Here is a 142,650-nt window from a genome sequence, read left to right on the forward strand (position 1 = left end):
AAAGGGTTAGTTAAGGAAAGACAGAGATTCCACTAGAAACAAGGGAGTGTGCTGGAAACAAATGCCTACACTACAAACCAAAATCATAAAATGTGAACTAGGATGGACACTTATTAACAGTTCCCTTTCCTAGCTTGAACTTTAGGGCAAAACCTCCCTTTTAATCTGTTGCAGAGCTGGCTGGCTTCACTGGAACTAGGATCTAATCTTCCATGAAACGCCCCTCACAACACAATCTCTCAGTTCCCCTGAGCATCCTTGTGGCCTTTCTTTGGAGTCCTCTTTCTTGAACAGGGGTGACCAGAACTGTGCATGCTGTTCCAGCTGAGGTCCCACCACTGCCTGGTACAATGGCAGCAGGCTCAAGAACCCTTAAGCTGCCCGCACGTGAAGGCTACTGACTATTGACTGATCCTACAATAGGATCTCACGGGGTGTTTGTGGCAGGACCAGGGCCTAGGCCAGCTATTGGTGAGTGAATTGTTCTTCTCCAGAGGGGGACAGGGAGAGGCTTGAACATTTGGGACGGGGAAAGGAGGGGGCAGCGGGTGTGGTGAAAGAGGTGGAGTTAATGTTTCACACCCAGCCCTCCCACTCTTGTAAGTAACAAAATACAGGCCTGCCAGGCCCAACGGCTCAGCTCCTCTGCTGTACCCCTCCCCTGTCTCGCTGGGTTTGTATTCTTTGGGGCAGGGTTTCCCTAGAAGGGCAGCTATCAGCCAGGATGGGGGAGCCAAGCCCCTGTGCTAGTGTGGTTGGGGGTGACCTCCTAGCCTGCAACAGGTACATTACTAGGACCAGGTGTATAATGTAGGGGTGCCAGCGGTGCTTCGGGCTGAGCTGGGAGGCAGTGTGCCAAGCCCTGCACCCACACTGAGACCCCCCTTGCCCTGAAGAGCTCGCCCCCCCCCCCCGAGGAAGGGGAGAGGGAAGGGAAAGTTGTTCTCTGCGTTTTGCAGCTGGGCACTACTGACTCTGCAGTGACTGGCCCAGGGTCCCACAGAGGACTAGAGCCCGGCTCGACCCGAGTCCCAGCCCGGGGCCTCCTCTCAGCCTTGGGGGGGGGGGGCAAAGCCAGGAGATGATCGAGCAGGCTCCGGCTCCCGGGCGCTGCTGGCTGGGCAGTGCCAGAGCGGGGACCCCCTCCAGCGCCGGGATCAGCGCTTCCCCCCCTCCCATAGGGCTCTCCCGGGACACAGGGCCAACCCCTCCCCCGCCTGGGGAGCCGCCCCCCACCTGATCGGCTGGCCCCGCCCCACCTGCTGGAGCCGCCCCACCTGGGCAGCGGGCCCCGCCCCCGACTCCTCCTCCCGCCCCGGGCTGCGCTCCGGCACCTGCCGCGCTCGGCTCGGCTCGGCTCGGCTGCGGGAGGAGCGCGGCGCTGCAGCCGCCCGTGCTGGGAGCCGGCGGGATGGAGCCGCTGCCGCTGGCCCTGGGGCTGGCCGCGCTGCTGGGTGAGTGAGCCGGGCCGGGCACGGAGCGGGGGGCAGCCCGAGGGGTGGGGATCGCGAGCGGCTGGGCGGCCGGACTCTGCCCCGGGGCCGGGACGGGAGCCTCCAGCGCCGAGCTCGCCCGGCGTCCCAGCAGGTGCGAGGCGCGGGCGTGGCTCAGCCCCCGACCCCCCAGATCGGGGGGCTCCGCGCCTCCGTGGGGTGTCTCGGCGCTTTCCCTCCACCCCCCCCCCTGCTCCGGCACGGGCTGGCTGCGGGCGCCGCCCCGCTCCGGGCTGGGGGGACCGCTCCCCACCGGGAGCCCCGCAATCGGCCCGGCCAGAACCGACCCGTTTCGCAACTTTCCAGCCCCCGGGCAACTGGAGGCGCTTCCCCAGGCTGCCGGCTCAGAGCCAGCCGCGGAGGGCCCCGGACACCCTGGGCAGGTCCGCCTGGCCCTGCTGCTGCGGGGCGAGGGCTTGGTGCCTGCAGGAGCCATCCCCGGACACTGCAGCTCTGGGGCCAGCCTGGGCACCCTCTGGTCTCATGCCTCTGAGCGGGGCCAGCACCGGGCGCTTCAGCCTCAGGGCAAAATCCCGTGAGGGCGCCAGGGGTGGAATAATGGCTCCCCAGGGGCAGCGCCTCCCTGCCCCCAGGCTGTCAGTGGGTTGGGTTGTGCCTTGAAGCAGGACAGTGGGTGCCCTTGGTGTACTCAACACCTGGTCTAAAGGTAGCTGTGGCTGTTCTCCTTGCCTGGGCCGGAGGACCCAAAATACAGGGGGTAAGGGAAGGGCTGGGTAGCCAAGCCGCTTCCTTACTGAGCGTCACTTGTGTGCACAGCACAGCCCGCCTTTACCACCCGCCGCCCTGGAAAGGGTTAAACACTACCCCTGTGCACTGCACCCAAGAAGTACGCTGGCTTTTGACCCCTGCCTGGGTCAAATTGAGCCAAGCTTTCATCAAGCACACTACAGTGTTTCTCTGCACAGGCTGTCCCCCTTGCCAAGTTCAGCTTTCTACTCCCAGCTGTGGGTCAAACTTTTCTATTTAAGTCTCCGTTGTTTGTAGTGCGGTGAGGGTGCGTTGTCCCTGTTTGTTCTCTGAACTGGATCTTTTCAGACTTTCCAAACAGAAAGTCACCTTTATGGAAAGAGACCGAGCCCCAGAAATATCAACCAGAAAAGAGAATGTTTTGGAAAGTTACAAGCAACTGAAAACAGGATTTGAATGAGAACCATTAGGGAACCTTAACTGTCGTAGTCCTAGAGACCCTCCCTGAATGATAGATTGATTCCAAGCACTGTTAGGATCTGGTCTGATCGCCTGCCTAACCCACGCCACAGAAGTTCACCCAGGGTTTCCTGCATCAAGCCTATTAAGTCCTGTCTGATTTAGTGTGGGGTTCGGTGTGCTCTGTACCTGGTGTATCTCTAAGGTCCAGTCATGGAGTTATCAAAATGCATTTCTGTGAAAAGGACTCTGGGTTTGACTGCCAAAGCAGCCTACGTCTTGCAAATCAATCTGCTTAGGCCGCTGTCACAAACGGCGGGTTAGATTTGGAAGAATGAGCTGCCTTCTAGGTTCGTTCGACACGAGAAAATTGCATTGGTGTAACCACATCCACCAGCGGTATGAAAAAGCCACCCCTCTGCGCAACACAGTGAAACCGTCCTAAGTCCGTGTAGACCGTGCTATGTATGGTGACGGGAGAACCCCCATCCATTGGCATAGGAAGCATACATTGAAACGCTGCAGCACCGCAGCTGGGCTGCTGTTGTGTGTTAAGCATAACAAGCCTCTAGTCTGCCTGGGCAGCCCACAGCAGATGTGCAGTGTGTGCTCCTGGATATATCTTATTGCTGGCGATGACAGGCAGACAGAGACCATGTCTGCACTACAAATGTATGTTGACCTAAGTTACAGCCGCTGCAGTTAGTACATCGCTGGTGCATGTGCACACTGGACTCCTGGTGTTGGTGGTGCACGTCCTCACCAGGAGCACTTGCATCAATGCAGTCTGCTTTACTGACATCAATGTGAGCTGGTCAGGCATGATGCTCACATCTTTAAGACGCAGGACTGTTCAGAAACCTGCAAGCAGGGACATTCTTTCCTGATCAGTGAATTACCTTTGGGAATGTTGAAATGCTAATAGCGATCATGGGAAAGCCAGCCTATTCCTTGATCCCCTGGTTCATGAAGCCGTACACCGGTCACTTCGACAGCACCAAGGAACAATTCAACTACAGGCTCAGCAGGTGCAGAATGACAGTCAAATGTGCCTTTGAGTATTTGAAGGGTTGCCGCCCATGGGCGGCAGGTATCGTAGGCAGGGGGAGGCTGAGCCTCCCCAAACAGCCTAGTGTAGCCAAGCTCTGCCCCCTCCTGCACATCCCAGGGCACTCCCCTGGCTGGCCTGCCTCCCAATCCCACAGGGACTTAAGGCGGCTGGGGCCAGGCCCACGCCACTTGGAACTCTGGGGCTGGGGATGGCCTGGCTGCCCGGAGCACTATGGGCATTGCGGCCACACCGCCCGGCCTCCCAGAGCACCGGGACTGGGGGCACAACTGCACGGCACTCCTGGACTGGCCGCCCGATGCACCAAAGCTGGCCGCCGCTGCTGGGGTTGCGGTGGGGGTGCTCTGGGCTGCTGCGGGGGAGGAGGGCAAAAGGGAAGGGTGGGCAGAACAGGAGGGGCCAGGAGCTAGCCTCCCCCAACAGCTGTGTCACTGGCTGCCCATATTGCTGGCGTTGTTTGCTTACAAGATTGGCCTTCAGTGAGAAAAATATCCCAATGGTTATAGCTGCCTGCTGTGTGCTGCATAATATCTGTGAAGCTACGGGGGAAAAGATGGCGGTGAAGTGGCTGTTCGCTGAATGTGAACAGCCAGATACAAGGGCTATTAGAAGAGCTCAACATGAAGCTATATGGTTCAGGGAGGCTTTGAAAGAAAATTTTAATCGTGTGCCAGAGTAGTGTGTGTTGCTGCAGTGTGCTCTACCTGGCCTGCTCATTTGCAGCCCGGTATGAATCTTGTAGTGAGTGCTGTGTATGGAGGACTGTAACATTGCCAATGCACCTATTAATAATGTCTGTGGATGATGTTATGGGTTCTGTGACAAAGTGAAGTAACAGGAAATTGGTGAGTGTCAGACCTGCTCAGCACCAGACAGCAAATGCTGTGAACTAATAAAGGTTAATTTTGTTCCAAAAGTATAATTTTATTCTGTAACATGATTCAGGAAATTAAAAAAAATACAAAACTTAATCAGTTAAGGGAACAGAACTTTTGAAGGGGAAAGAACACTCATTTCCATTTCAGGTACACACAAACCAACCGTGGCTTTCACAGATCAGTGTATGTGATGCTGTGAATGTCTTTAATGTCTCCCAAGGTGGAGTGGCAAGGGTAGCGCACTGACCCCTGCTGCCAGCTGGAATGTTGGGGGCAGGGAGGTATAGGGAGGTCCCGATATTGAATTCTCAATGGGCTGCAGGCGGATGCGAGCATGGGATTGTTGAATCTGCAAGTCTGCCAGAGTCTACAGCATCTCAGTTTGCACAAGCACCTCCTGCTGCACGTTCCTCTCCTTTACCTGCACCTTTCTCCTCTCCACTCCGTCCTTCTCCAGGCTGTCTGCAGTGGTGATCCTCCAGGCCCTGTGCTCCTTCTCTGATGCAGCATTGGCTTGCAGAATCTCCTGGAACATGTCACTCTGCGTCCTCTTCCTCCTCCTCTTTCAGCACCACATCACTTTTGACCTCCCTGACCTTCTGGCATGCCTGCTGCAGCTCCTTGGGTTTCATGCAGTGCTGCGGCAGGCCCCTGTTGTAGCCTTTCTCCGGCCTCCCCCAAGCAATCTGCTCATAGATGTCCATGCTTCTGTGGCTGGTCAGAGCTGTATTTGCACAGCCTCTTCTCCCCACGGGCCCAGGAGATGCAATATCTTCTGTCTGCTCCAGGCAGGAGCGCATCTGCAGCACGTAGCTGACATGGTCAGCTGGGCAGTTACCCTCAACAATGGAGAAGTGCTAGGTGCCTACCACACTAGGCAACCAAAGATTTCAAAAATACACAGGGCTGTAATGGGGAGGGCAGTGGAGTTCACAACTGTGACCAGAGTGGTCACTGCGGGGTATTGTGGGACAACTCGTGGAAGCCAGTAACAGCCAATGTAAGTAACGCAGTGTCTACACTATCACTGTTGACCAAACTACATTGACTGTGACTCTCTGCTGCTCTGGATGGTGATCGTAGAGTATCAGGGCTGGAAGGGACCTCAGGAGGTCATCTAGTCCAACCTTCTGCTCAAGAGACAAGACCAGTCCCCAGTTTTTGCCTCAGATCCCTCAATGGCCCCCTCAAGGATTGAACTCACAACCCTGGGTTTAGCAGGCCAATGCTCAAACCACTGAGCTATCCCTCCAGGGCACTTACGTCTGTGGGAGCCAAATGTAAGTGTAGACCAGAGGTGGGCAAACTACGGCTCGCGGGCCACCTCGGGCCTGCAGGACCCTCCTGCCTGGCCTGGGAGTCTCACCCCCGGCCCCTCCCCTGCTGTCCCCCCTCCCCCGCAGCCTCAGCTCACTGCGTTGCAGGCACAGTGCTCCAGGCGGCGGGGCTGTGAACTCTTGCCGGGCAGCGCAGCTGCAGAGCCGCGGCCTGACCCGGTGCTCTGTGATGCACGGTGCGTGGTTGGCTCCATCCGGGCGGTGCGGCTGTAGCGCCGCCAGCCACCAGTGCTCCAGGCAGCGCGGTAAGGGGGCAGGGAGTGGGGAGCCAGGGGTTGGATAGAGGGCAGGGGAGTTCAGGGTGGTGGTCGGGGTGGGGAACAGGGGTTGAATGGGGGCAGGGGTCCTGGGGGAGGAAGGCAGGAAGGAGAGGGGTGGGGGGTCCGGGGGCAGTCAAGGACAGGGAGGGATGGACTGGGCAGGGGTCCCAGGGAGGCCGTCGGGGAACAGGGGGGTTGGATGGGGCAGGGATCCCAGGAGAGCCATCGGGGGGCAAGAAGCAGAGGGACAGGGTATTGGATGGGGGTGGGAGCCGGGCCACTAACTAGCCCTCCATACAATTTCGGAAACCTGATGTGGCCCGCAGGCCAGAAAGTTTGCTCACCCCTGGTGTAGACACATGCACAGCTAGGTTGACTTAAACTGCCTTGTGTCGACCTAACCATATAGTGTAGACCAGGCCACTTGGAGAGCAGGTGGAGGCTGCAGTGATAGATGCCATTTCTGTTGTGCCACTTTTTACTATGCTTTGTCTCTTACCATTATGGTTCCCACAACCCTCCCTTGCCTGAAATGTTCTCTTGTCTTGATCTAATTTAGATGGCAATCTGCAGGATGTAGCATGTGGTTAATCTGTTTGTAGGGCACTGTGTAAGTGTGTCCGGGCCTTTATAAGCTATATCACAAATCATTTATAGAGTCAGTGACAGCGCTAATGCCATTAAAAATGCTACCCTACAGATTCCCACCTTTGAATTGCTGAAATCACCGAGAGCTGGGAGGAAATTAGTTTTTAGTAACTGAAAAGTATTGAAGCTAATTGTGAAATAACTGCGCACACATCTGTGATGATCACAGCATTGGCAATCCTATTCCGTGTGGGCTCGCTGGGGAAACGTGTCCCGCAAGTCTGTCACTTTCCTTCATTTGGCACGGTTGGTGAAATCTGTGCGTGTACTGGAATGGGGTTTCTATCTCGCTAGTGTAAAGAGGTGAGTTCTCAGGCAGCCCTACCTCCTGCTGGCTTCTTTCCTTCACCCCTGGCCCTCGACACCAGGCCTGTCCCACCAGCTCTCTAGTGCTGTGGGGGCCAGGAGGCAGGCTATGTCCTGGACCGAGGCTGATGATTGGTTGCCATAATCTTTCCAGTAACGGTCTGGACCATTGCAATGATCTGACTGTAAAACAGGAGCCAGCCGTCTGAGGCTGGGGGGGTATGCAGTGTAACCCTCCCATGAGGTTTAACGCCATGTGACTGGCCCGTGGTAACTGATGCTGAGCTACCCTACTTTAGCTATCGCAGGAAGGCCCTTTCGGAGTCTCTCTGGCGCTGGGGGGGGGGTGGTTCTGCTCTCCGGAAGGGACTGCCTGGTTCGATACATTGTTGCAACACAGGAGAATTGAACAAGAGAATCAGGAAACTCCTCCTGAGAGCCAGCTGCACCAGGCTGTGGAGTCCCCCCTCCCCCAAAGGAAGTGGCAGTAGCCTAGGATGTTAACAAGATTGTGCTGTAAGGAACACTCCTGCACTGGGCCCCGGGGAATGGGAGTGACTGTCTATTTCCAGTTCTAATTTCCATGATCCTGTTGTAACGCTCTGAGGCACGTCCAGAGTCATTGCACAAAGAGCCTGTAAAGTTCCATAGTTACAAGGTTTAACCCGGGGGGGGAGGATGCAGGGAGGGGGATGGTTGTGACAAGGCAGAGTCCATAGCTAGAGCCCTCCGTGGGTTGGGGGTCTAAAATTTCAATGAGTTTTCTCCCTGCCAAAGCCTGATCCTTACTTTCTAGCAAAGGGGCAAGACCCCCACAAGATGAAACTTCAAAAACAGACCCTGATGAGAGACTGCTGAATTGGAATTAATTTGCAAACTGGACACCATTAAATTAGGCTTGAATAAAGACTGGGAGTGGATGGGTCATTACACAAAGTAAAACTATTCCCCCCCCTCCCCACTGTTCCTCACTCGTTCTTGTCAACTGCTGGAAATGGCCCACCTTGATTATCACTACAAATGGGTTCCCCCTCCCCCCCGCTGGTAATAGCTCACCTTACCTGATCGCTCTCCTTACAGTGTGTATGGTAACACCCATTGTTTCATGTTCTCTGTGTATAAAAAAATCTCCCCACTGTATTTTCCACTGCATGCATCCAATGAAGTGAGCTGTAGCTCACAAAAGCTTATGCTCAAATAAATTTGTTAGTCTCTAAGGTGCCACAAGTCCTCCTTTTCTTTTTGGGGTTACAGACTAACACGGCTACTACTCTGAAACCTGTTTGGAGTTATTTTCTTGTGGCACTGTTTCTAGACCCTTCCTGCAGCTAGCACTGCACTAAGGACAGATCAGACAGGTGCATCATCGATGTAAGGGGTTTTCAGCTTCAAATACAAGTCTCTCTAAATGACTCTAAAAAGCTCTTTTCAGTTTTCTCTAATGTACATACAGTCAGATCCCAGAGACACCCAGACCCTCACCAGAGGCTGCTGTTTCTTCCAAGAGCCCCTCTCTTCATGGTCTTGTTTGCAAATTGAAGTCAGTTACCTGGAAACCAGATTGACACTGATTGTAGTGCCTGCAAGACCTGGGATGGGGGCTAAGCATTGCATTATACCTGCAGCGTATCTGTGCTTAACTGGAACCTAAATTCCACCCCAATGTAAAAATATTGAACTAAACCAGCTCCTTGTGCAATGAATGCCTAGCATAAAGTCATTCCCTGTTCCACCTCCACCCCTGACTGGGGTGCTAGGTGCCATCGTAACAAGGGACAGTTCTTTATTTTTTGGGAACCCCATCACCAGCATTCCTGTAGACTTGTGAATGCTGGTTCAAAAGCCTGGTCTGTAGAAATATTTTCATTTTTCTTTTAAATTCCCTGAAATAGAGAGAGATTGTGAATTCATCCATCTGCAAAGGGGGAGGAACCAACGCAAAAATGGAGTAAGGGAAACGGGCATCTCTTCTGAAGCTGGCCTGCCTGAGAGCCTAGATTCCAGATGAAATTGTCCCAGTGCTTCACCAATTTTCTTGTTATGGAAATACAAGGAAAACGCAACAACAGAATTAAACTTTGTGTCAAACTAATTGTCTCTTTCTTCCATTCGGCGCAGCAAGAGTTAACACAAGTCAGCCAACTTCTATCTAGAGTAGAGAAGTCACATTTTTCATGAATTTTACTCTCTTGAGTATAAAGCTCCTTCTGCCCCAGGGTCGTGAGAAATGCAGTGGGGGACTTTCTCAACATGCACTGCTCCTAAGGCCAGCTCCTCATATCTTCATTTATAAATAGTCACTGCCCACAAACAGCCTAACTTTCTACGCCCCTGAGTAAGGGAAGGGAGGTTCCTGTTAGTGCATATTCCTCTTCTTAAAGGCTAATAACGGGGTCCATTCCAGCAAAACATCACTTTGGCCTCCCTCAAAGTCCTTTTTTTTTTTGGATTTTCCCCCACTTCGGTTTCCTGTGATGCTCGCTCCTGAGCAAGGGTCCATCATGCCAATACCGGTGCTTCTAGGAGAGCGCTTGTCTCTTGGTTTAATTTCTGTCTCAGTTTCACATCGCATAATCATCTTAATCCTATAGAGCGAGGTCATCAAAAGAAATCCGTCTTCATCCTTTAATTCCCAAATGTTTAATAGCTTATAGGGTGGAAATCTGATTGGGGGAGTGCACTCCAGAATTAGGAAGCACTGCAAAATGTCAGAAGTCTCATTTCTGTGACCTTTCCAGTTTTATGGGGTGAGGTTTTTGTTGGACCTTGAAATATCCCGACTGGTCTCAGGACCAGAAATCCAAAGCACGATGTCCCTGTTTAAATCTTGGAGGAGGCTTGCTCCTACCATTCAGCCAGATGGGGTCAGAGCTGGTTTGTTAACTAATCCTAGTTTCACTTGCAACTAAATGATACCCCTAGTGTGATACGTTATATAATCCACACACTTGCATCCGTGCAGTTCGTCTTATGGATACTGGTAACTAACCCGGCCAAACACTGAAGGGCATTGATCACTATTGCACTGGCCACTCAAACCCAGACCCTGTAAAGCAGGAGTCAATATCGTCGGGCTGTAATGAAACTAGTACCCCAATAGCTCACCCTCTCCCCTGGCTTTTATTTAATTCTGCTTAACTTGGTAGATCGTGCACTTTGTCTTTAAGGCTGTTTCTGGCTCTGTGGAGGAGTAGCACTTTGCCCTGGGCTCCTGAGATTCTCCATATTTACCAGAGCAGCGTCAGTAGCGTGTGATGCCAGGGGCCGTAGCCGTAGCCTGATGCTATGCTGTGTTCTGGGTTTACACTTTCTTCTCTCTGTCATTTCCTGCCTGCCCTGCAAATGCCCATTTCCATTGACTGGTGGCATCTACCCTCTGTGCCCTCCCAAGCCTGCTGATGCCCTACAGTTGCCATATCATGAGCTAGAGAGCATGTGTCTTTCCTCTGGGCATGTTGCAGCTTGTGCCGGACAGGTGTCCTCAGTGCTGGGGGTCTGGATGCCGTCTGTGAGGGAGGGGGGAGTGACACTCTTGTCTGAAATGCCAGTGGCTGCCTGAGGCTCTGTTTGACTTCCCCCGCATGCTCACCCCAGGCCAGCTGCAAACGCTGCCCACACCCCGACCCTGAGCGGGGTTTGCCCTGCGATGGCACCTCGGGCCCCTGGCGGCTGCGGTGGCACCGAGGGCAGGGAGAGTGACTCCTCCATTCTCGGCACTCGCCCAGGCAGCATGGAGCTGGCAGGGGATGGGAGAGGGAGTAGGCTGGGGAGGTTGCTCCCTGGAGCCCCTGCTACCTGCGTTCTCTTCCTCCCTGTTTGACCCTAGAGGGCCTCACGGGCCACTGTGCCCCTGGATGAATTTGTGGTTGTGCACGGGGACTAGGAGCTCTGTCCTATTGAAACACCTGGGGCCCTGGAAAGCTACTTGCTGTCAGTATATGTGGTTATCCGCTGATCTCTGTGGATACGACCCCAGGGCACAAGGAAGGCAGGTGAGAAGTCTAACCATAGAGAGTTCAGTCTCAATTCTAGCTTCTCCTGTGGCATTAAGTGCAGTCTCTCCTCTTGTAAGTGTGTCCTAGAGCAATGGCCAGAGCTTCTCTCTGTGCTGTGTGACAGAACTGGCCCTGGCCCCAAGACTCTTTCCTGGCACGTTGAGAATAGTGCATGTGCGACAGCTGCCACGTTGGCCGACACTGGGGACTGAACCAGGGACCTCCAGAGCTGAAAGAATGAGCCTCTCCAGCTTTATTTAAAGAGCCAAGCTCTGTAGCTGCAGCTCTGCATCCCGTGTGGATTGGTTCTTGGGGGCGAGGGGGACAACACTTGCTGACCAACAAGGTACCATGCACCACCCAGGGGCTGACAGATGCCTGGAGTTCTCATCATGTCTGAAATTCTGACTTTTAAGGAAAATAAACCTAGCAGAAAGAGACTGAACAGAATCTAGTCAGTGTTAATTGCTGTAAAAACGCTGCAGTCCAGTCCAATCCCAGCAAAGCAAACGCACGCTGCAGGCAGGGGAGGCCCCTGGGGTGAGTGCCTGGGAAGGAAGGAGACCAAGCTGTGCATCGTTTGTATAGACCTGATTTTTCCAAAGCGTTCAGTGATTTGGGGGCTCCAACTTGAAATCCCTGAAAGGGGCCTGATGTGCAGAGCATGGGTGCTCAGCACTTCTGGAAAATCAAGTGCAATTAAGGTGTAAAATTGGGCTCCCAGAATTTCTGGTCACTTGAAAACTTGGGCCATTTGCCTCTTGTGTGTAGAGGCAAGTAATATAGCGGTGGGGATTCTCCATCTGTCTTCACTGCATGCAGTTCAGGCCAGGGGTGCCCCGTATCACCATGCACTAATATTGGGTAAATCTGTATCCGTGGGTTCTGTTATTTTGGTTGGACTAGTCCTGGCTGAATCCTGCAGGGATTGGAGTTGGCCATCCAAGATGGTACCAGCGCTGCAGCTGGTCTGAGAGACCGATCTCAGCAGGGCTTTGCCTGCAGGGAGCCCCCAGCTGCGGCCTTAGGGCTGCCACTCCATAGGCATTTCTGCTGCAGAGTGCATTGGCGACACTGCCTCTACTGACCTTGCTGCCCCCGCTGGGGGTACCCTGTTCTGGCTGGTTCCAGGCCCCCAAAGGGAGGGCAGAAAGGTCTTGCACACAGAGGCTTTGCTCAGACAGCTTGGAGACCAGGGGCCTGAAGAACCATGGCTGGGAAGAAAGGGTTTGAGGCAAGGCGGAGTGGGATGGGGATTTCTCCTCCCCTTGGTTGTAGGTAGAATCTGAACTGGGCACTGCAGGTGAAGTTGGTGCCTGGTAGAAAGTATATGCGGCTCCCAGCAACTCTAGCTGAGAGGGGAAAAGGTTCCACCGCTGGGAATCTCCTGTCCTCTACAGGCAGATCTGTCTTCCTGTCAGGCCCCCCTTCCCTCCGGGAGAGAGGGGGAGACACCCTGCAGAGCCTTGGCATTAGGAGCTCCTGGGTGCTGAGCACTTGTGAAAATCTGGTGTGACTCTCTGGGCCTCTTCTGTGAAATGGGGGTGATGGCTCTTCCCCCTCTCCACCTCGGCCGGGTCTGTTTAGAGCGCAAGTGCCCAGCCCGGTTCCCTGGCGGGGTCTCTATGTGCTGCTGTAGAGCCCAATAGCACAATGAAAAGGGCACATGCTGAATCCATGAAGGAAACAGGGCTAGAAGGGCATTAGCCTGGCTTTAAAAACCAACGGGTCCGATCTCTGTGCTGTCTGCTCGAGGTGCAGAGAAGGTACCTGTTTGCTGTCTGTCTGTCCAGCCTTTGCTAAAGGTTTCCCATGGGCCAGGCAGATGCTTGATTGGTAGGGTTTGCCTACCCAGGGGAGTTAATTCAGACTGAGGTAGTGTGTGCATTTAAAGCAGAATTCTGTGTGGGCACCCTTATTCCAGAAGGAGAGGATCCACACAGGGATGTCATCAGGAATAACTCCCGTGGCAACAAGCCCTATCTCTCTGGGTCAGGAGTACAAGTCGCACCAGAGAGCAAGGGCCGGGCATGCGTGTTGTTCTGACTACCTTGACTTCACAGAAGTCAGCAGTCCAAAGTGTGCTCTGCTGTGCCTCGGACATAATTCACACTGAACTTTTTAAAGCTGTATTAATTTATATGGGCATAAGCAAATAACCCCTGCAAAGAGCTATCAGAAGTCCCCTATGGGCAGCATCACTAGCCCCAAGGGTTCAGACATTGAGTAAGCTCCTCAAAATCACAAGGCTTCAGAAATAACCCTTGAGCACTGCTTGTCTCTGTGTTGAAGCCTTTAGGGTCATTCACACTTTAAACTTTTCTCTGCAACCATAATATTCCTGTTTGATTAAGGAAAGCCAAGAGTCTCCCCTAATCCCCTGACTCTAGGAGCTGGGGCTCCAAGGAAAAGGCCACATGTGGCGAGGCTCCTGATGAAATGGGGAGAGTTGCTGAGGCTGTGGGGTGCCAGGGCTGCTGCTGCCCCACTGGTTTGGCTGTGTTTGCAGTGATCCCTGTTGCTGACGCTGTGAAACTGAAACTCTGACCCCTTTCCAGCAGTGCCAGTGCTGGGAAGAGGGCTTTAAACCAGCAGATGGGCTGGGATGTCAGCAAGGTCAGTGACTCGTCTGGGACATACAGCTCTTGAGGCTGGATGTGAATCAACCCTGGGTTCTCCCCAGGCCCTCAGCAGAGTGTACAGCTAGGGGCTGGACAGTTAGCTCTGCTACTCCCCTTCCTGCCCAGCACTTACAGCCATGGTCAGGCACAGGGAAGGGGAGAGTCGATTGTTGTCCTCTTTCCTGGGAGAGAGTAACACAGTCCTCTGCCCCTCTGCAGAGAGAGAACCACAAGGGTCATCTAACCTATCCCCCTGCCAAGGTGCAGGGTTTGTTGTGTCTAAAAAGCTAGCCCATGGATGGAGTAAGTCCATCTTTCCAGGCCCCCTCTGAACTCTGAGACGTGAGGGGCAGGGCTGATGGCAGGAGAGAGGGGACCCGGGGAAGGTATTTCGCAGAAAGGAGAGGTTGGCTAGAAGGGAGTGGGGATCTCCAGAATGAAGGGGGTGAAATTGTACAGCTAGTATCCAGGGCTATTCCTCCTGACTTGAGAGGTTTAATAATTCTTCATCATATTTAAATAGCCAGATGTGCATCCTAGTTAGTGACTGGGTCTATTTCTACCAGTGCCTCGTCAGTACAGCACAGGCAAGGCCTGTGTTGTTATTAAACTCATTCAGACTGTGAGCTCTTTGGAGCAGAGATCATCTCACTGTGTTTGTACAGCCCCTAGCTCAATGGGGCACTGTGCTCTGTCGGGGGAACTTCTACCCACTACTGCGATACAATACCCTGGAGCTAGACACACGATATGTTATCTACAGTCGTATGCAAAATTGTATGAGAACTAGTATGTGAGCTGTACTGTATGTGCATGCTCACAAGGGGCAGAAGTACGGCTGATCATTGGTAAGAGCTGGATGAAACCTTGTTATGGGTTGAGTGAAAACCTCATTCAAACTGATGTGTGAACGAGACCACTGAAGAGAGTTGTTGGAAGGCAGGTAAGGGGCCACACCTAAAACAAACCTTCAAAGCCTGCCCAGAAACTAGCTCTGGATGGGCAGAGAGTTGGGTTGCGTATTGTGTGCTCAGGAGAACAGACAAAAGAGAAGTGACAAGAACACATGGAGAAGGAGAGGCAAGAAAGCCGAGCAGGAGCCTGGGAGCACAGTGCAGCCCTGGAACAAGCTAGAGAGCTCTTGGCTCTGATGTGGGCTCAAGAGCCTTGGGGCTGGAGCTAAGAAACGGGTCCTCTTGTTCCTGGTTCCTTCTGCATTCAGAGGACCAGGACTTTGTACATTCCTTGTAAATAAACAAGCTTGCGTAAAAGAAAATACCAGACTCTATCAGTTTCTCCTACCAATGGGAACGTTCAGGGCCTTGAACTTCAATTAGCTGCTTGGGTCACAAAAGGGCCAACAATTGGAATATTTAATACTGTGTTTCCTGGCTTTTGAGTGGCTAATGTTCCATTCAAGTCTCTCTTGGCCTGGATTTAATAAGATTTTTTTCCAGCGTATCAGAGGCAGGAGTGGAGGTGAGGGATTCTTTGCAGATGTGGCTGTGGCAGGAGCTCTGAGGGGAGCGTGAGATCAATACTTGGCTACCAAGGTTTCAGTTGGTTTTTGTTAGATGCGCAAATCTTGGTGGGGGGCGTGTGAGCGGCAGCCTGGAAGTTCTTTGCTTGTTGCTGCTTCCTACCCTGCGCCGGTCTGGAAACGTGACACTGTAGCCAGTAGAGTGAGTGTCTCTAGGTTTCCCCCCTGGCTCCTCGGCCAGAGGGACTGCCACCACCACCACAGACCTAGATGAAGGGCTGGGGACTCCCCGTGGAATTGGTGGGGATGCAAAGCGTTTCTTAACCTACATCCATGGAACGCCCTGTACCCTCAGTGAGGCTGGGGGGGAGCTGGGCTCCGCAGAGTGGGGCTGCAGTCCTGGGAACTGCCCTGCCCCCCAAATTCCTTTTCCACCCAAGCATGGTGGGAAGCCAACCAGAAAGATGAGGTGGGTGAGATGGGAAGGAGAGGCAGGCTGGGGGAGTGGAGGGAACTCAGGAGAGTTGGGGCACATGAGCCATGGGAGCAGAGAAGGCTGTGACTGTGGTGAGGGGACCCAGGGCCTGGTCTCTCTCAGAGTAGCTGGAGTTTTTTGCATTGCTTTTTGAGCAGATAGGTCTTGGAACTAGGCCTGCTTTTTTTGAAGTCTTTGGCAAAATTTCTGTTGCCTTTGCTGGGAGAAGGGTTGGTCCCTAGGAGTCCATGGAGAAGGAAAAAAAATCCTGCCCTGCGTGTGGCCCTCTCCAGCATGCAAAGCTACTCCTGAACATCAGCATTCTGCCTGGGTAGTGTTGGGAACCTGCCGTACACAGGTGCGAATAACAGGAGGGGATGGCAACCTTCTGGTTCTGGAGCTGCTAGATCCCTCTCAGGGCATTGTTCCTGGCTTTTCTGTGAAACCAGGATGGCTAAAAACTTACACTTTGTTAAAAACAAAAACCAAGAGTCTTTCATCATCCCCTGACTCCAGGAGCTGGAGCTTGGGGAAAACCTTGGCTATTGTGAGACATGGCACCACTGAAAGGCAAGGGAGAATCTCTTGACAAGTAGCTCACTGTCACTTGACAAGACTGTCCCTCCTTGAAATAGAGAGAAAGAGGGAGAGAACAATTTTCAGCAGCTGACCTGGCCCCTTTAACACGGAGGCAGTTTGGGGACTTGCAGTCTGCTTCCTTCTTGTGAAGGATAAAGTGTCCATATGGTCACAAGGAAAAACAAAGTGAGATCAGGGTGGTCAACTGAGGCTAATGCGAGGCTAATGTCATCTTACTGTGTCAAGCGAGAAGCAGAGTCCGGGCAGCACCTGTTCCTGCTTTGAGGGAGAGCCGTTTCCCCAACGTTGCTCTGGAGCCCAGCAAGGTGCCCGCAGTAGCTGCAGTTGAGGTACCCGGCTGGCTAGCTCTGCAATCCCCCCTGGATTTATTCTGGATGCTGAAACGAGTTTTTAGCGACTCTAATATCCTTAACGACAGAACCTCTGCTAAAACCCCTGTGCTCAGAAAGGCACAACACGCAGCTGGGGAACAGCATGTGACCTGCTTGGCAGCTGTCTCCCACAAAGAAATCATTAATCCGGTGTACCTGCTTCCCTCTGCCAAAGTAATGAGAAATGCTGGGGTCAGAGGGCAGGGGACAGTGGGGCTGAGGGGCACATGCATTTGGGCGCCCCTGTGTAAATCAGAAATTCAGGGGGCAACTGTTGTTTAAAGAGAAAGCGTTCTCCATCTGGCAGATGGGGCCGAGGCAGGAGTTTCCCTTATCTGGCCAGGTGCTTACAGCCCATACATCTGGATAAAAGCCGTGCTGCTCTTGAGCACATCAGCACAAAGACCATGCAGGTGGTGAAAGAATTAGCTCTGCCGGCGGTGGTTGCTGCTGTTTATATTTACCTACTAAATCTGCGTCTGACTGTGGTTGTTTCCAGCAGCAGGGTGGAGCAGATTTCCGATGGGTTTGATAGTTAATGTTTTGTACCGTCCGCCTTCCTGGATCAGTCCTAGAGCCCTCTGAGCCGGAAGGGGCCTCAGTGGCTCAGCGGTTCCTGCTCTCTTCCCTGGAATTGTGGCAGGGGTGAGTTTTCATTCTCCCTCAACCACGTGAGTTCGGTTGGGTGACGTGCTGTGCCCTCTCCCCAAAGCTCAGTGTGTGAGCAGTTGGATCAGATCCCGGGAACGGAAATCATATTGGGCAGGGCCAAGCTCTGGTCGGAAAGTGCCCTGGGCAAGCCAGGGGGTACCCCACATCGCAAATCAGGCCTTCTGCATCTCAGCCCAACCTTCACCAGCAAACAGCCTGTTCCTGCAAGCCCCGCAGGCCAACCTGGCTGCCTGGGGACCTGGGTCTGGGTCTCACCAGCTGTTGTCGTGTCCTATGTAAATGCACCAGCAACGCCAAAGCTCCATGGCTGCAGGGCCAGGGCTGGGCTTTTCTCAGATGCATCAAACTCTTTCCTGGGCTCCCCCGTCTAGCGAGGCCACCCCCTGCCTGGGGAGAGGGTGATCAATCCAGAGCAGCAATGTGGGGACGTGCTCTGGGTCAGAGGCCTTGGAGCAGTCCCTGCGTGCAGGCTCTTGCCATCATGTCACTAGTACTTCAGCATCCCCAGCCTTACTGAGAAACAAGTGGGTGATTCTGGCTCTTTGGAGGTGAGAGGCTGCCTTTCCCCAGCCCTACCCGCAGGCATCCTCCCAGAAAAGCAATGGGACACTCAAGTGTCCTGCCCAGTGCAGGATTGCTCTCTGAGGTTTGGTCTCCAGAGCTTTGGCTGTTGTTTAATGTCGAGCACTGAAGGGTCATTGATTTCCTGCTGGATTTCCCAGAGCTTCCCCGATACCTACCCTATGTTGTCATGTATTTTATCTCATCTCTGGATACTTTGTTATATCACACACAATTTTTCTCCCCCTGGGGCGCAGGGGATTACTGTCAGACGTCTGGAGGTGAGCTGCGGGCAGCCCACTCTTGATGTGGGAGTCAGGAGGGCAATTTACCAAGGAATGTCAGGCGGCTGATACACGAGACTCTTTAGTCAGATGTGATGTTACTGAAATAGCGCAGCATCGCAAGTTACCAGCAGAATCACAGGGATGTCTGCTACACGGAGCTAAAGTCTCTCTGCAAATACCCTTTGTGATTTCCCTTGGCTGTGAGGTGTGATTCACCCTTCTGGGCAGGGCTGCTCCTGGTCACCATCTATAAGAATTTTCTTATAATTCTGAGCCGCGGTACAGACTATGGGGGTGTGGATTGTAGAGTGTGCTAGCGTGTTACAATCTAACGGCCCCACGTGGTGCGGACTAAAAGGGTCCCAGTTTGCATGAAGCTGAAAGAGGTCGCATTAAAGCAGTCCTGGGTACCTTTCAGTTTGTGCCAGCAGCATCCATGCGGGGCGGTTCGAGTGCCACATTTCGGTGTGCTCTGTAATTGACACCCCTGTTGTCGTGCTGTAGCGTAGTATAGACTGGCCCTGTGTTTATAGCAAGTCAGTGCCTAGTGCCTGACCTGTGCCTGGCTCTCCAAGGCATTACTGCAATACAAGGCAATCAAGAATCGTTGAGCACTTGGAGATCTGCAAGTCACAAGGTCTTAATTAAAAGATCAAAAACAAAAGCGGGGATTCTGATGGAAGGAGGAAGAACACGTCCCTTATTGAAAGGACAACAGGCAGGTGCCAGAGGATGGAATGGGTGGCAGTCCTGGAAGCTGTGTGCTCCCTTAACCATAGTTTGTTCTTGTGTGCAGCTTTGTTGCACTGCTTTAAAGTAAACACAGATTTAGTTTTTTAAAGCCTCCTTGCTTTTGATCAGAAGCCTCGAGTCGGAGGAGATCGGGCATGTCCTGCCTTCCTCTGGAATCCCCCTGCTTCTGTCCTAGGATGAGTTCAGCTGTCAGATGATCAGTGATCAAAAGGGCACACTGCTGTTGCAGGCCAGCTGCTGAGCACGGTCCAGCCCTTCCCTGCTCCCTCTTCACACCCTACACACCAGCCTCTTCTAGTTTTGTTGTCAACTTCTCCCTTCCCCTGAATATCTGTCCTGGCTGATTTTCTCCTCCAATATGTTAGCTTGGCTGAATCTATCTGGAATTTCTCTGGTGCCTCCCCAAGTTTCTAACCTGTCTAGGTCCCTTGGTGTTCTTCCTGTCCTGCACTGGCACCCCGCACCTCCCAGTGGAGCGTTGTGTGTAGACTTCATTATATGCACTCTCCTCCATGCCCTTCCAGACTCTGAATAAACATGTTAAAATATAGAGCTGGATGTTGCCAAGTGACCACATTCATCACATTATTATTTAATAACAATTCTAATACCTAGCTCTTCTACAGCACTTTCTGTAAGCAGATCTCCAAGTGCTCAACGATTCTTGATTGCCTTGTATTGCAGTAATGCCTTGGAGAGCCAGGCACAGGTCAGGCACTAGGCACTGTACAAACAGAACGAAAAGCTGCTCCCTGCCCCAGTGAGCTCGCAGCCCAGTAGCATTAGTGAGTTTTCCTTCCACGTTGTCTCACTAAGGGCTATTCTGCAACCACAAGGCAGGTGTTTTGTAAAGGCTGGGGGAGAGGTTTGAGAATCAGACGGTACAGCCTCTTCCTCTTAACGCTTATTTGTGATTTTCAATAGGTATTGAAATGTCCATTGATAATTGTGACTCTATGTTTTGGGGGTGAGTGATGTGTGTCCGCCCCACACAAGGCCTGAAGGGGCTAAGGGGGCCAGGTGGGCCAATTAACCGCCTAGGCTGCACCTGGAGGAGGAGTCAGGGAGCAATGTTTGTAATTAAAGATGAGGCTCAGCTGCACAGGGACAGGAGGGGCCTGTAGAAAGCCCAGTAGCAGAGCCAAAGGGGACTGCAGAGAGAAAGAGGCTGCAGAGACACTCAGGGTGAGCGAAGGCAAGGTGGGAAGTAGCCCAGGGATACAGCCGTAAAGGTCAGGACTGTGCAGACCTTGACTGCTTGTCGCAGAGTCCCTGGGCTGGAAAAGGTCTGGGTTCCCCTTCCAGCCACTGGACTACGGTGTGATTAAGGGGCAGGGCAAGGAAAAACTGCCTGGGACAGTGGGTCCCGAGAGACTTGACACCCCAGAAGGAGAGGACTACAGGGACCTGCCCAGAGGGCCAAGCCCCAAAGCGGGAGCAACTGAGTCCCGAGAGAACGAGACTGAGGGTGACAGAGCGCAACTGCAGGACGGGGTGTCGGCCTGGCGGAGCTAATCCCCAAACCTGGCCAGAAGGAGGCGCTGTAGTGGTGAGTAGAGCCCCCTGTGATAGGAGAGTAAATCCGACGGCTAAACGTCACTAGCCTCTGCTGAGTAGAGCATATTTGCTAAGGCTCCAGGATGCTGGACTGGAAGTAGCCAAGTTCAAAACATCTGATCTGGGCATGAGCAGTAGAAAATTCTACAGTTCAGACTGCACAGTTATCATCAAACACTCGTACAGATTTCTTGGCTCTCCAAGGCAGCCTTATAGGGAGACAAGCTCTCTGCCTCAAAGCGGCGCCGGTCGTAATGGCACATGCAGTTAGATGGGGAGAGGGGGCAGTGAAAGGTGGCATGAGTTAAACATACAGCACAAGTGAGGCCAGCAATGAGCTGATTGTGACCGGTGATGTCTCAGTGGGGCTGAGGCAGAGCAAGAAGGGAGGGCTGCTAGTGGCCCATTGCTGGGTAACTGTAGCATTGCACTTCCCAGCTTGGCTGGTGAGTAGAGAGACCATGGCAGTTTTATCCCGCACTTGATCTGGGTCGTAGGAGGATCGAAGCTGGATTAGCCGTCCCGGTTCTTCGGGAAGGTTCCAGGTGTGTGTGTAAGTGCCCTAAGGGGATTAAGGCACCTATGGAAGCTTGGCAGCCATGGGACAGTCATAAGTTCCAAGGCCAGAAGGGACCTCTGTGGTCATCTAGCCTGAGTTCCTGGATAGCGCAAGCCAGAGACCTGCCCCCAGGCAGTTCCTTTAGAACTGAAGCAGAACTTTTAGAATAACTTCCAGTCCTGATTTAACAATGGTAATGATCAGGACTGGCTGTTTTATTTAAAGATCTGTTCTCGTTCAAAGGGAATGATTGTGGGGCAGGTCTCTGACGTGTGTTCTGCCAGAGGTCAGGCTCTGATCGCAATGGTCCCTTCCAGCCTTGGGATCTGAGACTGTCCCATGGCTGCCATGAGACCATTGCTCAGTGCACATATTGTCAGCAGCTGGAACATGTTGACTCCACCATCACCATGGAAGTCGGCCAGCGGCTGTGCCGTGAGTGAGGCAATCTATTCATAAACACACGTCCCGTTTTAACGCCATTCTGGGAGTCTCATGCTGGGTGGGGACATGTGCACCGAGGGTAGCTATAAAAGATATGCAGTCGTGCTCTTATAGCATCCAGAGGGCCCAGCAAGGATCTGAGCCCCAGTGTGCTAGGTGCACTATACAAGAAAAGGTTTCAGAGTAGCAGCCGTGTTAGTCTGTATTCGCAAAAAGAAAAGGAGGACTTGTGGCACCTTAGAGACTAACAAATTTATTTGAGCATAAGCTTTCGTGAGCTACAGCATGCATCCGATGAAGTGAGCTGTAGCTCATGAAAGCTTATGCTCAAATAAATTCGTTAGTCTCTAAGGTGCCACAAGTCCTCCTTTTCTTTATACGAGAAAACAGCTCTTTGTTAAACCTGTTTCCCTGCACCTCCCCACACAGACGCATCTCTGGGCAGTACTGTATTGCCTCTAAAGGGTGTTTCTCAAAGTTTCACTAGTTTCTGTTGAGAGTTTTGTTTGATGCGGTGACACAAGGCCCGGCAAGGGATAAGGTGTTAATAAAACCGCCATTCGCTGTTACAATGCTCCATAGTTCTGTGTGATTTGGGGGTTTCACATCGTATTATCAGTGGCAGCTCTGGCTGTAACAACCACCATGAAAAGTCGTCGTAACCTTTTATTAAACAGACAGAAGGAAAAGCAGTTAGAGCCTCTGAAATGTAAAGTATTACGTCAGGTTATCACTTGACAGGACCCCTTATTCCTTTTCCCTTTGGCAGTAGAGTCTCTTGTAGGAAGAAACTGTGTTTGGCAGCCTGTTGACAGTATTAGGAATGGTACTTTTGGGGAAGAGAAGCAGTTAGCTGGGCAGCAGCTGGTGCTCTTGCTGTTCTGGTACTTTCAATCCGATCCCATTTTCTTTAAGACAAAACAAAAGAAACGCAAAAGGGGAGAGAAAAGAACAGCCCAGAGAAAAGGCTGCTTCTGTCTCTGGTGCTGACTTCCCTTGCAGCCTCGCTGCTGCAGAGAAGCACACGCCCAGCCCACGGTCGGCTCAGCCGCTCTGAGACCTGGCAAACCTGTACCATCGTCGGGCTGGTTAAGGTTGTTGCTTTTAGCTGCCTCTCTGGTCTCAGGCTCACCGTGGTAGCCATCATGGGAAAGCTCACTCCTTCCATCCATCCATCGCCAGCCCGCCATCCGTCCCCTGCCTCGCTGTTCAGTGGTGCCTAGTTCCTGTCCAGTCACAGCACATACTGGTGATTTCTATTCTAACAGTTCCTCCTGTTTCTAGACTCTTTCAGCTCGTTGCCATGTCAATCTGTGACTGTACCCGGAGACCTCTTACCACAGTTCTTGTAAGTTAAGCCAGTTGAAACACTTCAGCAAGCTTAAACTGACTGTTTAGTCAGCAAGGGCTGGAGACAATGTTCTGTCACAGGCGGACAGCTTTGAACAACTTGCCTTTCGTCACCTCGGACAAGGTAGAGTGTTGGCCTCTGGACAGCTTCCCCCATACTCCTTCCTCAGGTGTCCTATCCCCAGCCGCTTAGTGACAGTAGCCGTTAACCTTCTCGAATGTGCTTCATTCAAACTGTTTCGCTAATTTCCTGAGCGTGTGTCCAGGATTGATCTGAAAGAGACATAGCTCTTCCTTCACAAGTCAAATGAAAGCTAACTTTTCTCTACGATGATGTAATTGTGGCTTCCCAAATGCAAAATCTATAATCAACTTAAACAGCTACAGTGGGCTAATCCTGCCATCCATTCCGAGGCAAAACACCTTCAAAGTCATTGCAAATCTTGCTGAAGTAAGAATTGCAGGGTTTGCGCTAATTGTTCTGTGAAATTTGTTAGTCTCTAAGGTGCCACAAGTCCTCCTTTTCTTTTTACGGATACAGATTAACACGGTTGCTACTCTGAAACCTGTCACTATTTAGAGTCCATGATTAATAATTAACCCTTATATGGGTCAACACATCACACTATACACTATTACTCTACTGTCTTATAATGACACTGTAGCATGTTGCGTAAGTGGGTCAGACAAGATGATCGGAGTGGTCCACGAATTCTGTTTGTGAGTACGCTTTAGCGACATACAGCAGTGCTATAGTACTGTGAGATGCCGCACTTGTTCATATCTAAAGTTGTGTGATGCATAGGCACCAACCCTGCATGTACCCTGGGGCTGGAGCACCCACCAGCAGCACCCTATCCACTCTCCCCCTCCCCCCACAGTGCCTGCTGCTCACCAGCAGGCCCTGCCAATCAGTGCCTCCCCCTCCCTCCCCACACCTTCTGCCTGCCGCGATCAGTTGTTTCGTGGCATGCAGGAGGCGCTTGGGAGGAGGAGGTAAGAGGAGGGGCAAGGGCACAGCATGCTCGGGGCAGGGGGCGGAATGAGGCGGGGCGGGGTGGAACGGGGGAGGGAAGAGGCAGGGCGGAGCCATGGAGGAAGGGATGGAGTGGGGGCAGAGCTGGGGGTCAAGTACTCCCTGGCATATCGGAAGGGCGGCGCCTGTGGAGTGACATGGTCAAATTGGGCGTTTTAAGGCATAAGAGAGCATCGTGTAATTAAAGGCCATACAGTAGGGTATGGACGGGGGTCAGAGTTAAAGTTGCACATTCCGTATTGTCAGCTGCTGATTTCTGTGTGATTAAATGTTCATCCAGAGCGTTCTGAGAGAGTAGGGCAGCCATTTGGGGGCGTTAAGTTTGGAGGTGCTAGGTGAGAGCTATCGCAGACAGCTGGGAAGTATGCTCCATGATTACAATGTGAATGCCCTTAACCCTGGAAAAGAGAACTCGGAATACAGGAGCTTTTCCTTTCCACTTAGGGGAGGCCGCTCTCTTTGGCCCTCAAAAGTTCTGGGTGTGACACACACACACACACACACACACACACAGAGTAAGGATGGAGATCTGCTTGTCCCAACCCGCTGCTTTTGGACAGAGGGCCCAGCTGATGATTATGACAATCCCATGAGCTCTTTCTTCTTATTGGCCGTCTGTTACTCTGCACGATGGCCTCTCCGAGGGCAGTGTCTGGTCAAGCTTCCATCAAGCTGTGTAGCTGCAGAGTACTGCAGGGTCTAATAAACTGTGACTGCTTTGTGGTGAATGAGCCAAACAGGGCAATTACTGAGTGATCCATCCCACACAATGAAATACTATAATATTCAAATGATAGAACAAGGAGCAATGGTCTCAAGTTGCAGTGGGGGAGATTTAGGTTGGATATTAGGAAACACTACTGCACGAGGAGGGTGGTGAAGCCCTGGAATGCGTTACCTAGGGAGGTGGTGGAATCTCCATCCTTAGAGGTTTTTAAGATCAGGCTTGACAATGCCCTGGCTGGGATGATTTAGTTGGGGTTGGTCCTGCTTTGAGCAGGGGGTGGGACTAGATGACCTCCTGAGGTCCCTTCCAACCCTGATATTCTATGATTCCCTGCTGTCCACTCTCAGCATCTGGCAATCAGAGGTATAGAGACACTCAGAGCATGGGGTTGTATCCCTGACTGTCTTGGCTAATAGCTATTGATGGACCTACGCTCCATGAATTTTTCTGTTGAACCTGGTTATACTTTTGGCCTTCACAACATTCCTTGGCAACAAGTTCCACAGGTTGACTGCGCGTTGTGTGAATTTCATCGGCTGCCTATCAATTTTATCGGGTGTCCCCTGCTACCTGTGTTAACTGAAGGGTTAAAAAGCACTTTCACTTTCTCCACACCATTCGTGATTTTCTAGACCTCGCTCATATCCCCCCTTAGTCGTCTCTTTTCCAAGATGGACAGTCTGTCTTATTAATCTCGCCCCGTATGGAAGCTGTTCCAGACCCTTAATCGTCTTTGTTGCCCTTCTCTGCCCCTTTTCCAATTTAGTAAGTCCTGAGCTACACCCAAACTTGCAGTGAAATAGCGAACACCGCTTTAATTCACTCCTCTTGATTTTGGTGCGGACACTCTGGCAGGTGTCCTAATTTGATTTTGCTAAGATTCAAGCAGCTGTCCACATGCAGATTTGCATTGAAATAACAGCTCTTTAGTCATTTCCGTGCACACTTGTGACTGATCCAGCCCTACAGCCTAGTTACACCGGTGCAAACCCACTGAAGAGATTCCACCGGTGTTAGGCATGATGTGAATTGCAGAACCTCTATTTCTCGGGATGAAGCATGAGAAGGAGAGACACCAGCATAACTCCTATTCCAGGGAAGTTTGCGGGGCTGGGAGTTGGAATAAAATAATGTCTTTACTTGTAAACGTGACAGATTTGATACCAAGATCACTGAGTCACAGCTATGGAATTTCATGATGCCATTTTTAGTCACTTTCTTTAGTAGAGCCACATTTGAAGCCAAAAGGAAGCAAACCCCACAAACAGAATTCTGTTGCATGTCGGTCGGCTTTAGTAGTCACAAACTCCCATTGAGTTAGTGAGGAGTCTGTGAGCAGTTACAGGATACTTGGAATAGTCGAGTGTCTGAGGATAGAGATCAGATTTGAAATGGGCCATTTACTGACTGTCTTGGGAACAGCAAACTTCTCCCTTGTGCCTTGATGAAACAAGCTCTGTGTGTGTGTGTGTGTGTGTGTGTGTGTGTGTGTGTGTGTTGGGGGAGGGGTACAGTTTTCGTCACCAGCTCCAGTTTAGGTTTGTGTTGAGTAATGTACAGATAAATATTCTTGCTCCAGCCTGTGTTTCTGGTAGGGCTGACTAACTCACTCACCATGTTTAGGCATATGCGTGCCTGTAGTAGATTAATTTTTTGATCTGATTAAGATATTCACCACCTAACTGTTTCAAATCCTTTAAGTCTGTAGGAAATGCCAGTGACCCCGAGAGCTCAGAGAACAATTCCAGAGCCAGACAAGGGGGAGAGGTTAGGAACATCTTTACAATTCATAAAGAGATGGATTAAACTGCATTTTCATAGATTCATAATTTTTAAGACCATCTATGTGTGAGGCAGTGGAGATGCTATCTCCTCTCCCCCAGGCATCTTCTCTGCAGTCGGTCTGAGTGCTTGCTGGTCCAGACTGACTCCAGCCATCCTTGATGCTACGGACCGGGTAAGGTGCTGTCCTCTCCCTAGGCCTGCACCTGTTTGTTTGGAAACCTCCACTGAGAAGCACTGATGGAATAATACAGGACCGGCAGAGATTGCAAATGTTGCTAGCCATCCTCTAGTAAAAGGAATACACCTAGTGGTTAGAAGTGAATGAGGATGGAGGAATCTCACTAGCAAAATCCAAAGGTAGTCTTGATATATCACATACTTTATACCTCCCAATCTTTACTTTATTTATCTTTGCACATCCTAGTGAGGCAGGGGAGAGCCATTATTCTGGGGCACAGAGATGCTAAGTGACTTTCCCAAGAGCAGGGCAGGGATTTGAGCCCGGGTCTCCCAAGTTGGGGGCTAGTGCCCTAACCACTGGACTGGTCCTCCTCTCCTGGAAAGAGAGCTGGTGTGGAGCCCAACTGCTCTGGAAGGGATGGTGGGGGGGGGGGGCCCAATTGCAACGTGAAATGCAGGGCTCTGCAGTGTCCCAGACCTGGATAGGAATGGCCAGGGCCGGCTCTCCAGTTTTTGCCACCCCAAGCAGTGAAAAAAACTGCCACCATGGCCGGCAGAACAGAGAAGCTGCCGCCGAATTGCCATCGCGGCGGAAACACTGCCGCCCCTTGCGAACCGCCACCCCAAGCACCTGCTTGGAGCGCTGGTGCCTGGAGCCGGCCCTGGGAATGGCCACCCCTTTCTGCGGGCGCAGGAGAAAACATTGAGTGTTGAGCTTCCTGGCTGTTTCTGCTCCCATCCACTGGTTTGCAGGTTATTTCTGCCCCAGAACCTGGGCGATCGGTGCTGATGGGGAGGAGAAGGGGGGTTGTGAGCTACGGGGGCAGTGGCAAAGACTGAGTTCAGGTATGGACCAAATTTTAATCCAGCCTCTAGCTGAGTAGCTCAATCCAGTTTTTAGGAGGGCCAAATCCCTGAATTTAGGTCAGTGAATCCAGCCTATAGAGGGACACAATTATACTGTCAAATCTCTGTCCTGCCCTCTCCTCCTCCTGCGGTGTAATCTGAGCATCTCTCTGGGTGCAGCAGCAGCTCAAAGGCAAGGGAGCCCCTGCCTGGTCCTTTGCTAGAAGCAATGATGAAAAGCTGCACAATCTCTGCTCCATTCGGGCTGTACCAATGAGCTGGGTGGGTTACCAATGCCACTGTGTCTTTGCAACAAGCCATTAAGGACGGCACCTTGCAGACTCATAGCAAACGTGTCTGGGTCCAACTTCCTGCTCAGCTCCGAGTGTGGCATGCTGCAGCAATGAATTTTCTGCCTCCAGTTTGCTGGGGAGACAGTTACGCATAAAAGGTCTGTGGTCATTTCCTGAGTTCTGTGAGCTCTGCAGTGGAAAGGGTGACCAGTCTGTCTCCCACCCCTATCAGGGTGTGGGGCTCTCAGATGAGTGGCAGCTGCTCTAGCCCCTGGAGATAGAAATGTTGTCCATCTGATTAGCGGCTTTAAATATCCTGCACCCCCCTGGGGAAGCAAGTAATCTTGATTGTACCCGGGGTGTGTTTTCCTCCACTGGACAATGTCAGCAGGTTCTGCAGAGGTCTTAAGACGTCTTTCCTGTTTGTGGACCAGAGCTGTGGTGGTGGAAATCATGGCACTCGTACTCTGCCTGCAGTCCAAGAATAACTGGGCAGCTCGACTAAAACGACCAGCGGTGCAAAAGTTGGTGGTGACATTTCAAATTGTTGTTGTCAGGCTTCAGATTTAATGATCTGCTGAGATGGACGAGAGGAGTTTGTGCCGGTCTTCAAACCGGTCCTTCCTGCTACTGGCAGACTCCTACAGCTCTGCCTCTGTTTCCCACAGGAAAGTTTTATTTCCACAACCTTCAGCGACAGCTGGTTAATTCCCATTTTAAAAGAAAGTTTATAACATGTAGGGCCTGACGGGGCAGCCTGTGAATGCAGCTGCTGATCCCCACTGAGTACTGGCTCAAGGCAGAGCCTGTTGGGGAAATGGGCAAATCTGTCCCTTCCATGCTTGCTATAGTCAGGGAGATAAATGAAGATGTTAGTAGTGGGGATTACCATAGGCACTACCAGAGCAAGAAGCGACCAGTGATCGGGGGAACTGTGCGATTGAGAAACAGTGCAGTCGGATAAGAATGCCATTTCCTTGGAATGTGTAGCATGGCTGCTCAGGTCGGTCCCTGGAGCACTAGAAAAAGCTGGTTAAACATACAGACACTCATTAGCTTCCTGGTACCCCTTCCTGAAACAGAGCCACGGTTCGGAGAACTTCTCTTCTAGCACATATGGTCAAACCCCTCCCATCTTGTGAATGGTGGAATCCCCTTAATAGGCATGGAGAATAAATGGACAAACCCCAGGTGAACTCTGGGCAAGTGGGCAAAAGTGCTTGTGCAAGTGCAAGTGGGCAAACAGTGGACAGACTCTCCATCGCTGACGATGTTTAAATCAAACTGGATGCTTTTCTCAAAGCTCTGTTCTAGGAATCCTTGTGGGGCAGGTCTCTGGCCTGTGTTAGGCAGGAGGCCAGACGAGATGATTACAATGGTCCCTTCTGCCTTGGAATCAATGAATGAACCGACCTCCAAACCTGTAGCTGGGAGAGAGCTTCCCTGGGGTACGCTGGCAGGGGCGTGGCCATACTGTCCCCTTCTCTGGGAGCACTGAGCCGGGATTGCATGTTAGGCTCCATGGCTTTTATCCTGTGGCTGTGTGGGAGTGTGGCCTAGGCACTGATTGGCGTTGGTCCCATCATGGCGGTTTTTCCATATTCTGTACTTCACCATCTCCCCTGGGAGCCGGCTGTTTGCTAAATGCCAAAGCAGCTGCTCACGTCTTGAGAGCAAATAGAGCTGAGCCCTGAACTAGCCTGTTTTGGACTCTTGATCAGCTGTTATCTGCTGATGGGGAAAGGTGGCCTCCCTGGCACTGACTGGAAGTCAAGAGGTGTAGTTTCAGTTCCCGCCCTAGCCACAGACTCCATGTGCACTTGGATCAGTCACTTTATCTCTCTGGCCTCAGTCCCTCCTGTGTACAGTGGGGATGATAATCCTTCCTTTCACCCTTCATTTGGTCCATTTAAACAGTCAGTTCTGTGGCACAGGGCGATCTTTCGCCATGTGGCTGTATGGTGCATTGGACCAGGCTTCCAGGGACTGTCGTCATAAAAATAACTGTCTGAAAGGTTGATACAACTTTTAGCTTACCACTGGAGCTGCGGATGAGTGTCCTAACTAGAGTAACATGGCAGAGAGAGATTTACTTTAGGGATTTCCCTATGCTGAAACATTTGCGGACTCCAGTCTGTGCACGGGGAGCCAGGTGTCACTGCAGAAAATGAGACAGCACTGATAAGGACTGAAAGAGCCCCTTAGCTTTCTCTCATTTCTTCATGTAACGAGGATTTTAAATCTGAGACGAGAACGCTTCTCCTGAGCCGTGGTTATTCTTGCGAAGTCGGGAAGTGCAGCCTTTCCACTTTTCCTCCGCTGTTCTGTGCCTGTTTATTCCTCTTGTAAGTATCAATGTGTAGGTCAATGTTGTGAAATGTGGCCCTACAAGATGGGCCCTATTGCAGACTTGCCAGAACCTTCCCTTTGTATTTCCTGACTTGCATTTGCCATATTAGATGAATATACGTTTTTGGGGGTCTAATACATTGAATGTGCCTGTCATGGGGCATGCCTGCTCTACAGGGGCTGGGGCACATGACTTATGAGGAGAGGCTGAGGGAACTGGGGTTATTTAGTCTGCAGAAGAGAAGAGTGAGGGGGGATTTGATAGCAGCCTTCAACTACCTGAAGGGGGGTTCCAAAGAGGATGGAGCTCAGCTGTTCTCAGTGGTGGCAGATGACAGAACAAGGAGCAACGGTCTCAAGTTGCAGTGGGAGAGGTCTAGGTTGGATATTAGGAAACACTATTTCACTAGGAGTGTGGTGAAGCCCTGGAATGGATTACATAGGGAGGTGATGGAATCTCCATCCTTAGAGGTTTTTGAGGCCCGGCTTGACAAAGCCCTGGCTGGGATGATTTAGTTGGGGATTGGTCCTGCTTTGAGCAGGGGATGGGTCTAGATGACCTCCTGAGGTCCCTTCCAACCCTCATATTCTATGATACAATGCCCCCTGCTGGCCAAGTGTGGCACTGCAGGCACTCCCTGCCTCAGTTTTCTCTCACCCAGGTTTTGTCTTCTCCTGGAGATTCACACAGCTCAGTTCCCCAGCTCCAGTCACTCTCAGTTCAATCCCTTCTCACGGTAACAAGTTCAAACAAACACCAAGTACTTTCTCCCCACATGGGCTCTTTCCACTCCTTTCTGGGTTATCTTTCAGGCTCTGGCTCTGGAATACAGCCCTGGCTCCCAGGTTCCTTCCCTAGAGTCCCCTCAGCCTCCTGCAGAGCCTAGCACAGGGCCTTTGACGACAGCCTGCCCGCTCTCCAGGTTTCCACTCTGAGTTCGAGCCCTTTTAAAGAAATCACCCAGCTAATCAGGTCTGGATGGGGATGGGGATTGGGGTTGGGGGGGATGGGAAGGGGTGGAAGGGTCAGTTCATCCAGCACAGCAGGTGTGGCTAAACTCAGCTACCGTTAAAGGGACATGGCCTCATCCTCAGATTTAGGCAATTTACTTGCTCTGATCTAGAGTGAATAAGTCACTGGGAAGATTTCTGCTAAACGCCTTTTAAATCAGACCTATAAATATTCACTGACAAAACTATAAGAGAGAAATGCAGGTAGCAAAGAATTTCCCATGCAAAGCAGGTGAGTTATGAAGCAGCATCCAAACAAACTGCCCGGAGCAGCAGCAGCTCCTCTGTTCCCAGCCCTTCTGGTTGGACTGGCGGAGAGCATGCAGGAACTCCTGGAGCCAAGCGTTAGCAGGGTAATGAAGCTAGGATGGGAAAGTGACTTCTTAGGGTACAGAACAACAAGCTGCAAGACGGGAGGGAACACTAGAAGGGTGCTTGTTCTTTCCCTCATCCGAGACACACAGAACATGTCAGAAAGCGATGAGTGTTGGCTTGATTACTCCGTTCTGTTGCACCCATTGAGTTCTAATGTGTTGATACGGATCTGTTCAAAGAGTGCAAATGCCACATACAAGGACCTGAAAACTGGCCACATGGAGCTTCCCTGTGCATGGCCCTGGTGCTGCGGGAACAGGTTGGTAATGGGATCCTTGTCCAGCTTCCTTCTGCTGGAGTAGCTGTGCCTGTGTGCACTGTAGCTGCACACCATGAGCCCAAAGGCCGGACATAATAAAAATCCCCAGTTCCTCATCCTAGCACAGAAATCGGAGCTCTCAGCCCTCCTGATTCACAGCATGAGCCAATGACTAACTGCTGGCTGGGTTAGAAAGACACTTCCCCTGTAGGTGGGTTACTGTACAACTGTCCTTTCCAGAGCTTTGACACGTTCCTCTGAAGCAGCTGGGGCTGGCCACTGCTGGAGACAGGATACTGGGCTAGACGGACCACTGGGTAGATGTGCGCTAGGGCAATTCCTCTTGCCTATTCTGTGGGGTCTCTAGCATTGCTGGATCTCAACTGCAATTTGTCTTCTGAGTCTGTTGCCCTGACTTTTCTTAGAACTCCATGTAACGCTGTTCCAGCCAAGAGAGTGCCCAGTGCTAGCGATATATAAACAGATCGCTGCCGCTGCTGACTTCTGCCTGCTAATGCACCAAAGCTGCTGTTTTTAAATGCAATTTGGCGTCTGTTAGAGCTCTTAGTCTGAGAGCTTGTCGACACTAGAAACGCTGCAGTTTAGACACTAACGGGATGGGTTCTCCCCCTGGCATAGGTAATCCTTCGACCTAGCTATCACCTCTTGGGGAGGTGGAAGAATTCTGTCTATACCAGGGGTTACGTTGGCTTAACTGTGCTGCTTAGTGTAGACAAGACTTGAGTGCGCATTAGCAAAAAATGACTGTCCATCACCAAGTGTGTGAAATCGCCCCTGAATTAGTACTGCAAATGGTATTATTCAAATTGATCTCACTCCGAATGCATTTCCACAGCCCACACCCATAAAACTACATTCTAGTTCATCACTTTGAGTCACCTAAACTTTTAGGTGAGAAGTGAAACTTCTCTTCAGAGCAGAGCACGAGCTTTCGGTGCTGTGCTCTCATGTACACATGCCTGCAGCATTAAGGGTCTGCCTACAGCTGATGCAGGCTTGGGTGGCCCGGCTGTTTCACTGCAGTGTAGATTTCCCCACCCAGGCTGCCACCTGAGTTCTGGGGCCCTCCCACCTCGCAGGGCCCTAGAGCCTGAGTGCCAGCTTGAGCCTAGAGGTCTACATTGCAATGAAACGGCCCCACAAGCCTGAGTCAGCTGTGGATGTCTAATTGCGGTGTAGACATACCCTAAAGGGACAAGCTGAGTGGATGGCTTCTGCCTCTACTGCCCCTCTCGTCCCCCTGCCCCCCCCCCCCCCCGGCCACCCGTGGCTGAGCCAGGGAACTGATGCAAAGGCAGACTCAGGCCTGCAGCTTAGTGGCCCGAGGCCAAATTTTTAATTGAGCCAGTAGTAGCCCTGTACTTTGGCCAGGCCAGGGAGCATCTGGAGTAAGTTTGAAAACACGATGCCAAACTGGGATAATCAAAAGATACCTTGGAGCAAGGGGCTGAGCTGCAGAGGAAGGACAGTGGCACAAGTCAACAGCGTTAGCAAGTCTGGGATACGATGAATGCACTGACTAGTTGTGGCCTCCCAAGGAGAGAAACTGCTGGCTCCACCGCAGGAATTAGCGTCTGACTGTACTGAGCGTGTGCTGTAGAAAATTCCTAAATCTCTGCCACAAGTACCGGTTACAGACCAACACACGGTGCGGGTTAGGGGCTCATTTCACAACCTGCATAGGAGATTGCCTAGCCCTAGCCAGCTCCAGCACCCTCATTCTTCCTTCATCCACGCCCCAATGGTATACTTTCACCTTGTATTGATCCGAGGTGTGATAGCCCCAGCCCTGTGGCTGCCCATACTCAGACACCCAAGGCCTGGACGGTACGAATGCTCTGCTAGCTGGCCTGGTGGTCCCTGAGTCTGCACTCGAGTGCATGCTTTATGTCGTATCGGTTGTGGACTCTCTCCCTCCCCAGGCGTCAAGGATCCGCAGGATGATAAGCTCTGCTTGAGGGATTCTGGCACAGGGGCTGGTGGGGGAGAAAGGATGTAGACTCTGACCTGCACTCTGAAGAGGAGGGAATAATTGAAGGGGGCATTTTTGAGTCCTCCCCCCTCCTCAGTGTCCCCTGGGCTGAAATTTTACATTGCCAAGTGAGGGGGGGTGAAGCCATTTGGTTAATGAAAATCAGTGCTCCAGGTGAGGCTTGAACTCACAACCTCAGCATAGCTCCCCTCAGCACTGCCCATAAGTACTGTGCGCTAACCAATTGTGCCACTGGAGCACCTGTTCATTGCTCTCCTCCCAGGTGCCTTGGTTGATAAAGGCAAGGAGTGACCCCAAAAAATTCTCAGTGGAGTTGAGTGAGGGTAGAGACAAGTGTTGGTACTCGGTGGGGTGGATGTTATTTCTCAGTGCTACGGTAAATAATGCATGAAAGTCACTCAGATGAGCACTAAAAAGTGAAATGCAGTGAAATCCAAACATCAGAAGGGTACATTTGAAAGGAGAAAAGAGATTTCTTGTTCAACTGAAAACCTAACACCTCTGTGTCGTGCTTCCTTCATACGATTCACTGAAAATGTTTCTATTTAGGACAAATGCCATTTTTGCAGCATATGGGACAAATCAGAAGTCCTGTGTTCAGATAGAAAGGCCCTTCCAAAGCTCCATCGCATGAGGGGCTAATGTAGACCTTGTCTGTGACCCTGGTGATCGAAGGGGGACTGTAAAGCAGAGCAGATCAAACTTTGGAATTTCCATCCCAGAGGAAACTTCAATATTTGTTTCTGTCCCAAATTGGGATGAAAAGCTGAAGTATCGAAATCTTTCGTGAAACAAAACATTCTGAAAAGTTTTGATTTGGGAGTGTTCAAATGTTTTGTTTTTTTCCCTTTGGCTCGGTTCACCATTAAGCTGTCTGCCTGAGCCACCAGGGCACCTTGTGGGATTGTAGTTGGGGTGCTTCATTTCCCCCATTCTCGCCTATGGCCAGGCTCCCCAACCAGACTACATCTCCCATGATGTAGTCTTGTCACAAGACTCCCATGATGCATCACTGCAGCTCAGCCAGAAAGGCAACCATGAGGCATCATGGGAGATGGCACTGCAGTAGCTCAGGTGAACACAGATTAACACTGGGCTGAAACTAAACATTTTGATTTGATTGAACAAACCCCACTGTTCCAATTCAAGATGACCTGACCCAGCATGAAATACTTTTTGATTTTTCTGATGGAACATCAACATTTTCAGCAAAATCAACCCTTTCAGGCAGAAAATCTTGACTTATGGAAACCACATTTTTCACTGAGAACATATTTTGATGGAAAATTCCCACCCAACTCAAATATGAAGGTGGAGGGGAAGTGGCTGTGGCAACAGCTACCTAGTAAGGGTGTCCTTTATCACACCCAGCTGGTTAGTAAACTGGAATGGTCTTTGGCGATTCGGTCCCAGTGGCTTGATTTTGTCTGGAATCCTTTGTCTGTAAATCAATAAGAGACTCCCGAGGGAAGGGACTGGCATTTTGCTGTAGGTGAGAGTGTTGTCCATTTCTCCCAGCTGGTGACTGACCACTGGTCTGTTTAGATTGAGTTGTGAATATCTTTTTTTTTTCCCCATTTCAAGCAAGCTACGTGCGAATATAAGTTTTGCCCATGACATTCTCACATGGTTAGAAAGGAGCAGTTCTACAATGCTTATTGAAAAAGTGCCTCTGAGTCTCTGTGCTGGCTATCTTGGGACAACTTGAAGTTATATCCCAGGGGAAATACAAACTAGCTCACTAAATAGCTACATGATGATATGCAGTGCTTATTCCAGAAATGTTAGCTAATGCCCCAGTGAACTCTGTTATAAATGTTTTATAACATTTAGTGTTCACTGATCTATCTCTAGCATCAGAGAGAGATTTCTGGGTCATGCTTTAGGACAAAATCAATACAGAGCCTAATAGAAAAGGTAACGTAATATAAAATGTCTAATGCCTTAATACTCTAAAGATAGAGGGCCATGGTGTAATGAGAATCAAGCCCAATATGTCAAAAATATATTGCAAGGTGATGCACATAGATCAACTTTTCTATTCATTTGGATTTAACTGCTTGTGCTCGCCTGCACTCTGTATGTCGACACTGCAGTCCGAGGGGTGACTGCAGCAAATGTTGATAAACCCAGGTTAGCTTTGGTCTAACTAGCTTGAATAACAATAGCAGTGAAGCTGTGACCGCGTGAACTAGTCACTCAAGTACATACCCAGGGTCTGGGACAGCCTCGTATAGCCCATGCTGCTACGGCTTCACTGCTAGCGTTATTCAAGCTGGCGCGGGTCTGTCTACACCTGCTGCAGTCACACTTCTGTTTGCAGTGTAGACTCACCCAACAGTGTAATGCTTGCTTCCAAAGAGGAGTTAAGATTGCACATAGAAACTCAAATTTTCTGGCTTTGGGGGACTTTAACTCTGCAGTCTTAACGTTGCATTAATGTAGGGATTGATTATTTATTTAGTTATTTATTGCAATATTAAGGCTTCATTTACCAACCTTTCTAATGATTGAAAGTACTGCATGGGAAAGGAAATGTCATGGACATGTGTACTGCCCGCTTGTGGGGTAGCTGACATGCCCTTGCTAAGAGTTAGGAATTCCCTCCTGGATGCGGTCAGGGCTGGAGCATTAAACCCTTCTCAGACTGATCTGAAATCTCTCCGCGCAGGACTAGGCACTGGTGAAGTTTTGAGTTTTGAGCCAACAATGTGACTGAATTCTTTTTTTCTAAAGCTCCAGTATGTCTCTACCCCCTTTCCTACTGTCCAATAATCCTCAAGGCTGCATGGATTTCCCTTCCCTTCTTCCAGTAACAAAAAGTTCATTCTCTGGTTAAGACACATCTAGTAAAGCTTCACTTCAGAGCATGGCAGAGTTTTGAGCAAATGAAAGGGCTACAGTGGCAGTGATAAATTTGGGACAGGCCATCTGGAGTAGTGGTGGGGCTGCTCTGGATCCTGCATGTAGCCACAGTCAGACTCAAACAGACCACGCCTGGTATGGAGTTCCACAGCCAAGGTGCCACAGACAGGAGTGTTGCCCTTGCCCTGGTCCTGACCGGACTTACAATTCAGCTGCTACAACCTGAAATATTTACATGCTTGCTATCCCTACCAGATACGCACTGTGATAGGATGTCCCTATAAGCAAGGCTACATAACACTGCTTGTGTAAATGTAAAAAGGCTGGTTCTATAAGTGGAGGTAAGACGAACCAGACTGATGGGTGCCATCAGACTACACTGCTACATTTGGTCCAAAAGGCTGTCAAACCAAATGATCAAGTTGTGTGTGCTATTCTGCCCCCCCCCCCCCCGCTTGCATTCTGTAACCTCCTCCTGACCTGCCACCTTGGACTCCCAGCTGGGAGAAACTTTCAAAAGAGAGAGACTCCTGGTGGGGGGGGGGGGGAGAGAGAGAGAGAGAGAGAGACTGCTGTACAGTACTGTGTCCAAAATATCGCCAATGGGAGAAATAGAGAGAGAACCAACCCTCTGGTGGTCTGCGAGCAACATGAAAGGGAGCAGAGCATGGCTCAGAGCAAGGCTTGCACAAATGGAAGCTAGGTGTTTTCATCACAAATATTCCCCTGCTTAATCTTCTCAGAGATGAAGTGTTTTAGTCCTTTCCTAATCCAGCAGCAAGAGCCACTGGTGTGTGTGTGTGTGTGTGTGTGTACTGTATAGAGATTATAGATGGCTATATGAACCTCTTCCTCATCATTGAATGCAGCCACCTCTAGATTGGGGTGGGGTGGGGGAGGGTTTGAAGTAGAATGTTGCATCTAAAGGAAATTAGTTGGGGATTTTGACTGCAATTCTGGAATAGCTCCCTGAGGCATCTGTTGGTTCCTAAAGAGGTTCGCTTCCTCCTGATGTGCGAGTATGCCCAGGGTGAGAATGGTAGGAGAGCGAAGGCTGTGCTCCCTGCCCACATCTTTTGTGGGCATTGAAAAGGGGTTTGTAGAGTCCCCAGCATTTGACTAGTGTAGCACGGGTCAGATAAACGCTAACTCCTTCTCCTGCATACACAATCCTATTTCCCTTCTTGGCCCCTGTCTGGCTTCAGTAATAATGCCGCTCAGACCAGACGCCCTTGTGCCCCCATGTTTCATCACATTCTGGGTCCTATTGAATCCAGGTAAATGCCATCCAGCAAGACAATGTGCTCCCAGAACCTCAGGGATCCCCTAAACCTTCTCTCTTACCAGGACTTGGCCTCCACAACCCTGCTTGCTCTGGTCTTGGCTTTCAATTTGTTCCCAGGAGCTTCAAGCTTGTGTTTAAATCCTTTATAATTAAATTGTGCCTCACAGACCATTAGGGCAGTCTCAAGTGCAGCGATTTTACCACCATCTTCTGGATGTGCAGCAGCAGCCAGGTCTGTTGGAGAATTGGCTCTTTGCAGGGAGTCTAGGCTGTGAGGCCCCAAAACCTGACCTTGTGGAGGAGCTGCCTTGTACCTGAACGTTCCTTGTTGCTCTATTGCACAGTACGCATAAGCAGTTTCCCTGCTTTAGCTCATCTAAATAGCCCCCTCTCATCAGAACAAAACACTAAATGTGCTCCAGAAAGCAAATAGGAATTAGCTGGAGTTTGGCAGGTGGGGGCACCTCTCAAATGCACCCTCTTGCTAACTACTGTTTGTCCTAGGCATGAAAGAAAAGGATCTGCAGTCTTGTGTGTGATGCCTGCCTTGATTCCCACATAGCCAAAGAAGGCTGTCTTAACCAGCAGAGTCTGATGCTGTTAAGGGGATTGGTGCATTTCTTCGTTCATTGGGTCTTTCTGCTGGAATCTAAAAATAAGTGTCCAAGCCCTCCCCTTCCACGTGTAAATCCAACATAATGAGGATTAGTGGATCTCATCGGTGGAAGACTGTTCAGAATTCACAAGGCCCCATCCACAGGCTGGTGGGATGTAGCAGGGCATTAGGTGCTGCAATGTGGAAGGGCTAATAGTGAATTAATGCCCCACCAGTGCTCTGGTATTTCCCCTATGGCATCTGTCTCGTATTTTGCACATGATCTGTGTTCAGGATTGTATTTATACTGCTGGGTGCCCAGATTCCCTAGCCAAGTTAGGGCCCAACTGCACTAGGGGCTGCACCAGCATAGTACAAGAGAATCCCTGCCCCCAAAAGCCTATAGTCTTTAGCTCCCCAAAGATCACCCTACTTTGTGTATTCTAGGCACCAGTAAGAAACGGGACATGTCCAAGCTTAAGGCACGTTCACAGCCCAGAAGAATCATGGCTAGATACCACAAGCCAGCAAACCAGCTTTATGCTGCTGAGTGGCATTCAAGGCCTCTACCCTGGCATGTTCAGAAAAGGTGACCTCCGTTTAACAAGCAATACGAGATCATAGAATCCTAGAAGATCAGGATTGGAAGGGACCTCAGGAGGTCATCTAGTCCAACCCCCTGCTCAAAGCAGGACCAACCCCAGCTAAATCAGTGCTGAAGGGAAGATGGTGTTGCTGTTGTTTTGTCTGGATATCCACCTATTGATCTAATCTACCATAACTTTTTATGCTGCTGCCCATCACCACAGTATCTGACTGCCTTCCATGTAAAGTCATCAGCCATAGCAAAATGCCTAATGGATGGATAGCAAAGGTGGAAAATCCATACCCAATACGAATAGCCCTTGGCACTGAAAACACAGGCTCTTTCTTCCTCTGCCCCATATCTGCGAACTGTGTAAGCTCTCGAGAAAAGGACTAAGGCCCTTGGAAACTGCATAACAGACAATAACCACAGAGCTTGTCAGTGGAGAAATAACGTCAACAGCTACGGACTGCGAAAGGTTGAGCTGATGCATGCAGTGGGTTTTCTCTCTGCCTGCATGTGTCCAGTCTGCCAGTCACCCTGGTATCTCAGTTGTGCAGAAGTCTGTAGGCCAGTCTCTGTGAGTTCTGATGGGATGCTCAGGAAGTGGGTGGGGGAAATGCCACCAGTTTTTTCTAAGTCCTGTAATTCAAAAACTGCTTTTCCAAGAACCTTAATTAAAACCCAACCGAAGCACTGGTGCAGGACCAGTTCCCAGCTGGTGTGATGCTCTTGCATTAGGGCTGGGGTGAGTGGTGTTTTCGAATCGGCATTAGACTGGTAATTTGTCTTTATATCCTTAACGACAGAGTTGCTGCTTGGGGTCCCTAACCCCAGTATGGGTGATGTAGCGAGTTCCTCTGAGAACCAGAATGGCCTCAGTTGTCCACATATGCTGCCTCAGCGTCGCATTAACATAGGCCTTTGCTTTTAGCACTTCGTTTGCATTGCTTTGTCTTACCTGTGCTGTTGGTTGCCAGTGGTTACCATTCCAGCCTGCATCTTGTGGGGAGTCAAAGCCCAGGCAGGAGTGGTGTGCTACTAACAGAGAGAGAGTCACAAGGTCCAGCCTAAGCCTTCTCCCCAGGCTGGGCTTGCCCGGGGGTTCCTGCCTCAGAACTGCTCAGCCCACATCCTCAGTCCTCTGTCTGGGCTCTAGAGCATTCTGGCTAGAGGGTTACTTCCACCTCCCTTTATCTCCATGAGTAGAACTAGCTGCACCTGCCTCAGGGAGGCTCACTTAGACCTCGTCTTCTGTAGAAAAGGTTTGATGGGGTAGTTGTACCAGTACAACTCTACTGGCAACCCTCCTAGTGTAGAGACAGATTATACTGGCAAGGGTGCTTTTGCCAGGATAGCTTATGCCAGCTCCCAGAACAAAAGAAGCTAGGCCAGCGAAAACACTCTTTTACTGGTATATCTGAGGCTATGTTAGGGCTTTTGCTGGTGTAGAAATGTTGTTTTAAAAAAAAAATCACTCCCCAGCCGACACGGCAAGTGTCAAGTGTAGGGTTGGGCTCCGTCTCTTTCAGGAGGATCCTCAACAGCAGCTCACAGGAGGGGATGGCCAGCTTTGTACGCTGCCCTAGAAAAGTCAGCCAGCACGCTGATGAGGAAAAGAGGTTGAGTCCCAGGAGACGAAGGTCCTGGTGGTGTTCGTTAAAAAGCCACTTGCTAATCGAGTTTCTCTCTCTTGGGTATTTTCTGTGCAAACCCCCCAGGATTCTGTGCCTCTTTGCTGTACATTCTTCAAGAGGGTGAGATGCCATGGAACTGCTGATAATACATGTAGAAGGGAAATAGTCAGATCCATCCGGAGGCTCCCCTGTGTGAGGTGAGTTCCAGCTCTGCCCTGCCCGGAGATTGTGTTGGCTGGAATACGGCTGGCTCTTTGGAAAGTTAAACGCAGCCTGGAATGTGGGGGAGATCCTGAAACTGACGCTTCCAGTTTATTTCAGTGGATGGCTTCCCACACTGCCAAGAGAGATGGGGGAGAACCTGTTTGTGGAGCTCCTTCCCCGCTCTCTCTAGTGCTCCCCTGCGATTGTTTCCCCTTTGTGGTGGGGATCCGCACACGAGCCTGTACCCCAGCAGGCATGATGCAGGAAGCTGACTGCTAAGAGCAATGGTCCTGGGTGACGGATGCTCATCACTAAGCAGCGGTCACAAAATAACAAGGACCATCGTGCTATCCTAGGAATGTAGCTAAAATGCAAGAGAAGGCAGGGTGTAGCAGATGGTCTGGATGGGCACTTAGAATGCACAGGTATTTAGCTACATATACTGGAGTATTGTTTTTCAATGTCTGTATCAAAATTTGGTATGAACTGAGTAACAAGTTGTGATCAATGGTATTGTTTCCAAAAGGCAAGAAATAGAATATGCTCCCAAAGTATCCGACCACCTTCCCCCAAGTCTTACAAGCTTACACAACCCATTTTTATTGCCATTTCATTTAAAATTAAAAAAAAATCTCAGGTATGTTTGGCTGGTCCCATGGAAACAGCATTCTTCTAGCTCCTAAGAGCAGATTGTGCAAACTGACAAGTGGAAAAAGCCATGCATCCTGGAAGTTTTGTGGCATGCAAAGAAGTTAGCAAAAACTAGTGAATATTTCACCAACATTTTCCCCCTCCTCCCTCCTCAACCTCTAGTTTTATCCCACTGTTTGCCAGCTCTCATGTGGGACTTAACAACCCTGTCACATCTCATTCCAGCAAGAAGCTTCTAAACATGGCAGTTTTAATAACCCCAGGTGATGGCCTATCATCACATGATGAGTTGTAATCAATAAATCATGTGTGAGATGTGGCTATGTAGGCCAACTCATATCTACGTTTCAATGTCCAGACTGTAAGAACATTTCTGAGCTTGGTTGCTGAACTGTTCCACCTCCTCAGTGCCTATTTAAGAGTTGTTCTTGGCTCACAGCAACTGCAAGAAAAATCTAATTCCATTTGTTTCAGGCAATAGAAGGCAATGGAATGAAGGAATTAACTGAAATCCCCTCTTGCCAAATAGCCCTTGCTGCCATCTATGGCTTTGCTAAGCAAGTGTGGAACTTAGACCATTTGCAAAACAAACTGCCTGTCTGGTTTAAAAAACAAAAAAAATCCGCATGAACGGTGGGAGGCAATTTCAGTGTTTATCATGCGCCTCGCAAGATTTGATATTTTATTTTAAAGCCCTCACTCCTGGAGTCACCTGAATGCATGAGAATCTCAGCTTTTTTTTTTTTAAATGAAAGTTTGTAGCCTTCCTGTGGGCAGAGAGCTGGGAAATGTGAATCTTGACTTTTCAAGCACCAGAGGAGAAATCAAAAGTAGTTAATCTTAAAAAAAATAAAAATAAAAAAAAAAATATAAATATCTATCTATCTATCTTCGTGATTTTTAAGCCAATCTTCTGATTCTTTTTGCCCGGGGGGGAGTTGACTCATGATTTTTTGGGTGCTTGGGGTTGGCAACCCTGCGACCAGTTTTGGGAGTAATGGGGGGAGCAAAACTTCGCAGATCTACAGTTGAACATTATTTGGAGCCAAAGTGACCAGAAGCACAATCCTAATTTGCAACTGCCCAATGCACTCAGATGTTCAGATTCTCAAGGAGCACTTGCAGCTCCTGTGGCCTCCAGGTAAAGCCCCAGATGCTCACTGGATGCAACTTAAATCAACCATTGAAGTCACTCAATTTCTAGAAAGATTCCTTGATTTAAAACAAGTTGAGGCTTTGTAAAACTAATGTGAAAACTTGCAGCTTTAGATTAAATGTATAATGAACTAAATATTTCTTTTCAAAGCCTCTCCTGATAGGGTATCGTCTTTTGAATTTTACATAACTGCTACAGGTAAAAAACAAAATATTAAAGATGAAGGCCATGAGCCCGCAAACATTTAACCCACTGCGTTCCTTTACTTACATGAATAGTCCTCTTGACGTCACTAAAATTAATCTCGTGCTTAAAGTTTAGCATGTGCATAAGTATTGGTCAAAATTGTATTTTTAGTGGCATGAAACCTTTGTAACTTCAAAACAACTATTGCTCCAGTGCTAACAATGAAAAGTGATCTAGACTCTGCAATAACTGTGTTAATGTAATGAAACTTTTTTATACAGGCCAAAGTTTCCAAAAATAGGAGCCTGAAGTCCTAAACTCGTATTTAGGCACCTAAAGGTAGGGATTTCTCAAAAGTGCCTAAGAGTATGTCTATACTGCAAAGAAAAAACCTTGGCACCAAGCCTCAGAGCCCAGGTCAATTGACTTGGGTTTGCGGGGCCAGGCTGTGGTGCTTAAAATATCAGTGTAGACATTCCCACTTGGTTGGAGCCTAGGCACTGAGATCCTCCACCATCACTGGGTTTCAGAGCCCAGACACCAGCCCAAAGGGGAATGTCTATACTGCTAATCTTAGACCTGCGGACCATGCCCTGCTAGTCCATGTCAGTTGACTCGGGCTCTGAGCCTCAGCACTGCGGGAATTCTTTGCAGTGTAGATATATTCTCAGTGACTTAGGAGCACAAATCCTATTGACTTTGAACTGCAAACCTTGATGGAGGAGTATAGCCTGGTGAAAGCATTTCAGGTGTTTTGGCTTGTGGAAGATCAATCTATTGGAAAGTGATGCTGGTTGCAAATACAGCGTGGGCTCTTTGTTCTCCTTGTTTTGGGTTTGTGGAGGTCTCTCAGTAAGGAAATGAACAAGGCCCTGGACATTGGGTGGCGTGGGGTGTTTTGGTAGAGTTAAGCATTTTAAGTGTGAAACTTTAGGGGGAAAAAAACTCTATATAAATCTGAAATTCTGCTAGGAATTAGGAAACTAATTAAAGCAAGAAGTACAAACCATCCAAGTTAGCAGTTTGACTCTCAAATGGGAAGAAAGTAAAGAACCAGTGACACATATATAAAAATAGAATCATAGGACTGGAAGGGACCTTGAGAGGTCATCTAGTCCAGTCCCCTGCACTCAAGGCAGGATTAAGTATTATCTAGACCATCCCTGACAGGTGTTTGTCTAACCTGCTCTTAAACATCTCCAACAATGGGGATTCCACAACCTCCCTGGGCAATTTATTCCAATGCTTAATCACCCTGATAGTTAACAAGTTTTTCCTAATATCCAACATAAACTGCTCTTGCTGCAGTTTAAGCCCATTGCTTCTTGTCCATCCTCAGAGGTTAAGGAGAACAATTTTTCTCCTTCTTCTTTGTAACAACCTTTTGTGTACTTAAACTGTTATGTTTTCTCTGAGTCTTCTTTTCTCCACACTAAACAAACTCAATTTTTTTCAAACTTCCCTCATAGGTCATGTTTTCTAGACCTTTAATCCTTTTTGTTGCTCTTCTCTGGACTTTCTCCAGTTTGTCCATATCTTTCCTGAAATGTGGCTCCCAGAACTGGATACAATACTCCAGCTGAGACCTTATCAGCGTGGAGTAAAGCAGAAGATTTACTACTTATGCCTTGCTTACAACACTCCTGCTAATACATTCCTGAACAAAAATTGCTTTTTTTGCAACTACATTACACTGTTGACTCATATTTAGCTTGTGATCCACTCTGACCCCCAGATCCCTTTCCATAGTACTCCTTCCTAGGATTTCCCATTTTGTACATGTGCAACTGATTGTTCCTTCTCAAGTGGAGTACTTTGCAATTGTCCTTATTGAATTTCACCCTATTTACTTCAGACCATTTCTCCAGTTTGTCAAGATCATTTTGAATTTTAATCCTGTCCTACAAATCACTTGCAAGTCCTCCCAGCTTGGTATCGTCCGCAGACTTTCTAAGTGTACTCTCTATGCCATTATCTAAATCATTGATGAAGATGTTGAACAGAACTAGGCTCAGACCTGACCCCTGTGGGACCCCACTCAATGTGTCCTTGTAGCATGACTGTGAACCACTGATGATTACTCTCTGGCGATGGTTTTTCCAACCAGTTATGCACCCACCAGATAGTAGCTAGGTTGTATCAGATTTATATTTTTAAAAATTTTTAAAACTCTTCACACTCCTACTCAAAACCACTGAAAACCAGGCTATTGGGCCCGACCCCAGGACTCCTTCAGAATGGTTCAGGAGGGGGCAAGGTTATTCTATGGAAAGCAGCACAAGGCTACAGTAGGATCGTAGGGTGTGCTGGAACTTCCTAGGAGAAACTCTGCCTGACGATGTGGTTCTGTTGAAGGTAGATCTCCAAAGGCGTTAATGACTCTAGTGTTGTTTCAAGCAAGCCTGGTGAATAGCACCCAGGAATGCAGGGTCCTGGAAGATGACTCAACCGCTTAGGACTGTAAAGGTTGCATGTTCCAGCTGGGTTTCTTATGAAAGTTCTGAGTTGCTTCTGGATGTGGGTGCATCTGGTCCAGTGACCTATTCTGCATTCATTAGTTTAGATAGAGAGTATTTCACTGGGGCGTACTGGCAGGCTTCTAGGGAGTTTGGGGCAAGTCAGCTGCCTGTTGAAGCTAGTGTCAGACACTGGCACAGCGGTTTACAGGAATCACAAGAGACTATCACCAGTATGGGAAAACAAATAGGAGCTGGTGTTCTGCATGGTGACCACATGGCCAGGGCAGCTTTGCTCCTCCTTCATCCTCTGAGACTTTGGGTACATCTACAGTGCAATAAAAGATCCACGTCTGGCCTGGGTCAGCTTATTCAGGCTCGTGGGGCTTGGGTTGCAGGACTGGGAATAGCAGTGTAGATGTCTGGATTGGAGCCCAGGCTCTGAAACTCTGTGTAGGGAGTGGGTCTCAGAGCCCGGGTTCCAGCTGAAGCCCAAACGAAGCCTAACTGCTGCTGTTAGCCCACAACCCAAGCCCCATGAACCTGAGTCAATTGTTCTGGGTTCTGAGACTTGAGGCCCTGGGTTTTGTATTCCAGTGTAGACAGACCCTTTGTGTCATGTTGTCATTGATGGCAGATCTTTGCCTGAGGATGTTAGGAAGCATTTGAAGTAGTGGTAGTTTATTGCCGGCCATTCAAAATATAGTTGTCATAAGTCATTTGGGGGTGAACCAAAACAATTCATTTTTTAATTTTTTTGGCAAATTGAAAAGCTGAAAACAAATAGTTTCAGATTGAACAAAATGTTTGCTTTTAAAAACTCAAAATGTTTTGTTTCTGTTTCAACCCTATTTTAAACGTATTTAAAATAAAATTAAATGACACACACAGTCCTTTGGAAACAAAAAATTGAAACATTTTAGAAAATGACCAAATGAAATGTTTCTGGTTTTTCAGAAGTGTTAGGTTGTTTTTTACTGAAACCATTTGGTGAAATTGACACGAATTCAAATCATTTTGATGTTGCTGAATCTGCCTTTTTTCCCCAGAAAGAACTTTATCTGAAATTTTAGCTCCGCTCTGGGTGGGGATCTTGTAAACAATGAGGGCCAGCTGCTGTAATCCTTCCACCCTAATGTGGGGAGTTGTTGCTGTGCTCCTTGTTCTGCTCTTCACAGCTAGTGCTGCACCAAGGTGGTTTGTGGGGGAGGATGGGGCCAGGGCACTGCCCACTCCACAGAGTACTGCCATTGGCGATACATGCACAGGGTCCTCGCACCCTGAGTGCATGTCTTGTGCAGAGTCACGCTGCAGGGAGATGACCTGTACCTTTCCTCCACTGCTCCCCATGCACCTGCATGTGCACGATACGCCCCTGCCTGTCAGCCTGGAGACTGGGGGTTTCTTCCATCCTAGTGATGCCTTTATGCATTCAGGAGAAGGTGTTGTATGCGACCCTGGCTGCTTCTGCAGTGGCACAGCTGGGTCTGCAGCTCCTGCACCATAACCCTTTGAGGAAATCCTCTCTAGTAGTAGGAACGCTGTCAGCATCGCAGGGAGGGATGCTCAGGCAGCACCCGCCTGTATCACTGCATGGGCTAGTGGGTGGAGCAGTGAAGATGTGCAGAAGCCACTGCCCTTGGGCAAGGGTCTCCCCTCTGGAGAAGCAGTGATCTCCACCCCGCTTGCCTTGGCCTGGTTCCTCTTGTGTAGGGAGCTCCCTTTTTGTTTCTGCCCCTTATTCCACATGATGAGTTGCCAGGCTGGGCCTATCTGGGTGCGCTCCTGCGAGAGTTCTTGGGGAGGGGCAGGGCTCTTGCTATGCCCAGCGAAGGGAGAAGGTGCGCAGTGTAAAGAGAGCCTCTTGGCTCCTTGTTGCGCTGTTCCAGGGTGTTGCTGGGGTGTAGGACTCCTGGCCACAGAACTACCGAAGGTGCAACACCTGTCCTGTTAAAGAGAGTCAGGTTACTTTGACAACGGCTTTGTATTCCAACTTGGAGATTCAATGCAACTCTAGGGAAAGCCACCATCCCAATGGCATGGCCCAAACTGTCCATATCTGTGAACTGTCCTAGCGTTGGCTTGGTGATGTATTGAGTTTATTAGACTTTGTTACAGACTGTCAAATGCTCACCAAACAGCCAAATGAATCCAAGGAATTGTCTTTTTTGCCAACATTTCTCAAGCAGGAGGAGAACGCGTTCAGAGTGTGCTTGCTGCCAGTTGTTCAGAGTTTCAGTTCCAATAAGTGTGGTAAGAGCAGGAAACTGGGAATCAAAGAGCAGGAGACTCAAGCTATGACCTTGGGCATCTGGACTAGAAATTAGAGATGGGAAAGAACTTTCCAGTCCCATCTAGCCTGTCCCATGAGGGCCTGAGCAGTACTGTTCTACACACCATGCTGGAGGAAGCTTGAAAAGCAACATCTCTTCCCTCTTGCCCTGAGAGGGTCTGGCCTCTTTCCACCCCATCCACAGGAGGATTCTCCAAGCCAGTGGTTAGACCAATTTTGGGGACAGGGTCTCCTGTTTCCCTGGGATCTAGATTTACAGGGAAACCTCTCCTGTCTTTGCTCCTGCCCTGCCAGACACATCACATCATCAGTTAGGGCTGCTGGCCACACAGCAGGGATAACCAGGCAAGGCACTGGGTCTCTGAATACTGTGATCTGTAGGCTGAAGGGAGACGCTCTCTCATCCCCCACCCATAATGTGACAGCTCTGGATGTGCCTCCTAGAATCAGATTGGTTTCCATTTCCACCATATTGCTTTGCTAAGCTGACGACCAGCATGTCCATGGTCAACTCGGTGTCTTTCGGCGTAGCTGCTTTGGAAGGGTCTCCAGTGAGTGACTGAAACCTGCTCATGTAAGACTGGAGGACTGTTCTGCCCCTTGAGCTTGTGCATCCAAAGAACATCTGACCATGCTTGTTCTCACTGGCCACAGGGCAAGTAGGAAGAGTATTCCAAACCCAGTGTGTTGGTGAGAACTTAAAACAAGCAAACCCAAATTCTGTCATTAGCCCGATTGCCAGTTTAGTTACAAAGCATCTGTTTTCAGATGGTGAATTTCCTTGAATGATGTGACCCTCTTCACATAACATGAGAACCAAGGGTCACCCAATGAAATTAATAGGCAGTAGGTTTAAAACAAACAAAAAGAAATACTTCTTCACACAACGCACAGTCAATCTGTGGAACTCCTTGCCAGAGGATGTTGTGAAGGCTGAAAGTATAACTGGGTTCAAAAAAGCATTAGATGAGTTCATGGAGGATAGGTCGATAATGGCTATTAGCCAAGATGGTCAGGGACACAACCCCAGGCTGTAGGTGTCCCTAAGCCTCTAACTGCCAGAAGCCTGGGTCTGGACGACAGGAGATGGATCACTCAATAATTGCTCTGTTCCGTTCATTCCCTCTGGGTCACCTGGCATTGGTCACGGTCAGAAGACGGGATACTGGGCTAGATGGACCATTGGTCTGACCCAGTCTGGCCGATCTTATGTTATGCTCCTTTGAGTTCTCTCCCTGGTGAATGATACATATGGAGACTCCTATGTTGAAACATCAGAGATGGCCACAGCTGGAGATGGGACAGTGGATGGGGTGATACGGAGAATCCTGCCTTAGATGCCTGGCTGGTGTCTTGCGTGCATGCTCAGAGTAAAATTGGTTACCAGATTTGGGGTCATGAAGGACTTTCCCTCCCAGGTCAGATTGGCAGGGACATTTGTGTTTTTCACCTCCCTCTTCAGCATGGGACTGGGATCACTCGCTGGGCTCATCTGAGCCTAAAATTATAGACCCACAGGGCTAGAAATGTCATCTAGTCTAACCCTCTGCCAGGCTGCAGGATTTGTTGTGTCTGAACCATCCAAGACAGATGGCTCCAGCCCCCTTTTGAAAACCTCCAACAACCTCCCTAGGCACCTGTTACATCGTCCTACTCTGCTTACCATTAGGAAGTTTTTCCTAAGGTTTATGTCTCACCTGATCAATTCCTTACCATTGCAGGGACCACGGGCATTGGTGGCACATTGGTGTTTCTGGTTCTCTGCCTGGGAACTGTAGTGCTTTGGTCTAACTGAAGTTATTGGGTCAATGCCGGGGTAATTGGGTGAAATGTAATGACCTGGGCCATTAGACTAGATGGTTTGATGGTCCCTTCTGCCATTAAACTCTGTGAAACTTGCCCTGTGGTGTGCTTTCATCCCAGTTGTTCTGTGGAGATGAGCACAGCTGGGGCTCCTGTTCGCAGGGAAGGTTGAACCTTGCTGTTCCCCTGTAGGGGATGTGACTTTCAGACAGTCAGTCCCCCTCTCCTAGGGCAGGGGTGTTTGGAGTGGTCCATGGGTCCAGAGGATGCTCGCCTCCAGGCAGTGCGGGCTGCTTGTGTGCAGGGAGGGGACTCTCCATCCTCCTCAGGGAACTGCTTCAGGAGTCAGTAGTTTCACTCTCTCTCCATGTAAAGGCATCTGGTATGTTAGCCCCACGCTGCTGGGGAGTTTCAGTATTTAACTTGAAATCTGGCCAGCAAACTGGGAGCTGCTTCCCTTCTTTTCCTGAGGGAGTAAATAAATAAAAGGGCTGGGAACAATAATGGGAAAAACCTCACTTCCCAGGCTGCCCTACTGTGGAGCAGCTGAGCTCACTCGCCGGTTTATTTACAAAGCCTCTGTTCGGAGACTATTAATCTCCGGTGCGCGAGTGAGTGATATGGAGACTCCAGTGGTGAATTATCACTCTAGCGGGGAGGCAGTGGCTGGGTTTCGATGTCAGCCAGGAGCATAACTGGCTCTGGTAAGCGACATGCTGAGAGCTACCTCCGTGATCACAGCCATTATAGTCTAACCCCACTGTGACTCTTGGCAAGCTGCCAGTACAGGAGCTGCCAGGGAATGGCCATTTACTAAGAATACTATCAACCCGGGTCCATCGTGAAGCTGACAGCGGATGGCTTCCTTGCCAAACGCCTGCTGAAGGCTAGCTTCAGACACTTGCCTGCCCACACAATTGTAAAGAGCCCGCCTTGTTAGCCTAGTGGCCTTTCCCTCTTGCTGGGATTTCTTAAGTTCTTATGTTCTTACAATGGAGTTAGCTATTCTTAGGCGATGAGTCGTCCACCCTAACATGCCCAGTGATGTTAGGCTAATTTCTCTCAGCCATACGTAGAGAGGGTGAATCCCGCAGCTTTCCTCAGGGGAGTCAGAGTTAATGAGAGCCGAGTGGACTGGAATTGTGTTGAACCTTGACTTCAATGTGCAGCTCGGTCTGTTTGGAGGTGGAGACGATTCCCTTACATTGTTCAAATTGCCTTGTAGAAATCTTGGAATCTATTGTCTTCCTGAGAAACTAAGTTATCGCCCAGCGGCAGCACTTCCTGCCTAGGAGCTGCAAGGAATGGTCAGGAAATGTTACTTGTGTCTGGGAAAAACAGATATCTTAAGAAGTCTAAAAATATCCAAGCACATGTGCTAATGTTTGTCCTGTGAAATATGAAGAATTTTGCAGTAAATTCCGAAGTCATCGCCGGATGTTATATGCTTATTTGGAGGGACAGTCAGCGCTTACGGCACAGTTATCAGCTCCTTGATGCTAGGTTTAGTGGGTTGTGATCCCCTCTCTCTGGAATCACCAGCTTCTTTCTGTGTCGCGGAGCACCGGGATGCACTAGTGAAATTGCAGGGGCAGAGAAACAGGTTCCATTGTGCAACTTCACTGCGTTTTCCCCCAAACATTTTAACCCCACCCACTCTCTTGGAATAGTGGCTGTGTCTGCAAGCCAGGCTGTGTGTTTACATTGCCATCAAATTTAGTTCATAGAGCTTAAGGGAAGAAGGGACCATTAGATCATCAAGTCGGATCTCACAGGCCCTTACCTTTCACCTGGTTACTGCTGAACTGAGCTCAGTAGTTTGTGTCAACTAGTTATAGTTAGTCCAGGTCAATGCTAGACCCCTCCCCAGGGACTTACTTGGACTTGTTACACTGACAATGCCAGGTTTCAGAGTAGCAGCCGTGTTAGTCTGTATTTGCAAAAAGAAAAGGAGGACTTGTGGCACCTTACAGACTAACAAATTTATTTGAGCATAAGCTTTCGTGAGCTACAACTCACTTCATCGGATGCATTCAGTGGAAAATACTGACAATGCCGTGTCTCTATAGGGTTTATATTGAGCTTGGTAGTGGAGTGTACAAACACTGCTTTTTTGTAGTGAAGACCTAGGCTAACAGGTGCCTTTGGCAGGGAAAACCAAACCCCAAAGCAACAGAACAAAACCAAGCCCCTTCTATTTCATTGAGTGGGCTAAAAACCCAGGTTACTGAGGCTGAATGATCTCTCCTGCCTGGCGCAATGCTGAATTTCCTTTAAAAACCCAACCAAACAAAACTTGTAACCGTTCTCTTCGCTTTGGGCCAAGAGCTGCCCCGACGTGGCCAGAGCTGGGTGGAGGGGCTGATTTTTCCCTCATTTCAGCTGCCCGAGCCAAGCCTGGTTTGACTTAGCTGCAATTAGAACGATACGTTGTTCTGTGGAGCACTGAAAGTGAAATCTCCTCTCTCTGTGGGGGAAGAGCCCTTCCTCCATTTCCCTGTCATCCTTTCCCAGACGACAAGGGACTAGAACAGAGGTGGGCAAACTATGGCCCGCAGGCCACATTTAGCCCGTGGGACTGTCCTGCCTGGCCCTTGAGCTCCTGGCCAAGGAGGCTAGCCCCCTGCCCTTCCCCTGCTGTCCCCCCTACCCCACAGCCTGAGCTCGCCATGCCACCAGCGCTCTGGGTGGCGGGGCTACGGGCTCCTGCTGAGTAGCATGGCTGGCTCCAGCCAGGCGGCGCGGCTGCTAGACATGCCGCTCTAAGCAGCATGGTAAGGGGGCGGGGGGGGTTGAATAAGGAGCAGGGAGTTCCAGGGGGCAGTCAGGAGACAGGGGGCAGTTGGATGGGGCGGGGTAGTCGGGGCGGGAAGCAGCGGGGGTTGGATAGGGGGTGGAGTCCTGGGGGGCAGTTAGGGATGGGGATGTGGATAGGGGTTGGGGCAGTCAGGGAGCGGGGGGGTTGGATAGGGGGTGGGGTCCGGGTGGAGTTGTTAGGGCTGGGGGGGTCCTGGGAGGGGGTGGTCAGGAGACAAGGAGCTGGAGGGGTTGGATGGGTCGGGAGTTCTGAGGGGGGGCAGTCAGGGGGCGGGGGCCAGGCTGTCTGGGGAGGCACAGTCTTCCTTACCCGGCCCTCCATACTGTTTTGGAACCCCAATGTGGCCCTTGGGCCAAAAAGTTTGCCCAGCCCGGATTAGAACGAGCGCTCCTCCCAAAGCCCATCCTGGGTGGGGTGTCTCTTCTCTGCACGGAGCAATCTGCGCTTTGGTGAAAGGCTGTGTGCTGCAGTCCCACTCATTGTCCGTGGGAGTGAAGAACTCCCCAGTGACGAGAGCTTGGAGTGGCTATCCGCCTTGCGCTCCAACCTCTAGGATGCCTCTTCCTGACAAAACAGCAAAACGCTGCTCAGAGCCCTGACTGAATTAGGGACACCACTCCAATCGCCCACAATCTGACCATCTTTCACCAAAGCTGCCATTTCCAGCCAGTGGAGCTGGCGCGGCTGGCAGATGCTGGCAGTGTTCCTGGGCCTTGTGTAACTCGTATACCTCCTGGTTGTGGTGCTCTGTCATGTATAGTGGCACCGAGACCACTTTGAGATGAATGAGTCTGCTCTATAGCCGTAGCTAAGTGTCATGTGGCTTTTAGCTCATGCAGTAGAGGCTCATGCATTTAGCTCCAGAGGTCCCAGGTTCGATCCCGCCCAACAACCACCAGGGTCTACTGGTGTTACACTTGTATCATCTACCTCTGTGTTATGTCGGACAGAGCCTCGCTGTCAATGCATGCAGAGAGTAACCCCCCAGGGGAGCCACCTCCCCATTGCCCTCTGGGAGGAAGGTCCTTCTTTGCCATACACCCTCCTCCCATCTCTCTGTGCTGCTCTCTTGGCAGTCCTCTTGTCTGGGGTTCTCTGGATAAAGGAGACCTGTGTTCATGGTCACTGTCCCTGGCTATCTTTAATAGGACCGGCTGAGATATGGAGGGTGATGCATGCACATCCAGTTTAGGTTTCTTAGACTTTAGGATGAGCTAGATTTGTTGATACCATTTCTCCATTCATGTGTCATAAAATATCATGCTTGAAATTACTCTAAGCCCCAGAGGTTTTATGAAGACTGATGGTTATGCCCAGACTGTGCAAACCTGGAGCCTGGTAGCTGCACTTAAAACAAGAGACTGTGATGAAATTGCTAGACACCACATGCCTAGGTATTGGCTCTGGGTGAAACTGCACCAGTGCAGAGGGCCTGCCCCAGGCCTTGTGAGAGGGACCTGAGGGATGCATAGGACTGGAAGTGGCCCTCTGCACAAGGGGAAATTTCACTCTGTTCACCCCTGGCGCCCTGGCAGTGACTGAGAACTTGTCTATATGGGAGAGCCTGACCCGTTGGACTGGTCTAGTGAACCCAGGCTAACCCAATCCCCAGTCCGGCAGGAGAGAGACTTTTCCCCATTTAGCTTAAACCTCTTCTCAAGCAATGGACACTAGGCCACAGAAGGCCCTCTCCCACCAGCCTCCTAGGCCATGCCTACGCTACAAAGCTAACTCAAGTTGCGTGGCCATACAGCCGCCACAGTTAATACATCGCTTGTGCGCATGCGTACTTTGCTTCTTGTGTCAGCAGTGTGTGAACTCACCAGGTGTGCTTGTACCGATACGAAGTACAGTGCACCGCGGGTAGGTATCCCAGTGTGCAACTCAACATCATCCAGCACGCTGTCTTTTGGGAAGTGTTGGCAATGCACGATGGGGCTGAAACAGGTCACGCAGGGGTGACTGGGAACAAGGGACCAGCTTAACAGTTTGCAATTGTCTCCATCACGTAATGTCATCATCTGCTTCAATCATTCTCGCTCCATTTTTTTTTAAAACCCCACAAACCCACGTTTCCCCCCCACATTGCTGTCCGCCATCTCTGACAGACTGCCCAACTCTGCACTGTTGTTATGAACGTTTCAAGCACAGGGCGCATGGTCTTGAAGCATTTGCAGAGCTATGCGAAGAAGCGAATCAGTGAGGGGCATGACGCTTCCTTGGAGACAGATTGCTGTGGGACATAGCGAGAACCAACTCGAGTTGTTGGTGGCTGTCACAGAGCAGCTGCAGGTGGTGGAATGCTTGTTCTGGGCTCGAGAAACAAGCACTGACCGGTTGGATCACGTCATCATGCAGGTTTGGGATGGTGAGCAGTGGCTGCCGAACTTTCGGATGCGCAAGACCACGTCCCTGGACCTATGTGCAGAGCTCACCCCAGCATAGCTACACCAGACAGAAAGCTGCACTGAAGAAGCAAGATGGACAGCTGTAGCAGGTCCTGACTTGCTGCACAGGTGGATCATGGTCATCCACCATATTCCTCCTTCCTCATCCATCATCACCTCCTCCTGCTCCTCCCTGAGGGTGCAGGGGTACGTATGAGCAGATAATGGGTGAGGAGCTGGGAGCACATGCTAATGTGCAGATGCCACAGCCAATGGAAGAGTGAATGCCCTGTTCCTAGGACACACTAGGATGTATGAAATAATGGAGCTATTAATTTATGGCTTAGTGCCATGACCTGACCTGCTGGAGCAGTCACATAACTGATCCATAGGGGTGGCAGGTAATCAATGCCCTTATTAGAGCCCTTTATGTAAATGGGAATGGGCTTTGGAAACATATTGGAAACCCAGTGCAGAGAGAGCACGTGGGCTGTTGCTAGAAAGCCAGCTGCTCACTGTCACAGCGGATCTGACAGGGTCAGTTTTTTTTTAACTCTTGTTTGGAAGTGGGCAGAAGGGCAGGGCAGGGATTGGACTCTAACAAGGGGTTCCTGGTATGCTCAGCTAGAGATCAGCCCCAGGGAGAGCCTGTTTGGATCTGGCAGCGCGGCCCAGAAACGTTTTAGATGTGACTGAGTGACCCAGCCTCTCTCTGATGCTAGAGGAAGCAGACGCAAGTATATCTCCGGCTGTAGCTCTCTGCCTCTCCCCTTCCAACAGTGCACTATTGACCTCTCTAGTAGATTACTTTCCAGCTGATCCTCCTTCTGCAGTGTTGGAAAATAATCTCTGGGCTGTAACTCCAGCAATTAAAGCAGCTCTCTTCAGTGATGGGGCGGGGGAGAGCAGCGTTCTCTCTGGGATGCCTTTAAGTTCCGAGTGTGACTCAGGGATGCACTTCCATCCCATTAATATTCCCCCACGCTTTGCTTCTTGGTTGTGTCGTCGCCCGTGCCTAATCCAGTGAGCATGGCCTGTGTTTGCTGCAGCGGTGAATGTGGCAGGGACAAGCCGCCTTTTGCTTTGGGCGTTCTCCATGGAAACCAGCTGTCTGTTTGCAGCATTAAAATGCGGGGTGAGGGGTCTCAGTAATGGAGCCCCCCATAAATAACCTCAACTGGAGGGAGACTAACAAGGGGAAACTGGATGAATTTTAATAAATTCCAGAGAGGAAGGCGGACCTGCATGGTTAAGGCCAGACTGGGATTGAGGAGACCCCCGTTGAATTCCCTGCTCTGCCTATGTGACCTTAACAAGTCACTTAATCTCCATGCACCTTGGCTGCGCGATCCTTTTTCTCCCACCCTTGGACTGTCAGCTCTGCGGGGCAGGAACACCATCTCTTACGGACCCCGAGCTCAGCTGGGGCCTCTCGGTGCTGCATAGTAATAAGTGAGTCTAGAAAATAACAATCCAATGAGATGGAAAGCCTGAACATGCTGAGAAATTGGCCCTAGAGGGCCCAATTCACATCCTCTGCATAGATATGATACAGATCACAGACCAGTTTACATCTGAGCCTCTCTGGGAAATGTTTCTATTCCAGGCCATGAGATCTAATGAGAGAGAGAGAGAGATTGAGCCTCGCACCGGGGAGATCTCTAGCACTTGCACTGGAGATCAGATTAAGCTAATTTTAGAAGGCTACTAATTGCCGTTGCTCTGACAGGCAGCACCTTGGAGGACGGAGCAGGGAGGATTAAAACTACAAAATGACTATTTATGACTTGTCCCAATACTGGAAACCCTGCAAGTGGAGTCGGGTCCCCTGCCGGATCCCTGTTGTTGGCACAGATCATTTGGAAGCCTCCGTCCAAACAACTGGTCGGGCTGTGGCCTGAAACACTGAAATGAAATTTAACACCTGACAAATGGCAGCAGAGCGAGTGGAGAGATTTCACCCAGTCCTATTATGGTCTCGCTAGACTGGTCCCATATAACTCGGTGCTGGGACCGGGGCAAGTTTGGGAGCCTTAGACAGGAAGAACCTTTGGAAGAACTTATTTCCTGCCATTTGAGAAGGTGTCTGTGCCTTGACATGCCATCTACAGTCTCCCAGGTTTATAGACATGTGGCAGAGGCACTAATGTGCTATCTAGGAGAGTGGGCCCTGCTGCCTAGATTGGGCATGTCTAGGCATGTGGACAACTAATAACTAAAAAGTGGCTCAAGCGAGGGCTGTCAAGCTGGGGCTCAAGGAATGTTTATTTGTAGACCACCTTCTACCACTCAACCAATTTTTCACATGATTAGGTTGCTCTTGTAACAGCCAGAAAATTGGTGTGAGATAAGGTGGGTGAGATAATATCGTTTATTGGAGCAACTTCTGTTTGGGGGAAAGATGCTTTCGAGTCACACAGAGCTCTTCTTGAAATCTGAAGGCAAGCTCTGTGTAGCTCGAAAGCGTGTCTCTCGCATCAACAGAAGTTGCTCCAATAAAAGATGTTACCTCGCCTGCCTTGTCTCTAATATCCTGGGACCGACACGGCTACAATTTAGCAAACCGAAAATTCAGGGGTGTTTTTGTCCACTCCTGTCGTCATATTGAGGGGCCATGTTTAGACCTCATAATCCCCCTCCCTGGCCCACTTTCCCCTTTAACTCTTCTGCAGGAGGTGTTTAATGTTCTGATTGCCTCAATGCAATGTTACTCTGCCTGTTCTCCAGCTTTTCTCTCTGGCTGTCTGGAGGAGGGAAATCTGCCTGAGCTGGGCACTGAGCTGCTCCATTCTCTGTCGGTTCAGGGGGTGCGTCTTACTCCAGGTTTCCCTTGTGAAGAGCATTGTAAGTTCTGTGATGCAGAGTCCTCGTGCACATGTACCCAAGCTCCCCTCTGCAGCCCAGAATGAAGTCTACGTCGGCTGAGTCATCTTCTCACATGCTGCCCAATGTCACCTAGTCCCTCCCTCCAGGGAAAGAGGCCATTAGGTGCATGCTAAGGTGGACAGTCGTATGAATGGTCCTGGAGCTGGCTCTTCTGTTAGTCCCCTTTGATGGGGTGCTGTCATCAAACCTTTGGTTCCCTGGTGTGAATAGCCTTGAACTCATTTCAGAGGTCACCCCACCGAGTCCCCAGCTATGAGTAGCAGGAGCATGTGCAGAGGAACTGAGGGGGTTTGAACCAGCTGCCTAGGACTCTTTGCATTCTTATCAGCGGGAGGAAGAGGCCAGGGTAAGGCAGGAACAACCAGCCGGAGGAGCCTGCGGGATGCCAGTAGATGGGAACGAGACTTAAACAAATCTAGATGCTTTATCAAACAGGCCATAAGTGCAACTTCCTGTTGTTGTCGTGAGCATTTCCAGGGCTTTGTTTTTTGGCGGGGTCCTGTGGAAATGGCTGGTTCTGATGTCAGAGCTGTTCCTGTGTGCAGGGAAATGTCTTATTCCCATTGTCTTGCATCCTCTTACCAAATGCTCGACCTCGAGAGCCCGGAAATCCTTCTCTTCTGAAGACAGATGGCACATCCTTCGGCGCTCCTGAGGAGCACAAACATGTAGCAAAGACATCTTGTGCTATTCTGGGGTGCAGGAGCCCCAAGAGGGAGGAGCCATCATTGCTCTTGCATTGCCACCTGCTCTTGTTGCAATGATCAGATCCAGTCTGGAAGCAAATTTGGTTTTGCTAAATTTATTGGGGGAAATGGCTCAGCCATTGGTTAAGTGGGAAGGGGACTGAGCACTGAATGTGGGGGTTTCAGATCTGTGTGCCTCTGGTCTTGACCAGTGTTCCAACTACATGCATTATTTGATGTGTAACCCATACATGTTTGAGGCCCCTGTTCTGCAGGGTGCTTAAGTGCATGCCAAATTATCCTGCAGAATCAGGGCCTTGCAGTGGCTGGTAACTAATGAGACCTGCTGACTTTGGGTATGAATATTTCTCTTAGAAAAGCAGCAAATATTGAGCCAGCAGCAGAAGGGGGTTAGAGAGGGGTCAATCTCTGGAGACTTGCTCGTGGAGCTAGGTGAGAGCACTGTTTGCAAACTGTCAATGCCATTTGGCCCATTGCGTATTGGCCAGCTAACCAATCTGCTCAGTTGCCCCATTCAGGTTCAAATAGCTTGTGAAACGGGGCTTCCAAAGATGCCTGGAGGCTTCATTCCAGGGTCTATCTAGCCCATAATCCTGTCTGTCAGTGGCCAGGACTAGCTGCTTCAGAGGCAAGTGCATGAGCTCCCTGGTGGACAATTATGGGATAACCTGCCCATATGGGATGTTTCTTCTGACTCCAGGCCACTAGTGGTGGGTTGTGCCTTGAACTATGAGGCTTTATGTCTCATGTAACTTTTGTCCTGTCAGTTTATAACCATGGATGTTCTTAGATATAGATATAGATAGATATGATTCTGCATATGAGCCGCCTTTCTGATATTCTGTGGTCAGGGAGTTTCACCAGCTAATTATATACCATGTTAAAAGTATTTTTGATCAGGTTTGAATGTTGCCTTTCATTTTCAGTGACTGTTCTCTTGTGTTTGCATTGTATTGGGAGCTAAATAAGGGTGCCAGTGTTCTATCCGCTGTCACTTATTTTGTATGTGTCTCTCATGTTCGCTTAATCTCTAAATTAAACAGTCCCAATCTTTTCCATTCCATCACATGGAATTTTTATGGCCCCTATAAATTCCAATGTTTACACACATCCAACTGGAGCATGTAACATGACGTAAACCACCTTGCCAGGTTCCAAGAGGATGGGCAGGAACGAATCGGCATCCTCTGCCCCCTGCAGCGCAATTGGCATACAGCAGAAGGCAGCCAGAAGTGTGTAGGACTGACTGTAAAACACCAATTTTCAGTCACAGACACGGTGACTGTTTTCCCCTGAGCCCAAGTGCTGTACTTGATGCTGTACAAAATGCCATCCCCTGCCCTGAAGAGCCTATAGCACGGAAATCTATTGCATCTAGCTGGCAGCCCTGCCTGCATGTATGTTGTGGACAGAAGAGCCCTGGTTGATTGCAGAGACACAGCCACAAGAATCCACTCATCCAGCTTCATCGTTGCTGGCACAAATGTAAACACACATGATCAACATTTCTAAATAAATCCCAAGGGAGCTGGTGCATTAAAATTCATCGGACAACTTGTTTCTGGTCACTAGCCCCTCTATACAAGGCCTCCTGCTAATAGATTGTATTTCTGATGCTAACAAACATTGTAGTCAGGTTATTTATGGAATTTAGTCAACGGAAATGGCAGGGGGCAAAGTCCAAGGGCTTTATGATGATTCCCCTTCCCTTGTGGGCAAGTCGCCTCTCTCTTTGGCATGTTCGTGGTATTGGAATGTCAGAAAGATGCAGAATAATCTCAGCCAGTCAGATCTCAGCTGATGCATCACCCTGCAGCTGCTGTATATAAATTGGAACAGTTAGAATCGGGTTCGTCACTATCAGGAGCCATTAGTTTCTATTTGAAATGTTTCCGTGAGAGCCATTACAATTAAAACATTAAGAAGCCCGAAGAACTGTAGCAGCCAGTGCCTATCTGCAGTAAGAGTACAAACAGAAATGTTTCCAGTGTCTTTACAGAAGGACTGGTCCATTGGCCACAGCCCTCATCCAAAAAACACAAACTGTGCAGCAAGCAGTTTCACTTTCACTGTCTTGGGTGTTTCCCCTCCTCATCTGTGACAGAAGAATACAAATGCTGTGGATCAGAGATGCCAAACCCCTCCCAACTCTAGGGAGGTGTTTAGCCGGCTCCAGTGTTGCCAACTCTCTGTTTTCTCTCTGGTCTCACTGCAGTTATTTTTTCTTAAAACTTTGCCTTCTGGAGTCAGGAGATTAGGTGAGAATCTCAGTTTTCAATTAAAAATAAGTTGGTCTCACAGTTGTAGAGAAAAGATCGAAACGTGACACAAGCACCCCCTAAAGACTCCGAAAATAGAAGGCAAAATCTCATGTATTTTTAAACCAATCTCTTGATTTTGGAGGGGCCGCACTCATAACTTTTGAACCCTCCAGACTGGCAACAATGCAGCCCCCAAGACTTGTTCAGATTCTGGAGAAACTAAGCTTTGATCTAAAGATAACCAGGGTTTCCAGCCCTTGTGGTTGTGAAGGGAACCTTAATTTGACTTTATCTAGCATTGTCACTGTTGCATATACTGCATGCTAAGTCGTAACACGTGAGGTCTCCAAATTGTCAAACTAAACTGGCTCTTTACTAAGAGAACTATTTACAGAGGGCCTGCCGCTAGCATTCAGGCCATGTGCGCGCACACTGACTTCCTAGTGCCTCCTCCAAACTCTTCCTTCCTATAGCCTGTTCTCGCCCTGCAAATCCCATACAGGTTGGTACAGTCAGAGCTGTAAAGAGACCTGAATTCCCCTGTTCATCTCAAAAGGGCTGTTAACTCTGAAGCCCAATAATGATACAGTACTTCAAAGGTCAGATAGTTTAAACAGTTTAGGCATCCACTTGAGTGCCTGATTTGTTCTGCTGTTGCTCCAGCTGAGCTGGTATGAAAACACCACCTTGCTCCCTGCCAACTTCCCTGCCCCACCCATCCCCTGTGCCAGCTCAACCCTTGAACTTCTGCCTGTAACTGCACCAGGTAGCCTCAAATACATCTTTGCAGCTTTCCTAGGATGTGTGGGAGGGGGAGCCCCGCTGGATTATGAAGCGGCACTACAGGGGAAGCTCCCTGCCTGCATTGCTCTTCAATACCAGGGGAGCAGGGACCCAGCTGCTGCTGAGCTCTGTGTCCTGCAACTCTCCCATCTTGCTGTGGAATCTTGTTGCTGTGAAGTTGGAGACAGAGAGCAGAAGTGTCTGTTTGGAACAGCTAACATAGAAACCCTTTGACAGGAGCTTTGGCATCAAGAATGTTATGTACCCAGATTTCATAGAAAGCATCTTTTAAGGCATTTTTATTCATGAGATGCTGTGATCAGAATAAAAACATCAGATTAGAGGCAGGATGGTCCAGTGATTAGTGCACTAGCCTGGGACTTTGGAGACATGGGTTCAGTTCCCTGTTGTGCCATAAACTCCCTACACTGCAGCTGGGAGCGGAATTCCCAGCTCGGGTGGATGTACACACGCCAGCTCTGCTCGAGCTGGGGCTGGGGCTGGCCTCCCGAGTACGTACCCTTGGGGTTGGGCATGATTCTACTTGGGCAGCTAGCCCATGCTGTCACGACCACACTGCTATTTTTTAGCGCACTCGAGCAGAGGAAGTGCGTGTACCTCTACCCGCACGGGAGACAAGCTCCCTGCTGCAGTGGGGATAGATGCCAAGGCCAGAAGGGACCACTGTGACCATCTTGTCTGACCCCGTGCATAGCACCTGCCAGAGACCTGCCCCATAATAATTCCTGGAGCAGAGCTTTTAGAAAAACATCCAGTCTGGATTTAAACATTGTCAGTGACGGATAATCCACCACAACCCTTGGTGAGTTATTCCAATGATTAATGACTCTCACTGTCAAAAATGCACACCTTATTTCCTGTCTGAATTTGTCTAGCTTCAACTTCCAGCCACCGGATCATGTTAGACCTTTCCCTTCTAGACTGAAGAGCCTATTATTAAATATTTGTTCCCCATGTAGGTACTTACAGACTGTGATCAAGTCACCCCTTCACCTTCTCTTTGTTCAGATAAACAGATTGAGCTCTTCGAGCGTATCACTCTAAGGCAGATTTTCTAATCCTTTATCATTCTCATGGCTCTTCTCTGAACCCTCTCCAATTTATCACCTTCCTAGATTCATAGATATTAAAGTCAAAAGGGACCATTATGATCATCTAGTCTGAGCTCCTGCACAGTGCAGGCCACAGAATCTCACCAAACCACTCCTGCGAAAAACCTCTCACTTATGTCTGAGCTATTGAAGTCCTCAAATCGTGGCTTAAAGACTTCTAGGAGCAGAGAATCCTCCAGCAAGTGACCCATGCCCCATGCTACAGACAAAGGTGAAAAACCTCCAGGGCCTCTTCCAATCTGGCCTGGAGGAAAATTCCTTTCCGACCCCAAATATGGCAATCAGCTAAACCCTGAGCATATGGGCAAGATTCACCAGCCAGATACCCAGGAAAGAATTTTCTATAGTAACTCAGATCCTACCCCATCCTTCTTGAACTGTGGACACCAGAACTGGACACCGGATTCCAGCAGTGGTTGTGCCACTGCCAAATTCAGAGGTAAAATAATCTCTCTGCTCCTACTCGAGATTCCCCTGTTTATACATCCCAGGATCGCATTGGGTCTTTGGCCACAGCTTCGCACTGGGAGCTCATGTTCAGCTGATTATCCTCCAACACCCCCAAAATCTTTCAGACTCACTGCTTCCCGAGATAGTCCCCCATCCTGTAAGTATGGCTTAGAGCTTTTGTTCCTAGATATATACATTTACATTTAGCTGTATTAAAACGCGTATTATTTGCTTGTGCCTGGCTCAGTAAGAGATCCAGATTGCTCTGTATCGGTGACCTGTCCTCTTCAATATGTACTACTCTGCCAATTTTTATGTCATCTGCCAACTTTATCAATTAATATTTTGTTTTCTTCCAGGTCACTGATAAATTTTAAATAGCTTAGGGTCAACACCTTGCACCCACTGTTGGACCCCACTAGAAATACACCTGCTTTATGATGATTCCCTGTTTACAGTTCCATTATGAGGTCTGCCAGTTAGGTAGTTTTTAGCCCATTTAATGTGTACCATGTTAATTTGATATCATTCTAGCTTTTTAATCAAAATGTCATGCAATACCAAGTCAAACACCTTGCAGAAATCTAAGTATATTACCTTAGCATTGTTACCTTTATCAGCCAAATTTGTAATCTCATCCAAAAAAAAGAGATCAAATTAATCTATTTGATTATTTTTCATAAATTTTTCATAAATCTATTTAGGATCTATTTTTCATAAATTCATGTTGATTTGCTTTAATTATATTACTCTCCTTTAAGTCTTTATTAAGTCCCATGTCAGGGGTTCCATTATCTTGCCTGGGATCGATGTCAAATTGATCGGTTATAATTACATGTGTCATCCTGTTTACCCTTTTTAAATAGTGGCACAGCATCTGATGAAGTGAGCTCACGAAAGCTTACGCTCAAATAAATGTGTTAGTCTCTAAGGTGCCACAAGTCCTCCTTTTCTTTTTGTGAATACAGACTAACATGGCTGCTACTCTGAAACCTGGCACAACATTAGCCTTCTTTCAGTTTTCTGGAACTTCTGCAGTGCTCTAAGATTTGTTGAAAATCAACATTCATAGTCCAATCAGCTCCTCAGCCAGCTCTTTTTGAAAACTTTTGCATGCAAGTTATCTGGACCTGCTGATTTTAACATGTCTAACTTTACTAGCTTCTGTTTAACTTCCTCCAGAGATTCCAGTGGAATGAAAAGAGTGTTATCATATGATATGACTACAGCATCTGTGTTTTCATGAAATACAGAACAAAAATATTTATTGATCAATTCTGTCTTCTCTGAATTATTATTTATAATTTTGCCATTTCCATCTAGTAATGGACAAATATTGTTGGCAGGATTATTTTTGTTCCTAATATACTTAAACTCCTTCATATCATCCATAACTCTGCTGACCATAGATTTCTCCTTGTGTCCTTTGCTTCCCTTATCAATTTTCTACAATTCCTAGCTTCTGATTTATATTAATTACTGTTGACTTCCCCTTGCTTCTGTTTATTATATATTTTATTTTTATAGCTGCCTTCACTTCTCCCTCTCAACCAGCTCAGTTTTTAAACTAATGTGGCCTCCTTCCTTGATTGTGGCTTTTGGGGCTTCTGGAAAGGGTTCCTAAACAATTTCGAATTATCATTCATGTTTCTCTGATTAAATTCTTCCCTCAGTGGATTTGGTGCATAATTGTTTTCAGCTTTGTGAAATTGCTTGTTTTAAAGCACCAAGTATTGATATATCACTGGTTTGGACTTCATTCTGTTTCCACATTATAAATGTGATCAATGTAAACATATCCTTCACCTCTTCATTCTTCTGTTCGCCATCTGTACAATGAGGATAGCAGCACTGTCCTGCCTCACAGGGGTGATTGAAGGGTAAATACACTGATGACTGTGAGGCACTCAGCTACTACAGTGATGGGTGCACACAAGATAGATAATGACCGATGCTCACGGCTTCCTTGTTTCTGATGGTTTTTATAAAACTAGTCCATGCATAAACTAGGTTTGGAGTTTATTGTTCAGAGTAGTCACCCGTCTACAGTTTCATGTGTTTAAAAACAAAATCTGTGTGTAAATTAGTGAGGCGCAAAAAGATATTGGGCTCCAGCTCTGAAATTTCAGGTGCAGGTCGTAGACTCCTGCACGGATTTGCTTGTAACTTTCCAGACAACGAAATCGTTATCCTGAGAGGAAGTGCCAGGAGGGTAGGAGACGACCTGTGCCTGCCGATAATGGGGGAGCGGAGTGAGGGCAGCCGGCTTCAGCAGTGTTACTGAGCATGCTCAGTACAAGCCAAGCAGCAAATCTGGGGGGACACATGACCCTACATGCCACCCATGTCCCCTTAATGCTTGTTTTCAAGCCTGACAAAGGATTCTTACTGCACAAACTCAGTGCAGCCTTTAAGCATGGCACCCCAGTGATGGCTACCTAGGGTCAGTACTGTGCTTTGAGAGCCTCCGACTACATGTGCTATTGCAGTGCGAGGTATCGTTTACAGTATCTGTTTCACGTCGTTCTGAGTGTTCAGTGTCAGCTGTGGAGCGTCCCCTTCTCTTGCGCCTGGTGCACCGCAAGATCCTGGGATCTCAGTGGGTGCCTGGGGGCTCTGGGGTTTGATGCTCAGCTTTGGATGTAGTAGGGCTGGTTCCTGGGAGTCAGGATGCACCCATAGTACTGAATTTCTCTCTCTCTCTCTGCAGGTCTCTCTTCAGCACTGCTGGAAGTCAGTGTGGGACAAGCCTCTATCTCTACGATCCAAGGGCAGAGGGTGGTGTTGCCGATCTGGTACACGAGCATCTCTCAGAGGAGTCCCTATGTCTCGTGGGTCCTTGAGAGACCTGGAGCCAATCGTTTGCAGGTAAAAGGCATGGGGGTCAGAGAGGCGGACACCTCACAGGGGAGCCCAGGGCTCCGGCTGTGCCTGACTGGGGTGCTCTGGGGGCTTGGTGAGAAGCCTCACAGCGAGAGGAGATGCTTCACTGGTGACCACAGGGTGAGAGTGTCAGCTGTTGGCTGCTACCAGCTCCTCTCCCTTGGCTCCTCCGAGCTCCAGTTAGATTGGGAGGGGAAGCTGGGAGATAAGGGAGCTGCTGTCAGTGATGGTAACCCACACCTCATTGCGGAGCAAGTGTGACAGTGAATGAGTGAGTCCAGTGTGGGCTCCCATGATAGTTGCTGTGGCACAGGTCGTGGAGCCCTGCCTAGCTGCGTGCTCTAGTGCACATAAGCCCTCAGGGAAGCTAGGTGTTTGCCTGGAAAGTGGCCTAGGAGCTTAGACACAGGCCTAGCTTCTCCTTTTGTCTCTGTGTCAGCTTAGACTGACAAGGTGAGGGAGGGAATATCTTTTATTGGACCGACTTCTGTTGGGAAGAGAGACGAGCTTTGGAGCCACACAGAGCTCTTCTTCAGGGCTGGGACAGGTACTCACAGCGTCACAGCTAAATAAATCTGTTCCACCTGGTATTTAGCTGTGATGCTCCCTGATCTGGAGCAGAGCTCCATGGAGCTCAAAACCGTGTCTCTCTCCCCAACAGAACTTGTTCCGATAAAAGATGTTACCTCACCCACCTTGTCTCTCTAATATCCTGGGACTGACACGGCTACACCAGCTCTGCTCATCTTAGACAGGTCATTCAGTCTGAGCATAGGCCCTGGAAATAGGAGTGCAGGGAGAGCTGCCGCACCCCCTGGCTTGAAGTGGTTTCCATTACATACATGGTTTACAGTTTGGTTCAATGGCTCTCAGCACCCCCCACTATACAAATTATTCCAGCGCCCCTGAGTCTGAGACCCTGTCTGTAAAATGGAGATGGCCACGTATGTCACTGGGGCTGTGGGCTGCAAGGAAATATTTGTCAAGTGCTGTAGAAGGCTAGTCAGCAGCAGAGGTGGGGATAAAACTCCGGGTCTTCCAGCTCCCCCCTGTCCTGGGTTTAATTCCAGGACTAGACAATGTGGATTCTGGAGGCACCAGCTCCTCCCATTCAGAAACTTTTCTAAAATGTCCATGCAAGAACGGTGAGATTTGCTCACGGAACCGCTCTGGCTCTTCCCAGGTAAACGCAACCCAGGTTCACGCATGTTTCTGATGAAACTCTGGTACTTTTCTTTGCCCAGTCCTAGAAAACAGGGCTCCTGCCACCCCAAAAGATTTCTTGGGGGCATCTACAATACCTGGGCCTCCCCTACATCCTGGGGATAAACCATTGTGAAGGCGAAGCCTGTTCAGTGAGACAAAATGCCTTGTCCCAGGCATTGCAACACATCGGTGTGAGCAGGGCTTTCCAAACGCCTAGGAAAGTGTGTTTGAGGATGGGGTGTGTGGCATTTTTCAAGTGCTGCCGACTCCTGGTGTTGCACTGCCCTGTTTCGACAGAGCCAGTTTGTTACTTGACTAGCTTTTATTTCCATCAGCTTGTTCTGACTCCAAGCACAAAGGAGTGTCTGTTGGGAGAATCTCCACGGGGAGCGGTGTACAGCAAGCTCACCATATCGCTGACACAGACAATAGCATATTACATCGCCAGGAGGAGCTGGGAGGCAGAGATTCCTGGGGCGAGAGAGGGATGGGAGGGACCCATTGCAGCCTCACCAGGCCTGTGAGAAGTGAGAGGAGCCCATAGGAAGGGTTCTGCGCAGGGACAGCTGGAGCTGGGCCAGGCTAGTGCGTGCACTAAGGGGCCGGGAGAGCCCAGGGAAGGGACCTCAGCTAAGTGCAGCTTCCTCCCTATGCTGTACCAGACCTGCTCTGCCACTGCCCTTTCAAAGTGCTCCGTTCCCTCACCCCCCAGTTATCATGGGTACCTGGCCTAACTGAAAGCTGCCCTGGGTACTAGGCTCTGAGGCTGAGTCCTCCTCCCCGGTGCTGCATGCAGGCCACCCTCCTGTCTCTGGTCTCCTGCCCTCAGGCCATGCTGCTCCTCCCTGCCCACCTTTTGCTGCCTGCTGGGGTCATCTCTGCCTGCACGAACAGACATCGCTCGCTGGCTTGCACCAAGGGAGGAGCCGTCCCGCTGATTCCATTGCAGCATTAACGGCGTGCTGAGGGTTCCTGGTGTTGTCCAAGGGTTCGCCCTCTGGAGAGTCAACCTCCCTCACTCCCAGAACTGCCAGGTGGCCGGGCTGTGCCCCTCCTAGAGCAGAGGCAATATGCTAGTCTTTGTTTGGGCACAGTCCCTGGCAGTCGGAGGTCTGCTGTGACCTGTGTCACCAGGTTTGTCCCACTGACATCTCTGAATTTTATAATCTGTGGATTCCTGGTGCATGTTCCGAATTTGAAGGGTTGCCCCATTGTGCATGGGCAGACTTCATCCTGGCATTTCCCAACTCCTGGGCTCTTGACTTTGCAACTGTAATGTTCTTTTACCATATGTCTTGTGTGTAATAAGTAAAGAGAGTGTGGCTGAGAGACGGGGGATGTTATTTGCCTCTGATGTGTCACCAGCGTGACTGATGCAGAGATGTCTACCTGAGTCCGCAGAGAACCAAGGGCGATCACTTGGTAGAGATGTGAATTGTCCCCTTGTTCCCAGTGAAGGGTTAACTCAGTGCCCAGCGATGGAGATTTAATGGTCACCATTGTTAACTGTTTCATTCCTTATGTAGGAAAGGAGAGGAAGGGTCAGAGATCATCACTATTTCGGGAGCTCATTTGTGAGGACTCGGTCATCAGCAGCGACTCAGTCGGGGCTGATATTGAATAATGTGGGTGGAGCTTGGCAGAGTTTTACAACTCTTTCTCCAGTTTTCCCCCTATCCTCACTTGGGTTTCTCCCATAAAAAGGGGGAGGGATGGTGTCAGAACTGCTATGTTTCACTAAAAAATCATGAGAACAGCGGTTATGACAATGATGAAGCAGCACTGGATCTTTATGAACCACGAGCTGGAAAAGTAAACAGCTCAGAAGCTAGGAAGGTCCCCTAAGCCAAGAAATATATGGATGCTTCCAAAGTTTGATTGCTGCCCCTTTTTTAATGAAATCTTGGTTCGGCCCAACCCCACAGTGCGTTTCATGGCTAAGTTACCAGCCCCGAGAACAGAACTTGCCACACATTGTAGTGTAGCTTGACTTGTGGACAACAATAGTCAAATATTAGTGTTCTGGCTGGTTAAATATGTGTTGACCCAACGGTACCTGCACAGGTGAGTCACACATCGGTCCAGAGCAGCATCCTCACCTTGGGACTGTTGGAGGAACAGCCGTGACGTTATGGTGCCAGTGTCTAGGCAGCTATTCTGCTTTTGTTTAGATTCAAGAGCTCATCAGGTCTCAGCGTCTGCTCCCCTGTCCCTGTGATGGTCCTGCCACCCCCACAGCAACCCTGCGTTGTCGCTGTGAGATGCCAGACTGTTACCGCGTCAGGAACAGGCTGCAGGAGCTGATGAACTGCTGAGCCTGGATCGTGACTCCTTCCCATGCGCTGAGAGAGGAGAGCTCTCGCTCGTCCAGCGGGACGGTGTGGTTGACATGGCTCGGTCCCGTGAGTGGCATTGGTAGCTCTGGGCTCTCCAGATCCCGGCCGCCATGGATCTGAGCCCTTTGAAGTCCAGCAGAAACTGCTTTGTCCCCCAGCTTCTCTCTACTCTCATTTTCCTTCTGCCCTCACCTAAGCTCAGGCCTTGATCTTTGCTAGAGGTGTAGCTCCTGCTCTGTCCTGCACTCTGCCATGCTGCTCACCAGCCGTGCTTGCTCGCAGCTCTGCAGTGATGGGGGCTCGGCGGCTGGCGCCTCCTTTGGGGAGTCTATGCTATTGCTGTGCTTGTCATGGCTGTTAAATTTACTCCACTCTCTACCATCACTTCTGTGCGTCTGCCTCAGCCCCACCTCTGTTGTGTCCTCCTGCTAGCTTTCCTTTCCCAGGAGCTCCTTTCACTGGCCTACCAGCTCTCCATTGGGCAGCATGTGAAAATGCCCCTGCTGTGCCCACCTTCTCTCATGTGAAAGTCGTGTGACCCCATCCTCGGTGGCACTACATGTTCATGGCGAGATCCAGCCCCTCCTTGTTTTAAAGCCCAGGTGACCTATCGGATCATCTCACTCACTCCCTGCCTCACTCCCTCCTCTGACCTAGCACTGGGCTTCCCCCGACTGGTGCGAGAGTCTTCTTCCCTGCAGCTCCTGCCACTCTCTGGAACAACCTCCCAAAATCTCTGCACCGCTCCTGTTTCCAGAAGCCATCTGAGCACTGGGCATTTTCTCCCTGGTTCACTTCTCTCTCCCTCTCGTGTTCTATTTCACTGGACCCTTGGGAGCACAGCACTCTGGGGAGTGTCGGGATGTTCAATTGCACTCTGCATAGCCTCGGCTTCCCCATGTTTACTCTTTGTCCTGCCCTCTCTCAGCGATGCCGATTCCTGGAAAGTATTTGGTGTCCTCATCAGCCCCGTCCCAGAGTCTCCTCTTTCCTAGCTCCCTTAGTCCCTCCACCATTCCTTACCCTCACCTCTGTGGGTCATGCTTGTTGCTCTCCTTTGCTTCTCTCGTGTTTTATTGTGTGCTTCCCAAGCCCTAATCCACAGAGAGACTGATTGTGAGGATTGACTGCCGTGAAGTTGCCCCTTCACGCCCACTGGCCCAGGCGATTAGTGGTTCTGATGCAATCTGGAGATGTGCCTCTTGAAGCCAAAGCAACTCCCTTGCACCACTCCTTTGCCCCCGACGGCTGCAGGACTCCCAGGTGCATTGTATTCTCTTCTCTCCCTTTTCAGATACTGACGTACATGGACGGGACGGTGAAAGTGCAGGAGACATACCTGAAGAACCGGACTGGCTTTGTGCACCCCATGCCTTTCTTCAATATTTCCATTGCCATTAACAACACCCAGGAAATGGATTCTGGTGAATACATGTGCACGGTCAACATTCTGGATGAAGATGCCATCAACGGGAAAAATATTGGACTCATCAACCTCACCGTTCTGGGTAAGTTCTGGGTCCTCACGCTCTCCCTCCCAGCCCCAGATGTGCCCTTTTGGGGCTGTGGGGGCTGATGCAAGGCACCAGGGTGGCCCCAAATGGGACATGCAGCTCCATGCTGGACAGTCTGTGACAGCATCACCTGCAGTGGGCGTCTTGGCTGGCTGCTGCGGGGGGGGGGGGAGGGGAGAGATGAAAGATTAAAAACTGTTCCTGAAACAGACTTGAGTTTAATTGTCCAGAAACAGAGAGTTGTGGTCCAGAACCCTAAGGCAGTCTGTTACCACGGTGATGAGTGCACTGTAAAAAGGAGAATTGGATAGGGTTTCTTGTCATGATCACACCCCATAGCCCAATGCACTAACATAAAACCTCATGGCTGAAGGTAAAGAGCAAGTGCCTCAAGGTGATATGTTATGTCCCGAATTGATTACTGATGATCCAGAAAGCAACAGTGGGGGGAGCAGTAAGGTAGCAAAATTTGCAGATGAGACACAGTTATTTGGGTTGTTCAGGACCATAAAGGATTGCGAGACATCTCAGAGACCCAAACCAAGCTTAGGGAAAGGGGTAACATGAAGTCCAATGAAATTCAATGGTACTAAATTTGAGGGAGAAATGTAAGCTATTCATACACCTTACAGAGAATCTATAAAGAAAATCTAAAGTTTGGGATTGTTATGTTAGAAGGGAGATGAATAAAGGAGGGACACAGAAAGTCAATTGAATAATGAATAGTCTAAAGAAGGTACCTTGGGAGCTTTTGTTCTACACAAACAAAGAGACAGTAACTGTAATTTAAAGGTGGCAAAATTTAAAGCCAATAAAAGCAAATACTTTTTCACTCAGTGCATAGTTAGCCATTGGAACTTGCTGCCACAGCATGGCATTGACACCAAGAATTGAACAAGAATCAAAGAGGGATTGGCCATTTATATGGACACCTAGAATACCCAGGATTACCATAGTCAATGCCAAGACGTTTTTTGGGAAGGTATTAAACCTACTGCTTCAGGTCTTGGGCTGGTCTCTGACTGCTAGCAATCCGGATGAGACCTAATGTGGGGGCAGATTACACTACAGAATCATGCTGTGAGGTTGTTACATCATCCTCTGCCACTGTCAGAGACAGGATACTGGGCTAACTAGACCTTGGGTCTGATCTGGTCTGGCAATGCCTGTGTTCTGATGTTGTAACTGAGACTTTCCAGTCAGCCTAGGAGATTTAGAAGCATGTCTCTCATTCTAGTTAACTGAGTGACTTGTTGCATTGTGTGGTAATAGGGCCTGGCATAAATCTTGAACTGTAGCAATACTGAATGTGTGGGAAGTCTTGAAAGTTCAGAAATAAACATTTAAACAGAACCTCAGCACAACTCCATCCCCTGCTGTTGTCTGTGGACAGCTCTCAGGATCTGGCTGTTGCTGTCCTTTGGCCTGGCAGAGTGAGACACCTCTAACCTGACCAGATAAGAGGCTGGTTTCAGTGCAGTAAACCTACCATTGGAACATGGGATACTGCTGATGCCGCGCTGTGTGGTTACATTGGTGCTTTAGGAAAATGAACTATTTACTGGGCATTGCAGATCCCTCTGGAGCCAGGGTGCTTTTCTGGGTTGTTCACAGTAACAGATGGTGAGGGGTTTCTTTACAGCGTTGGCAGCAGAGCCAGGGCTAGGATAGTGGGGCCTGGGGGCGCAGGCTTCAAGCTTACGTGACTGCTCTGGATTTCCAGTATGGATTTGTTCGGTGCTGCCTGTGGCCAATAGATGGCGCGGTTTCATTTTGCAAGTTACATAGGCCCTGTAATGATGTTCACATTTGAAAGGCACTAGCCCGTCTTCTCCTCCTGCTCCCCCCAGTTCCTCCATCCCCCCCGGCATGCCAGATCCACGGGAAACCCTACCTTGGGGGCAACGTCACCATGAGCTGCAAGTCATCCTTCAGCAAGCCCAGCCCCAAGTACAGCTGGCAGCGCACTGCCCCCAACACCCAGGTCTTCTTCGCACCAGTCCAAGGTAGGAATCCCCACCCTGAGTGCACCAGGATCGTGGCACTGCCGGGGTGCAGGCAGGAAACCCTGATGCTCTCACTAAGGGGTCTGAGAGGCTGGGGCAATGTGGGAGAAGGGAAGGAGGATCATTATCACCAGGCGCTGACTTCCCTGTGGCATTTGCCTGGCTTGTGACCAATTTGGAGCAGGTCCATGGACTAGGCGTTCTGTGCTATCAAACAGCTGCACACGTGTACCAAGCATGGGGGGGTAACATTGCAGCATTAAACTAACAGGTGTGTTCTGCTGTGTGTGCACCTGGCTCCATTCCTACCCAGCTGGGCCAGTCACCTGGGGGAATGTGCATCTGACGGCTCTGCAGTTTAACGTCCCCACCACTTGGGAAGAATGCTGTGTTCAGTCTGACTTCCCTCCCAGCTCTGAAACGGCTGGACCTCACTGGGTTGAATTCTCAAGCTAAAAAAAATCCCCATTTGGGCAGAGCCCAACCACAGAAAACGGCAGCCCAGGAAGAGACTGTTCTGAGCACACGCAGTCAGGGGATTTGCTTGGGAACTTCACGAGCTGCCACATCCAGAGCTGCAGAGGGGTGGAGAAAAGGTCAGGGAGTCCTTACTCAGTAACAGATGGAATCTTTCAAACTCCCTTCTTTGATTTGATCCTCCCTTCTCTCTCTGCCTTGTCGGAAGTCACGTGTGTTCCTTATAGGGACCCTGGTTCAGAAGGGTAGTGACTGTATAACAGGGGAAGGGCGGCATTGTGGTTAAGTCAGGGACTGGGAGGAGGGAGATCTGGGTTGAATTCCCAACTCTGTCACCGACGCCCTGAGTGGCCGTGGGCAAGTCATTGAATGTCTCTGGCCTCAGCTCCCAACCCTTCCTTTCCCCCACCCTTTGTCCTGTCTATGTAGATTGCAAGCTCTACGATGAATATGTACATATCCCGCACCTAGCATGACAGGTCTCTGATCTAAGTTGACGCTGCAGTGATACCGATCTTCTCAACACCGAGTGGGGCTTTCGGGGGGAAGAGATGTCAGATGAGTGAATTTAGCATTTGAACTAGTCAGATTTCTGTCAAGCGCATAGCATAGCGGGCATTCCTCTTCCCCTGCCTGGTGATTTACACAGGCTGGACCTCTTCGGGAGTGGAGTTCTATTAGTCATTGTCGTTCCTTCTAATTCGCGTTGTCCCCCCCTGCTCCTGATGTTGGCTCTTGTGTTTAATTAAATACTGGACGACTCTTTTTATGAAGGGAAGAAGTTAGAAAATGTAAAAGGGCAGGTTCTCACAGGGACGTGCCCTCCACTGGTGGCGCGCGCTCACCTACCTGGCGTGCAGCACACCCTTTGTCGCTTGTCAGGCTGTTGCATATCGTTGCCATGTTTGGTTCTCGGCATGCAGCGGCTTCCTGGACTTCTCTGCCTTTCTCTGGTCTCAGTTCTTGATTGGCTCTAGAGCAGAGATTAGAGTCAGCCTTGGATGTTTAGTATTCCCAACCCCCGCCAGGAAAAGTTTGGGTTTGTTGGATCAGGGGGGTTAGCTTGGGCCTCTCTAACAAATTATTTTAATATGCTCATGTATACGTACAGGTACGGATGTGACTCCTGACTCAGGCTGGGAGGAGAATACAACGTGCACTCAATAGCTCGTTTCACCGAAAGATCTCTAAGCATTTCCATATCTGTTAAGCTAATACCTCTATGAAGTGGGGCAGGGACTCTCCCCTTTTCATAGGGAAGTTGCTGAACCTCCGAGAGGTGAAAGGACACCCCAGGGTCTCACAGTAGATGGCAAAGCTGTGAATGGACCCCAGGAGTCCTGACTCCCAGCCAGGTTATTGAAGAGTCACTGCCCTACATGGTGGTTGTAGGTGTGTCAGTCCCAGGATATTACAGAGACCAGGTGGGTGAGGTAATAGCTTTTCTTGGACAAAGCATCTCTCTCCCCAACAGAAGTTGGTCCAGTAAAAAATATTACCTCACCCACCTTGTGTGTCTACATAGTTTTCAGCACAGTAACTATTTTTGGCAGGGTAACATAATTCGTCACAACCCCACACAAGCGTCAGTGCGGGCTCATTGTCTCTGGCTGTCCCCCGACCATCAGCCTTACACTAACCGCTTGGCCAAAGTGGAACAAATTAGGCTTCTCTTGTTACGATGAAAGAGAGGGTTGGGGATGCTCTGCCTGACCTCCGGGATGAGTGTCATTCCGGTTGACAATAGAACTTCTGACATTTCACAGCTGTCTTGAAATACGCTCGTTCCTTCATTGCTGCTTCACACGGAGCCCTGACTCCCTAAAACCTGCTCAGTTTATTTTTACTAGTGTCCCGCTTTACAGCCATGGCACGTTAGCTGTTTCTTGGCTTTCCTTTTCCTTTACTACCTCCTGACTTGTAGCATCTCGGCCCTCCAGGCAATAACCCTGTAGATGGGGCCTGTCCTAGGACACTTCCCCGTGCTTCAGTATTCGCTGCCACTTGCCATTTCTTGTGCCTGCCCTCGGCTGGGCTCTAAGCCATGCTAAGAGGGTGGGCTGCTTGTCGGGATCTTCCCCTCCTCACACATCTGCAAACAGCAGTGGAGGCTCAGTGGGCCATACAGACGACACAGACTGCTTGGCAGGGGCGTTACAAGTGAACAGGGAAGCAAGGAAGCAACAAGCTTCCAAGGGAAGCAGTGGGGGCAAAAGATCTATCTGGCTTTAAGATTCTACTCGATAAGTTTATGGAGGAGATGCTATGATGGGATAATGGGATTTTGGTAAGTAATTGATCTTTAAATATTCAGGGTAAATAGGACTAATCCCCTGAGATGGGATATTAGATGGATGGGATCTGAGTTACCCAGGAAAGAATTTTCTGTAGTATCTGGCTGGTGAATCTTGCCCATATGCTCAGGGTTTAGCTGATCGCCATATTGGGGTCGGGAAGGAATTTTCCTCCAGGGCAGATTGGAGAGGCCCTGGAGGTTTTTCGCCTTCCTCTGTAGCATGGGGCATGGTTGACTTGAGGGAGGCTTCTCTGCTCCTTGAAGTCTTTAAACCATGATTTAAGGACTTCAATAGCTCAGACATAGGTGAGGTTTTTCGTAGGAGTGGGTGGGTGAGATTCTGTGGCCTGCACTGTGCAGGAGGTCAGACTAGATGATCAGAATGGTCCCTTCTGACCTTAGTATCTATGAATCTAAGTGCCAGTGCTTAGCACAAACCATCAGGCTACCAGGTTGGTGCACAGGGGACGAACATCTGGAGCCAAATGCATCGCTAGCATAACTCCCCTGGAGTCGGTGGGATTGTGGCTGGGATGAATTGGGCTCCTGACTCCAAGGCCCGGCTGCGGAATGTTTCCTCTATTCCCAGCCTCTCGGGAAGAACAGCTGAACGGCTGAGACTCGTGGGTGATTGGATACAGTCCTGGGTAACTCATCCAGCAGGTCACCAGCCAGAAAATATATCCTGCTTCCCATCAGGGTCTGCACCCCGTCACCACAGCATCACTAGCATTATTCGTTATTACCGCAGTCCTCAGGGGCCTCCGTTAGGATCAGAGCCTGTGGCGCTAGGTGCTGTACAAACAGAGGAGACATGGGCACAGCTTTTTAACTGGCGAAGTGTGACAAGGGGAGGGGATATTGCCAGGGGGTGGGGAAGGTGTGAAATTTTCAAGTCACTCAGGGTCCGTCTGCCCAGCGCAGGGGGTTGTGATTGTCGCATGGGTTGGCATACCTGTGCCAGCTGTAATCTAGCTAGCACGAAGAACCATGGTAGTGATGGTTCGGTGGCACAGGCTTCAGCATGGGCTATCTGCCCCCATATAAGCCCACTCTGTATATCTACTTGGGTCGCTAGCCTGGTGCAGGGTCCATGCTGCTCTTGTTACTTGCGCTCACTAGATTGAAGCGGACACGGGTGTGCCTACCGCATGACAGTCGCACCTGAATTTGCATTGTAGCCGTACCCTTCAGCTCTTTGTACCCTGTGTGTACGTAGCCTGTGGGCTGCTCTACAGTCAGCACAGGTAGGAGGAGGGGACACAGGTGTAATCTCTTGCTGCCAACACTACCTGTGGCGATTGTGCAATTGGTTTTATGTGGTTCCTGTTTTGTCCTCTCTCCCACTCAGACCCCTTCCACTTTTCCTCTTTGAAATACATTAATTACTATGGAAACAGTGTCACTGGTGTAAGTGTAGCTTAATATCATGCTGAGTGCAGTGTAAAGTGAGGGAGGTGGAGTGAGGGGTGTCCCATGGTGCAGCCTTTGTGCCTCCTGCTAGTCACCACAAGCCGGGACTTTGCTGATCCCTAAGGTTTCTACACAGGGGAGTGTGGCACGGTCTGCTTTTGTGGGCTTCAGGATGGTTGGCGCTGTCCTGTCCCCTTTCTGGGCACTGCTCAGACTCCCCTAGGTTTCTGATTGCACAACTCCACACGGCACTGAGATTAGCCAATGAGACCATAGGAGCCTGTCTTCACTGCAGTCAGTGTAGATGGACCCGGTCTAGCTTTGATCCGGTGAAACTGTGGCAGCACGGGCTAGCCACTCGAGTACATACCCAGGTCCCGGGTGGGCTTGGACAACCCGCATGGCCACCTGTGCTTTATGCTTCCCTAGCTAGCGAGATCAAAGCTAGTTCCGGTGTGTCTTCGTGTGCAACAGTCACGCCTTTAATTGCGGTGTGGACATGGCGAGACCTGAACAGCTGGAGGCTGCTGGTAGGGCTCCGATCTCATGGCCCTGGCTAGAGTCGGAGTTTAACCATGGTGCCAAACCCATCTGGCTACAGAAGTCTGCAGCTTAAGGCACACGCAAAAATCTAAATAAACCCTGCAGCTGCCACATGTGTACAATAAACTTAATACAATCATTTAAACCTAAGGAGGTCAACAGAAATGTATTACTGTGCCTTTCAGTTAATCGAGTAATTCACCCCCTGAGAAATCACTTATGCCACTGGAGTATTACTCCCCACCCCAGACTGATACCTCCTTTCTGCCCCTGCCATCTTCCCCCGAAAAGCCTGGCAGAATAAATAGGTTTGATTACAAGTGCTAAAGGCCAATAGGCTTGGGCTGTGTCAGACAGAGGAAGCAAACTGTAGAGTGAAGGGCCTTGATGCTGGCAGGGAGGGTCTTGCCTTGGCAGCTGGCTCTGGTTACTGACTGGGGATGTTTCCTCTCCCGATCGTGCTCTGTACTGGAGCAGATGGGAAGCTGAGGAGTGCCCTGGGTGCAGCCATTTGCTGGAAGGTTTGTTCTGTGTGCATGGCTGTCCGCCAGGCTGGCACTTGCTGCTGTGGCCTGTTTCCAGCAGCAGATGATCGCTGCCATCTTGCAGTTCCTTTCCAAAGCTCTGGGGAGAGCCAAACCTCCCCCCCCCCCCAAGCCTGTGGTCCCCGGTGCAGTGTTCCAAGGCTGCCCCAAGGCTTATACCAATACGTAGCGTGTCAGATGGTCTCTGTCAGAAACGCAGGTGCCACTTTGGGTGCCGCCGCAGTGACGGAAAGGTGACACGGGCTCTGCAAGCGCTGTCTCCTCTTAGGCCAAGCTGGCAATGGACAGGATTCATGGAAACACCCTCCCCCCCCCCCCAGTATCTGCATGGTTTAGAGAACATCTCTCTCAAAAGAAACCCAGCGGCATGGGGAATATACGCAGCTGGACGCTTTCACTGGTCTGCTATCAGGGCTGCAAGCTCCTGCACCTGTGGATAAAATGGCTAAACATCCCCTCTGCACCAGGAAGGGACACAGCACGCGCTCTGTTTCAACAGTCCTTTCGAAAGGGGATTAAATTTCTGACATTTCCTGCCACAAGCTCTGCCCCCACGAGCCTCAGTTCACGTAGAAGCACCTACACCTCTTGCTGTGGTACACGTGGCCTCTTTCTCATGCCCTGAGCTCTGGGTCATGGAATACTGCAGTCATCAGAGATGCAACAGCACTGGGGATTAACCTTCAAACAGCACCTCCTTGCCAAAGCATTCCTTTGCGATGCACCACAGAGGCTTTGCACAGCATGGTCCTCTCTGCTCTGTTAGGAGCCGGGCTCTCGAAGCAGGGGCAGAGGTGTTTAGCTTTAAATATTGTGCTCTGCCCTAATAAACGGGGTCCGTGAACCAGAGTGCTGGGCATGCAAGCAGCAAATGGGGAGTTTATTTGGTTGTGCTGTTAATAATGTCGCTTTATGAAAATGGCTAAACTCCGATATAGTACATTTACACCCACAGCTTCAGTGAGAAGCAGCAAAGGTTTCCCCATACCTGTCACAGAACCACAAAACCAGAGCACTGTAAAGTTAAGCCACTTAACAGTCAATCCCCTTTCCTCCTTCACCCACATGCATGCTCTGCCACCACCACAGCTACTGCACACCACATCACTAGATCATGGCTAGATCATCGGGCTCAACGTGTAGTGATCCATGGCTCCATGTCTAGTTGGCAGCCGGTATCAAGCGGAGTGCCCCAAGGGTCGGTCTGGGGCCGGTTTTATTCAATATCTTCATTAATGATCTGGAGGATAACGTGGACTGCATCCTCAGCAAGTTTGCAGATGACACTAAACTGGGAGGAGTGGTAGATACGCTGGAGGGTAGGGATCGGATACAGAGGGACGTAGATAAATTAGAGGATTGGGCCAAAAGAAATCTGATGAGGTTCAACAAGGACAAGTGCAGAGTCCTGCACTTAGGACGGAAGAATCCTGTGCACTGCTACAGACTATGGACCGAATGGCTAGACAGCAGTTCTGCAGAAAAGGACCTAGGGGTTACAGTGGACGAGAAGCTGGATATGAGTCAGCAGTGTGCCCTTTTTGCCAAGAAGGCCAACAGCATTTTGGGCTGTTTAAGTAGGGGCATTGCCAGCAGATCAAGGGAAGTGATCGTTCCCCTCTATTCAACATTGGTGAGGCCTCATCTGGAGTACTGTGTGCAGTTTTGGGCCCCATACCAGAAAAAGGATGTGGAAAAATTGGAAAGTGTCTAGCGGAGGGCAACACAAATGATTAGGGGACTGAGCACATGACTTATGAGGAGAGGCTGAGGGAACTGGGATTATTTAGTCTGCGGAAGAGAAGAGTGAAGGGGAATTTGATAGTAGCCTTCAACTACCTGAAAGGGGGTTCCAAAGAGGATGGAGCGCGGCTATTCTCAGTGGTGGCAGATGACAGAACAAGGAGTAATGGTCTCAAGTTGCAGTGTGGGAGGTCTAGGTTGGATATTAGGAAAAGCTTTTTCACTAGGAGGGTGGTGAAGCACTGGAATGGGTTACCTAGGGAGGTGGTGGAATCTCCTTCCTTAGAGGTTTTTAAGGCCTGGCTTGACAAAGCCCTGGCTGGGATGATTTAGTTGGGGATTGGTCCTGCTTTGAGCAGGGGGTGGGACTAGATGACCTCCTGAGGTCCCTTCCAACCCTGATATTCTATGATCACAACCTTAACTCTGCCCCCTTAGAGATGCTGGCCTCCCAGCTGATAGCTTTAATACATCTGTGCCCCTTGCACACCATTGGCAGGTGGGATGAAATGTCATTGAGCAGTGATTTAGACTCTCCGGATCTCTTGTTCTTTCTTCGGAATTTTGCAGACCTCGCGAGAGGGACCCTGATGCTAACCAACCTCTCCAAGGAGATGTCTGGGACGTACGTCTGTACGGCAGCAAATGTAGCTGGCAGCTCCAAGTGCAACATCACCCTGGAGGTGAATTCACGTGAGTATGCTCCCTGAGAAACGGGCTCTGCACTCCTGGAGCCTCAGTGAGGAGGAGACGTGGCCATTAGACCTGCCATTAATGCTTGAAGTGACCTAGATCCTTGGAAGGGAGAGTTAGCCGCCGGAGGGGAGGAGCCTGGGAACGGCTGAGGGATTCCAGCCTGCTCAAAAGGCATGTGATGTACTTGTGACCTGGGAGATGTTGCTGCTGACCTAGAATGCGTGAACCATGCACAAGATTGGGGAATTTATTAATAAGGCTAAGATCTTTTTCACAGTTATTTTTAGTAAAAATCACTAACAGATCATGAGTAATAAAAATTCATGGAGGCCGTGACTTGTCCTTTACTTTACTACAAATAACCGGGGGCAGGGCTAGGTAGGGGGGAGGAATGGAGTCCCATGGAGGGGGACACTGACAGGCCAAGCCCGGCATAGCCTTGACTTCAGTGGCTGCAGCGGTGGGCGCTGCCACGGGGGGCACACAGCCCCTGCTCCAGAGCTGGCCCAGCTGCGGGACAGGGGTGCGCGGCCGCGGGGGGGAGGCAATGGCTCTTGGAAGCCACATGCTGCAGCCCCGGGTGAAAGCCGCAGGGCTGGGGCGCATGGCCCTGGCTGCAGTCCCGCCAAGCCTGGGACACTGCGGGACTGGGGCACATGGCCCGGCTGCAGCCCCTGGCGGAAGCCGCGGGGCTGGGGCTGCAGGGTCCTGGTTCCAGCCAGCCCCAGTTGCAGGGCAGGGACATACAGTCCCGCCTCCTCCTCCTGAAGTGTAGAAGTCACAGAGGTCCGGTAAAGTCTTGGAATCCGTGACCAAATCGTAGCCTTAATGAACATTGGCTGAGTGTTACCACTAGCAGCACCCTGCTCAGATGGCAGCAAAGGCCAATAGGATCCTGGAGGACATCAAAGAAGGGGACTTCTGTACCATAGGATGGCCCCACTCCTGAAGCAATGAGCTGTTCCCACCACTTCCCCTTCCCCCATTTCGAGACAAGTGGGAGAAGCCCAGCTTTGCCGTGCAGCAGGCAGCCAGGCCGGCCCCTCTCACACTGGCTTCGGTGCTGCATTGCTCTGGCCCTGGCGTTCCTCTCTCTACATTCTCTCTCTCTCTCTGGCTCTCTGTAGCGCTCAGTGCAGCCGTGATTGCTGGAGCCGTGGTGGGGTCTCTCATTGGAGTCGGCTTAATTATCTTGTTTGTTCTCCAAATGTTCGTCTATCGAAAGAAAAAGAAAGACCCGCAGGAGGAAATGGCCAACGAGATCAAGTGAGTATCCCCGCATTGCTTGGCAAAGACCATGTGAAACGTCCCAGACACAGTCCCTCCGTGGCCCCTTGACAGCTGGTCACAGAGCTGCATGCGCAGACCCGCCTGCTGGAAGGGAAGATGAGTGTTAACTGCGGAAAGGCATGACGGGCACAAAACCACTATCTGCTTTGAGGTTGGGGATGCTGTTATAGAGCTGCCAACTCTCAGGAGCCCTCTGCTATTTGGTGTTTGTAATAAAGTCCCAGCTCCCAGAGTCATGCAATTATTATGAGACTCTCAGCTTTCATGTAAAAAAAGTTTCTAGCCCTCTGGAGTGAGGAGAAAAGCTTGAAAACAGACACCTAAAGGTTAAAAAACAGACAACAATTTTTTTTAAACCCAGATTTATTTATTTTTGAATCCTGTGTCCAGTTCTGGTGTCCATAGGTCAAGAAAGATGTTGATACATTGGAGAGGGCTCAGAGAAGAGCCAAAGGAATAATTAAAGGATGCCTTATAGTGATAGACTGCAGGAGCTCAATCTATTTAGCCTCACAAAGATGATTAAGGGGTGACTTGATTACAGTCTATAAGTACCTACAAAGGGAATGAATATTTAATAATGGGCTCTTCTGTCTAGTAAAGAAGCTAGACAAATTTCAGATTGGAAATAAAGTGTAAATTTTTAACAATGAGGGTATTAACCATGGAACAATTTTACTAAGGGTCGTGTTGGAGTCTCCATCACTGACAATGTTTAATCAAGATGGGATGTTTCTCTAGAACTCTGCTCTAGAAACTATTTGGGGATAGTTCTCTGGCCTGTGCTACCAGGAGGTCAGACTAGATGATCACAAAATACTAGCAGTATTCATAGATTCCTTCTGGCTGGAATCTATGAATACTGCTAGTAGCACTGCCTGTAGTTAAGGTTACCTGACACTTTCCATTATAAAATGCATCCGATGAAGTGAGCTGTAGCTCACGAAGCTTATGCTCTAATAAATTTGTTAGTCTCTAAGTGCCACGAGTACTGCTTTCTTTTTGCGAATACAGGACTAACACAGCTGCTACTCTGAAACCTTTCCATTATAAGACTCTGTTTTCAGTTGCATGTAACTATGGGAAACTTTAACCATGTGGGCTGAAATTTTCTAGGACAGGTGTTTGCCTCAGACTGAATTGTGTTCCAACCAAAATAATCCAGCCATTTCTGAGAATGAGATTAGGGAAAAATGCATTGTTTTGGCCATGCTAAAAAAAATTCGTACAACCTTTCAGTTGAAAAGCTCCAGTGCCTCCATGCTTTAGCACGGGGGTTTGAAATTTGGCCTAGGGTCACTCTGGTGTCAAGGATGTGCCTTTTGCTGTTCCTATGAAATTTACCCAAATTTGGCCAACTGATGAGCCTTTGAAAAATCTCAAAGTTCTTACTTTACCAGCTAATGTCACTGAAGATTCCATCTGCACTGAGCATGCTCCATCCCATCACAGTTCCCACGTGTGAGCACATTTCACATACACCGTCCTATTTGCACAGTGTGACTTGCATGTTCATCCTGGGGCTGCGGGGGCTGAGCAAGGTTTCTTTGCAATTGCTCCTTCTTGCTGCCAGGGCCTGCAGCAGTCTGGGCCAGGAGCAGAGAACAGACTGCCTGTCTCCCCTGTGCAATCAGTCCCATCCTTCCTCACTGGCACCCAGGCAGCAAGAAGGAAAGGGAGGAACAGCTTGACTGGAATGCTGGGAGGAGGCAGGGGCAGGATATGCGGAGAGGAAGGTTGAAGGAACCATGAGGGAAAAGAGGGGCAAGAGCCCAGAGTGCGGGAGAAGCAAGAGATTCAGGAAACAATGCGGGGCAACAGTGGGACAGGGGGAAAGACAGGGTGGGGGGGGTAGCTGGGTCTATAACCACTAGGGAACACTCCCTCCAGAGCTTGGAATTGAATCCATGGTCCTGAGTCTCTACATTCCTCTGCTGCCAGAAAATAGCTGGAAACCTGCTGGCAAAGTCTCTTTCATCACACTCTGGTGCTTGCTCTATAGAGGATAACAGCCAACTACCAGCTACCGATTGCTCTGCGAGCCGGGGTGGTAGAGGTCTGTGCCATGGATCTAAAGTTAACTTTTAGGTTGCATGGGCAGCTTTCAGTCGAACATTCCCAACTTTGAGTGCTTTGACTTTGCAATTTTAATGTCCCGTTCATGTTTTTAATGTTAATTTATCAAAACCAAATATTCAGAGTCCAAACCCCCAGCAGTCCAGGTCTACAGGCAGCCTGTGCTCAGGATCACTGGACCCAATGCTTGCCAAGTCATTTGTCATCTGCTTATACGTCCCCCGTTGGTGTAATGGCCCAATTGGAGCATTTTCTGGGAAGTGTGTGGTACTTAAGTCTCAGATCGAGTTTCCAGTAATGGAAACTCCTTCCATGGCTAGGAGTGAGGCCAGCAGGGAGTGTGACTACACAGAGACCCTGTCCGCTGTCGCTGGCTCCTGGCACTGACTCCATCTCTGCTTTCCTTTTCAGGGAAGATGCTATTGCTCCAAAGACACCTTCTTGGGCTAAAAGTTCCGGTTCTGACATTGTCTCCAAAATGGTACCTTGTCATCCGTGCACACGACCCGGGACCACAAAACTGTACCCATCCAAGCCCGCTTCAGACACAGCCTCCATCACCACCGCCGCCCGGCAGCACACGTGGGCTACAAACCTCCCTATAGCACCGAGGAGCAGAACCCTAACGCCCACCCAGCTTGTCAGCCAGAGCCCTGCATCTCTATTTCCCACAGGAATGGAACGGCAGCATACCCCAGCACTGTGCACAAGCAATAGGAACACTCTGCACAGGACAAATGGGGCACAGCCGCAGGTCCCCCCGGCAGGAGCTCCCGTCCCTCAAGGGCTAAACCACCTCTACCCCTTACAGAATGGGTGCGGTCCAGTCATGGTGCCTGCCCCAGAGCCAAGCAGGGTCCCCTGGTGTAAGCATCCAGCAGCTTGGGTGCCCTCTGTATGCTGGAGTGGCTGGGGAAATGGCCATTAATCCCAAGCAAAGCAGACTGGAAACATCGCGACCAAGCCACCTCCAAGCTCCTGTGAATCAGGGCTGAGCATGTGAGGGGGAGCCGTGCGCACGGCATCACGCACAGACTGCGGGAGCTTCCCAGGGACAGGCTTCCTCAGATACGCACCCTGCCAGCTCCCAGGGTTATCCTTCCAAACGCCTTCCGGCCCCGGCCCACTCCCCCGAGAGCTAGGAGCCAGCCCGGATCCCCTCCGTGTGGGGAGGCTGCTGGCCGCAGACTGTTTATTGAAGGAATGCCGCTGCTCTTGGTGTTGCTAGTTCCTGCCATGGACTTCAGCCCCTGCTGCTTCTTGTAGGACAAGGGCTTACAACCTTTTTTCAGCTGCAGACCCCGAACAAATTTCGGATGGCGGCGCGGGCCCCTTTGGAAATTCAAACTGTGTTCTGCGGATATAGATGTTGGAACAATTTGTACAGTGTGGGTGCTGAGAGCCACTGAACCGAACTGTAGCCCTGTAAATGATGAAAACCACTTCAAGCCAGGGGGTGCGGGAGCACCCCTCGCCCCCGTAGTTCCAGCATCTATGTCCACAGACTCCTCTCATAGAAATGTTAGACTGCAAAGGGCCTTGGGCTTGTGTGGTAACGACAGCACGTCTGGGGTTTGACCTGTAGGTGGGGGTATCCACATACTTTTGGTTGGTCCGAAAAACAGAATGCCTTTCCTGGGGTCCGGAACCTTGTTTTCATCGTCACCTTTCGCGAGAGTCTGTGGGCCCCCAGGGGGCTGCGGACCACAGGTTGAAAACCACTGTTGTAGGAAAAGTCCTGCTGAGATCAGACGGTCTGAACCCATCTGCGGGATTTCAGCGTCAGGTAGAACTGGAACCTGTAGACATAGAGCTGCCCTTCCCTTGGGCTGGCGCAGGGCAGGGCAAGGCTGAGCTGACCCCAGTACAGGCTTGGTTATTTCCAGCCTGAGGGAGCCATAACCACAGGGCTTGAAAGATCCACTTGCTAGCTGGGGGGAGATGGGACTGCGTGGCCAATGGTGTCTGTGGGATTTAAGCTTCTGCTTCCGCCCTTGTGGCTGGACAGGGACCTCCCATGTGCGACCCCACATGGTGCCACCTTGGTGGTGCTTGGAGGGAGTTTACCCATGGCTGGCGAATGGCATCCATGAAGGGCGCAGAGAGCGGGCATGCTGCGAGTATGGACAGGCCTGGATGGTGACCGGCCTGTGCCTTGCTTGGAGCAGCAGCCATGGGGCTGAAGCAACTTGCTCTCGAGTCTCCCCGGGGTCTGTTCTCCTCTGCTGGGGCTCTCAATGGAGTTGCACTTGGTAAAGATCCCCCAGGCTCCTGAACCCGGGGCCCTGCCCTGCCCTGCGTAACAGGGCCTCTGCGGCTTCCCTTCAGGAGATGGTTGTGAGCATGTGCTATTAACCTGTGTGTAACACTCTAGAATAACCTTATAGCCTAATATCCTAACGACTGATTCCTAAGGACGCCTTCAGCATTTGAAATCATACTGTGCAATTATTATTTTGGTTTATTCAATGGACTTCTTAAATCTTGTGTATTCGCTTTATTTTTTGATAACACATAATTTATTCCTGTAGATACTAACCACTCTTCCAGCCTGGACTGTACCCCTCTAATCCATCTCATGCTGGCTGTTTCTAGATGTCCATCAGACCCTTCTGTTGGGTGTGATGGGGAGGCACTGAAAGATTATTTTTCTGTACAATTTCAAAATGTAATATTTTTCATAAGTGATCATTAAAAGTGTTTCTGTTTTTGTATTTAAAATAGGGCCGAGCTAGCTGTGATTCTGGGAGGCGGGGCAAGCGGTAAACAGGAAGCGCTCAAGATCTTTGCCACCTCCTCTCGCTGGCTGTCTTTGTAGGCAAACAAAGCTGTATGCAAACTCTGTGCTAGTAGCTGCCATGGAGCAGCATAGCCCATGTTAACAACACTGCTCCCCACAGCCAGGTCAGACGCCCGATGCAAATGAATTACAGTCTATCCTACTTCATCCACAAACCAGTGTTTTCTGAACCAAAGAAAGAAAAGTTCAGAGATAAGGGGCTGGCAGGAAAGGAGGAATAGCTTGAACCAAATTATGGAAGCTACAGAACCTGGAGAGTCGAAGCCGGGGATGGTCAACCTGAGCCTGAGAAGGGGCCAGGCCAGGCCCGGAAGCACCCAGGGATCCCACTCAGGATCATTCAGCTGCTTGCAGGCCGGGCCAGCCCCTTGGAGGTCACCCCCGCTCCTCCTCACGCCACTGAGCAGGAACAGAACTCTGTCTGGAAAGCTGCATGCTACCGCCCAGCCGAGCATGTATTATTTAGTAACTCTGTTCTCAGCCCTCTGGTTCCTGGCTTATCTGGGCAGCGCTGTTTGCGCTGGTGGGGTTTGGGTGGAAGCGGCAGGCACGGTTTTTGGAGCACTGTTAATTATTAAGCACCCCAGCACGGTTCTTTCCTGGCTGTAGGAACCAGCTTTCCCTTTTCAGAGCAACCCCAATCTTCCAATGGCCATTCTCCCTCGGGCCCTTGAGGCTGTATGGGAAGAAGGGGTCCCGTCCTTTGAGCCAGGGCCTTCCTCTGGGACTCCTGCCTCCCCCTTCCCTCCACACACGCACTGCCCCTTCCCCAGAAACCCCCCGGCAGTGCCGAGGGGTCCCCTGGGCTGTGCCTCGGGGCAGTCGGGGAGCTGAAGGCGTTGCTGAGGCGGGTCCACAAGAGTGTGGTCAGCGTGGCACAGCGTGCGATTAGCAGTGGCCACCTCTTGCGTGAGTCAGAGCTTCACACCGCTTGTTTGCTTTAGCTGAGGTCTAAGATAAAGAGCTGTCGCGCTCGCTGGACTGTTTCAGCTCTGAGCAGAAAGGCGACATGGCCAGGACCCGGCTCCCCAGCCCTTCGCTCTGCTGCTTGGCTTTGACCTTCTCCGCACTCTTTGGTGAGGAATCGATGGACAATGGCTTGTGACCATTGGCTTTTTATGGGTGTGGGTGCTGCCCCAGGGTGCATTTAACCCAGGCAGGGATCTCAGTCGGGGCTATTCGTGCGGCTGGGTTTCAGCTCTGTTTGTTCCCGCTTGCCTAGAGCAGGCAGTAGAGTAGGGCTGCTGAGCCTGGCTGGTGTCTCTGGAAGCCTCGGCACTGGGGCAGAATGCGGAAATCTTCGGCACAGTCCCGCAGCTTCCTCCCCCTCCTGTCTTAATGGGAAAGCTTGCATGGCTGGCAACCCTAGTGCTTTCCTGGGACACCTGCCTTGTGCCCTAGTTATGCTGACTATAGCAACCCACAGCTAACCCTGTATGTCCCAATACACTCCAGCCAGAGCAGGGACGACTTCACGTTCAGTCCCATACTGGGAAACGCTCTGTAGCTCACGCTGCGTCCTCGTTTCAGGAACTTGTCACGTACGGTTACAGATTGTGCATCTTCCACCCTTTATGAGAGGGCTGAAAATCTGGGAATCCAACCGCCCAGATCAGCCGGGGCCTAGCTGGCCTGAGCTAGGACCTTCCAAGCCCTCATAGTCCTGGAGTCTTCTACAATCCCCCCGTTGGGGGTGCCGGGAGTTGACTGTCTTCCAGCTGCCAAGCCCTTATGGGCCAGCCACGCCCAAGTCACCCAAACCGCAGAGCAAGCAAGGCGGCACAGACTTGGGAAAGCAGGAAGGATCCTACCCAGGCCTGTGGCTGTGGGGTGAGAGCAGGAAGGCACCAGCAGGGAGAATTGTGCCAGGGAAGCAGGAGTGCGTGCGGGTGTGCCCGGGTGGGGAGAGTGATTTCATGAGGAGTGGGGTAGTGTGTGTGTGTGTGTGTGTGTGTGTGTGTGTGTGTGCGCAGGTGGGGGAGGGTGAGACTGCAGCAATGAGTGTATGTGGGGGGGTGATTTGGGGGAAAGGAGGGCTGTTTGCAACACACCTCAGTTGCACCTTTGTTTTCAATTGGATTGCAAGCTTTTGGGGCAGGGACTGAGCAGGAGATGTGTGTGAAGTGCGGGGACCGGGAAATCAGGCTTAGATTGGCAAGTTCATCGCAACTGTAACCATGGCGAGCTGAGCCTCTCCCTAACAGAAGCAGGGTGGGAAGGGCAGCAAGAGAGACAGAGAGGGAACCAAAGTCAGGGATTAGAAAAGACACTGTAGTGAGCTATGTAAGGAAAGAGATGATGGGGAAAGGAAATGAAGCCCAGGAGCGTGGAAAGCGGCTGGCTCGTATACCCCAATATGTGCAGCATCTGTGACGTTCTGTACCTCATGGGAGCACTCTACACCCCCATGTTCATCCTTATAAAATGATTGTCTGGTATCCAATGCAAAGTTTGTCATGTTGGGTGTCCTTGGAAGGCTCATGATGCACTGAGCATTGTTACAATAATGTTATAGGTTATAATTTCATGTATATAGTTATGAGGCTGAAAATGTATCCTCATGGCTTAAAATAAGCCCAGGCAAAAACTCTCCAAGAGCAGAGAGGCAGTTCACACCTCATCAGGGCATGTATGGGACAAACCCAGCCCAGCCTCACAGGAACAAATGTCGCTGGCCTAGGCAGCAACAAAAGGATCTGTTGGACTCTCGAGTGAGTCACCCTCGTTCCTTTAGTCAGTTTGGGACTGCGATGAGGTAATGCTCACCTGACTCTGAAGAGGGTGGGGTAAAGCCAAGAGGGAAGAAAGAACACGATAAAAGGGAGAGACGTTTGCCATGCTCTTCCTCTCTCTTCCACCTCCGTCTACAAACATCACCACCAAGCGACTGAAGTGCTAATCAAAGGGGAGAGCCTGGCTGAAGGGCAACCAGCCAGCCTGTGGTGAGAAGCATTTAAGTTTGTAAGGGCACTGGAAGCGTTAAGATCAGCATAGAATGCGTTTTACTTTTATTTCATTTGACCAAATCTGACTTGTTGTGCTTAGATTTTAAGTGATTATAAGTCAATCTTTGTAGTTAATAAATCTGTTTGTTTGTTCTATCTGAAGCAGTGCATTTGGTTTGAAGTATGTCAGAGTCTCCCCTTGGGATAACAAGCCTGGTACATATCAGTTTCTTTGTTAAATTGACAAACTTATGTAAGCTTGCAGCATCCAGTGGGCATAACTGGACACTGCAAGATGGAGGCTCCTAGGGTTGTGTCTGGTACCGGAGATATTGGCTAATGTCATTCGCTTGCAAGTAGCTGGGAGCAGCTTACATGCCAGAGGCTGTGCGTGACCAGCCCAGGAGTGGGGTTCTCCCAGAAGAGCAGGGTAAGGCTGGCTCCCAGAGTCAAGGATTTGAGTGACCTAGCAGATCACCAGTCCAGATAACACCAGAGGGGGACATCACAGCATCCCAGGGCTTAAAGTTATTGATGAGTTTGTCCAAGCATGCTCCCTCATCACTCCCTTTCCGCCCTGCTGAACACCCATTCTCCATCCCTCTTTGACTTTCAGTCCATGCGCCACCGTCACTCCATGGTGCTGGACCTGGCTCACAAGCGCTGCAGATGTGCCTCGCCTTCCTTTTTTTTTTTTTCCTTTTTGCAGAAATACTGGTAAATGTGGTGGTGAAGCTCTTGATACATGTTTGCAATCGACAAGTATTTGCTACATGACACAGACCTAGCATGGGATGTATGGGAGCCTCCGTATGCCAAAAATGTGATGAGTTGAAAAGTCCAAAAACTAGTTAATATAAAACATGATCAAAACAGCAGCATTGGGAATGCGCCCCCAGACCAGATTCCCAGCCCATCTAGTCCAGTATGCTGTCTCTAGCAGTGGCCACAGCCAGCAGCCTCAGAGGATGGAACAAGATTCTTGTCATGCATCTGAGCACCTCCTCCATGTCAGCTGTCTCCTTCTGGAGATGTGGTGACCAGAACTAGGCGCAGTGGGCAGGGGTGCTGCTGAGAATGGCAGCATGATCTCAGTATTGTTTTACAGCACTCTTCATGCTTTTCTGACCACATGTGAATGGAGGTTCTCATTGTGCTCGCCACAGTGAGTCACAGGTGTTAAGGGCAGACGACGGCACCATTAGATCATTTAGCCTGGCCTCCTGCATGGCACAGGCCATTATCTGTCACCCATTTACCCGTGTATGGAGACCAAGAAATGGTGTTTGGCTAAAGCATCTTCCAGAAGGCGCCAGTCTGGATGAGAAAAGAGCAAGAGACAGAGAATCCTCCCCTTTCCTGGGGAGTTTGTAGCAATGGTAAATCACCTGCACTGTTAAAAGTTTTTGGATCTTAATTTGAATTTGTCGGGCTTCAGCGTCTAGCCATTGTCTCTTATTCTGCCTTTCTCTGCTGCATTAAAGAGCCATTTAGTACCTGCTGCTTTCTCTGTACACTGTAACAATTACACTGTAATGGTACTGATGTTTTATTAAACTTAATATAAAAACCAAACTCCAAAACCATGCAGCCTAAACAAGCCCCACGCCAGCTCAATTTCCCCGGGACACCATAACCTCTCTGGGACCAGCCCTCGCTTCCCGATGGCTCTTTCTCTCTTCAGCAGGGCTCCAGACATTAGAGAGACAGGGCACAGGTCAATTAAAACCATTATTCCCCTGTGAGTGCTACATTTTCCCCTCATAAATATAATGTCGGCCTGACATGTCCGCTAACAAAATAGGTACAGATCTAGTATTATAACGTTTTATTTCCTCCTCAGTCGGTGGCCAATAAAACCCATCTCTTGTGAGACTTATTACCCGCTCGGCTCCTGAGTGTCCCATCTCTCCAGGCAGTTCTCCCTATACCTGCCTTTTGTATTTTTCAGGTAATACCAGTTGATTTTGTAACTCAGTTTCAGATAAAGTATCCAAATGCAACCAATATCACCCACACCTCAAAGCAAAGACCTTACCACATCCTCCTGGGTTCTTTTGTTCTCTCTGGACTTGCAATGGAGAATTTTAGCTACCACTGGGTCTTCTTTCTGAGCCGCCAAAATGTCTTCTCATGGAATAGACTGGAGGGTGGATTTAATGCCCATGGAGAAGACTCTTACAGCCAAAGAATTGGCAGTAATAGCTACTAACCAAGCTACCTTGCCATCTCTTTGTACATCCAAGGGCTGTAGAACAGCATTAATGACATTCGTTGTTTCTTCTGTGCAGCCCATCATATTGTTTTCCTGGGGGCGTTCTGGATAGAGCATTTGCCTCTACGTTAGATTTCCCTGAATGATATTTAATTTTGAAGTTAGTCAGCTAATTCTGCAACCCACTGTTGTGCTCTGGCATTCAGTCGGGCAGAAGTGAAGACATAGGTTAATGGATTGTTATCGCTGTAAACTGTGAAGGATTGGTAATGAGACTAGGTGCTGGTGCTTCAGATGAATTGCAGCAGTGGTGTTTGACTATCTCCTCAATAACAATGTTACCAGTGATCAGTTCTCCAGTTTTTGTGGACTGACCAGCACAGCAATAATCAAGATGTCATCATCTTTGCTTAATTGGAACTGGACTTGTAAGGGATTTCAGTTCCATTGCAAGCTCTAAGATCAAGCTCATCTTTTATTTCCAGTAACTCTAGTAACTTCAAGCTTCTTAAATGGGTCACTGGGAGATTATCTTCTATCCAATACATAAGAACGGCCATACTGGGTCAGACCAATGGTTCATCTAGCCCAGTACCCTGTCTTCTGACAGTGGCCAATGCCAGGTGCTTCAGAGGGAATGAACAGAACTGGACAATTATCGAGTGATCCATGCCAGGTTGTCCATTCCCAGTTTCTGGCAGTCAGAGGCTAGGGATTGCATTCCTGACCATCTTGGCTAATAACCATTGATGGACCCATCTTCCATGAACTTAGCTAATTCTTTTTTGAAGCCACTTTTGGCCTTTACAAGATCCCCATGCAATGATCCACGGGTTGATTGTGTGTTGGGTGAAGAAGTACTTCCTTTCATTTGTTGTAAATCTGCTGCCTATTAATTTGATCAGGTTACCCCTGGTTCTTGTATTATGTGACATGGTGAACAACACTTCCCTGTTCACTTTCTCCACACCAGTCATGATTTGATAGACCTCTACCATATTCTCCCTTAGTCGTCTCTTTTCCAAACTGAACAGTTTCAGTCTTCTTAATCTTTCCCCAGATGTAAATTGTTCCATACCCTTAATTAATTTTGTTGCCCTTTTTCTTTACCTTTTCCAATGCTAATATATGTTTATGTGATGGGATGACCAGAACTGCAAGCAGTATTCAAGGTGTGGGCATACCAAGAATTTACATAGTAGCGTTAAGATATTTACTGTCTTATTATCTGTCCCTTTGCTATTGGTTCCTAGCATTCGGTTAGTTTTTTTTGACTGTCACTGTACATTGAGCCAATGTTTTCAGAGAACTATCCACAATGATTCCAAAATCTCTTTTTTTAAGTAATAACAGCTAATTTAGACCCCATCATTTTATATGTATAGTTGTGAATGTCTTCCAATGTGCATTACTTTGCATTTATCAACATTAGAATTTCATCTACCATTTTGTTGCTCAGTCAACCAATTTTGTAAGATCTGTTTTTAACTCCTCACAGTCAGCTTTGAACTTAACTATCTTAAATTTTGTATTGTCTGCAAACTTTTCCACCTCACTGTTTACCCCTTTTTCTAGATCATTTATGAATTATGTTGAATAGCACTGGTCCTTGGGGACCCTTCAATTTACCTCTCTCAACTGAAAACGTTTATTCCTACCATTTGTTTCCTAACCAATTACAATTTAACCAATTACTGATCCATGAGAGGACCTTCCCTCTTATCGCATGACAGCTTACTTTGCTTAATAGCATTTGGTGTAGGACCTTGTCAAAGGCTTTCTGAAAATCCAAGTACACTATATCCACTGGATCACCCTTGTCTACATGTGTTGATCCCCCTCAAAGAATTCTAATAGATTGGTGAGGCAGGATTTCCCTTTACAAAAGCCATGTTGACTCTTCCCCAACAATCATGTACATCTATGTGTCTGATAATTGTCTTTACTATAATTTCAACCAATTTGCCTGGTCCTGAAGATAGGTTTACTGTCCAGAAATTGCCAGGATCACCTCTGGATCCTTTTTTAAAAATTGGAATCACATTTAGCTACCTTCCAGTCATCTGGTACAGCAGCTGATTTACGGACTATATTACATACCACAGTTAGTAGTTCTACAATTTCATATTTGAGTTCCTTCAGAACTCTTGGGTGAATACCATCTGGTGCTGGTGATTTATTGTAGTTTAATTTATCAATTTGTTCCAAAACTTCCTCTATTGATAACTCAATCTGGGATAGCTCCTTTGATTGATAGAGGTATATAAAATCATGAGTGGTATGGAGAAAGTGAATAAGGAAAAGTGATTTACTTGTTCCCATAATATAAGAACTAGGGGCCACCAAATGAAATTAATGGGCAGCAGGTTTAAAACAAATAAAAGGAAGTTCTTCTTTACACAGTGCACAGTCAACCTGTGGAACTCCTTGCCTGAGGAGGTTGTGAAGGCTAGGACTATAGCAGGGTTTAAAAGAGAACTGGATAAATTCATGGAAGTTAAGTCCATTAATAGCTATTAGCCAGGATGGGTAAGTAATGGCATCTCTAGCCTCTGTTTGTCAGAGGGTGGAGATGGATGGCAGGAGAGAGATCACTTGATCATTACCTGTTAGGTTCATTCCCTCTGGGACACCGGGCATTGGCCACTGTCAGTAGACAGGATACTGGGCTGGATGGACCGTTGGTCTGACCCAGTATGGCCGTTCTTATGTTCTTATTTGTATCCTAACAAGAATGGCTCAGATATGGGAATCTCCCTCACATCCTGTTCAGTGAAGACCAATGCAAAGAATTCATTTAGCTTCTCCACAGTGGCCTTGTCTTCCTTAAGTGCTCCTTTAGCACCTTGATTGTCCAGTGGCCTCACTTCCCATTTCTGATGTACTTAAAACATTTTTTTGCTGTTAGTTTTTGTGTCTTTTGCTAAGTTGCTTTTCACATTCCTTTTTGGCCTCCTGCCTAATAATACTTTAATACTTGGCTGCCACAGTTTATGCTCCTTTCTATTTTCCTCTATTTGACTTCCAATGTTCCACATGTTCACAGGGGTTTGGGTTGTAATTTCCTTCATTCTTTCCTGAAATTGTGTTTCAAGCTCCTTTCATTTTGCAGTATGCTATTTCTGAACTGTTTCTACTTTAGGAACTTCTTTTCTTGCTGTAGTAATTAGTTGTAAAATCTGATCTCTTAATGCCAGTCATGTAGTCAATCCCTGATCTTCCAACTCCCCCTGCTCTTCACTGTATAGGTGGCTTGTTGTATGTTTGATTAAAACCAAATGGCGTTTTGATGCATTTTTACTGTGATCTGTCCCAGAAATGCCTAGAGAGTCACAAACTTCTCTTAATGCTCATCTTTTCCTCCTCCCTTCCTAAGAATGTACTTTAATTCTCTCCCAGCCAGCTATAGTGCTTGCAAATTAAATCTTCCCCTCTTACTTCCAGAGAAAACTTTCTTTATGCAAAATCACTTTTCTGTTGGCATTACCTTCTGGCAGCTTTCCCTGGAACAGCCTGCAACCGCTCTAGATAGCCTCCTCTCTGGTCAGATCCCTGCAGTTCAGCCTCTCCTGCCTGTGCTCACCAAGTGTCACACTCCCATCCAGGGACCATGGGTTTAAAACTGAGCTTTTCTTAAACTTGAAATATCTAGTGCAGCCAGCACAAGCCTCACACCAGCTCAGTCTCTTTGGGACACAACAACAATAATCCTGATGGCACGACTGTGTTCTCCAAACTGTAAAGGGGCAGAGCACAGGTAATTTAACCCTGACATTCCCTTGTGAGTGCTACATAACCAAGTCACCTCTCAATCTTTTCGATAAGCTAAACGGATTCAGCTTTTTTTAAAGTCTCCACTGTAAGGTATTTGCTCCAGCCCTCGAGCCATTTTGATTCACACCAGAGCTCATGCTGGCTTGCTTGTCCACTATGACCCCTACATCCTCTTCAGAGTCCCTGCTTTCCAGGAGACAAATTCCCATTCTTCAGGTGTGGCCTGCATTGCTTCTTTCTAGATGTAAAGCTTTGAGTTGGCTGTATTCAAATGCCATGTATTTGAATGCACCCAGGTGACACATGGGTTTTTTTCCTGAGAGCTTACAGTTATTTTCAGCCAGTAGGAGTACTCCCGCTACTTTACATTTGCCAACATTGAATTGCACGAGCTGCCATGCCGCCCATTCACCTGCTGTAACACTGTATGGAATATGTGGGACACTTCATGGTATTGTTGATACCAACGTTATAAAATTGCAAGGAATTGGACCTGATATGCCGTGCGAGGTACCTGCGACAATGTTATAATTTGCCAAGTAGGATAATCTTGTTTATATGTTTGTATCACCTTTGAATTGTGATTTAGAGATATGTAGGGGTTATCTGTATTTCCAAACTTGTGCTGTGTTTCTGGGTGACACCCCCAGACAGATTGGCATCAGCACCGCCTAGCCTGTTCGATGGCCCATCAACAGTCATCAGTGGTACAATGAACCCAAGGTTTATCCACTGGCTCCTTTCCATAAGAGTCAGCAAGACGTGGGGGCATGCCTGTGGGCAGAGAACTCTAAGGCTGTTCCATGCTCATGAGCTGTGAAGCTTGTGTTTGGGACACAGGAAGTACAAGCCAGATGGCAAAAAGAATATAAAGGGCAGTTGTATCTTCTCCATTTTGTGTTCATTTCTGCTTCTTACCTCTGGAGTGACTTTTCTACAAACTGAAGCTCTGAACGAAGGACTGAATGACCCATCCAAGCTGCAGATGTTGTCCAGAGGGACTTTTGAGCCAGCAACCAACCTATACTGCTAAGATCCTGATATATGGACTTTGAAGTCTCTGTATGTATCTGATTGCTTTACCATTTAATAACTCTCTTCTTGTTCTTTCTGTTTTCTTTATAATAAACTTTAGTACTAGACATTAAAGGATTGGCTGGCAACATGGTGTTTTGGGTAAGAGCCAAACTAATATTGGCCTGGCAATGTGGCTGGCTTTTTGGGGTTCAGAAGAACATGTTGTATAGTGAACAGAGTTTTTAAATAACTTCTCACTGTACTGGATCTAGGTGCAGATTGGGAGCCAGAGAACTGGAATGCAATAAAGGGGGCTGTGTGATTTCTTTTTTCAGCTTCCTGATAACCAGTGTGGGGATCAGGAGCAGTTTGTGGCTGGTCGGTAAGTCTAACTTCAGGTTAACCACTAGTTTTGGGAGGATCTGCTCTCCCTTTTACAGCCTGCCCTGACCTTGGCGTTTTCAGTGAGGGCTGTCCCAGGCACCCAGTTCACACCTGCCACGGTGCGGTCTCTCTAGAATTCCTCCCACACTCCACAGATTCCTAAACTCATTTCACATCTTTCACAATTTGCTAAATAATGTTCTTGATAGTCAGTCAGTTTCTTGGGCATGACACACAAGTGTGGATCATTAGGGCTGGTTGGGGGTCTGAGTTTCCCCACTTGTCATAAATATAAAGGGAAGGGTAACAACCCTTATGTATGCAGTAACATAAAATCCCTCCTAGCCAGAGATACAGAATCCCCTTACCTGTAAGAGGTTAATCAGTTCAATTAACCTAGTTGGCACCTGACCAGAAGGACCAATGGGAAAAGAAGATACTTTCAAATCTGGGCGGGGGGGAGAGGTTTTGTTTGTGCTCTTTGTTTGTTCCCTCTCGGACAGAGAGAGGGTCCAGGCAGGAAAAACATCTCCTAGAAACATAGCTGAAATGAGCATCTAAAATTACAAAAATTGTAAGTAAGGCAAGGAAATGCGTTAGATTATTTTTTGTTTTAGCTTGTGAATTTTCCCTATGCTAAGAGGTAATTTCATTCCTGTTTGTAACTTGAAAGCAGAGTTGGAGGGGAATTCTCTGTGTTTTCAGTCTTTTTATCTACCCTGTAAAGTTGCCTTCCATCCTGATTTTGCAGGTGTGATTCTTTTACTTTTTTTTTTTTTAATAAAATTCTTCTTTCAAAACCTGGTTGATTTTCAGTGTCCTAAAAACTAGGGGTTTGGTCTGTGCTCACATTGTAACTAAGTGGTTAGTATATTATTCTCAAGCCTCCCCAGGAAAGGGGGTGAAGGGGCTTGGGGGGATATTTTGGGAGGATAGGGCTCCAAATGGCCACTCCCTGAAGGTTTGTTTAAATCACTTGGTGGTGGCAGCAATACTGTCCAAGGACAAGGAAAGGAATTTGTGCCTTGGGGAATATTTTAATTTAAACTGGTGGAATATAAGATTAGGCGGTCTTTCATGCGGGTCCCCACATCTGTACCCCAGAGTTCAGATTGGGAAGGGAACCCTGACACCACTCCTGCTTTGTAAATATCCTCTTGGCTACTAAAAGCCTGGAGTTTGCTCTGTTTTGTGGGGTCATGTTGGGTATTGTCTCTGAGATGGCTGGAGATTTGGGGAAATGGTCTCCAACCCCACAAGGAGCACAGGGTGGAGACTGACCGTCATTTCATCCCTGGAAGTCACCTCCACCCCTGTTTGTGCGGAGTCCCTCCCTAATGACTCTTGTGATAGACACCGAAGGCCACATCCTTCCACAATCCTTTCCAGCCTCTCTTCCCTTAGGGCCTGATCTAAAGCCCATAGAAATCAGCGTGACTCTTTCAATTGACTGTAACAGAAGTTAGATCAGGCCCTTAGCAGGCATCTAGAAGGAGAAACTGCAGGATGAGAAAACCAGAGTGACAGACACACAGAAGCTGAGAGCATCCTGTCATTCCATGAGCTCCCTTTGGTCTGGGGTATCTTTCCTGTTCACCAACCACACCCATCCCCTGCTAAGGGTCCATTTAATACTTGCCTGAAAGTTCAACAAAGTGGAAAATGAAAGGAAGGAAAAAACAGTCTCTGGGCAGTAAAAGATGTACCTGACATGTTGTTACTGATCACTCGTTTCTGTTCGGAGTCACAGTGTATATTGGTACAACCATAGTGCCCAAAGTCCCCAGCCAGGACTGGGGCTCCTTGTGCTGGGTGCTGTAAAAACACAGGAAGAGATGATCCCTGCCCCACACGCTCTCCCAAGGTCTGTGTGGGGAACGTGGTCGTCCAAGGCTGCTGTGCTTGAAGGAGTGAAGGCAGGGGTCAGTGTTATGATAGTGTGATAGTGCAGAAGCGGGTGGAGGGTGCTGTATCCTGGAGGGCTTTGGGGGTTAGGATAAGAGGCTTGCGTCTGGGGTGGTGATGGAAGAGGGGCAGGCAATGGAGGGGCTTGCAGAGGAGGGCAGGGTGAGACAGGTGAGCAAGGAAGCCTATTGTAGCCGCATAGGGTTGCCAACTGTCTCATCGCACAAACCCAAACACCCTTGCCCCCCCCACTCTTTCTCCAAGGCCAGGCCCCACTCACTCCATCCCCCCTCCCTCCGTCACTTGTTCTCTGCCACCCTCACTCACTTTCACCAGGCTGGGGTTGGGATGCAGGAGGGGGTGAGGGCTCTGGGTTGGGAGGACAGAACCAAGGGGTTCAGAGTGTGGGAGGGAGCTCAGGGCTGGGGCAGGGGGTTGGGATGCAGGAGGGGGTGTGGGCTCTGGGTTGGGGGCGGGACCAAGGGGTTCGGAGTGTGGGAGGAGGCTCAGGGCTGGGGCAGGGGTTGGGTTGCGGGCTCTGGGCTGGGGGGTGGAGCCGGGGTTGGGGTGTGGGAGAGGGTTCAGGATGCAGGCTCTGGCCAGGTGACGCTGATTTTGGACGGCTCCTGGAAGCGATCGGCATGTCCGGCTCCTAGGTCCAGGGGGGGACTAGGGGCTCTCTGCGCACTGCCCCTGCCTGCAGGCACCACCCCTGCAGCTCCCATTGGCTGTGGTTTACAGCCAATGGGAGCTGTGGAGTCAGAGCTTGGGGTGGGGGAAGCGTGCAGAGAGCCCTTGGCCACCCCTGGGCCTAGGAGCCGGACATGCCCATCGCTTCCGGGAGCTGCGCAGAGCCAGTGCGGGCAGGGAGCCTGCCTTAGCCCTGCTGTGCCACCAACTGGACTTTTGGCCTATTAAAATCTCCCAAATTGCTTTTAATAGTCACCAGGAGATTGAGGCCATTTCCGGGAGACTGCCAGAAACTCTGGGAGAGTTGGCAACCCTACTTAAGCCTCAGCGTTTTGAATGGCCTGAAGGGCAGGGAGGCTGCAGCTGCGGGGGCCAGAGAGCAGGATGCTGCAGGGGGGAAGAGGCAACGACAGAGCTGAAGGACTCATTCGCTCTCCTCCACAGGTGCTGGGCCGTGTGTGGAGGTGACGGTGCCACAGGACCCTGTGATGCAGGAACGAGGCTCCAGCGTGGAACTTCCCTGCCACTATAAAACCTCGGTTGACAAAAACTTCATTCTGGAGTGGAGGTTTGCGCCAGCCTCTATAGCGCCTGAGCAGGGCAAGCCGGTGAGGGAGGGACCAGGGTCCCAAGGGGAGGAGCTGGGGGGGGTGTTACTTCACGGCCTGTGGGGAGCTTTCTTCAAATGTTCCTGCTTCCAGCCCAGGGAAAGCCTGGTGGGGATAGTTCAAGCCTCTTGATGCCTGGATGAGGAGCTGATGCAGAAAGCAGGGATGAAAGTTGCCAGCCCAGGCTGAGGGGCAAATCACCACCAGGGAACAAGAGGGAGGCCAAGGAAAAGCCCCTAAAGGCTGATGGGCTCGTTGTTAGAGCAGGGGGCCCAGTGCAGGGGTGGCCAACCAAGCAATGTACATTGCCAAAGAGCCCCAGGAACACATCAGCAGTTCCCCCACCCTGCTCCCAGCGACTCCTGCCCACCGGCAGCCCCGCCAATCAGCACCTCCCCACACCTCCCGATCAGCTGTTTTGTGGCGTGCAGGAGGCTCTGGGAGGCAGGGGGAGGAGCGAGGGCAGTGCAGGCTCAGGCAAGGGGGCAGGAAGGGGTGGAGTGGGGGCCGGGCCTGTGGCAAAACCAGGGGTTGAGCAGTGAGCACTCTCCAGCACACTGGAAAGTTGGCACCTGAAGCTCTAGCCCCGGAGTCGGTGCCTATACAAGGAGCCGCATAGTAACTTCTGAAGTCCTTCTCCGGAGCCCCAGGTTGGCCACCCCTGGCCTAGTGGATAGGGCACTGGAGAGGGACTCAGGAGACCTGGATTCAACTCTCAGCTTTGCCATTAGTACCCTGGGTGCCTTGGGCAAGTCACTGCCCTCCCTGTGCCTCAGTTTCCCCATTTGTAAAATGGGGCTAATGCTGCTGCCCTCCTTTGTCCAGCACTTTGAGATCTGTGAAGGACACACTCTGCATAAAAGCTGGCTGTTGCTTTCCCCAATCAATGTTTTTTGAGTCAAAAAATGAAGTTTTGGCTAAATGTTTCCTGAAAGCAGCTCAGGTTGGTCCAAATTTTTGATGGTTCCAACAGCAACAAAAAGAATTTGAACCAACGCAAAGGGCGCTCTCTCTTGTTTCTGAAGCAATGCCAGCTGAATCCATTTCATTCCCAACTTTTGGTAGAAATTAAATTGGAGTTTTTTGAGTGGCTCTAACGTTATTGCAGAATGTGGGGGTAAGCAGCCAGCCCAAAGGGGCCCTCAGATCCGAGTGATGTATGTATGCTAGGGCTATTAGAAACACCAGTGAAGCCACATATCCAAGAGCAGGGATGGGACCAGGGTCAACCGGGAGGCTGGGGAAGGATTCGTGGAGACAATTGAATGAGAAGCTCAGAGGCATGTACAATCACGATTGTCACTGCAGATACAACTGTGGTTTCCAACCCCTAGTGGGAACAGCCAATGGGATGTTCTCATCCATCAAGGGGGAAGGATGGGCTTGTGGTTAAAGCCCTGGGTTGGGTGCAAGAGATCTGGGTTCTATTGCTAGCCCTGCCGCAGGTTTTCTGGCTGGGCCTGTGTGTTCCCCCGGGAATACGCCGTCTACGGACTGGGCGGGCCTGTGCCTTCCCCTGGGATACGCCGTGTATGGCCGGGTGGGACTGTGTGTTGTATCATAGAATATCAGGGTTGGAAGGGACCTCAGGAGATCATCTACTCCCACCCCCTGCTCCAAGCAGGACCAATCTCCTACTAAATCATCCCAGCCAGGGCTTTGTCAAGCCTGACCTTAAAAACCTCAAAGGAAGGAGATTCCACCCCCTCCCTAGGTAACCCATTCCAGTCCTTCACCACCCTCCTAGTGAAAAAGTTTTTCCTAACATCCAACCTAAACCTCCCCCACTGCAACTTGAGACCATTACTCCTTGTTCTGTCATCTGCTACCACTGAGAACAGTCTCGATCCATCCTCTTTGGAACCCCCTTTCAGGTAGTTGAAAGCAGCTATCAAATGCCCCCCTCACTCTTCTCTTCCGCAGACTAAATAATCCCAGTTCCCTCAGCCTCTCCTCATAAGTCATGTGTTCCAGTCCCCTCATCATTTTTGTTGCCCTCCGCTGGACGCTTTCCAATTTTTCCACATCCTTCTTGTAGTGTGGGGCCCAAAACTGGACACAGCACTCCAGATGAGGCCTCACCAATGTCGAATAGAGGGGAACGATCACGTCCCTTGATCTGTTGGCAATGCCCCTACTTATACAGCCCAAAATGCCATTGGCCTTCTTGGCAACAAGGGCACACTGTTGACTCATATCCAGCTTCTCGTCCACTGTAACCCCTAGGTCCTTTTCTGCAGAACTGCTGCCGAGCCATTCGGTCCCTCGTCTGTAGCGGTGCATGGGATTCTTCTGTCCTAAGTGCAGGACTCTGCACTTGTCCTTGTTGAACCTCATCAGATTTCTTTTGGCCCAATCCTCTAATTTGTCTAGGGCCCTCTGTATCCTAGCCCTACCCTCCAGCGTATCTACCTTTCCTCCCAGTTTAGTGTCAGACTGCACAATCTGGGTAAGTCCTCAGGCCATTTCGCAGCCTTTCTGTGTGCATGCGTTGTTCGCTCTCTCTGTCACTCTTTTTGTGTTAAATTCTATAAGGGTTTTGGAATGAGCTGAGATGGCTGGCCTGTCTGGGTACCTGCCAGGGCTTGAGTGCCTGGGACAAGCTGGTCTGTATCTCTGCTGGCTCAGTATCCCCTTTGATTTCATGTCCCACGTTGTGTACTATCAGCCCCTCCCTCTTTTGTGTTTCTGTCTCCTGGTGAATCTGTCAAACCCCTCGTCTCCCCCTCGCATGAGCCCCGACCCGAAGCTGGCTGCTGGAGTCTCTGAAGTTTTCACCTTAACCTATACTCCCAAGCCACATGCTTTGCAATGACAACGCAGAGCCAGCCGGAGGGCAGGTTTGCTCTTGGCACTGCGTGACACTCCGGTGCCTCCCTCGTCCAATCCGCCTTCATTCACCATGTCGGCATTGTACAAACCCCTGTCTGTGAGGGGACCCCAGCAAACGTTCTCCTCTCCCTGCAGATCCTCTACTTCACTAATGACAAGCTGTACAAGCCCGGCTCTCAGGCCAAACGGCTCAGCCTCCTGCACGACCCTCCTACCATGGGGGATGCGACCCTTCAGCTAGCTCACGTCCGCCCCTCGGACAACGGCACATACATCTGCGAGGTGAACAACCCTCCGGACTTCTATGGCAGCAGCTCGGGGTTCATCCACTTCACCGTGCTGAGTGAGTCTGGGTACTGCGATTCCATGGCCCACCCCGGAACAGGGATCCCTGCTCTAAGCAGGGCCAGGCCCGAGAGTAGCTGGGATCCTGTCTGTGGAGCTGGGGCTGGGATATTGCGGGTCCCCTTGTATCGCATGTGTCAGTGTTCCCCTCTGTACAAAGGGGTAATGACCTGGACCTTCTTGGAAAGTGCTTTGGGATCTCTGGGTGGGAAATGCCAGAGAAGAGCAATTATTACAATAGCTTCCCATTCACTGGCCTTTGTGTGGCGCTCTGGTACCACAGCGAAGAGGCCCTGCAGAGAGCTAGATGGATGGCAGGGAGAAGAGTGGGTGGAAGGAGAAGAAGAGGGGAGGGGCCAGTGGATATGGGGAGCAGGAGGACAAATAGATGAGACTCAGTTAAACAAGGCAGTGACACAGAAGTGTCAGCTGTGAGCAGGTACCAGCTGACGGCAGTGGCAGGGGAGACATCCAGGTGCCATGCTACACGATGATAGTGCATGCTCCTAGTACAGAAATCCATTGTTTTCTCTTCTCGTTTCCCATTCAGTGCCTCCATCTACCCCTGTTTGCAAAGGGACAGAATATGCCCAGATTGGGGGTGATGCCATGCTGACCTGCAGCTCCGTGGAGGGGGTGCCTGCCCCAATTTATACCTGGTCACGAGTGGACTCCAAGACCTCATTGCCATTGGCCAATATGGTGCAAAGTAAGTGAAGCCATCCCTTATAGACCCTCCTGTGCTGAAATGTGTAAAGCCGCCACTGAAGGATTTTGAGTGATCTAATAGAAACAGAATTGAAGGAATCCAGACACCAACATATGGTCCATCCCATCCAGTATCCCAGCTCTAGCAGTGACCTAGGCCTGATGCTTCAGAGGAAGGTGAAAAAAGGATCTGACCAATTGTACAAAGCTATCCAGGGTTGGGGAAGATTCTTTCCTCCCGTTAGATAAGTTTATATCTGAAGCATGGAAGTACACCCTGTTGTGATTTGGGGAATAACCAGTCCCTCTTAAAATCCAAGTATCAGATTTAACGTTGATCTCCTGTGATTGTATGAATTCCAGAGGCTCTTGTGGCCAGATACTGTCTGGAGTAACCAGCTGTGAGTCCCAAGTAACTCTCTGGATCAAAGGGAATATTTGAGAAATTAGGAAGAAAGGTCAGGGCCCAGTCCCACAAACTCTTTCTTACATGCATCCTGACATATGGAGTCACAGACCCTATTAATCAGAAGGTACTGCATTTATTAAAGAAAACAGCTGTAGACTACAGACACAATCAGAGTCACACAGTTCAAGGTCCAGCTTTGTCTGCCTTGTTCATCAAGAACCGCACACTCTGGAACTCTGTACCCCACACAGACATCTGGTGGATGAATAATATTCTGCAAGTAAATACATTGCAACTGGCACAGTCCTGACACACAGGAATGGTCTCATTGATTTAAATGAGCAGAGACTACTTATTTGAGTATGAGTTTGCAGGATCTTAATCTTAGCTGTATAAACTCATTTTTCAGTGCCATTTGGAGTTTCCTTTGCTACCAGTAGGTTGCACCTGTGGATCAGTCTCAGAGGCAAATACAATATCCTTGTTTATTTGAACATATTTTACTGTCCCAGATAGAAGCTGGAGAGGAGTTGCTCCTCAGTTTCAGAGCAGTGGTTTTGCTCTTCACCAGGATTTCTTCCAGAGAGTTTGAACTAGACTAGATCTTTAGAATAGATCTTAAAGAAAAACCCCAAAAGGACACAGCCTAGAAGCAAAGCTTCCTCTTCAAAGGCCCCTTTGAGTCCTTTTCAACAGAGTCTGATCAGAGGCCTGAATCCTCCATCAGATGCTGGGACAGCAGCGGGGTGAGAGTTGCTGGTGAAGCTCTCAGTGGAAGTGGAGCCGACTGTTCCCTTTCCGGGGTTAGCCAGTCTCCCCTGCAGTCTCACCTTCCTGTATCTCTCCCCTTGATGTCTTGCAGTCTCCACTCCGGGGCTGTCTCCCCTCTGGACTCAGGGCAGGAAACCAGCATCTTGCCCGTTAATGCATTTAGTGACTGAAATGACAATGTTTATTTCAAGGGCCGGTCTCTTTGCAGTCTCACTCTAGGGCAGTTAAGCCCTGGGACATAGAAGGCACATAGCCTGTTTAAGACAGCCTCCGGCTATCTGTCTTGATCAATGAGCATGAGTTTGTATGAGATACAGGGAGGGGCAAATCCAGGGCCCAGTTCCACTACCACAGATGAGCACTGGGTGGAGCTATTCACATTGGCTGTGTCTAGAGTGACTCACAACCATATGTGCCAGCCTCAGGGCAGACTGTTAAGCAGGGTGTTCTACACTTAGATTTCATCAACCAAGTATCAAGTGTGAACTCCTCAAGCTCTAAAACAGCCTTTCTGTAGAGCAGGGGTGGCCAAACTTACTGGCCCTCTAAGCCACGTACAACAGTTCTGCAGTTTCTCATTGGAGTCAGACATCAAGAATTATAACATTCAATCTCCCTGGACACTTAATAACACTGGCAATTAAAAGTGGCCATTCTTCATCAAAAAAACCTCCAAAAAACAGACTCCAACGAGAAACTGCAGAACTGGAATTAATTTGCAATCTGGACACCATCGAATTAGGCCTGAATAGAGACTGGGAGTGCATGGGTCACTACAAAAAACAAATTTCCCTCTGCTGATAGAAAAGGAGTACTTGTGGCACCTTAGAGACTAACAAATTTATTAGAGCATAAGCTTTCGTGTGCTACAGCTCACTTCATCCGATGAAGTGAGCTGTAGCTCACGAAAGCTTATGCTCTAATAAATGAAGTGAGCTGTAGCACACGAAAGCTTATGCTCTAATAAATTTGTTAGTCTCTAAGGTGCCACAAGTACTCCTTTCCCTCTGCTGATACTCGCACCTTCTTGTCAGCTGTTTGAAATGGGCCACCTTGATTACATTGGCCTCATTGGCAGTACAAAAGTGATTTTTTCCCCCTCCCTTGGTGTTCACCCCTTCTTGTCAACTGTTGAGAATAGCCCACTTCCACTTTAATTGAATTGGCTCATTAGCACTGACCCCCCCCACTTGGTAAGGCAACTCATCTTTTCATATGCTGTGTATTTATACCTGCCTCTATATTTTCCACTCCATGCATCTGATGGGTTTTAAGTCCACGAAAGCTTATGCCCAAATAAATTTGTTAGCCTAAGGTGCCACAAGGACTCCTTATTGTTTTTGCTGATATAGACTAACACGGCTACCACTCTGAAACAAAGTCTTTGTTCTTCAGTGTTTCACAATGGCTTATCTGGTTTGAATGGGCCTTCTTGTGTGAAGGACCATTAACTTTTCATTAATTAATGCTTCTTTCCTGGTTGATGAGGTACACAGGTTAACAATGCAAACACTCAATACAAGTTTATCCTCTGGGATACAGATGTTATAAAGGTGATCAATGCATGCAGCAACTCACAAGCATGTCAAAGTCCCAACACTGAACACATTATAACTAACATCTGTTGTAACAATGCTAACTCACAAGTGAGCCAGGCTGGTTTCCAGCTGTGCATTTATCAGTGTTCAGTGAGCCTTGACATGAGCTGGCACCTAGTCTGCAAACATCACAGGCTGCTTCTACCAAGTCATCTACAGAGCTTGAGCACCGAACCTTCCCCGACCCCCACACAGAGAAGGGCTGACTGATTGGGAAGGGCTTCTGAAAGGCCAGAGTTTGCAATCACCCAGAGGGTCCCAGTGGCCAATACGGGCTATTTACGACATGGTAGGGAAATCGGGTTGCAAAGCTGCCTTGCTGGACAGGGTGCTAGGCACACATGCAATTGTGTGAACTACACTGGCCTAGCACATGTGCCCATGTCTCCCTCTAGTGGTGGACTCTAGAGAGGAGAACAGCCTGCTATGTGCTCACAGCTAGTGGAGTTCTCCTCTAGCTCACCTGGCAGTGGCCTTGGGAGCTGAAAGTCCCAGCGTCAGACCCTGCTGCTGACCACAGTCATATCCATGCGCCCACGGTCGGCTACTCCTGCTCCCCCTCCCTGCCTCTCCTTGTGCAGGGTTGAGCTCGTCTCACAATCCAGGGCATCTGCAGCCCTTCAGCCTTTGGAAAGGCTGCCAAAGCCCAGTGCTGAGTTGGGGGCTGCTATGCTCTCTCTACCCCACGCCCGCTTCCTCTGCTAGCACTGGGGGGTTCCTCCAGGTGCCTCCGGCATTAACGATTGTCCTGCTGCTCTTCTCCTTACAGATGACCAAACAGGGAAGCTGCAGCTGACGAACCTCTCGCTGGCATTCTCGGGGACCTACCAGTGCGTGGCCTCCAACCAGTTCGGCCACACCAGCTGCCAAGCGACAGTCCATGTGGCAGGTGAGATGTCCACCCTCTTTGTGTCTGTGCACCCTATTCTGCCCACCGGGAGTGCTGCCTTCTGCCCACAGGGCCCAACCCCTCCTCTGAAATATGCCTGCTGGTGCCTGCCGTGCCAGGAGACTTGGAGACTGGAGCGCTGACAGACAGCGGTGATTGGAAGGGCAGAGGTCACATGGGACCAGCACAATCTTTACAGTCCTGCAAGGAGCCAACGATAAAACGGAGCAGCTTGGATGTGCAGGGAAGTAGCTGAAAGCCTACAATCCCCCCGGTAGTGAAAGCATGGTCCCCGCCAAAGCCATGCTGCTGTAGTGGCGAGGGTGCACTTGGAAGCAGGGAAGAGGCCATTGATTTCCATGCATGTTCTGAAATCTGTGTAGTCCTCAGGGTGGCAGTGGGCTTTGGGGGCTGGGCTCCATCTACCAACAATTCCACGTGGAGACAAACCCCACTCCCCGATGGAAAGACAGGTGCAAACTTCCGAGGCTGGACTCTGTTTCCAAGTTTCTCTTTGTTGCCATGGGCAAGTTGTTTTGTTTTTTCTTTTTTCAAGCTGTTCGATTTCTGATGCAGCTTTTCACCATGGCAACCTATTAATATCCCATAGTGTTGGTTGATTCAATTAAGGTAAACGATACAATCTGCTCCTGGGGTGTCCCTATTTCTGAGCCCAGATCTCAGAGCGCAGCTGCCAATGAGCCGTCCCCTGCTAACAAGGGCTGGGTTCCATGCATTGGCTTCTCCTACAAGACCCTCCAGTGGGCTCTCTCCTCCTGCCCTCTTCTCTCCACTGAAACTTACTGTCCTCAAGGTCCCCTGCAAGTGCCACTTCTCCCTGGCCATGTCTCCCATGCCCCCCAGCCCTTTGCCCCCTCCCCTTGGCTTTTATGCCACTGTCCTGACGCCTCCCTGTCTCTCTACCGCGTGCTATCTAGCTGTCACTGGCTAGCGGGCACTATTGAGGACTCTTGCTGCAACACTGGAGAATCGGCAGAAATTGCCACTGTTATTCATAGCGCTTGTGCTGCCCACAGCCATGGTAAGGTGGGGCTTACCTTCGCCGGTCACTGTTTTCTCTGCGGATCTGGTGAAGGCATGAATAGCTGTTCTGTGCCCCTCCCCAGGAGAGAGACAGGCCAGTTCCATCCCAGGTGCAGCCCAGAAACTGGATTGATAGGCAGGTGGGGCAAGGATTGGAGGACTTCCCAGCTGCAGTGCCCCCAAAGGGAACATCTGGGATGCGCAGTAACTGTTGGGACCGTCAGCATCGAGATGGTTTCTTGCTGATGGTTCAGTGTTGGGGTGTGGGGCTGCTCGCATTGTCCCATTCCCTCCTGGAGGTGGCGCAGGAGATTGGGGAATGGGGGGGGCATTTATTGCTCCCTCTTCCCAGAGGGGCGGGACCTGTGTGCCCTGTCCATTGCCACGCCCTGGGTCCTGACACAAGGCTTGGGGAATGGGAGCTGGTTCTTCTCGCCCAGCCCCTCACCATGGGGCTTTGCTACCATCTAGTGGCCGACGTGCCGGCTGCTCTCTGAATTCCTAAGGCTGAGGCTTTTTTGTCGCTCTGGCTGAGAGTTCGCTCCTACCCACCCTGGGGGAAGCTGCAGCTGCTTTATGCCGAGGCCCAGAGTCTGTCCACAGCCTGGGGCCACCACGCTCACCCATCTTCAGTCAGTAGGATTCACAGTGAGGGGTTTTTGGTGCATCTCGTCTCCTTCAGCCCTTCTCTTGAGGGCTCCTTTGCATTTCCTCTTCCTTGTTGCGGGGAGCCCTGAGCTGAAGTTTTCAAGCAGTCTAGTGGGAAGCTAGACCCAGATTTCAACCCACTGGCCAGGAGAGTGACTGACGCCAGCTGGGGATCTGGGCGTAGATCTTTAGAGATTCATCCAGGGCCCGGTCAGGAAAGCCTGAGGGCTGGTCAGGAAACTTGAATGCCGCTTTGTGAAAAACGTGGAGGTTCCAATAGTCGTTTTCATTCTAGAACACACCTGAGCGTGCAACATGCTTGTGAAACAGAGAAAGCCCTGCCTTCCTAAATAGCAGGCAAAGGCCCCAAACACTGTGCAGTTGGCTATGTAGGAGACCCAGATTCAAATCCCAGCTGTGCCTGATTTAGAGCTCTCTTGGAGCTGAGTTTTGACCAATCCATTGTCATGAGAAGTTTTGGTTTCAACAAACCTGCCTTTTGCAATGACAAACCATGTTTGATGACAAATTCCCAAGCAGCTCTCATAGTCAGGGTCTGGAGTTAGTGTTCAAGGAAATCTTCTCCCTTGGTGATTGCTAGGGCCTTGGCCTCCACTGGGCTAAGAATCACACCCCATCCCCAGTGAACCTGCTCACTGCTAAGGACCGTATCCCATGTGTTGCTTTTAATGCTCCACTAGTCAAGTTCCATTTCCCCATTTGGCACATGGATCCCACTCAGGTCCGGCTCCCTGTGTTAATTAGTGCTTGCATCCGTGACAGCTCCCCTCTTAGTTGGCTTCACAGCCTGACCAAGCGAGGCCTAAAGGCACAGATTGAGAGCCATCTGCATGTGGGAAGGGTGGAGACGCATTATGGTGCACCAGGAGGGAGTGAGGGAGGGAGGAAATGAAGGAAAGATGAGGTCAGTGAGGCAGTCCCCTGAGTGAGAGAGAGCTGTGTGTGACTGGGGAAGTTGCTCCCATAGGAGGGGTGGGAGTGCCTTCATGGGGACCTTTAAAAGGGCAGAGCCTTAGAAAATGCTCCAACAGGAAATGCTCCTAGCCCGGCCTGAAGTGACCTGAAAGGGCTTCTCTGTGTCCAATTTCTGAGACTATCTTCCATCAAAACAAATCTGCTCTGTTGGAACGCAGAAAGCTTTCCCAGAGAAACCCCAGGCCTGGCTCATCTTATAGAAATGTCTGGTGATAAAGGGCTAGAGGGATAATGCAGAGTTGGGAGGCCTTGAGTTCTAATCCTGACTGATTCACTATGTGACCTCAGGCAAGTCACTGCCTCAGTTTCCCTCTCTGTAACCTGTGGATAGAAGAATGTGGCTGGAACTGACTCATGGGCTTACTGATCCAGGGGAGAGCAGTTGGTGCTGGTCCTTCCACTGATTATGGGTGTGAAGGTTCCTGCACCGCCCTCTTTAAAAAGTGGTGTGCTGGGATAGATGTGAACAGGGTTGCCTGGCTGAGAGGAGACAGAACGAACTCCAGAGCATCACAGAGTGTCAATTTAATTGTATTATGACCAAGCAAAGGAGCCTGCAGCCTTTGCACCCATGACAGATCTATGTTAGTTAAGAATGTTTGACTGCTCTAGCTTCATCTCCTGGCCGTCCTTTCCCTGTTCTTACTTGGTCACTCGGTTTTCCTTTGTCTCTTTCCAATGCATTTCTCTAGCTTTCCTTTCCGGGCTCTTCCTTAGGGCTCTTGCACACCACAGTTGTTTCAAAGTCACCGGGGGCCAAATTTGGGGCTCATTACTGGCTGCTGATCACAAAAATCTAGCCAGAGGGGGTGGAAAGCCCAGAGTTACCTGCTAAGCCAACCTCCACCTCTTGGGTTTGTGTTCCCCATAGGCACTGCAGAAGCTGGAGTGATTGGAGGAGCTGTGATAGGAGTGCTGCTGGCACTTTTACTGCTCGGGGCAGCTGCGGTCTATCTGTTCTGGTACAGAAAGAAGGCGTCCCAATCCACGTGCACTGGGAATGATATAAGGTTAGAACCCGTAACCGGGCACGGACTCACCAGCAGCGCCTCCTGCTGGTCATCTCAGGGAATTAGCGTTCCAGCTCCGGAGCGCCCTCTTCAGGCCGGTGTCGCACCTCGCTGCTGGCTCCCATGTCCCTCCCAGGACCCCGGTGCCCCTTTCACTGGGTGCTGCCCCCTGGCAGTACCCCACAGATTTGGGTCTCCCCCTCCCAGGGGAACCCCCCACCCACTATCCCTACCTGGCCTCAGTCATAGGCTCCTGCCAGTCCCCAGCTAGCCCCCGCGCCCTTGGCAGACTGCGGCGTGAGCCATCATCACCAGCAAGGCTGGGTTTGGACCTGCTGCCTCTGCCTAACCTCGGGCTGCAACCTCAGGACCTGTTGGACCTAATGCCTGGAGCTTTCCTGGCTGGAGCTCCCCAGCCTTGCTCCAATCCAGGCGCTCTGCTTGGGTCCCTGCAGCCGGGTCCCTCCCCTCAGAAGCAAGAGGGTCGCCTGCTTCTGGCTTTTATAAGGCCCACGGGGGTCTGTTTGGGGCGTGGCCCCCAGCTGCGGCTCCTCTGCCAATCAGCCCAGCTCTTCCCCTGCCCCGTCCCTCTCCCAGGCCTACCTTAAACCCCTCTGGGCCCGAGCGGGTGTCCACCCCGCTACAGAACCCCTGAGCAAAGGCAGGCCCACCCCCGGCAGAATCAGTGCCAACTTCCCCGTCCCCCACCCACACGCTTCCTCCCTGACCTAGGGCACAGAGGGGAGTTCAGTCTGCACTTAGCTTCTCTGCCAAGGCTGCGGATGGAAGCTAGTCTCTGTTGTGGGGATGTGGACGGCAGTGACCCACCAGCTCATTTCACATAGGCCACTGAACAGCCGCCCGTGGGGACGGCTGTAGGTCACTGCTGATCCGGGGCAGATTTAACCCAGTGAGCAAAGTTGAAAGGCTCTTGCTGACAACCCCCACCATTTCCATCCTGCTCCCAGGGGCTTGTCATCTTTGGGCAAGAGACACAGCTGCTGAAGCACGGACCCTCCCAGGCATGCTGTTATCAGCACAGGCAGCCAGTGGGGCTTTGAGAAACAGGTGGGCTTTGTGCAGCTAACACCTCTTTAAGGTCTAGAATTCACCGAGAGGTGCCAGGTGCACCTGGTGTTGAATTTTGAGAATCAGGCACTGCAATTGTGCAGCCTCCGACCTGAAGGGTATTTGCCGCTAGACCGGAGAGCATGCTGCTCTGTGGGGCTGGCAGGAAGGATGAGGCAGGCGATGAGGTCATAGGTTTTCTCCGTCTCTAACTGATCTGGTGGAGTGATTGTAGTTTCCCATAGGGAGGCTGGCAAGCCCCTCAGTACACTGGTGTCACTCTGCACCAGTGTGCGGAGAGTGCTTTGACATCCTTAGCTCGTGTCAGTCCTGTTCACGGATGCTGATGTAGCTCAGCCAGATGGTGCCAGATCTAGCTGATGCGTTTTCTGTTTGTTTATAGGGAGGATGCCACTGCCCCGGGGATCTCAGACGCCTTCTTGCAGAGACAAGACAGCGACCCCAGGAGCCGCTTCCTGGAGCAGCCGGTGTCAAGGCCAGAGTCTGCCAGCACCACCAAGTCCAGACTCAACATGGTTGTGTGAGCGGGGGTGGGGGGGGGCAGCGCTGGCTCCTCTTCAGCTCAGAAACCTCTGCTGGATTTTGATACGTGACCCTTTTTAAAAAAAAATAATTAAGGCTTTTACTGTCTCCCATTTACTGCATGGGGGGACCATGCAGGGACCCCTGTCGAACAGCCTAGTAAACACTTCCTCTGTTGTACACTTCCCCTGGGTTGGGATGCATCAGTCAATATCTCTACATAACCACGGAGTACGCAAATCCATATACCTTTGCACTTCCATTGCCTCCTTGGTGCAGCTGGGGCAGAGAGAGGCCAGCGGGACCGGAGTGAGGGGAAGATAGCAGCCAGCCGAGCTGCAGGGGGAGAGCAGCGAGGGACTTGGCTTCATTCCTCCCCTTGCAGCAGCTCTGTGGAGCTCTTACCCCCAGGCACTGCCCTGCACCCGGCCCATGGCTGTCTGCCCCATGGAGGGCCGTCACCCCAGAGGGGCCCTGCAGCTCTTCCCTCCAGGGAGTGGCTTGGGGTTGTGGTGCTGTAGGGAGGGTGATGTGCATGCTACACCCCACACAGCAACCCCTCGCTGCCACCCAGAGGCCGGGCAATGTGCGGGAGGCCCCTCTAGGCATGGGGCTCTGGGGGACCGAACTGAGCCTTGTGTGTGCTGGTAGAGCCCGGCCCAGCCCAGCTTTGGCTCACAATGGAATTGGGGGTGCTGCCTATGGCAGTTGGTCCAGGGTCCCCGCTTTGCTGAGCCATAGGGGAGAGGGGCGACGATCAGACAGGCGGGGGCGGGAAGTGGGGAGCGAGGACCAAGAGTCATTAACTCTTTAAACACTCCCACTCCAGCTGTGTCACGGAGTCCTCTCCTTTTGTCCTGCTCCTTCTTTCCTCCCCATGTGCCAATTAAACGAGCCGTTCTGGTGCAGCGAGGACGACCCAGCGGGGCCTCCTGCCAGTCGCTCGCAGGCCTGCCCCAGGCCTGCTACCCGTAGCCCCACAAGGGCACTGCTAGTCCCTGAAACTCCCCCGAGTTGCTCCCAATAATGGGCCTAGAACCACAGGGAAAGCCCGAGTTGCAGCAGGGATCTGATCACGGCCATGATTTACTCTGAGTGAGCTCAGGTCAGCCGCTCCCACCCCCTGTGCCCTGAGCTATAAAATGCTTTGAGAGTCTTGGAGCAAAGGCCCTGGTAGCGGTGCCCAGCGCCCCCGGGCTGTGTCTGGAGGGGAGACGGACCAGCCTCTCTTTGCAGTACTGTGGTCAGTACCCACAATGTGCTGCCTCTCAACAGCAGGGGCCCGGCCCCTTTCCAGGGGACAGAAATGCCCGGCAGTGCCCTGCCAAGGGGAGGGTATGCTGTAAGCTCCAGGAGCATCTGCTCAGGCTGCACCCTGACTCCCCTGGCCAGGCCACAGCGGCTAGATGAAGGGTGCCCTATGGGCACTGGGGGTGTTCTCTCTGCAGAGGGAGTGAGAACGAGCCAGCTACGGGTGGGGGGGCTATGGTATGAGGGGTCCTTGCTTGCAGGAAGGGGGAGAGAAGATTCAGCAATGAACAAATCTGTGCCAGTGCACAGGGCTCTCCAGAGTGGGGTGTGGGTGCAGAGACACTTTAGCTCCCTGAGAATGGAAACACCATCTGGGCAAAGGACTCGGTTCATAGCAACATTCCTTTATTGACATTCCAACTTTGCTGGAGAAATCACATGCAAAACCAAAAAGAACTATAGAAAAACCACTCGGCGTCGGCACTAGCTCTGTCCAGCTGTGACGAGGCTGGTGAGGCGTGAATAGGGGGCAGGGACCGGGGGGGGGGGGAGGGACTGAGGCACGCGCAAGCTGGGGGCAGGAGGGGTGCACGGCCAGAACATGGCAAACGGGCATGGAGGGCTATTTTCATATGATGCTGCTTTGCAATCGCTCTCTTTCGTGGCCCTTCACCAGAAAGCTATTTTGTATGCAGCATGCAGTCAGGTTCCCAGGGGATTCTGTAGTAAACAAGATCAGCTTGGAGGAGCTAAGGGGCTGATGAATGGTGGGGGGGCCGGGTGGGAATAGCACGCAGAGTCTGGAATATATGGGCAATAGGAATTCAAGTGAGGCCCTGGTTACTATTCAAAAGGGGGTTAAAAAAAACAAACCAAACCAAACTCTACGCTAGTAAAGCAGCTGAGACTTTTCAAAGCCAGAGTCCCAACCCTGACTGGTAGTGGGGCGAAGAGTGGGGCTGGGTGGCTAAGAGAAATTCAGGCTCGTTACCTGGCCTAGGAAGGCGAGTGCAAAGAACGAAGTGTCATGCAGCATGCAAGGGGGCTCTGCGGATGCAAGGCTGCAGCTGACAGGCTGGGCATTCTACCTCTGTGACCGATTGGGGCTGGCGGGAGGAGACCGCCAAGGGGGGGGGCTGGCAAAAATACAGGCTGCCCCTAAGGCTATGTCGACAGGGCAAAGACAAACCTGGGGCAGCCGACTCGGGCTCGTGGGGCTGCAGGGCTCTTTCATTGCTGTGTAGACTTCCAGAGCCTGAGCTCTGGGACCCTCCCACCCCACAGGGTCCTAGAGCCCGGGCTGCGGCCCGAGCCCGGAAGTCCACACAGCAATGAACCAGCCCCGCAGCCCGAGCCCCATGAGCCCGAGTTGGCTGCCCTAGGTTTTTCTTTGCTGTGTAGACATACCCTGAGAGAGCCTGGACTCTGCCAGAGCGGAATGGGAGTGAGGGTGGGGGATGTGCACCCTCTAGGGGGTGATGGAGCTGTAGGGGAAGGAGGAGTGGGGGGGGCGGGGGTCTATACTCTGGGAGCAGGCAGGATGTCACATTGCCAGGCTAAGCGGAAGTGAGGGGGGACACTGAAATCCAAGGGGTTTCCTGGGGTGGCTGGAGAGTTGCATGTCTCCAAGCCCAGGCCCCATGGGACAATGTTTCTTCTGAATGGTGATGGGTGTCAGTCGGGGCGAATCAGGAACAGGGCTGGGCGGTGTCTTCTCTGCAAAGGGGATGCTCCATCCATCCCGTCTCAGCCACTGCAAGTAGAAACAGACCGTGAGCCCTGGGCACAGCGCTGCAGCCTCCCCCGTGGGGGAAGGAAACCCCAACCAGCCTCCACTCCCTCTGCAGAGCCTGGCCAAGGCAGGGAGGTGGCTGCTTGCAACAAAAGGAGTTTAGGGCTAGCGTGTAGTCAGCCTAAGGAGCCATCTGTCCATGAGGCCCAGCCAGGCTGTGCTGGAATGCCAGGGGTCAGAGGAGGGCAGAGCTGGCCTGGCATGGGGGCTGGACCTTTTCAAAGGCTGGTAAAGCTTCCACTGCAGCGGGTGCTGTCCTGGGAGTTAAATTCACCCTAAGCTGCGTGGCCGTGCAGCAGCCTATTAAGTGCCACGCAGGCGCTCAGGGCTGTGGTGGGGAGACCTGCCACAGCGGGGAGAGGGGCCTCTCCCTGCTGGCCCCAGCCCAGCCCCGGACCTGCCGCGGCCGAAGGAGAGGCCCCCCTCCCCTGGCCCCAACCCAGCCCCGGCCCCAGACTTGCCACGGCCGAAGGAGAGGCGCCCCTCCCCTGGCCCCAACCCAGCCCCGGCCCCAGACCTGCCACGGCCGGGGGAGAGGCGCCTATCCCGCGGCCCCAGCTCTGGAGTTTCCGCAGTGGGGAAAGACACCTCTCCCTACCAGCCCAGGTGCTGCTGCGGGGAGAGAGAGCTGGGGGGAGTCCTCCCTTCCTGCCATAGCCCTGGGGCAGCCTGCACCCTAAACCCCTCATCCCCGGCCCCACCCCAGAGCCCACTCCCCCAGCCGGAGCCGTCACCCCCCCCATACACCCCAACCCTCTGCCCCAGCCCTGAGCCCCCTCCCGCACTCCGAACCCCTCAGCCTCACCCTCACTCCATGGAGTTTATGTGCCCCGAGATGAAAATGATGTGTCACCATAAAATTCATTGCACACATAGGTGGGAAGAATTAGAGGGAACACTGCCTGCGAGCCTCGGGCAAGTCGATCAGCGTCAGCCTATTTACCCCCCAATAGCCTCTCGCCAGGTGGCTTCCCTGCTGCTAGCCCAGCCCTGGGAGAAGCGTGGCTTCCCACGGGATTTCCAGGGCTCCACATGGGTCCGACGGCTCTCAGCACTAACGCCCCCCCTGGCCTGCCAGACCCGGGGAGGGGAGGCTGTTCTATCCCCCTTCTCAAGGACCTGTCTGTGTCCCTTCCCTTCCCCAAAGGACTCTGCGAATTCACCCCCTCCCCTGGTCCATTGCTGGTTTGTCTCTCCTGCTCAACTCTACCCTGCACTTGAGGCGACAACTCCTCGCTGGGTTAGAAAACGCTGGATTAGTTAGCAGCAAGCACCAGGCCCCCCCGCATCCATCACAGTGCCAAGGTGGCTATTACAGCACAATCTGCCCAAATCCTCCACTGCCAGGGGCAGCAGCAGGGCCCTTACAATAGTTTACCTAATGGCACCGCTAAGTGAACCGCTCACAGCTGGAGCTAATCTCCCCTTATTAAAGAAGCCATAGCACTGGGGTGCGGGGGGCGGTGGAAAGAGAAACTGCATCTTGCTAGGCCGGTGTGCAGGTGACATTTGCACACTCAGGCACGCACGCAGACACACAAACACACACCCTCCAGCACCCCCACCCAGCGGCCCCTGGAGCCATTGCTATTGGCAATCGCTGCACATCCATCCTGTTTGCAGTCTCCTCACCAACGCCAACGAAGCTGTTCTGAAATTAATAAGCTGACATTCGGCAGAGAATAATGAAGTCCCCGGGGACCCAGCAGACTAGCAACAGGTTTTGAACACGCGCTTGGGGGGGGGAGCGGTGTTTGCCCTAGAGTTGGGATTGTTTGCCCTAGAGCTGGGCCTAGGTTTGGTTTTTGCATAAAGTCACTGAGTGGGCTGGCTTCTCCTTGCGTTCCCCCTGGTTGCGCGGTGGTGTCCCCCTCCCCCCTTCCGTTGCTTTACCCCCCTCGCCTTCCACTTACACACAGTGAAAATGGACAGAACTCCAAACCAAAACCCCACCAGGCTTTGGATTCCTTGTCCCTAGGAAAAGGCTGCAATTCTGTTTCGGCAGGTGTTGTATGGGATGGGGCGGCCAAGAAGCAACCATTATAGGAATGAAGTGAGCTGTAGCTCACGAAAGCTGATGCTCTAATATATTTGTTAGTCGCTAAGGTGCCACAAGTCCTCCTGTTCTTTTTTCATTGTAAGAATGTCACTCCAGGAAAATGAAGGACCAATGTGTGACCTGCAGCCAGCCAGGCAGCAAGGGACCCAGCATGAACATAAGCCCTAGAGACAAGGGTCCTGAGTGGGGCATATGCCAGGGCAGGCACCAGCCAGAGGAGCAGCAGTAGCAGTGGCTAGGCAATCCGCCTCTGACAGCTTGCCAGCCAGGGACAGTGGCCAGGTACAGCCACCCAAACATGACCGGCTGTTAACGCTGGGTCTTAGAAGAGGTCCCAGCCCCCTTGCGGTTCTGGGTGGAGCTACCGCACGTGGTGAGCACCATCCCTGGTGAGCAGAGACTGGAGCTGCACCAGTGAGGTTTTGGGGCCACAGGCTGAGCCCTGTGCGTTGGGGCTGAGGTTGGGGAGAGGCAGGCCTGTGTTCCTCAGCGCTGGGAGGAGAGACTGGGTCGGGATGCAAGCGCAAAGGGGCTGAGCCGGCGGAAGCAGGTGTGCTCTAGGGGCTGGGTGAAGCTGTTTTTCCATCAGGAGCTGGAGTCAGAGGGTGGACTGGGTTTCGTTCCCGCTGAGGCTGTGTGGGCAGAGAGGGACTCTGGCTCCAGATGGCTGCTGGCAGCTGCTCGGTGGCAAGGTGCTGTTAGCTTTCAGACAACCACCTACTGGCAGTGCTGCAGGGACGGACATGGGACGCTTTCCAGGAACAGGGCCCGATCCTCAGCTGGTGTAAACCAGCTCCATCAATGTCTGTGGAGCTGTGCTGATTTACACCAGTTGAGGTGCTGAATGAAGCACCAGCCTACGGACTCAGGCCTCAGGCCTCTGACCTACAGTGCTCTGAAGTGGCCGGCTCGCTACCCTGCATTCAGTTCCGGGCACCTCATTGCTGTGACGAGTTGGAGAAACGAGCACCAAGCTGTCAGGCACTTAGATTGGTTAGGGAGCCCAACTGCCAAAGATTTTTTTGGTTTTTTTGGGTTGCAAAACGCCAATTCATCAACATCAAACCTTCCCAGAAACATAGCGGTTTTGCAGGGCTGGCTCCAGCGTTTTTGCCGCCCCAAGCAGCAAAAAAAAACCCCAAAACTTGCCGCCGAACGGGGAGGCAGAATCCTGCCTGCCGAACGTGGAGGCGGAGTGATGGTGTGGCCACCGAACTGCTGCTGGCGACTGACGAAGAGTCGCGTCCCCGCCTCCGCCGAGGGCGGATTGCCGCCCCAGAGTCCAACAACCTGCCGCCCTTTTACATTTGCCGCCCCAGGCCCCTGCTTGGTTTGCTGGTGCCTGGAGCCAGCCCTGCGCTTTCGACAAAACTTTCCCTGGGGAGGATGCTCAAGCCAAAGATGGAATTTCTGGCCAAGATGAGAGTGGCCCACCCCAGAATAGCTAAGAGCCGGTGATGCATAGGCAGTGCAAGGACTTGAACCTCTTACATCCCAGGTGAGCCACCCTGCGCTCGAGTCAGTCAGTGTCTCCTGTCGGAGCTGGTCCACTTTGTATAAATAATTAACTATTCATCGAATCCCAGAGAGATGCTGTAGCCTGATCAGGCTCCATCTCTGGTGCAATGACTATTAATGATTTATACAAAGTGGACCAGCTCCAACAGGAGAGGGAGGTTGTGTCTATAACCTGTTTATTAGGGCAGAAGCGGGACTTGACCTTGAGTCTGCCACAGCCCACGCGAGGGCCCTAATCAGCCAGCGTTCGAGGCGGGGGAGTCCTTACCTGCTCGGACTCGCTTTCTATTTCATTCCACAGAGAAAGAAAAACAGATTGCAGAACCGCGACGCTTTGCATGACCTGGAATGCTTGTTTCCTGGCCCTTGGAGAGATGCTCTGGGGCCGAGCCACCCTGCCACATTCCTTTCAGACTGGAGTATCCTCTCAGTGTCCCAGGTACTACACACCCCTGGCAGGGATGCGGGGCCTATTGCAGCACTCGGGGCAGGTGTGAGTGTGCCCACAGAGCAGAAATCCCACCAGGGCCGGTAGTGGGGACAGACGTTCCAAACAGGGCTGGGCTGAGTGACACAGTGCAAAGATTTCCCGGGTGAGTCCCCTGGCTCTGTGCAGTCTGAAAGGGGCTACCAGCCTGGCTCTGCCCTGCTGCAGCTGGCCTGGGTGAGGATTTGTTCCCTCCTTCAGCTCCTGTCTCCCCCACTTATAGAATGAGGGCTCTTTAGTTGCCAACTTTTACTCCTGCCACTGGCCAAAGCCGCAGACAGCTCCTCTGCCCAGTGTCAAGGGCCGCACAGCTCCGCATTGCCCACTTCACTCTCTGCTCCCTCACTGTGGCCCTGCTCTCTCACCAGCGCAAATCAAGAGAAACTCCACCACCATCCCTGGCTCCCCCGGGAGTGAAGGGATCAAAACTGTTCTTAATAAGCAATTACCAGCGCCCCACACATGCAACCCCAGCACTGTACTCACGATCCTGACGCACCGACTGGCTCATGAGCATAGCATTCCCCTTCCTTGTCACCCTACAAACTTCCCATAGCCCAGGCCCGCCAGGGCAGGCCCTCCACAACACTCCCGCCGGCCACAGGGGAAGGGCATTGACTTAGCTGCTCAGCTCCAGTGTCGAAACAACCTGCCTCATTCAGCATGATACCCAGTTGCAGCTTCGCCTTTCGTTGTTCATCTTTTATTCATTATCACACAATCCAAGGCCCTGCATTCGCATCACCCTGCACGCGTGCACACACACACACACACTCTGTCTCTCTCTCTCTCTCTCAACCCTGCGCTCTTTCCCCAACTCGGCCATTACCATGGCAGAGTCACCAGATAGCATTGCTTAATTCAGTTGTGAAGCAAGAAAACACACCCAAGAAGAGGCAAACTCTACATTATCAGCCAGGGTGCACTTGCCTAAAATTAGCCCCTGCTTCCCTAAGCGGCATAATAACAAAGTGAAGCAGAGTGTAGCCATCCAGGGGCAGTCAGTGACTACCCCTGCCTATGAAGGTGATATGCCCTACAATCAGCACCAGAGTCTTGTTGCCACTGTCCAGGTGTGCCATGAACTCCCCACCTCCTACCCCCTTCCCATCCCCCACCCACCTGTATAGAGGTAGCCAGAGTCCGGGGCAGGGGGGCATTGTGCCTCCAAACACTATAGACAGTCTATGCTGCCACCTCCCCACCCAGTCCCAGTGCAGTGAGAGTGCCAGCTATCAAGGGTGGGGGCATAACTCATCCTGCCGTCCCATCCCTCCCTGTGGTGCAAGCCATGGGCTGCTGCCATGATGCAGCGCAACCACTGGGGCTGATTCAGTTCTTCTGGGGGTCTTTTCGGCCTATAGTCCCACAATGAACTCTAGGTCCGAGGGCGGGGGGGGAGTGTGCCTGGCAACAGAGTCAGTGCTCACTTGTGGACTCCCATGGCACACGGCTCCACCGCCAAGGGCCAGAATCTGATCTCAGGGGCAGTGGTGTAAATCCAGGACAAGGCCATGGACAGCCAGGGAGTTACAGCAGTGAACAGCTCAGAATTTGGCCCGCCCCATTTACAAACTAAATCTAACCCTGAAACCGAGGCGACACCGGATATGAGTCAGCGCCCTTCACGGGACCTCACTGAAGGCGGCAGGCTGCACCCCAGGAAATCAGGGCAAGATTGGGCCCACTGCAGCCGGCTCTAATTGTCTCCATTATATTTACCTTTCCTGCCAGGAGACTGTAACCTGGCTTTTAAAAATAGCATGTGCTGATGTGAGGCATTTAGGACGGCGTTGCTAAGGGAGAAATTAAATTCCAATCTAGGGCCTCCTGCCACCTCTCGGGAGTTACTGTTGGTTTCCATGCTAACTGCAACTCCGCTGCAATGCAAAACTAGGGCATACAGCTGCACCTCCTCCTTGGTTTGACTTCAGGTGCAACAGGCGAGAGCCTGCCGGACAGAAACCCTCCAACACCCACTAGCAGCAGGCAGCTGCCCCCACTGCCTTTCCACCCCCCGCCCCCGCTAACTCAGCCAGGGAAGAGCAGGGAATGTGGCTCCAGCCTTTCTCGCATTAGGACCAGACCCGCTGGGCCCAATTCTGTTCTGATCATTGGAGTACGGCAGGAGTTACAGTGGTGACAACAGAATTCAGGCCCTAGTGTACAAGCACCAGGTTGTACGGGGGCCTCCCCGGGCATACAAAGCTTGCTGCTGGCTGCACTGGCCTTACTGCTGATTTACACTGGCGTGAGAGGAGAATCCGGCCAGGGAACCTCTTCTAGCATCAGAGCACGAAGGGGGTGCAGGACCCCAGCAGACCATGAGCCTGTCTCTCACAAGCAAGGGACACAGGTCGGACACACTGGGGAGGATGAGACAGGAAGCCAGCGTCCTGCAAGCCAGAGAGGAGAGTGGCCTTTGCAAAGGGCAGCACTGAGGTTAGGAGGGCCTAGTTACCCTAGGCCATGGGAGACCATCAGTTCTCTGCTCTGCTACAGAGCCCCTCTGCCCCCGCGTGGCCCTGGGCCAGTCACTCAGTGCCTCAGTTTCCCACCTATGCAATGGGGTAACTGCCCTGCCCTGGTGCACATTGCGCTGATCAGTGCACTGACGACTGTGAAGTGCCCAGATGCAGGGGTACTAGAGGCCAGGTAAGTACCATGGATAGACTCTACAGCCAGCTGCCAGGAATCCGGCTGTGACCTGGGGTACGGCTGCCAAGGCACGAACAGCTTTGATAACTTGGCTGCTCTAGGGCCCCAGAGGGAAGTGTAGGAGGAAACCCTCTCTAGGCAAACCTTTGGCTTTGTGACTGAGCAGCCTGCCCCCCATGGGTGCTGCTGAGAAACACAGCCAGGTGGGGAGAATAAAAGTGGGACTCCCCCAAGAGAAACCTGCAGCCCAACCTGCTAGCGGGGCACGGAAATCTGCCTGGGCTGTGTGTCACATGGAGGCTGGTCTAGTGCATCTAAGCAGTTCACAAACCCCGCGGCTCTGCTCCCTGGGAGATTGCGTGAACCCCAGCTGAAAGTGTGCTGGGAACGGGATGAGTTTAACATCTCTAAAGTCCACGCTAAGGCCTCAGTCCTGAAGCCTGCTGTGTGCCCTCCCTGCTTTGCAAGCCCCAGCTGCTGCAAGGCAACAGTCCCACATCCCATGACGCGGCAGGAGGCTGGTCTGAATAGTGTTGTTTAACTTCTCCTGCCCCACACAGCATAACGTGAACTGCAAGCTCTTTGGGGCAGGGACTGTCTTTTTGTTCTGTGGTTGCACAGCACCTGCCAGGGTTTTGAGCTCAATCCTTGAGGGGGCCATTTAGGGATCTGGGGCAAAAATTGGGGATTGGTAGCAGGGGTTGGACTAGATGACCTCCTGAGGTCCCTTCCCACCCGGATAGTCTATGACTCAGATATTTAAGTATGACATATCGTTATTGACCACACGTTATCACATAGTCTGTTTATTTTCCTTTCCTGCCTGCAGTGGCCCTCATATACCTCAGCCGTCTCCATTTTTTCTCAACTTTACAATACGGTATTTTCTTGGTGTTTGGTTTTAAATATTCTTTTGTGAGAACTGCAATTCAATCACTGTAGTGTTGTGTTTAAGAGCCTTCTGGAAAGTAACTAGCCTTTAAACAGAAGTAAAACGCAGTGTTGCCAACTCTCACGATTTTGTCACAAGTCTCATGATAATTGTTTTCCTTAAAGCCCCAGCTAATGGAGTTAAGTGGATACATGATGATTTCAGCCTTCATTCTTAAAGAAAAATGAAGTTTCTCATCCTCATGGTTGTGGAGAAAGCTTCAAAATGTGACCCCAGTGCACCCTAAAGGCTCAAAAAGCAGAAGATTATGTAAAAATAACAGATTTGGGGTTATTTTTAGTTATCTTATGATTTTAAAGCCAATCTCATGATGTTTGGTGAGCCTGATTTGCTGGAGACACAGGGAATCAGAATGGCCTTTATGGGAGCAGAAATGCTCAGGTCAGGGGGGAGACTGGGAATTGAGGCAGAAGCAGCTGGCCCCGAGGTGCTATGTAGGCGGGTAGAACTGGCAGGAGGCAAGCAGGCAGAGCTGCGGGAAGGCTCCATATGAGGAGCTGGAGGGGATGGCAGGCGCTCTGCAGAGGAAGGAAATGGGCAGAGGGAGCCAGCTGCCAAACAGGTGGATGGCTCATTGCCCTAATTCTGATACCCATCAAGGTTGGTCCCATGGGCAGATGCATGGTCTCCCTGCAGGGCTGGGCATGAAGTGGATAACTTGCCTAGTCCATATGCAGAATCAACAACAATCCCAGCTTGCATTTAGTTAGCTCTTCAGACCCCATATGCTTAAAAACCACGTACTACAGTACAGGGATCAAAATGCAGCCTCCCATCAGCACCCACTGCAGGCAAGTGTTTTACATTAGAAACAGCAAAAGCACTGTGGTCCCCACAGCCGAGTCTGAGTGACGTAACGCAACTGGGGCAAGTGCCCATGCACATCGCAGGCTCAGGACAAACCAGGCCAGAAGGGGACAGCAAGGGGGTAGTCTAGAACCAGAGCCAGCAGCACACCTACGGGAGACATACAGTGAGCCACAGCCATCCCTGCTGTAAGTCTGCTGGGTTTGGCGAGCTCCATGGGCACCTCGGGCCAAATGCATTAGTGGCACGGATGGTGGCGTAAAATACAGACTGCCCAGGAACAGGGAGCACAGTAGTGTTGTCTTCCATTATATTGACCTTTGGTAGGCGTGTGAGGCACACGGGCCATGCACGCCGAGAACGCCAAGGGAGGGGTAGTATAAAAGGCAGCTCGCAGGAGGTGACAGTCAATCAGACCACATCACTTCCCTCCCTCTTGGAAGCCCTCCGCCAAACCCCCCACTGTATCCCCCTCCAACACAGCCCATAGCTGGGATTTCCTTTCTCATTCTACTCACCCTCTCCCCAGCGACAGCAGCCTCAGCACCCCACTCACGTCCATCTCCCAATCTCTCCTCTGGGCCCCCACATGCAGGGCATGATTGCCCTCTGCCAGGGAACCCCCCTCCTCATTCAAACCCTCCTGACACCCTCCTGGCCCTGGGAGTCCAGCCTGCCTCACTCAAGTCCCTTCTCCACATAGCATAGAGGAGAAGAGGGAAACAACAGGCCAGGGGAAAGGCGAAAACAGCATTTAGTGAACTCCTGCCGCTGGGCTTTCCCACGCCTCCTGCTGTCTTTGTGTCCCTCTGGCAGACAGCGAGCTCCCCAGAGCCTGGGCTGGCACATTGCACATGGCACGTCCCTGCACACACAGCCCCGTCCCATCGGCATTGGGCTGCACAGCCCAGGGCAGGGGCATCTGGGTGGCCACGCGCTGCAGCAATCCAGCCATTTTGTTAACGGGGAGCACGGCTGGCCCAGTGTCGCTCAGCGTCCCTGTGTCCCGCTCGTGATGGTCGGGCTCAGCGAACGACCCCTCTTGGCCTGGTTGCGTCGCTCTAGCTCTGCTTTAATTCACCTCATTCTGCATCCCTCCCCCCAGCAACTGTTCTTTTCTTCCCATTGGCGAGGAGGGGGCCGTGCCGCCCGGGTCTGGCAGTGCAATGGTGCCAGCAAACAGCACACGCTCCTGCAGAGAGAAGACACGTGGCTACTGAAGCCTGCAGATTGGGGAGCCCACGGCAATACCTGGCAGCCTACAGAGAAGCACCTTGGGCCCCCCCCCCCCCCCCAGAGACACAGGAAACACCAGTCGCTCTTTCAATGAAGGGAGGGATATGTGAGTGTGGGGGGGACAAGGTAACACCCCAGTGGGTGGGAGGCCCTGGAAAACATGGCCTGAACATTGGCCTTGGCCCATGATCACCTCCCTGCTCCTCAGCCACCCAGTCACTGGGTCCATTTTGCAGCTGGTGGGAAGGAAGCCAGAGCCTGGCCTGTGCAAATCCTGCTTGGAGAGAGGGACACTGGGGGAGGCGAGAATGCTTCGATTCAAGCTGCCTGGCTGGTTTTCATTTCACCAGCCAGTGCTGCCTCTCGATCCCCCGCTGCTCCCCCAAACCCCTCTGCATGGAAGTCTGCTGTAGGGAGAAGGAGCCCTGGGGCAAAGGGAGATAATGGGGGTGGAGGAGCAGTCAGGGGCCCTGGGAAATAGAAAAATCTTTCTTTTGATGTGATCTCTAGCACAACAGAAAAGAGAGAGGGTCAAACTTTCCCGCCCTGCCAGGAGTGTCAATCTATCTGCGTGGGTCAGGGATGGGGATTGTCAGCCTCAACCCTATACTGCCTAGGCTCCCACCCACCCAGGTTCCCCACCTCCTGTCCCATGTTCATGTTCTGCCTGGCCAGCCAAGCAGGGGCACCTGCAGCCAGGGAAGGGGCAGCAGAGGCTCCACAGATTCAACCAGGGGCCCCGCTCTGCTGATCTGACTGGAGCAGGAGGGGCTCCAATCTATCCAAGAGAGAAACACCCATGCTCCATAGCTTCTGCTAGAGACCCCTTTATTCCTTCCCTTTGGGGGCCACAACAGGTGTCCCTCCCAGCCCGGGTAGACAGACATGCGTTAGCTTTGCTCAGCCTAGTATGCTAAAAATAACACTGTCAGCTTGGTGGCACGGTCTAGCCACCCACACGTGGACCCAGGAGGTGGGGCAGGCATGTACGCGGGTGGCTAGCCCCTGCCGCCACGTCCACATTGCTATTTTTAGTGCACTAGCTCCAGCCGGGCAAGTGCTCGTCTGTCTAACCAGGCTGCATGGCAGGCTCCCAGCTGCAGTGCAGACATCCCCAGCAAGCCTGACTATCAATGACCAGACACTAGCACCTGTTATATTGAGATCAGCATGGGACAATCTCAGATCTGGAGGTACCTTTCAGATCAGCCCCCCGACATGTCCCGAATCAGAGGATTCTCTGCTCTACAAGCCTGAACTAGAAGTTTCCCAGAACCCATGACTTTCTGATACTTGCTGTTTTCAATCAGGTCAGAAATTCCATGGAAACTGTCTCTCTCTGATCCCTTCTGTGCCCAGGGCAGGACCAGTCAGTGCTGTGGCAGCAGTGCAAAGCCAGAACCTTGTATAGAGAAAGTTTGCTGAACTTTCTCAAACTTTAGAAGGTTTGATATACGTTCAGGGTGGGGTGAAGGCTCCAGTCAGCTGACCTTACCCAAACAGACTTCTCCATCCCTAGTCTGGAGAGAATTTAGGCCCTATTCCCAGCTCTGCAACAGCCCTGGTTGGTGACCTTGGGCAAGTCACTGCCCCTGTGTGCCTCAGTTTCCCCTTCGGTAAAACAGGGATAATGATCCTGCCTCTCCTTTGGGGCCCTGGAGGGAAAGTGCTGTATGAGGGCTCAGGAAACCCCCATTTTTCATTTTGTCCTGGAGATCATCCCCATGCCGCTGCTCCCAAAAAGAACAGGCTGGTGGTGGGCGGGGAGGCTGTATACATTTTCTGCTGGGTTACAGCAGCTTGCCTGGGGTTTGGTGCTGGGCACCCTTCAGTCCCAGTCAAGTCAATGGGCTGTTAAGTCCAGGAATCAGCTCAAACGAGGATGTCAGGATTTGGCCCATTGGGAGTCAAGGGAGCTCTGTGTCCTGAAAGTCACTGCCCCACAGCACACACGTGCAGGTCAGTGCTCCTGATGTACCCATTTCGGGGAGGATGGCAGGCCAAGCTGCTCCAGCCCCTGGGACACCAGGCCAGCGTGGTTGGGAGCTCACCTGGCTGTCTAGTCTCCGTTGCGTAGGTCCCCCACACGGGTGCTGCTCGCACACTCAGGGTCCTTGCTTTTGCGGTCTATTTCTCCCCCTTTTATCTTCTTCCTAGTCATGTGACCACGGAAACTGGCCTGGATTTTGGCTGCTGCTGCATTGGCGTCAGGATCGTCTAGTGGGATATCCAAGATGTCTTCGTCCAGCTTGGTGCAGGCCCCTTCCTGGAACAGAGGCAGAGCCAGAGTCAACGCAACACACACGGGAAGCTGTACGCCGCCAGGCTGTGTTACCACAGGGGAGGGGATAGGAAGGTCCTGATAGCGGGGGAAGAGGGCTAGATCACAGAGAAGAGAAAGAGGGGCTGACAGTGTGGGGAGGCCTGGGTTAGGGTGAGGGTTCTCATACCCATGAGCAAAACAGGAGACCCCTGCCCTGTAGTATACCACCCGGTCACACATGCACGGAGGCCTGAGGACTCCCTCTGTCCTGCCGGGGAGCTCCCTGGAGCACCTGGGCTGGACTCTGTACAGGCTCCTTGCTTGCCATGGCTTGCAACATGGGCTCCAGCCAATGCTAGACAAGTTTGCAATGCATCCCCTTGAAAGGCAGCTCTGTGATGAACAGTGACTCGGGAAGCATGGCGTCACTGGCTTCCACCTTTATCATCTCTCAGTTTACACGAAGCAGCTTGTAACCTTGTATGTGCCTGTCCTGAAAATTCCCCTGGGATCTCAGCCTCACTCCTCCTCGCACATCCCTAGCACTGCAGGTTCCCTTCAAGACAGCTGTGTAACTCCTCTTGCCTTCCTATGTCTGTAGGCCCTACGGGACCTGTACAGTCCCATTGCCTTCAGCGGGCTTGCACACGTGACGAACTGGAATGGAGTAGACTGGTGATTCTCAAACTGTGGGGTTGTAACCCTGTTTTAATGGGGTCACCCAGGCTGGCATTAGACTTGCTGGGGCCTGGGGCTGAGGCTGAAGCCCGAGCCCCACCGCCTGGGGCAGGGAGAGTCAGGCAAGGGCTTCAGCTTTCCCCCGCCCTGCCCCACCCAGCCCAGGGCGGCGGGACTGGGGCAGGCTCAGCCTTCGGTCCCCCCTCCTGGGGTTGTGTACATAGGCGCTGACTCCATGGGTGCTCTGGGGATGGAGCACCCACGGGGAAAAATTTGTGGGTGCTCTGCACCCACTGGCAGCCAAGCTCCCCTCACCCTCCCGGCCCACCTCCTCCTCCGTCTCCCCTGAGCACGCTGCGTCCCCACTCCTCTGCCTACCTCCCAAGCGTTTCCTGCCCGGCTGCTGGCAAACAGCTGTTTAGCAGCGTTAGCACGCTCCAGGAGGGAGGGAGAGGAGCGGCAATGTGGCACACTCAGGGGAGGAGGTGGGGAAGAGGTGGGGCCAGGGCGGGGATTTGGGGAAGGAGTTGGAATAGGGGCAGGGACGGGGCCTCATGGAAGGGGTGGAGTGGGAGCAGCACCGGGGGGATCGAGCACCCAGGGGAAATAGGGGAAGTCAGTGCCTATGGTTGTGTAGTAATTTTTGTTGTCAGAAGGGGGTTGCAGTGCAATGAAGTTTGAGAAGCGCTGCAGTAGACAACCAGCTGATGTTCCAGGAGTGCCCCAGTCCTAGACTTGCCCCAGTTCACTCTCTCATCGCCGGGCTGGCATTGCAGGCTGACTCCAGCAGACAGCCATTCGCCTGATTCTGATCCCAATTATACTAACAGAGATCTGGCATGACTGTACTGAAATCGGCGGAGTTACTTCAGCTTTACACTGGCACTGAGATTAGAATCGGGGCCAAGATTACCACATTGCAACTGAAAAAACAGGAAACGAAACAGAAATGAACAATTGTTGTCTGAATATTCCATAAGGTGTTGAGTTGTGCTAAGTTAATTACAGTTTGACTAATGTCAGCCCACCGTCTCTTCAAACTGCAATTAGCAATAGGTTCATTACACTTGATTATTTTGTTTTGCCAGAGAAGTGTTGAAAAATTCTTTGGTTTCGGGAAGAAAGAAAGAACAGCCTGAATATTTTAAAAGGTAGCGATTGGTGGGTGGCGGGGGAGAGAGGAGGAAATAACTGCATTACAATGCTGCCACTGTCCTGATTACATTGAATCAGACCCAAATGCCTATGCTGAGAGTCTCACCTTCTATTATTTAACGTTTCTATTGTGGTTTAAACCAGGTCAGGCCCCATTGTGCTAGGTGCTGCACAAATACATAGTAAAGGACAGCCCCGCCCCAAAGAAGTTATAAATACAAAGTGAAAAGATGCTAAAAAAGTGGCATTATAAAAATAAACTTTGAGTTAAACAAATCTCACTAAAGTACCCATCAGAATTCTGTTGGTAACAATAAACAGTGTTCAGGTGGCTACATTAGTTAGGGGACAAAACCTGTACTGGGTAAACCCCTCATGTTCCAGGGCATATGCCAAACACTAACTGCCTGGGTTAGAAAGGAACTTCTTGTACGGGAAGGTAAAACTATCAGTGCCCATTAGGGGGTTTCTTGCACTTTCACCTGAACCATCTGGCTAGCCACCATCAGAGACAGGATATTGGACTAGGAACACAGGGATTGCCAGACTGGATCAGACCTATGGCCCATCTAGCTCTATCTCCTAAGTACCAGCTGCTCCAAAGGAAGCAGTAAGCAGACATAAGAACAGCCATACTGGGTCAGATTAAAGGTCCATCGAGCCCAGTGTCCTGTCTTCCCACAGTGGCCAATGCCAGGTGCCCCAGAGGGAATGAACAGAACAGGGAATTGTCAAGTGATCCATCCCCTTTTGCTCATTCCCAGCTTCTGGCAAAGAAAGGCTAGGGACACCATCCCTGCCCATCCTGGCTAATAGCCATCAATTGACCTGTCCTCCATGAATTTATCTAGTTCTTTTTTAAACCCTGTTATAGTCTTGGCCTTCACAACATCCTCTGGCAAAGAGTTCCACAGGTTGACTGTGCATTGTGTGAAGAAATACTTTGTTTTAAACCTGCTGCCTATTAATTTCATTGGGTGACTCCTAGTTCTTGTGTTATGAGAAGGAGTAAATAACATTTCCTTATTCACTTTCTCCTCACCAGTCATGATTTTATAGACCTCGATCATATCCCCCCTTAGTTGCCTCTTGTCCAAGCTGAAAAGTCCCCGTCTTATTAATCTCTCCTCATATGGAAGCTGTTTCATACCCCCTCATTATTTTTGTTGCCCTTCTCTGAAGCTTTTCCCAATTCCAATATATCTTTTTTGAGACGGGGCAACCACATGTGCATGCAGTATTCAAGATGTGGGCATACCAGGGATTTATATAGAGGCAATATGATATTTTCCGTTTTATTCTCTATCCCTTTCTTAATGATTCCCAACATTCTGTTTGCTTTTTTGGCTGCCGCTGCACATTGAGTGGCTGTTTTCAGAGAACTCTCCACAATGACTCCAAGATCTTTCTTGAGTGGTAACCGATAATTTAGACCCCATCACTCTGTATGTATAGTTGGGATTGTTTTCCAGTGTGCATTACATTGCATTTATCAACTCTGAATTTCATCTGCCATTTTGTTGCCCACTCACCCAGCTTTGTGAGATCTTTTTGTAGCTCTTCACAGTCAGCTTTGGACTTAACTATTTTGAGTAGTTTTGTATCATCTGCAAATTTTGCCACCTCACTGTTTACCTCCTTTCCCAGAGGCGGGGCAATCTTCCCCTACATTAGGGATCATGCTGGTCTAGGGAGGCCACCCATCTGGTTTCATACCAGGCAGTCCTATTTTTGGCTGGTTTGTCCCCCATCCAGTACTGGGGCAAAACCTGACATGGCATTGTCCTGTATTGGACAGGGAACACCATTTTGAAGAGCATGCTGCCCTGCCCCTGCTGGCGTGATCTCACTGGGGCACTCCTGAAAATGGCATTCCCCATGTGGCATGACATTGCCCATGTTGTGCATGCAAGGTCAAGCTGGCAGGGCAGGCTGGGGCACTCCTGAAAATGTGTCCCCTCCGTACTGTACCATCACACCAGCTAGGGCAGCGGGGTCATGCCATTCCCAGAAGTGATGGAATGTCCAGTATTCCAGGAACGCATGAGTGGCCACGTTCTCCTGGTCTCCAATAGGCTTAAGTCCTGAAGCAGGAGGTTTAATAGTCCTTCCACAACTGTATCATAATGAATGATGATACTTTACATATTCTTGGTAACCACCTAAATGTCCAATCTTTTTGAATCTTGCTAAATTCTTGGCCTGAATGACTTCCTGTGGCAATGAGTTCCACAGATGGCCCAATGGTCTGATCTGGTCTGGAAATTCCTATGATATTACAGCTCCAAATAGTCTCCAGCTCCAATTAATTGGTCAAATATTCCTAATATAGTAACTGGTCGAAACAAATTCCTATAGCCCCTCATGATAAAAACAAAGTGTAATTAGACCCTATCTATACTGATGCACAAGCCAGCATTGATTAATTTATTAATTATTTGTATTGTGATAGCACCTAGGAGCACATGCACTGGACCACACCCCATTATGCATTTATACAAACAAAGAACAAGAACATGGTCCCTGCCCAAAGAGCTTATGGGGCCAGCATCCTGGCAGGTACAGCCTAATGGTTTGACACCAGCTGAGAAACTGTCTGGTGGTTGAATCTGATCCAATTTACCTTGGTTTAAACCTCATTTGAATGTGGATGGGGCCTAAATTCTCTTAATGAAAGTCACAATTTGTATCACATTAGAAGGTGTTGCAAACACCATTGAAGGCAGAAATAACACAAAATGACCTAGAGTGGTTAGTTATATGGGATGGGAAGAAACAGAATCACCCTGGACAAATGCAAACAAGCATAACTGTTGCAATCCTATACTAGGAGAAATCCTAGAAAGTAGGGAGGTTACGAGAGACCCAGGGTGACAGAGCTTGGCAAGTTAAGCATGAATTTTAAAGTGATGCATCTCAGCCACTAGTAGAAGGGAATATATGATAAATATGTTTGAGCATTTGAAAGGTGTGTGTGAAAGAATTGGGGAGTGAGGGTGCAATTACAACTAATGGGATGAAATTAAGAAGGAGGAAAATGTGGGAATCCTTTGAATATCTGCAAAAAAAAAAAACCCCTTTCCTTAGAGTGAGCTGTATTAAGCTTATAATATTAGTGGGATATGCCAGATTGCTGCTTATTGTCAGCTGTGGTGCAATTCTGTTTACATGCCAAGTATATCGTCAGCAAGTTCTGTTCAGCCTGAGTCTCTTGCTGACCAGTTTATTTCCTAGGTGTTGCTCCTGTCTATAGGTTATGCCCAGAAAAAAAAAAAAATCATGACCAGGGTCATGTGGAAAAGCCTCTCACAACCTTCAGTTCCTCTTCAATAACATTCACTCTCCTCCTACCACCCACCTTGGTCTGTCTAAAGATATCAAGCTAGAGGAACAAGGCTGGGAAATACCAGTGATTGTTTCATTGGCATCACAAAGCCGAGCAGAGTTGTTCAGTTGTTTTGTTCCAAACCTGTACAATCCTGGCTATCTACATGACATAATGGAGGATGCTCCCCTTCCCGGAAAGCTGAGAATCTGTGAAAACAGAGCTGGCAAGAGCCTAGAGCATCAGCTGCCAGGATTAGCTGGGTCTCTCTCATGTAACCATTTAACTGTCGTGGCAGGGCCTTGGACCTGGTGTGCCTTGGTCCCTCCAATTCTCTGCCTGTGGCACAGAACAATCCAGTCTCCTGGGGTGGGGAGAGGGTGTCTCATTTCAGTTGCTAGGGTTAGTGTGCGGGTGTTGGATAATGCTGGTGGCCTGTTAGATACAGGAAGTCAGACTAGATGGTCTGATGGTCCCTTCTGGCCTTAAACTCTGTGACTTCTGAAACCAACGGTATCAAGAGGATGTAAGCAAAGACAACAGAAAAGAGAAGACAAAGGACAGAAGCATCAGTAACTTGAAAGCACCAGCATTACTATAGCATCTGGTTACAGAGACAAGGGAACTAAATGTATATATACCAGGATCCCATAATAAATGCTCAGGGAGCTTGACTGTCTACAACTTAACTGCATTAACTTAACCGCAGGCTTTCTAAGCATTAAAGAAACTACTAGATTGACAGCCCCTGATAAAACAGCTGCTAAAGCAGTATAATTCAATCCTTTCTACTACATGGGAAGGAAATCCAGGGGCCAACCTTAATAGCCATCTTCACTAGTTGGGACGACACGCCACATCTACAGGCCTTCAGCAGCTATTCCATGGTCACAGGAACTCCAGTAACAGTGGCTGGGGTTGCAGAACAGAAGATACATATGACTTCTGGTGTCCCATCAACCAATACCGCAAACCCTCTCTCTCCTGCACAGCAGTAAAGGGTCCAGGATGCCACTCAAAGAAAGGACAACCCTGCTCCCAGATACCACCACTCCCAGGCTGCAATAGGACCAGCCTGACTAGTGAAGCAAGCAAGCGATCTCCCCCCAAACCAGGACCAGCTGAAACACGGGGATAGTCTTATCAAAAGACGTTTGTTTGAAGCTGGGATTTTTTCCCAGTGGGGGAAAAAAAAAAAAAAAAATCAAACGATGCCCGAGACATCCCTAGGCAAGTCACCCAGAAGAACAAACTGGACGGCTCTGGATCCTCACACAGAACTATGACACTAAGCAGGGCCAGATGTAGGGGCAGGCAACCCAGGTGACCGCCGGGGGTGCCAGGCTTGGGGGCGCTGGCTTGGGGGGATGTTTTTGTTGTTAGCGGCAAACGAGAAAATAGAATGTTTGAAGTCAAATCTTTCAGGTATTCTGTATGTGGAGTTGTTTTCCACCAACATCCTAGAATGTTCTGGGCCTTTCTAGAATCACATGGAACCTTCCAGACTTTCCGAGAAAGACATTCTCCACAAACCTCCTAGAATGTTGTCAGCCCTGCCCTCACAGATATATGGCATGAATAAATACAGATTTACAGATCCTAGTGTGCAAATTTATTGTCTTATATGACAGGGATAAATCATGCAGGCAAATCGTGCATCCAAGTTGTGGAATGAGCTACAAATGCAATAAACTTTTGAATGCCTCATTTTGTAACAAGTGGAGGGGGTGCACTGAAGACGCTTCTCGCCTGGGGAGCCATTGGGTCTAGGGCCAGCCCTGACTCTAAGCAGACTCAGTACAATGACATATGCAAAGCTAAGGCAGACTCATCATATACAGACCCAGTAAACAAGAGATGCAAATGAGACGACACAAAGCACAGCACAAACTGGGAGAGGAACTGGAGCAGCAAAGGGGTTTATTTAAGAGGCAGATGCTCTTTGCTCCAATGGCCAAAATAGGAGGGGGGACAAGAAATTAAACATCTTTTTAATTTCTGGTTATTTAAAAAAAAAATAAAAAAGCTCTGAGGAAAATCCACACTTGACCCATACATCACACTATGGAGCAACTGCACTATAAAGAGGGTAAAACAGCCTCCAAGATTGCTCCCATCTTGGGCAGAGACCTGAAGGCATCAGTCTGTCTCATTGTGGAGGGCGAGGGGGGTTATAAACACTTCACTGACACTAATATAGTTCCTCGGAAGTATTTGAACTGAAATTGTAACAACTAGCAGCAGTAACTCTGGTGTGTTGAGGAAGTTCTACCAAAGGTACCAGTTCAGTTGGGAAAGGCAGAGAAGTATAATCTGTGTGACTTAAGGAAAACAGATTTCAGCAAGAAGAGAGCCCTAGAAGTCCTTCCTAGTGACTGAAAACTAAGAGGGTCTGGAAACTTATATTATTTGAATAACAGAGAGAGACAGAACTATTCTCTCCAGAACTGCAGAGGGTTTATTAATACCCTAGGAGGAGAGGGGGCTCAAATAACTGATTCCTGCAGAGTCAGAGACCAGCTGTGCCCAGCAATAGGCTCTGAGATGCCACGTACCTGAGAAGGATGCTGCACCTGAGAAACCAGCTACATTGGAGAAGCAAGCCTTTGATGTACAGACTATGGGCAGTGCGTGCACCCCCGTTCAGGGAGGCTAGCATCCTGCCCCACATCTTCAGCCCAAGGCCCAGCCCCGCTCCACCCCTTCAGCCCCCTGTTCTCGCTGGCCAGCCCTACGGTGCAGCCCTGAACCCCAGTTGGTGCCCAGAGCAGCCCTCAACCTTGGTTGGCCCGCTGGCGCCCAGAGCAACCTCGAGCCCAGGCCAGCTTGCCGGCGCCCAGAGTAGCCCTGAATGCCAGCCAGCCTTCTAGCACCCTGAGCAGTCCATAGGAGCCCCGAACCACAGCCAGCTGGCCAGGGCCAAGCCCAGAGCCTGGGTTCCAGGGCTGTGGCAGGGAACATTAGTGGAGATTTGGGGAGGCTTAGCCTCACCCAGCCTCTATTACCCACTGTCCATTGTCCAGACTAACAGACAAAAGAACAACTTCACCACCAAAGCAGGAACATCACTGAAAAAAGTCCAGACCTGAGGGATGGTGGAGCTAGTCATGGATCAATCCATCACCCACCTTAGCCTGCTCCCTGGGCATAAGCCATATCCAGAGACTACTAGCCCAAGCTGGGGTATACTCAATACGCACCTGCACAACCCAGACCAAAGCCAAATTTACCTCGGATTCTTATTCACTCTGAGTCTTAGCTGAATGAGAGTAAAGACAAAGCTAAACTGAAGTTTCTTAAACACCATAATGTGATAATTGGTTACCTGCCAGCATGACTTGCCAACAGAGCTGTTACCAATACTTACTCATAAGGATGTATCACATACATGCTCTGCTCAAAGTTACTTTTAAAATGACACATCCTTTCCTGCAGTTCCTAGAGATCTTCGTGCTATGAATGGACTATTTGCTTTAGCATCTTCCTGGTCACAAATATATAATTGATTTTAAAGGTTTCAGAGTAGCAGCCGTGTTAGTCTGTATTCGCAAAAAGAAAAGGAGTACTTGTGGCACCTTAGAGACTAAAATTTGAGCATAAGCTTTCGTGAGCTATAGCTCACTTCATTGGATGAAGTGAGCTGTAGCTCACGAAAGCTTATGCTCAAATAAATTTGTTAGTCTCTAAGGTGCCACAAGTACTCCTTTTATTTTTTTAATTGATTTTAAAGGCATTTATCATTTTAATCTCTACATTCATGTTTCAGATGTTCATGCCTACCTGCACATAAAACTTCAGCATGGTTTTGCAATGCTGAAAGATCAGTTTACCATCATGCCTTCACACAAATGCCAGCTGTGGACCTTTTCTGTACAGACCAGCACTGCTGGATGCTATTTGGGTTATTTACCATTTTAGTTATTTGGTCTATGATAGCTCATTCAATAGGAACCCACAGAGTTCACTAGACTTCACAGCTTTCAGAACTCCACGTTTTCATAAAAATGTATCTATATTGCTGCCCACCACTATCATAGCTGAGCACCTAAAGTGTATCACTAGGCATTTGGGATTCGTCATATACTAATAAACCACCTTTGTGACCTCTTCTTAGAAAGGCTCCTTCCTAAAGTGTTTATTGTGCATTGCCAACACAATGGGCTGGCCTCTGTCCAGAACGGAAAGGTCCTGCTGTAGCCTGATCTATATTTGAATGGTTGACTTGTGCTCTGAGCATTCCTCTGTGTTTTCTGCTGCTGTTGTGCAGAAAGAGGCCAGTTTTACTGATGAAGATGGTGAGAAAAGGAAATCAGAAGAATCTTGAAGGATGGAATTCCAGGACCTGAGGTCCCTACTGAAAATGTTGTTCACCCATCTCCCTCAGGTTAACAGCTGAGCTCTGTTCGTTAGCAAGGCTGGTGAGGTGGGTCATGGAAGGAAACACTCAGACATCCCAAGTGTCAAGTATTGGCCTGTCAGAAGCAGAACAGGGAGCTTAACCTAGAATAGCTCAGTGATTAAGTTATGCAGTAGGGACTCAGGAAATCGGAGTTCAATGCTAAGCCAGGGCGGCTGCACGATCCTGGGCAAGTCACTCTGGACCTCAAATCTGGATCAATAAAATAGAGATACAAATCTTTCCTTTTCTCTCATGCCTGTATAGCTGGTGAGCAGTTTGAGGCATGTCTCTCGCTGTGTATTTGTACAGAGCCCTGATTTCAGCTGGCATATCTAAGGGCTGAACACATACAGGGAGGACCTCTCTGGATCTGAATGCCTGGGGGTGCCAGGCAGCCACCTTAGCAGAGGACCCTTGTCTCTAATTCACTTCTTGATGTGAGACAGGGCGTGTGCAGGGTGCACTGAGGGTCAGATGGGATGTGGCCACTACAGTGATCACAGGAAAGGGGGAAAAGGGTGTTGATCCCACGCAGAAGCCCCAGTCACAGTCTCTGCACCCCCCGCCGGGAGGCCTGGGAGAAGTGGGGCTATGGCATGCAGCACTGGCTTGGTGTGCTGGGCAGAGGCCCCACTACAGCCCACGATGAGGTGCAGCATTCACACTGGGAGCCCAGAGAAGTGGGGGAAAGGATTAAACCTCAGAATCTGGCCTCAGTCAGATGACCTCAGTCATCCTGTTAATGACCTTCTTCAGGGGTGTTACAGCCGTCTCTCAACACCCCAATCCATGGGCCCTGGAGTGTCTTCTTCACCACACCCCCACCACTTGGAGCTGCTGCTCTGCATCTCCCCATCTCAGCTCCTCCCATCATTGTCAAATCTCATCTTAAATCATCCCTCTCCACCCTTACCTATGCCTCTTAACGTCTCCTTGTCAATGACCTTCTGGCTGCAGCGTCCTTGCCTTTAAATGTCTCAAGATACTCTATCAGTTACACTACATCAGGCTCTAGAAACTATTTTGGGGTCTGGTTCGAATGGAGAGTTCTTTACAAAATCAGGGTGCTCTAACATGAGCTATGCAATGTGTGATGTTACAGGAGTCAGAGATGGCTCAGTGTCCAGAGGCCTGGGGGTTATAGACTTGCCTAGTGTTTGACCTCATGTCTCCTTCTAGTGGCTGGCCCCAGTCCCGGGGGAAGTCTGCTGCTTACACCCAGAGTTCTCCCTGAGCTCAGAGGAGAGTAGCTTTTGGAACTGAAGGTTCCAAATCCAACCTTAGCGAATAACTGTGGGGCATCAGAATGTGTCTGTGGCCATAGTTTATCATATCAGCACAGAACTAGATCCCAGGGATTCCTGCACTCCGATCCGGATCCCACACAACTCCCTCCCTGGTCTTGGGTAAGTCATTAAACCTCAGACCTCAGTTTCAGCATCTATCAACTAGTAATAAGGCTTGGCACAGAAAGGAGTTGGGAGGATTCAAGGGAACTCTTATGTTCTGGCCAATTGAGCTCTTCTGAGGACTCACCATTCAAAACTCACAAGCCTGAATCGGTTGGGAACTAGTGTTTTATTCCAGATCCATCCTTCACGCTGCACAGCGGACGTGGGCTGCTCGCCCATTGGTACCTTGGGGGGCTTCTTCTCCCACAGGAGCCAGCCAAAAGCCCTTTTTACTTATCCCACTGTAAATCAGGAGTAACTCCACTGGAGTTCTTAGAGTTACTCTGGTGTATGAGAGAGCAGAACCCGTCCCTTAGTGTCCAAGATCCTAGTGGAGACAAGCACCCCATATGGAGAAGGGGAAGGGCCAGAACCTTACTCACTTTACATCAGCTATAAGAAAAGGAGTACTTGTGGCACCTTAGAGACTAACAAATTTATTAGAGCATAAGCTTTCGTGAGCTACAGCTCACTTCATCGGATGCATCCGATGAAGTGAGCTGTAGCTCACGAAAGCTTATGCTCTAATAAATTTGTTAGTCTCTAAGGTGCCACAAGTACTCCTTTTCTTTTTGCGAATACAGACTAACACGGCTGCTACTCTGAAACCTACATCAGCTATGTGACCAGCACACATATTACACTCTCAAAGAGGTGTAGCACTACTCCTGCCTGTGGTCCCAAAAGGCATTCCATGCTCTCCGTAGGCACAAAGACTCTAGGAAATGTCCCTCTACTCAGTATCCCCATCTCCAAAAGGGGCTGTGGCTTTAGAAGGAACAACCGAGCCCTGGATACACCAGGATGGTGTGAAGTGCTGCTCTGACACAAGTGCATTGCGTTTTGATCCCATTTAGTCCTTTAAAAGAGGAATCTGCCTTCTCCTAACTGAAGCTGCTGAAAACAACCTAGTCCTATGGGAAGTGGTAACATGTCAAATACCAACATCTCCCAGCTTTGCAAATAGGATAATTCCACTTTACCACTGTACTACAGCACGGAGCGAGCATTGCAAACCCAGCACCAGCCAGCTACACAGATTGCTGGGGCTTCCTGTTACAATTCAAAGATGCATAGATGCCAAGGCCAGAAGGGAACAGTGTGATCATCTAGACTGACCTCCTGTGGAGCACAGGCCAGGGAACAGCCCCAATCAATCCCTAGAGCAGAGCTTCTAGAAAAACATCCAGTCTAAACTTCAACATTGCCACCGATGGAGAATTCACCGCAACCCATGGTAAAGTGGTCCAAAGGTTAAGGACTCTCACTGTTAAAAAAAAATGTGTGCTCTATTTCCAGTCTGAATTTGTCTAGCTTCAGCTTCCCCCCACCCCCACTAGATCATGAAGAGCCCATGGTTAAATATTTGTTCCCATCAAGTCACCCCTTAACCTTCTTTTTGTTAGGCTAAAGAGATTGAGCTCCTGGAGTCTATCACTACAAGGTAGGTTTTTTAATCTTTTAATCATTCTAGTGGCTCCTCTCTGTATCCTCTCCAATTTATCACCATCCTTCTTGAATGAACCCCATCTCTGTCTAAATGCTGATCGAACTGCAGACACTTCAATTAATTAATTAATTTTGTCATTAGAAAGTGCAATTCTCTTAAGTGCTCAGAAGAAGGTGTCTGGTTGCCCAAAAGTTCAGAGTTTCAGGTTTGGGCTGGTGGCTCTCCTTTCAAAAAAGCAAACCAACCAAACAAATAAAAGGCAGCTTAAGTGGCACTTGCTGTTTCCTTCCAGCACCATGGGAAAGGACTTTGTTTTCCCGTCTCTCTTCCTCTCCTGAGTGCCGGAACAGAAATAAGCAGAGAGACTCCCACACACAAACTAGCTTTTCAGCTGGTACCATTATTATTTCATGTTCAAAAATCCCACAACAAAAACTACCCTGCCATGCAGTGGAACAGATTTAAGAGTCTAGAGCTGGTTGCTAAAACAACTCGTTTGAAAATGAAATAGACACATTCAGTCCACAGCCTCATGCTTTTTACAAATTAACCTGCTTCCAAGCCACTAGTCACAGCATGTGCATGTAACAATGTCACATGCCTTGGGTAGAACTCCCCACCGCCTCCCCACTCCAGTGCCTAGAGAAAGGAAGGCGAGTCTGCACCCTTATTGCTGAGAACAGTTCAGCAATGGCAACAGACCCTGCACCCCTTCTACCAGGGCACCTTGATTTCAGCCCTTTGCAATAGGGACTAGTAACCTGCATTATTTGTTGTTGTTGGATTAAAAAGCAAACAGGCTTGTACATACATTGCAGCAGTCCATCCCTGGTGCCAATCCGATTAGGAGCTTTCCAATCAACTGGAAGTTTAAGCAATGGGACAGCAAGGATCTGCCTTTCTGCTCTACTTGTAACTTGGCTTTGTCCTGCTCTCTCCGGATCAGCTCCTTCTGCAGGTGCTCAAGTTGAACAGAGCCTCTTGCCTACGTAACCCAGTTCCTCCAGGCTGCCGAGCCTATCAGACCTACTCACACAGCTCCAATTCTCCTCGTGCTTTTCTTTTTTTTTTTCCTCCTCTCCAGTTTATTTCATAGCAACTCCCCTTGCTTCTAACACACTTTAAATACTTAAAGGGACAGGCAGCCTGGAATACACTATAAATACACCCGCAGACCAAATAGTATCAAATATTTAATGGTACATGGAAAGTTCTACAATTCTCTGTCATTAGGGTATGTAAATGCGTGCCCTTCCGCTTCTCTGCTTCCAGTCTCATCCAATCTGCTGTAAAACTAGATCTGGAAGAGAAGAGTAGACAGAGCTGGATTCTTCTCTCTTACACCGACATAAATTTAGTGTAAATACTACAGTGGCCAAGTAGCTAGTGTGAAAAATCAGGACTGGAGTGTAGGGCAATAGGCGCCACTATAAGACAAAGCCCCGAATATTGGGACTGGCCCTATAAAATCGGAATATCTGGTCACCCTAGTAACTACATGGACTTTAGTGGACTTGCTCCTGCCTGACCTCAGGGTGAGTGGAAAAGTATCCCCATAGATTAGACTGATATACAGTTGCGAAACCTAACAGCAACAGAGGGAGAAATGTTTCAGAGTAGCAGCTGTGTTAGTCTGTATTCGCAAAAAGAAAAGGAGTACTTGTGGCACCTTAGAGACTAACAAATTTATTAGAGCATAAGCTTTCGTGAGCTACAGCTCACTTCATCGGATGCATTTGGTGGAAAAAACTTTTTCTACCAAATGCATCCGATGAAGTGAGCTGTAGCTCACGAAAGCTTATGCTCTAATAAATTTGTTAGTCTCAGAGGGAGAAACGTACATTTACACGACGTAGCTTCCCATATATCACTCAAGGTCACAGGAATCACCATTTCAGATCAAAGCTATGGTCCAAGCAGCCCCATTCCTGTCCCTAACAGGGTGGGGGCCAGATGCTTCAACTCCCATGAGGGAAGTTACTTCCCATCCATAGGCTTAATGCCTGGAAACATTAAGGGCCATCTCTCTTCTTTCACGTGGATATT

The 142,650-nt window shown here is 50.3% G+C and overlaps 2 protein-coding genes and 1 non-coding gene across 3 annotated transcripts; 2 read left to right on the forward strand and 1 right to left on the reverse strand.

Annotated features, from left to right (window-relative positions):
* The first annotated feature begins 1,270 nt into the window (after positions 1 to 1,270).
* Positions 1,271 to 85,676, forward strand: ESAM (endothelial cell adhesion molecule). Its single transcript, XM_038380737.2, is given in 12 exon segments — positions 1,271 to 1,454; positions 65,611 to 65,768; positions 70,620 to 70,833; positions 72,690 to 72,845; positions 80,433 to 80,555; positions 81,686 to 81,824; positions 84,336 to 84,397; positions 84,400 to 84,440; positions 84,442 to 84,495; positions 84,498 to 84,529; positions 84,531 to 84,714; positions 84,716 to 85,676. Coding segments are annotated over 12 exon segments (1,410 nt in total). The 5' UTR covers positions 1,271 to 1,411; the 3' UTR covers positions 84,920 to 85,676.
* TRNAI-UAU lies at positions 33,904 to 33,996 on the reverse strand. The gene is given in 2 exon segments: positions 33,904 to 33,939; positions 33,959 to 33,996. It is a non-coding gene; the product is annotated as a tRNA-Ile (tRNA).
* A 14,362-nt stretch (positions 85,677 to 100,038) lies between the features above and the next one.
* VSIG2 (V-set and immunoglobulin domain containing 2) lies at positions 100,039 to 113,841 on the forward strand. Its single transcript, XM_043500756.1, has 8 exons — positions 100,039 to 100,057; positions 100,099 to 100,262; positions 100,330 to 100,347; positions 103,230 to 103,437; positions 103,990 to 104,148; positions 107,695 to 107,814; positions 111,374 to 111,512; positions 112,984 to 113,841. Exons 1-8 carry the CDS (start codon positions 100,039 to 100,041, stop codon positions 113,123 to 113,125), a joined length of 969 nt encoding a protein of 322 aa, XP_043356691.1. The 3' UTR covers positions 113,126 to 113,841.
* Positions 113,842 to 142,650: the final 28,809 nt, after the last annotated feature.

Source organism: Dermochelys coriacea, chromosome 22 (assembly GCF_009764565.3).
Source record: "Dermochelys coriacea isolate rDerCor1 chromosome 22, rDerCor1.pri.v4, whole genome shotgun sequence".
Classification (NCBI taxonomy): domain Eukaryota; kingdom Metazoa; phylum Chordata; order Testudines; family Dermochelyidae; genus Dermochelys; species Dermochelys coriacea.

Coding starts and splice junctions, on each gene's coding strand:
- VSIG2 (XM_043500756.1), top strand. Junction 104,149..107,694: donor ATTGGCCAATATGGTGCAAA/GTAAGTGAAGCC, acceptor TTCTCCTTACAG/ATGACCAAACAGGGAAGCTG. Junction 107,815..111,373: donor AGCGACAGTCCATGTGGCAG/GTGAGATGTCCA, acceptor TGTTCCCCATAG/GCACTGCAGAAGCTGGAGTG.